Source organism: Amaranthus tricolor, chromosome 14, assembly GCF_026212465.1.
Source record: "Amaranthus tricolor cultivar Red isolate AtriRed21 chromosome 14, ASM2621246v1, whole genome shotgun sequence".
NCBI lineage: Eukaryota > Viridiplantae > Streptophyta > Magnoliopsida > Caryophyllales > Amaranthaceae > Amaranthus > Amaranthus tricolor.
The window spans coordinates 5,834,044-5,938,858 of NC_080060.1; the positions used below are offsets into that span (position 1 = coordinate 5,834,044).

At 33.8% G+C, this 104,815-nt stretch overlaps 7 protein-coding genes across 14 annotated transcripts; 2 read left to right on the plus strand and 5 right to left on the minus strand.

Annotated features, from left to right (window-relative positions):
• Positions 1 to 787: 787 nt before the first annotated feature.
• LOC130799989 (D-lactate dehydrogenase [cytochrome], mitochondrial) lies at positions 788 to 22,023 on the minus strand. Its single transcript, XM_057663305.1, has 18 exons — positions 21,682 to 22,023; positions 21,186 to 21,288; positions 18,534 to 18,634; positions 16,478 to 16,526; positions 16,201 to 16,293; positions 15,350 to 15,464; positions 11,581 to 11,641; positions 11,292 to 11,328; positions 11,149 to 11,210; positions 8,902 to 8,998; positions 7,957 to 8,031; positions 7,305 to 7,413; positions 2,618 to 2,727; positions 2,335 to 2,397; positions 2,115 to 2,194; positions 1,851 to 1,981; positions 1,426 to 1,469; positions 788 to 1,241 (listed from the first exon to the last, which is right to left on the minus strand). Exons 1-18 carry the CDS (start codon positions 21,915 to 21,917, stop codon positions 1,122 to 1,124), a joined length of 1,686 nt encoding a protein of 561 aa, XP_057519288.1. The 5' UTR covers positions 21,918 to 22,023; the 3' UTR covers positions 788 to 1,121.
• A 1,508-nt stretch (positions 22,024 to 23,531) lies between these two features.
• On the plus strand, positions 23,532 to 29,277 carry LOC130799990 (probable polygalacturonase At1g80170). 4 transcript variants are annotated; one of them, XM_057663306.1, is made up of 9 exons: positions 23,532 to 23,929; positions 25,423 to 25,551; positions 26,147 to 26,317; positions 26,402 to 26,422; positions 26,695 to 26,902; positions 27,143 to 27,224; positions 27,313 to 27,421; positions 27,758 to 27,874; positions 28,348 to 29,277. In XM_057663306.1, exons 1-9 carry the CDS (start codon positions 23,729 to 23,731, stop codon positions 28,675 to 28,677), a joined length of 1,368 nt encoding a protein of 455 aa, XP_057519289.1. In that variant the 5' UTR covers positions 23,532 to 23,728; the 3' UTR covers positions 28,678 to 29,277. The 4 variants fall into 4 exon arrangements, with proteins under 4 accessions (XP_057519289.1, XP_057519290.1, XP_057519292.1 ...); XM_057663307.1 differs by having other exon boundaries at positions 27,164 to 27,224; XM_057663309.1 differs by lacking the exon at positions 25,423 to 25,551 and having other exon boundaries at positions 26,143 to 26,317.
• Positions 29,278 to 31,652: 2,375 nt separating this feature from the next.
• On the minus strand, positions 31,653 to 40,745 carry LOC130799992 (NPL4-like protein 2). 2 transcript variants are annotated; one of them, XM_057663311.1, is made up of 4 exons: positions 40,520 to 40,745; positions 38,686 to 38,799; positions 35,549 to 36,574; positions 31,653 to 32,181 (listed from the first exon to the last, which is right to left on the minus strand). In XM_057663311.1, exons 3-4 carry the CDS (start codon positions 36,551 to 36,553, stop codon positions 31,924 to 31,926), a joined length of 1,263 nt encoding a protein of 420 aa, XP_057519294.1. In that variant the 5' UTR covers positions 36,554 to 36,574; positions 38,686 to 38,799; positions 40,520 to 40,745; the 3' UTR covers positions 31,653 to 31,923. The 2 variants fall into 2 exon arrangements, with proteins under 2 accessions (XP_057519294.1, XP_057519293.1); XM_057663310.1 differs by lacking the exons at positions 38,686 to 38,799; positions 40,520 to 40,745 and adding an exon at positions 37,186 to 37,366.
• Positions 40,746 to 42,201: 1,456 nt separating this feature from the next.
• LOC130799993 (importin beta-like SAD2) lies at positions 42,202 to 58,798 on the minus strand. Its single transcript, XM_057663312.1, has 22 exons — positions 58,454 to 58,798; positions 58,149 to 58,284; positions 57,977 to 58,064; positions 57,720 to 57,869; positions 55,489 to 55,651; positions 55,146 to 55,330; positions 54,849 to 55,022; positions 49,673 to 49,818; positions 49,457 to 49,580; positions 49,190 to 49,370; positions 48,421 to 48,580; positions 48,275 to 48,316; positions 48,077 to 48,195; positions 47,789 to 47,990; positions 45,673 to 45,804; positions 45,140 to 45,243; positions 44,793 to 44,972; positions 44,289 to 44,428; positions 44,057 to 44,196; positions 43,826 to 43,983; positions 43,036 to 43,168; positions 42,202 to 42,951 (listed from the first exon to the last, which is right to left on the minus strand). Exons 1-22 carry the CDS (start codon positions 58,541 to 58,543, stop codon positions 42,791 to 42,793), a joined length of 3,108 nt encoding a protein of 1,035 aa, XP_057519295.1. The 5' UTR covers positions 58,544 to 58,798; the 3' UTR covers positions 42,202 to 42,790.
• Positions 58,799 to 59,458: 660 nt separating this feature from the next.
• On the minus strand, positions 59,459 to 85,777 carry LOC130799994 (cleavage stimulation factor subunit 77). Of its 4 annotated transcripts, none has more exons than XM_057663315.1 (23): positions 85,618 to 85,766; positions 85,424 to 85,536; positions 85,239 to 85,301; positions 84,251 to 84,360; positions 83,176 to 83,276; positions 80,499 to 80,560; positions 80,290 to 80,433; positions 77,183 to 77,311; positions 76,381 to 76,427; positions 75,057 to 75,120; positions 74,223 to 74,343; positions 74,019 to 74,077; positions 73,836 to 73,904; positions 73,160 to 73,300; positions 72,196 to 72,260; positions 71,406 to 71,502; positions 69,164 to 69,223; positions 67,792 to 67,944; positions 66,354 to 66,420; positions 66,159 to 66,266; positions 63,325 to 63,459; positions 62,050 to 62,271; positions 59,459 to 60,452 (listed from the first exon to the last, which is right to left on the minus strand). In XM_057663315.1, the coding sequence occupies exons 2-23, from the start codon at positions 85,496 to 85,498 to the stop codon at positions 60,289 to 60,291; spliced, it is 2,256 nt and encodes a 751-aa protein (XP_057519298.1). In that variant the 5' UTR covers positions 85,499 to 85,536; positions 85,618 to 85,766; the 3' UTR covers positions 59,459 to 60,288. The 4 variants fall into 4 exon arrangements, with proteins under 4 accessions (XP_057519298.1, XP_057519296.1, XP_057519300.1 ...); XM_057663313.1 differs by having other exon boundaries at positions 59,460 to 60,452; positions 85,622 to 85,771; XM_057663317.1 differs by having other exon boundaries at positions 59,462 to 60,452; positions 80,290 to 80,430; positions 85,618 to 85,764.
• A 2,897-nt stretch (positions 85,778 to 88,674) lies between these two features.
• LOC130799995 (beta-ketoacyl-[acyl-carrier-protein] synthase III, chloroplastic-like) lies at positions 88,675 to 98,235 on the plus strand. The gene is made up of 8 exons (XM_057663318.1): positions 88,675 to 89,107; positions 91,464 to 91,612; positions 91,974 to 92,110; positions 92,887 to 92,992; positions 93,077 to 93,195; positions 94,476 to 94,540; positions 96,599 to 96,821; positions 97,626 to 98,235. The coding sequence occupies exons 1-8, from the start codon at positions 88,917 to 88,919 to the stop codon at positions 97,845 to 97,847; spliced, it is 1,212 nt and encodes a 403-aa protein (XP_057519301.1). The 5' UTR covers positions 88,675 to 88,916; the 3' UTR covers positions 97,848 to 98,235.
• A 1,710-nt stretch (positions 98,236 to 99,945) lies between these two features.
• On the minus strand, positions 99,946 to 103,320 carry LOC130799996 (chitinase-like protein 1). Its single transcript, XM_057663319.1, has 3 exons — positions 102,488 to 103,320; positions 101,240 to 101,399; positions 99,946 to 100,678 (listed from the first exon to the last, which is right to left on the minus strand). The coding sequence occupies exons 1-3, from the start codon at positions 102,873 to 102,875 to the stop codon at positions 100,264 to 100,266; spliced, it is 963 nt and encodes a 320-aa protein (XP_057519302.1). The 5' UTR covers positions 102,876 to 103,320; the 3' UTR covers positions 99,946 to 100,263.
• Positions 103,321 to 104,815: the final 1,495 nt, after the last annotated feature.

Below are 104,815 nucleotides of genomic sequence, written 5' to 3' on the forward strand. Positions count from 1 at the left end.
TTGAAAATAATACATATCTAATCTCGCATTGAAAAATTAAAAAGAGGAAGACTAATATATAAGCTTGACATGTTACTCCTCTTATAACCTGTTAGTTTAAACTTTGAGTTTATTGGTAGTCAACACTCTTCATGAGAATCAAATCTTATCTCAGTTAGAGCAAGTATTGCATTTCCTATGTAAGGTTCTAAGATTGAACCTCACCTAACCCTCCCTTCCCTCAGTCTACCCTGTAATTAAAAAAAACTTCACAGTAAATTCATGTACAATCAACTCTTCTCTTATGTGAGTCTTAATGCTTACAAAATTATATCCATGAAATAAAATGATTTTTTTATTATATCTTTTTTATCAATCATTTCTTATGTTTCTTAAGTTTTACATCAGAAATCATAGGATCTTTATGGAGCGTACCACAAGTCCACTTGCACATTAAAAAGCATGAGAGCAAAAATATATACTTCAATGGGATGTTTTTTTAAGACCTAACGACTCCTTAAAGTTGCTTCTTTAGGACTTTACAACACATACATCTATGTTTTTAATCTAAAAGGTACCATTTCCACTTTCTTCCTCTCCCAATTCTTAATACATATCAATTTTTTTTTATTATAAAATAGACTAAAAAAGGAGGGAATTACAATTACGTACGAATAAAACGTAATTTTTTTCTAGAAAGTGGTGTACTTATTCTCATTTCTCAATTAATAATCAAAATTACTTACTTTTGCTACAAGACCCAAGAGTCCATGAAAAACTAAAATATAAACATTGTAGTCAGGGTTGGAGGGGAATTCATTCTTTTTTAATTAATCTTACCCAAAAAAAAATACAAGTTAATTTCAATAAGTCGAATGCAAGTATTAAAGTTAAATTACACCCATAAAAAGCATAAAAAGGGCAATGATAAACATGGCAAAATAATTATTCCACAAATACAAAATTATTTTGTTTTCGAAAACTAAAATTTATTTTATTATCAGCAATTGTTTTGTGGTCGAATAAAGCTGAGTGATTAACAAAACTAAACGCAAAAAACTCGTGCGGCAAAATTAGGATGACAAGAGTCTAATAATCTTATAACGAACACCATAAAATGGAGATGCTTTGCGATCAACAATTTAGAAACAGACATGAGGAGGGATAAGCTTCCCAGGATTCATAATATTGTTAGGATCCAGAGCTGTTTTTATGCTTCTCATTGTCCTCAAATTCTCAATTCCCAGCTCTTGTTCCAGGTACTGAAAAACGTAAAAGGAATACACATCAAATACCATTACGTTCCAAGAAAAGCTAGATTTCGAGCAGTTTCGCTGGTATCGGCGAGAAATCATTGAATATAAAATTTAAGGGCAGTTGTGTGTATTAATAAAATTATAACGTGAAACAGACGTAGCATTGAATCGAAAGAATTTGGTACATCACCTTCATTTTCCCAGTACCAACTCCATGCTCTCCGGTACATGTTCCTGTCCAATAGGAAGAACTAGAATAAGAACATATCATACAAAAAAGCCAGTACGGTTTCTAAGATCATGCTCTACCCTTATTACTTTTTTAGTCTCAGAAATACGAAAAAGCAAGAAAAATGTAATCACATATCGCATTATGTTTCTCGTCATCATACCCGGTGTATTCCGCTCATATAAACTATGATCAGGGTTTGAAGACTGGAGAGGGATGGAAAACGGCAAACAATACCTAGTTTATATCATGTTATGTTTTCTGCCTTCTCCAATTTTTCTGTTTGTTGTCCAATACTTTTTTGGTTCTTCCCAAGGGGATGATGGTGTACGCAAAGGTAAAATCATCCATAAGAGGATTAATGGTGAAGGAATTCAGATATATACCTTCCATTGACAAAGCTGTCTGGACCATGAAATTGTTCAGCTTCTCGGCTTCTTGTCTGTCATCTTCTTTGTTAGGATCAAACAAGATCACTGTATGAAAGTTTCCATCACCAGCATGGGCAATAACAGTGCTGTTCGCAAAGCCAATTAGAGAAAATAAAAGACCATAATATATTTGTGTTCAACTTGAAGGTATAGCTTTCAAACCAGAAAAAGGGCTAGCAAGTTCATCAAACCAAGCACTAGGAAAAACAGATACAATACCATACTAATGGAGATGCATCCAGAACTTCTTTTGACTTTGATATTAACTCCGCAAGTCGCGACAAAGGAACACAAACATCCTGGGAGGAGTTCCAAGATCAAACAAAAGCTTTAACTAAATCATTGCACCAATGCAACTACTGAGACATGCTACTTCAAAATGAGGTTGGGACAAGACAAGGAAGATCTGAAACAGGAAGAAAAGAAATTATCAACTGACCGTAATCATTGCCTCAAATCCAGGTTCCATTGCAAAGCACGCCCAAAGTGCTTCTTTTCTCATCTGCAAACACAATAAAGTAAAAAAAAAAAAAGAAGAAAGTTGATGCATTTTTTTCCTCTCTGGTTTCTCCTGAGTGTGGTTGGGACTTGGGAGAGAGGGGGAGGGTGTCCACTCCAAACAAAAGCCAATTTTATAGCTTACTACATAACCACATATACAATAAGAATAGTATGCAATAGGCTCAAAAGATAAATATACAGAGATTACATAGCCAGATTACCTTCCAGAGCTCCTTTTTAGCTTCAGATTCTTCAGCAAAAATAAAATCAGAGCCGTTGTGCTCAGAAACAATCTTCTGAACCAGCAGAGTTTGTTCACGTGAATATGCTTCTACAAAAAGGAGTAAAAGAGATTACACATAAACTGGTGAAAAATAAACCAACCTTTGCTCGATCCGTGGAAGATAAACTCAACTATTGTTTATTTAAAAAAAAAACCAACTATTCAGTATAATTGCAGAAAATAAAGCCAATTGTTATTTATGCCTAATTGCTCGACTTACAAAGAAGCTTTGAAAATGGTTATAAATAAGGAAAAATTACCCAGAATAATCCAACCTTTGTCTAATTTCTCTACAATAATCCCAAGTATTGATTAACCATGAATAATCCCATGTATTGTTACTTGTTTCCAGTGGCATTGTCGCAAGTTAAACAACTGGTTACATCAAGTTACTTCTTGACCTTTAGTTTGCAATTCTTCTTCCTTTTTATATCTTCTTCCCATGATATTTCCTCCATTAAAATCAGTAAACATACAATTCTTTCTCTCATTTACCTTCTTCCCATGATATTTCCTCCATTAAAATCAATAAACAAACAGTTCTTACTCTAATTTACCTTCTTCTTCATTATAACATTAAAACACTATTAATTTTTAACGCAATTCAATTTGAAAAATCATAATACCTTAAAATGTTTTTCAACTGAGTATATACAAATATGGAGTCAAATATGCTACTGTATATATGGACAAATCAGCTATAAAAATTAGTGCACATAAATCTAAATGTTCATGAAATCAGAATGATGCTACTATATGCTATACAAATCAGTGTATGTTGTGCATAGAATGGCACTACTGATGTACACAAAATCAAAATGTTAATGAAATCAGAATGCTACTGTATGCTATACAAATTAGTACACCCAAATGGTCAAATCAGTGTATGTTGCGCACAGAATGCTACTAAAAACACAAAATCAGAATGCTACTCTTTGAAATCAGAATGTGTAAAAAATCAGAATTGGGCAAACAAAGAACTTCAATAAACTTGACTTGCTTCTTCAAATTTAAAGCTTTAATCTTCAATGGAATGGCATGAGGAAGAAACAAAATTGCTTCTGTTTCTGGGCATATAATACTCAGGTGTGAAGTTATGAAAGCAGGAGGGAGATGAAGAGTTAGGTGAGAGGAGTGTAAATGGTATTTAATAAAGTAAAAATATATATGTATATATATATAATTCTATAACCGGTAACAGGTAAACATAATATGCCACTGGATACGAGTACCAATACATGGGATTATTCATAATTAATCAATACTTGGGATTATTGTAAGAAAATCAAAGGTTGGATTATTCTGGTCAATTTTGTCTATAAATAATAGGTGAGTTTATTTTTAGCAAATATTTTATTTAAAAATAAAAAATAGGTGGGTTTATTTTCAGCGAATCAAACAAAGGTTGGTTTAATTTATATTGTAAGCTACTATTCTGTACAGAGGACACTAGAGGGTGCAAGAATGGAAATGACAATCAAATACAGGTAAATAAGAGAGAGGCACAAATAAACCTCATTCACAGAAAAGAAGAAAGAGAACCACAATGCTATAAGCCTACATGCATTCCTAGTTCTTTTTTTTATAACTAAATCTTACTCCATGTGCAGTAATTTTAAATAATTTTTTTGTTGTTATTTTGAGTCAATTATATATAGATGCAATAAAAATATATATAATAAAATTAATTTATAAGAATTTGAAAAGTGAAAAGTAACTGATAAAGGAAATGGATATTTAGATAGGAAATAGAAATTTCATTTACATTTCAAAATCATTAATATTTTAATTTTTCTTTTATATAATTTGAAAAACGGAAGGTAATTAAATAATAACCTAAGTACAAAGAACATGAAATAAAAAGAGTTTTGGGGGGGGGGGGGGATTCGGGGGTTTATTCAACCAGTAGAAAAGAAAGGGAGGAGAGAAAAAATGACTTCCTCCATTCACGATGTTCAAAAGAAAAAGAAAGGAAGAAAAGAAGAACGTTAACCACCATAAATTTAAGTTATGTTATCTTTCTTCTTTTTGACAGAGATTGAAACAGATTTAGGGTAAGGCTTCACTACCAAATGTTAAAGAGAAGAATGAATTGCAAGATTAGGGTTAAAGCTAGAGTTTAGGATGTTGATTTAAATTAGGATCTAAACCTTTGATTAGTACATTTCTGGACAGAATTTGGGGGAAGAAATTTCTAGACTTATGGGTAGAATTTAGGGAAATAATTGATCGGAATTCTTTTCAAAAAACTTTAGTAAAATATGGAGATGAATGAAGTTCATATTTCTTTCCACATACAAAATTCTATGTTTCACTATTCGTATGGGGTTACCGTTAAGGTACATTTGGTAGTAAGATTGTAATTAGTTATAAGTGGATATTAGTGATAGTCTTAGTAGTTAGTACTATAAAAGGGGATATAGGGATATAAGGGGATATAAGTGGCTCTGATACCAATGTTATGGTTGTTAAATCTCAAACAACCATGTGAATATGAAAGAGAGGGAGAAGAGAAGAAATTTAGAAGAGGAAAAGAAGATTGTTTATTTCATTATATTTCATAAAATCTAATACACCCTTATATCCCTTTTATAGTACTAACTACTAAGACTATCACTAATACCGACTTATAACTAATTACAATCTTACTACCAAATGTACCTATAACAGTTACATCAACATGAGGCAAAAACGATGGTTAAAGCTCTTAAAACAATGTCTCTGTAGAGACTGAATAATCAATGAAATTCAGAAAAACATTCTTAAAACATGTGGTTGATTAAGAAAAGAAAAATGAAAAGGGCGAGTCAAACACTAAAATTTAAAAGCAATGAAAAAAGGGTAGCAAAATACAAGAAACATTGGTGTATGCATCGCGATGAGAATCTGAAGAAAAAGATATTGAAGGAGGTCTACAACTCGAATTACTCAATACACCCTGGTGGAGATAAGTTCTACAAAGAAATCTCAAAGAACACTTTTGGTGACCTAGGATGATGCAAGATATAGTTAAAATTCATTGCAAAATATTTGACTTGTCAAAAGGCCAAGATATGGGAGTCCATCTCTATGGATTTCATCAAGGTTCGAGGACTAAAACCGAAAAGAATGCACATTGGGTCATAGTACACAGGTTGACAAAAACCGCAAGATTTGTGTTTTATGAAGGATACTTGGACAATATAACAATTGGCAAACACCAACCTCAACGAAATAATAAGATTGCAAGGAGTTACAAAGGATATTGTCTCAAATATGGATTCAAGATTTTTGAACTTTTGGAGTAAGCTTCAAGAAGTCATGGGGATTAGAGACTATACTGAAATTCTGCACAACCTTTCACCTCACAACAAAACAGAAAAAACCAAAGAAAACCTTAAAGATATGTTAAGAGCTCGTGCAATGGACTTTGTTGGAGCATACAATGATAGCTATCATGAGAGCATAGGAATGGCTCCATACGAGCAGGAAATGTAGAATCTCTATTGGTTGGAATAATGTCAACAAGTCACTAAATGTAGAGCTGGAAATGGTAAAGGAAACTATAAAGAAGGTGAAACTTATTCAAGAATAAATAAAGGCAGCTCAAGATCGGCAAATGGTAAAATATTCTATAATTATACTCATATATAAAGATATTTTATGTGATTGTATAGAAAATTTGATGTCACTATCATGATTATTGATTTTTACTATTGTATGAATATGATTGTAATAATAACTGATATTATTTTTGATGCTATTACTAATTCTAGTCCTTATTACAATTGTATCCTAATAATAACTGGTACTCCTTATTTTTTATTACTAGATTGTCAATAATGTTTACTGTAAGTTGCGATCTAAAAATAGAGTTTGAAGATTAACAAGTTATAAGATTGTGATAAATTTTAATGATCCCGTTAAACACATGATTGATAACATCTTATTTAATATTCGATAGTGTAAAATGCATGTATTATTTTACTTTCATAATTTATGAAATCTATCATTAAAATTAAAAGAAAAATTGAAGTGGAAGACGTAGCCCATATGGGTGAGCATAGGTTGAGCTGCCAATGGGCTATTCTTATCCTCTTATATTATGTTATACTCGGTAAATAATATAAACATATTACGTGATGGTTAATATGATTGATAAAAGGGAAACAATTTATTACTTGTTACATTTATGTACACTGTAAAACAAAAATGATTTTTATAAAGCTCTAAATTATTTTGCAACTATTATTTCTACGGGATGAAGTCAAATTATTCAGTTTTTCTGATTTGAGAGCTTTGTCTCTCTTTTCATTTTATAATACTGGTTATTTTGGGGATCTAGAGTAAGGAAGCATAGCAATAGATTCAGTGTATTTATATTGCTAGACTTTTATCAATTGTCATTGAGTTGTAACATTAAATCTTAAATTTCTTAAAATCTTAAGTTGGATAACTTAATTTGGTTAATCTATTTCGTTGTCATTAGTGGTAATTAATACTTTCCAAGTTAAATTACGTCTTTAAGAATAATGTTTTATTTGGAGGGTGTTACACAAACTACTACCTGCCATCCTACAACAATTATTAGAACACTAGAAATCAAATATCAGAACCCAAATCAAGAAAAAGAAACTGATATGAACCTGTCCCCACAAATTCAAATAATAACGTAGGTGTTTCTGGCAAATTTGATCCATTAGCAATATTTATTGCCTTTATTTGAACCTCATCAAGAAGCTCTACCCTGGACACCTGATTTATGAGAGTACTGTAAGTAGAATGAAAACAATATATCTATATATGCAAACGACCATGAATGACTAAATGAGATCATGTAAATTCAAGTCATTAGGTAGCACTGTAGCAGTGTACTACACAAAAATCCTTTGATGATTTCAAATAATTTTAGATTCAACAAATAAAACTATGAGAAATTTTTAAGATGGAGAACATAAAAGTAGAAGGTTGAGCTTCAAGCCATACCAGAGTGTGGTATTTTCTGATGAAAGATTTATTAAGACTCTAAAACACATGGACATGGTGGGACTGCTGACTTAGAAAACTACTTCTATAAAAGAAAAATACTCCCTTTGTCTCAAAGTAAATGAAACACATACCTATGGCACACATTAAAGAAAAGGAGATGAAAGAGAGAAGGGAGGTTTAAGATTTTTGGATAAGGAAAATACAGAAAGTCCATAACCCAAAAGAAGAGGCTATTCATTTATTTTAGGAAAATTGAAACAATGATAGGGGAAAGCATTGAATTAAGTTTGAAACAATCTCTTCATATACCTGTATGCCCAACAGCATTGTAGCAATGGCAACATCGGCAGCATCCTTAACTGTAGGAAAGTTGCACCTTGCCACCTATAGATATTTTTTCTCAATCAATCTACAATTCTTAAAAGCTCAACAGCAATTTATAACGGAAACAACTACAAATCAACCCAATTAAGTTGTAACATCACTGAAGATCTGTTCTTACTTTTTCCTCACTTAATTTTCAGTTCATTTCAGTTTTAGTCAGTTCATTTCAATATTCCCATCACTTTTACATTAACATTCACTACTCAATAATTTCAGTTCAATTCACTTCATTCAGTTCAGTTCCAATCAGTTGGGCGGAGCAAGCCCTAAGCATATTTCACAGTTGAAGTCCATGGGGGCAACCAGTTCATAATGTGTTGAAGTTGTGCCTTGAGTCAATGGTTGAATGGGCTTGGTTTGATGAAGATTGAATTGATGTGTAGAGCACAAGTTAGGACTTGGGAAACATGTACAAGAGAGAACTGGAAGGTTGTAATGGATTTGAGTCCACCACAAGTTTGGGACTCGTCCCACATCAGTTGTGTGGGCAACGGATGAGGGGTCTATAGATCAAATGGGCACTCTTACGGTCTCACCTATTACACTAGTCTGTTGGGATGAGTTCTCCCGTTTAATCTATAACAAAGACTGAAAGACATGTTTAAAGTACGCAAAACTTTTATTGTGTTCACCTGTCAACAAAGAATATGCATATTAACTCGTTCCTTCTTTACAAAAATATTTCACTTTTAAAATGTGATTTTTCCAAATTGGAAAGTGAGACTTTGTAAACTTCTTGGAAAGTAAACATCCATTTCGAGAAACCAGAGTAGAACAGTGAACAACCTTCTCTGGGTGGAAGGGCAAAGAGTATAGACCTGTATAACAATACGCAGAATAAAAGTTCATTAAAAGCCAACATGTACACACCACCGAGTATTGAGGGATTTTTTGAAGGCGTAGAGTAACTTCAGTTATGACACCCAAGGTTCCTTCACTTCCAATCACCAGCCGGGTTAAATCATACCTGACAAGTACACATTTGAAGATATTTGATGTCATTTGAAAATTTATGTAAACAGAAAAAAAGCATACAGGAGAATCTTAACTAGTCGTGAGCTTTAAGATGAATTTAGACATGTTTTAAGATAACCTGTAAATCATTATCCATTACAAATCTCCCAACTTCCTAAATAAAAGCATGCCCACCAACTGTTATATAGTAGCTAGTAGCTACAATAAGTAAATTCAGCAAAAGGTTGATCTGATGATCACTTAAATTGTGTTCTTTTCATTTCATTGCATCAATTCCTTCATAAATAATTACAAATACACAATCATAATACTAATGTTAAGGCTTAAATCAATCAAGCTACAATTGATTTAGCTAAGATTTTCTTATAAAAAATCGAACTCGGTTTGGAGTGGGAAATCTGCCTAGGTTTAACTTTTAGCTGGTATCTTAAGTTCAAGGTTCTCAGATGAGGAGGCTTATAATCAATCTCAATATTTCCTTTCTATCAAGTATCACCATGTAGGCATGTACACTAAGTCCTACAAATCCTGCTGCTGTCATGAGGAATATCGCTTTTTATTCACTAAATCCTGTATCAATTGTTTTGACCATAACGTAAAGAAGATGAGAACACAATTATCCACCTCCTGACCTTATGGCCAGTTTCATCAATGTCCCTTAGAAGAGTCCACAAAAGCAAATCAAATTTCGCGTTTAGCAACAACCTCAGTATCCTACCAGATTTTATACCTGAGCAACAATGCCAAAGACTTGGTCCAGAAATAAGGGTCAGCTACATGAACCAAAACAAATCATTATGAGAGATAATGGTGAAATAGTTTTACTTATTTTGGCCCAACCACACATACTTGAGCGATTATTCAAAATATTTTTCCATGTTACATGTCAAAATCCCATATCATTTATACACAATTCACTCACAGCACTCTAGCTGACAATCCTTTCTTCATGCAATCAAAACAAGTGTCATGACATAAGATGTGGCGATGTTGGTTATCAGCAACTTACCGCAACCCCAGACACTAGAAGATCAAACTTGGAAACTCAATGACAAGGAGAAAGAATACAAAACGATGAATTGCAATTGTCAATGATGTATGCATATGGTGATCTAATAGGCTAACAAGATTTTCCTCGATCAACCTGATCACTCGGATACCTTTTGATGACAAAAGAGGTCAAGACCGTAACTCGTGTTTCGCCCGAATACCTCATTGCTTGGCTTATGGATCTCAACAACATCATTAAGAACAACTTAATTCTAGCTTGGAATATGTCTTTGATCCCCAAGCTAACAATAAGTATCCCAGGTGGAAGTCAACAAATGCCAAATATATTCTTATTTTCTAAATAGACTCCTATTAATGTAGAAAACAAATCACAAAAACATATTTTTGAAGATATTATTCCAATATGATCTGAGCTTGCACGAAGTCATGCCTCCACTGTGTCCTTGTTGTTCTATGTGAGATCAACACTCACCAAACAGAAAAATACTTGACCTAACTTCTCAAATTCGTTAGCCATCTTCAAAACCAAACAGGGTTGAAATAATTCTCTAATCTGTGAACACCTTTTCCAAAATTGCCATCTTAATTGTCTCTTGCATATGAAAAACCTAGGGGTGCTCCCTAAAGTTTGGGAATTTTGTTTGATTAGATTACCCATTTGTGAGATTCATGAATTGAAAAGAAGCAAAATCATCGGAAAGCAAAGAAGCTAAGATGTAAATCTTTTTGGTGTTATGGCATTAGTTAGAGCATTATAGTTACAGCCATAAGAACTCTGATTATCTTAATAGTTGACACTGAATAAAGTATTCAAGATGCATTAACCATCCATTAGGGTACCAAACATTCGGTACAATCTAAAGACATCAAGACTTGAGCATTTATTCTTTTAATTGAATGTGAGGACAATGAAGCCTCATAAATTCTTAACCCTAATCCAAATCTTTTTATCCATAAAGTGTGTATTTCTTACAAGCAAATAAAAACTGATGCCAGAACGGCATAAAAAGTTGAGAAGACAGTTGGGCAGAAAACATTAATAACATTTCTATTTGTTTACAGCACAGCCCCCTTAGGAAAATGAACAAAGGAAATAAAATGTCACATATTGAGAGAAGCAGAAAAGCAAACCCAGCAGCGCTTTTTCGGGCACGACTCCCTGTCTTGACAATATCCCCATTAGGCAGGACAACCTACAGGACAAAATATTTCTTTATCACGAAAGGTGTCATTTTAAACAATACAAGATAAGCAAGTAAGCAAAAGGGAGGAACCTTCAGATTGATGACATTTTCACGCATTGTTCCATACCTACATGCTAAGAAAAAATCCATCAACATTCATGCTTTCACTTGATGGAAACCATCGTATAGTTAGTTTACTTTTCACAGGAAAAATGGAAACTTAAAAAATAAAAAAAAATAAAAAATAAAAAATAAAAAAGAAGAAAAAAGTACATAATGAAGATACCCATAACATGAGTAACAGTACCACCCAGATGAAATAACTAATCATCAACATTAAATTCACAGCTTGTTAATCATAAAGGAATGAGGTACCAACCTCACAGCTAATGAACCAGAGCATCGTGTTGCACACATGCCACCTACTGTAGCACCAGGACCTGCATTAAAAATAGAGCAAAAAATAAATAGAACTTAGTAGGCTAGTATCACATATATTATCAAAAAAGAATACAGTACGCCAATTGTATAGCTTTCTTCTCTTCAATCCTGCGCTTTAAGAGATTACAGCCTTGTCTACTATGCTATGATTGAAACAAAAAGACATACTTCTTTTGTCCCTAAGAGATAGCCCCACTTTCCTTTTTAGTCCATTCCTTTTACTTTGCTATAATTTCCTTTAATGAAATGTCCATACTACTTTCTTTTATTATCATCCACACGTTTCAACTCTCCTTTAATATCATTCACACAATTCAAATCGTCCTACCATTATGTCAATTTCTTAGGGACGAAGGAGTATACATATAAAACAATAATTATAAGTTTAAAGAAAAACTTTTTGCAACAGAATTAATCCATGATTAATGATTGATTCATGTGTTTTATGTCGTTATTTTCTCCCCATTTCTTTGGCAATTTGATTGGCGTTGTTAGATGTTTGATGTATGTGCCTTGATTTCGTGAGTTTTATGTTTTTGGGTAGTGTTTGTGTTAGCGTTAGTTTGCAGGACATCTTGACCTTTCTTTGAGCCACACAAGCACTAGAGTGTTGCGTCCCTAAACCCCCGGATGCATGAGAAGGTATGAGCAGAGGAAGAGCCAGAGCAAGAATAGAGGAAAACACGAGGGAGGACATTGGACCGACCAGGTTGGTCCATGGTGGACCGATCGCGGTCAATCCAACCAATTTGCAACACTAGTGATCATACAGAAAACTTCCCACTGAACCCCGTATTGGAACCTTAGTTTCTAAAACTCTTGATTAACGTTTTCAAAAATACATTCCCCAAATACTTTTTTTTTCAAGCCCAAAACCATATATAAAACGATAAGCCCTTCTTTTCTTTTTCTTATTTTTCTTTGTCTTTTATTTTTTAGTTATTTAGTTTCTTACCGTTTTTACTGATTTCATTTTTTGTTGTAAAATAAATTTGTAACTATGTTTCCGAAATTTCTAGAATCAAATCGAATTTCATTTCAAGTAACATTGGTGCAAACAGTTTAGGGTCCGAACACATCTATCCTCCATGGAGTATCGGTCAACTTCATCTTCCGATTTTAGGCCTAGCAATTTAATGGGTTTGGAGATCAACAATAATCTACTTCCTTACTTATGTTTGACAAAACATTGGGTGATAAAACCCTTTTTTTTGTTGTAATTAGGATATAACTTGTACACTACAAGCAATTTCGTTTATCTCTCTTAGTTTGGCTCTTATTTAGTTTTCTAAATCTAATTTGTCTCTAGTTATAAAAATTTGATGAATAATCTTAGTAATTTTTCTTGTAATCTCTTCTCATTTGTAATCTATATTCATCAAAATAATCTTTAGTTAAGGTTTTAGTTAGTTTGGTCATTGGTGTAATATTTTTAAACTTGATTTTTATAAGCATCAAGCAATTATTATGAGTTGAAGAAAGTTGTTTAAGTAAAATTAATACTATGTTCTTTATTTATTATATATATATATATATGTATATATATATATATATATATATATATATATATATATATATATATTTAGTTATTCTCCATTTTAGTCACGTTTAGGGTTAGATTTGTCTATTTCAATTTTCATTATGTGTGTAGGGTTTGGGGGGAATAATGGGTATTATCATGTTTTAGGGTTTATTTAGTTTCTTTTTGGGAATTTTTGCTCTCTTATGGTCCATTAGGTGAGATTTGAAACCCTAATTGTTGCAGCCTAGAAGCTCAATAATAAGGGTGAAGCAACCTGACCCTAGAAAGTGAACTTTACTTCACGCCAAGATCTAACTATGTCTAATTATGTTCATATGTATATAAAATACTTTATTGCAAGTTTCATACTCATGTTTGAGTGCCTAGGTCCTCTTCATTACAATACCTTGGTAAACCCAAAAAGCCCTTGATTGAGCTAGCATTTTGTGTGAAATTATGTGATGAGCATGATTAGGAGATTACAGTTTAGATCTTTTGTTGAGTTGATTATTTTGGTGGAGTTAGATGCTCAAATGTTTACCCTCCTAAAAACCAGGTCCTTAGTATAGAGTGCCTACGAGCGGGGTGCTAACTTGGACTATACCTCCTCAAGTTGATCTTTGATTCCCCCATGCTTTAACTTGATAGTAATCCCCTTAGCATGTTGATGATTCATCCTCTAACCCTGGTCTTATCTTCTTCAATTACATTAATTTAATCTGTGAAGTTTGACTTTACCCCAACCATTCCCAAAATCAATCAAAACTGACTCCTTTGCATTAGAACTAAGATAGGCATTTACTTAGGTTCCAGAGTTACCAGAATAGATTGGTAGCCTCACAACCCCCTAACTGGGTCGTGCAACCCCAATCACTGGTTCACCATCTACAATGATAAACTACTTGATCATAAAATGTATTCACAAAAATAGAAAAACAACAATGGAAAGGAAACCTACTGATTGTCAATGGTCTTGAAGATAAAGATGATGAGGAGAGGAGATGATAAGCACCATTGAAGGCGGAGATAAGGAGGGAAGAACATGACAGTATTGAAGCTCCACCGTTCTTGAAGATGAAGATGAGGGAAGGATAGACAAATGACCCAATTTGATAGAGTAGAGTAGTAATTATCAGTAGGTAATTTATTATTTGTACTACTTTATTTGACTAGAGTGAGTACTCTATGTAGAGTACTAATAATAAGCTTAATTGTCTCAATTGGTAAATGTAGTAACTACTTCACTCATCAGTCATTAAAATAGTAGTTTCAAATACAGGTCCCATTTGACAGAGTAGGGACTATCAATTTAGGATGAATTTGTTAAGTTGACTCCTCAACTTACATTGACGGTCACATTTATATGGAGGTAGAGTACTGGAGTATAGTTATATACTATATTTTTTTTATTTGTATGTTAAATTATATTGGAGCATATACTATTTTATTCTATTGATAACGCTGGAGTCGACCCTTTGATTGCCTCTATAATAGTCTATACTCGTTAAAGTAGTAAGTTTGGGAATCTATTGTCTCCCATGAGAAATAAACGATCTCAAGGGAGCGATCAATAATCCACACAATTTCCATCAATTGATCAGTGCTTAGACGTACCGAATCATATATGAAAAAAAACATTTACATTCAAAACTTCACCAATAAAGCAAATAATGTTGCAGTTTTCATGCACGAATTCGTTAAGATCATAGCCAAATTGCAAATTTGAAAGCTAAAGAGGGCTCCGAATTCATGTTAACTTTGTCAATTAGATTGATCTCCATCTTCCAATACACCTATTTGTAAATGAAAAATGTGAACTTGAACATATCATATATGACAAACACTTTAAAACCTTCCCAATTTCCCATTCCGATCCCTCCTTAATTATCCCTTGTAGAGATATCTTCGTTATATTCACAGCCATGATCTCTAAAACCATCTCATTTCAGTATAACATCTCTAAAAATAGAAAGACAAACAACTAAACAAGTTGATATTCTTTTTCCTCATTAATCTACTCGCTTATCCGATACCAAGCACGCAGTTTGAACATAGAGACAACACACAAGAAGGAAGCAGGAATTAGTATCAAAACATAGTTATTATAAGAACCTTATTAAAGAGAAATAAGACACAAGGTACGATGCTACAAAAAAATAACACATAAGAAATACTAGATACTTACCGGGATCAAGAGGAAAGAATAGGCCATAAGGTTCCAAGTATTCATTTAACTCCATCCACCCTATCCCAGGCTCAACAACCACATCCATGTCCCTGACATGTAATGCTTTTACACTCTGCCGTCAAATAAGATAACACTTTAATTTCTTATCATATAGAAGGAAAAATGAACTCTCGTAAATCTAATTGTACTGCACTAATGTAACTAACGGAAAGAGAAATGATTTTCTTTTCCAAGTTTCTTAGCTTTGTTTGCATGGCCAACTTCACTTGACCTCTTTCTCTAATATACATCTTTATTTACAAAGTCTTCAATTTCCAAGCCGATAAAACTTCTATATCACTTTAGGCAGTGAACAATTAAAAATTAAAAAACACAATCAAGCACCAAAGAAACACCTATGGAACCACAGTTGATTAAGAAACTTCAAAAGAAGTACGCAAAAGGCAGCTGACAGATGTCATCTAATCTTTCATTAGTAACATGTTTACGAATTTGGTTTTTGTCACTAGTGACATCTTATCTTACCTAGTAACATGTTATTTGCATCCAACAATACTCTAACTATATTTAGCTCACTCTAGTTTCATAAAAGCCCTTTTCTCACCACACTTACTCATCAATCAAGGTTCTTGCTAATTTTTACTAATTATCTAAACTGATTTTTCCAAAAGGCATTCAAGCAATAATTTTGCCTTTGTTTAAAAAAACCAGCACTTCTTTCTTTTCTCGCAAGTGCCTTTAGATTTTAGACAGTAGTGTAGGATTGTTTTCGAATATGACAGGACTATAATTTAATTTACACAACTTCTCATCAAATACCAGCAGTATCAAAAGTGGTAAACACGTACCTTCATTAGTGACATGTCAATACAAACCCCTCCATGAGGAGACAAAGTATGACCCTCAATAGATGTGGCTCCACCATATGGTACAATAGGAACCTGCTCATAAAATAAGAGGGAAATAAATACAAACTTGCAGGACACATAAGAAAGAAGGAATATAATTATTTTTATCATATCGCTCAATACAACAGGTCATGCTAAGCCTAAACATGAGGAATCCTCACAAGAATGGTTGCACCAATAGGTCAATTTGCACCCAAGTCAGTCATAGGTAATATACCTTATGTGCATTGCATGACTTAACAACCAATGACACTTCCTGTTCTGACCTGCAGGTAATAAGTTACATCAATATTAAATGACTAACTTGAAAAATACTGTAAAATAACAAAAAACAAAAACAGAAAGTGTTGATGACACAAGACTGCAAATGAGGACATTTTTCTTACAATACCCACACAAAAATTCTAGTGAAAGAATGACCAAACAATCCAAGCAGCAAGCACAACACCACCCTAAGGATCTTATTGCCCCCTTTTATAATAATCACACTTGAGAAGTGATAGATGCATCTTAATGAGTGGACTAAAGAGTGTATTATCTGGGTTCTTTTGTTGTTTTCCTTACCAAGAGGCAACTTTGGGCTTTCACTATGGAAAGAACATTTCGAGGATAGAAATCTTATGTGTAGAAGTTTAAGTCCGCTAATTGATATGGCTTTGGAGTTTGGAGTTCCTCACTCAAGTTTATTTACAACCATATATGTGGATGGAATAGATTGCAGCCTTGGTATAGAAAGAACATCAACTCCCCCCAAGTTCGTCAACAGCTTACCCCCAAGAAATTCAATGAATAACGATGGAGAAAGCAGCAAGTCCCTCAAGGAACAATGCATATAGAAATTGTCAAACCTTCTTAAGACATAAGAATCGAGGATGAAAAAGAAGAATAGCAAACTCAAAATAATTTCAAAGGACAAATGAACTAAACAGGACTTTCCTTAACTAATCATATCCTTTAGCTCACCCATGCTTAGCTTGTTCACTATTGACATCCTCACTTTAGTCAAGTGCTCATGGTCTTACCATTGTCCCTAGTCATAATGAAGCGTTGGTGTATGTTGTGCCCATTTTTTGCATTTATGCTTTCCTTGTGAGGATGACAATAGTGAACAAGCTAAGCTTAAAAGAGTTAAAATGATATGATTGGTCAGGTGTAGTTTCGTCTAGTAAACGTGTGCTTTTACTTTTTTAGGAACCTTAGCTTTCCAAATCCGACCAACAAATGGGAAGGAAATAGATCTTTCATGAGGAGGGACCAACATTGATTGGAGAGGCACAGAGAAAAGATTTAAATGACACGGAGATCCAAATTTTTGAATCAGAATCTGAAGGCCAAAAATTTGAAAAATATTCATAAGCTCAATATCAAAAGTTGATCCCTTTCTAATGGCTCATGCCTGAAGAATAGGTTCCATGCCAATTAGGTATTGTCCTCATTCCATGCACAAAATTCATTGATGGGGACTTATGTTATGAAAAGAGGTGATATAATCTAGGGAACAATTCCTTGAAAGGATGGACCCCAGCCATCGATCTTCCCAAATTACTCCTGCTTTCAAAGAAGTATAAGGAAAAAGGGAAGGAATTACCTAGGAGATTTCTTTCCAAGGACTGAAATAGGTAGATGATGGACTCATACTTCCCATATGGATGCATTTAAGCATAAGAACCAAACTTGCTCCAGACTCGTGGATATTTCCACAACCATTACCCTAGCAACACCGTCTTCTTTGCCCTCAAATCTCCGATTCCCAACCCTCCTTGTTTTAAGGGAAGTTAATCTTATCCCGATCCCTTCTCGAATTCCCTTTTCCTTCCAGAGAAAATCTCTCATCATTCTTTCCAGACTTATGAGTTATGATGACTGAACATGGGGCCTTATAAATGTCGAATGTATTATTTTATTATTTATTTAGGTACTGCCAAAAACAAACATTATATAATTTTAAAACCCTCAACAACATTGTATATCCCTATCACAACATTACGGGTCTATAGCTCCAGCGTTAAGCACTAATTGAAAACCTTGGCAGTGAAAAATGATACTACTTCTGGTTCTCTTCACACTACTTCTCAATAGAATTAGTGTACAAGATGCACAACTGCAGGCCTATCATTAATTTCAGAGCAATAAAGCTCAGGAATTCAAACTAAAAGCATCAAAACTAATGAACTTAACAACAACGACCAATAAGATCACCTCAGATGGAACAATAAGGGTCCCTCAAAATGATTTGTCAAAGCAATCTTTTATGTAGATGGAAACTTCCAAACCTTGGAAAGATGACAACATCAGGTATATTGACAGCTTTGTGAAAACTGTTTTGTGGTTTTCCATGCAAGAATCTCTCATCATAATCCATTGTCATGTTATCCTATCAAGATATGATAATTGGTATAAAACACTACCAACAATAGAATATATTTACAATAGTGAGGAAGCACATGTTATCCTATCAAGACATGATAATTGGTATAAAACACTATCAACAATAGAAGATATTTACAATAGTGAGGAAGCACTACACAAATAAAACAGTAGAAAGAAAATTTTAAGAAAAAGAAAATTGCATCTCATTTGTTGACAAAATACAGGGCTCAAACAAAATTCAACAATAATGCCAAAACATCAGCATAGGTACCTTTACATTTCAGGATGAACTGCTTAGGGTAAACCCATAACGGTTAGATTATCAAATCATTGAAACAAGGAATAGACGTTTACAGAGTGTTCCTTTGTATATTGAATTGCGGATGAATGCAAAATAGACCAATTGAGGATCTCATTTGGTTGGCTGCTTATTGTAAAGGATGTGACAAAACTCTTGCCTTCTAAATTAATATGCAGGATTCTAATGGAAGGAAGTTTGTTCAGCTTCATATATGTATGGAAGCCAACATATCAGGCTACATGTGATAAGGTGTCTCATGAAACATGACTGCTAAATTGGATTGTTTGCCATTGAACTCAACTCTCTAAACTCAGAATACACAGAAAAATAGGAAACACCGACATAATCAGACTACGACTGTTATTCAGAGATCATAAAAATGTTCGAAAATGGGCATCCGAAGTGCAGCTTGTTGCTAGTTCTGTAGGGCAACTTAGACTACACCTAAACATGCTCCTTCAATTGCAGTTGCAGAGTGGTAACAACTAGGAGCACGGACAGAGTAGAATAGTGAATTTCACTCCTACATGCAAATTAAATTCCAATAATTCAAAGCTGAATATGTTTCTAAGCAAGCTGCTGAGGAGAGAAATCCCACATCATGAAACAACCCTTCCAACTCAATCTCCAACATGATTGATGTTTGTCTATACTCTATATACTAACCTAACAAATATTAGAGAAAATAATCATTTTATTGATTTAAATGAAATTAGTTTAGTAAAACATTATCAAAACTAGAGTTCAACAATATGTTAAATTCAGCAGAATCGAGAATCATCAAAACTGGCAGGGTAGCTAACAATAATTACTATAAATGATTTTGGAACGCTAATAAGTATGAATTCAATTACGATTGGAGTATAAAACTATTCATAAACAGAAAAAATTGTGATATATAAAATCAGCGGAAACTTTTGGATTATCAATTGGGGCTTGGAGGATGGTTTATATGTCTTAAGGTGAGTTTTATAGTAATTATATTTTTCATCAAAGGGGTGAATTTGCACAGAAAAAACGGATTTAAAAAATAGTTCACGGTTTAATTATTCTACTACATTAACAAAGAATATATCAAGTATATCAGATCTTTCATTAGACTATTATTGTCTACTAAATCAAATACTCAATTAGATTTCGGGATGGCAATGCATGTGCTGGACGCTGGTACATCACTACATTCCTAATATTTTTATTTATTATTATTATTATTATTATTATTATTATTATTATTATTATTATTATTATTATTATTATTATTATTATTATTATTATTTTCAAAAATTGGGTCTCCTAGATCAACGGATTTGGATCTAGATATTTTTTGAGACCCAAACCCGAACTCGTCAATTTTTTAATGGATTCAGGTTTAACAAGTCCAAAAAAGAGGATCTAGACCCGCCAAAACAAATTTGGGCCTAAAGATTCGGGTCGAGTATAGGATCCATTGTCATCCTATCCTTATATAGGCTAAGTTAAAAAATAAATGATGAAGCCAGAAAATATCATGAATGTAAAGAATGATCAATGATGAAATATATTCCAATCACGATTGGAAGTCAATGCATATGTGCAACTTGGTTGAAGATTGAGTAGGGTTCTTCCAAGCCTAATCGCAAAGTCTCATTCCCATCCCCTACACCCTTGACCCTCTAAAAAACGATGCCCATACACCCGTATAGTGTATTGGTTACGTTTGAGGCTTGTGAATTTTGATCTCTCTTTTACCATTCACATTCCATTTAGTTGAAGACTAAGACGGGTTCACATGGACATTATGGCTATGACTATTATGAGAGGAGAATTGCTAATTTATGGGCTTGGTAGATAGATTATGCCCAAAATTACGCCCAAAAGAAGGCTAAATTGAATAGTTGGACATAAAATTGCAATGCAGAATTGTCCCTTGGAAATAGGGAGCGACCAGCAAAATATAGCGTAAGAGTCACCAACGAGTCAACAAGTGAGAATGCATAGGATTACAGTCTTTCTCATAAATAAAACAAGTCACATGATTACGTGGTAGGCAAGTGAGCACGCCTAGGATTACAGTCTTGTGTAAATTAGAGGAGTAGTTACGGTATAGATGTACATTTAATGCCAGTATAATAGTTAGCAAAGCCCACAAACAAAACATTGATCCAAATGAGCTAATTGCTCTTAACGACATACAACATACCAAATAAATTCATCCATCAATAATCACATTACGACATGCATTTATTCAAGTAAAAGGGATTCAAGCAAATAATACCCCACAAATAGCCTTCAAATCATTGATGAGCTCATGTGGCACAATTCTGTGAGAACCCTTCACCACATATTCGGTACTCCCTTTGCCGCCGATGGAAACACCTCTGATCACAATTCAAGAATATAAGGACAATAATATATTTGCATTCACACAACTCACAAATATCAACAGTCTAGAAGCTAGACATGAGCAAAATGCCCGGCCACATAGGACACTGTCAAATTTTAAAGACCACAAATAGTAATCTACATTAATTTTTTCAGCCTTAAAATTTCAATAACATAGCTTAAGACTACCCTAATTAATTAATTATCGAGCAACCAGCTCAAACATAGAAGTAATTCAATAATCAATAAAATCATTTTCTAACAATATAACTACTAATTACTCAATAGTCAATACATGATACTAATTACTATCTATAACAGTAAACACAAAACATAGAAATGGATTAAAAACAATGCAAAAATAATATAATGAAGGATGAGAATCTCACTGAGCGTTCGGATGAGAAGAATCAGAAAAAGAAGGATCGCGTTGATACTGAAGCATAAGAGAAGCAGCTGAAATGGGAAGCAAGTAAGAAGGCCACCATTGAAATGGATTTCTTCCTTTAGAGTTGGATGTTGAAGTGGTGGTGGTGGTGGTGGTGGTGGTGGTGAGCCGGAAAGTTGGACGATGCGTAAACAACGTTTTGGAAGTGGAGCGAATGCGACCGAACCACCAAGACATGGTCACTTTTTTTTTTGGATTTCCGTTTTGGAATCGGAGAATTATAAAAGGATGTTTTGTGGACTGTGGAGTATAATCTATGTGGCATCTTATCACCACCTACAATGAACGTGTTCAGCGTAATAGTTTGTTCCATTTAAGTTTTTTTTTTTTGTTAAAATGCTATTTAATATTAAAAAAATATTAAAATTCACTAAAGTAGTGTTTTTAAATTTGTTTAGTGGTTTAGTAGTTGTTTATAAAAAGTTGATAGTTGTAGTGTTTGAAATAATATTTGAAAATAAAGTAGTGTTTATAAAAATAATTATCTTTCTTTTAAAAAAAATTATGTTTTTTAGTTAAGAATCAAAGATTTTACGAGAGAAAAGAGTAATTTATTGTTGCGTGTATTTCTTAAAGGTTTGTGCTATGGGTACCTTTCAATTTGACTTGCAATTTATTTTTTGCTCTTTTATTAATTGCTCTTTTTTTTCGCATATGTCAAAAAAATTCTACGTGTTATTTTATTTGTTTGATCATTCAGTATTCTTCATTGGACTGGTGTTTTTATTTTGAATTTGTTTGCCAATGATGTTCAATTTATTTTGCCATTTTACTATTAAAATTTGATTAATAAATTAAATCAAATTATTATAAACTTAATAAATAGTTAAAATCATTTAAAATGACAAAACTACTTTTGTCGAACAATATTATTTTAGGTAGCAAGTTACACAACTAATGCTATAATGCTATTCAGCTAGGAATGACATGCGAATAGAATTTTATTAGTTTCGCACTTCATACACCCTAGTTGGGGAGGATATAAATATAAATTTGGTAGTTTGTGACTAGTGGGTAGGTATGGCATATGGATATAAAAAGTCTTCGACACGATAATGGGTAAGCGATAGATATGAGATATTACCCACCTCGCCTCATACCCACTTGACCCGCCCCGTTCTATACACGCACATCTTATCTCCACAATATGTTGCTTTACAATTGACATTCCATTACCCAATGCGTAACACCTCGATTCCATCAGATTGACGGTGACTATCCACAGAGGCTGTAGACTAGACCACAGACCAACATAAGTCTTTTTCAACGTACTTTGGCTTCACTCGTGTGCTCCCGAGAAAACTTCATGGGAAGTCACCTATCCCAAAATTGTTCCCAATCAAGCAGCTTAACTGCAGAATTTTTAGCAAATGAGCCCCCTTGAAAAAAAAAATTATTCATATAAATAGTCTATCGATCCTAGAACTAAATGAGAATTTATAATTTAGGCCCAAATATTTTATGGTTTTTACTAATTAAACCAACTTACTAAGTGTAACTGATTTTCACTCATTTTTATTAATTGTAACTGATTTTCACTAATACTAATTGCAACTAATTTTTAGTTATAAATAATTACTGAATTTAGAAAATAAAACTAATTTTCAATGATTTTTACCAATTATAACCAATTTATACTAGTTAAAATTAATTTTTACCGAATAAAATTAATTTTTATTGATTAAATTATACTCCTAAGATAATTAAAACGTGCTAAAGTCAATTCATGAAAATACTATATATAATTAGTGTGTCCAACCAAAAAAAAGTAGACAACTAATTGAATTGGGAAGTTTCCCCTTGTTTGTCGGCTTCCTGCTCGTCACTCCATCACTCTACTCCTTTCTTCGTTCTATAAAACCATCATAACAAACAATGAATTTTTCAAGCTATCTTCCAATCCGATTAAATCAATTGTTTGTAGTCTAGTAATTACTTCTACTAATTTATATTTTTCCCAGAATCAAAGTATTTTCCTGATTTGGTAAATGATTTTTCACAATCATTTTATTGGTTGTATAATTGTGCTTGTGCATTTTACAAGTGCGGTGGAATTTCAGTCATTTCTTGAGCTCCAGCAATCTGTAAATGGCTCATCAACACATAAAAGACTCGCAGGAGAAGGAGAGTATGTTCTTCATGTTACTGCATATGGTGCTGTTGGTGATGGCGTTCGCGATGACACCGAGGTAACATTATTCGTATATGTAAATTTTTATTATTTAACTTTTTATTATACACTTTTAAAGATATCTGATAAAAGTATGAAAGAATATATTGAATAGCTTGAAAATTAAGAGTGTAGGTATTTTTTATATTTTATTTGTGTGTTAATTTCTTTTAGTTAATTTGTCACATGATTTCACCTTGGCCCACTTGTGTGGACATGGAATACCCGTGGGCTCAGGTTCACAAATCCACGGGTCAAGAGCATTAACTTGCATATACATGAGATTTGCAGTAGAAAGAGTTATATTGTTAAAATTTACATTGAAATCAATTATAAATATCTATATTTGTTTTTGATTAAAAATTATAAAGAGTTATATTGTTAAAATTTACATTGAAATCAATCTAACAAAATCATAATTGTGCCTATGTTTTAATTTATAGATTTGATTGGTAAATAATGCAAAAAAATAAAAATAAAAAAATGGGATATTTGATCAGATCAGGGAATAAGTAATGAAACTATTTTTTGAAGGCTCAAGGTTATAAGATGAAATTGTATATTAACTTGTTTTGTAAGTAATGAATATGTGGAGAAGGGAGAGGAAAATAGAGAGATTAGGAAAATTACTTTATAAAATAATCGTATGTGGTTGTTGATATTATGTACTGATAATGAGAATGAGTTTTACTTTTAATTTTTATAAAATATGTTATATTTTTTCTATAGACGTGGAACTCCCACCCTCAAAAATGTGTTTTTGTTCATAATTTTTTATTTCTACTAATAACATCTCTTAATCAGTTAATGACGTGAATTAAATTTGCGGAAAAAAGAATGATTAAAGTAGAACAAGTATGATCATGAACCTTGTCAAGTAGTTTTTCTCGCTATTACATTAAAATTTTATTGAAATTTCCATCATTTAATACCAACAAACAAAAAGACTGCTAGAAAAATATAGTTTGTGTAAAGGGCGAAAATGATTAGCGAATAGTACAATATAGTGTACAAGAGATCTAATATGTTGATTTCTAGATATGTTATGCAATTAATAATTATGTTAATGAGCTTCTTTCACTTATACTTGGACAATTGTACTTTTATGTTTCACTCAATTTGCTGCAATTTTCATTTTAGTCTGTTCTAATGAATTTATCCCATTTTTGTTTTTGGATATGCTTTTACCACTTTTACCCTCTATATTCTCTCTTATTTCTAAATTCCCACCACTTTAACCCACTATAGTCAATTTCTTAGTCTCCGTACCAGAAGCCAACGGGGCTGAATGGCCGAGAACGCGGGACAAAGGAGTAGTTAGTATGTGTAATATACAATGTTGATTCCCTTTGGATTTGTGAACACATAAACTTTGGGCTACTTATTTTAGATGTATTTTGAATTTGTAGAGAAAGTAGCTAACTCTTGGATGAGTAATGTTTGTCTATTTTATGTATCATTCAGCCCTTGGCCAGTTAAATTATTTAGTCGGTTGGTTATATGAATTGCCAGGCGTTTAAAAATGCTTGGAAAATGGCATGTTCGATATCTTGGCGATCGACCATCATTATTCCGGAGGGATCTACTTACTTGGTTCATCCGATGGATTTTGCTGGGTGTCATGCTGCAGTAACGCTACGGGTATCGTATGCCATGAAGTTTTCTGTTTTGTTTTGTCTTTCAAGACATCTATTAGCTTTGTGCAGCTTTTCTTCAACTTGATGGTTACTACTTTTCACTCGTTTTGTTAGGATGATTTATCGCACATCGATGAATTAAAGCTGGTGTGTACACTCTATAAGTCATTGGAGCTTTTCCTCCCATTGCCATACCTTGGGTTATGGAGTGTGTAAACCTCGTATTTTTCCGTTAATATGCTGATATTCACAATAAGTCCAGCTAAATTTAACATGGTCTCAGAGTTGATGGTTCGATCAAAAATTAAAATGGTAGATCAAAGAATGGCGTTCCTACCCTAATTGTTTACTTTTACATGTGAACTTGACGGGGAATTACATGTAAGGGGGATGTTGGGATAATTTATCCATATTGATGAACTTAAGATGGTGTGCATACTTATAAGTCACTAGAACCCTTCCTCCCATTGGCATATGGTTTTGGGATGGTATCTTCTTGGCTTATGAAATGTGTGTACCTTGTGTTTTCCCGTTAATATGTTGGCATTCACAATAAGTCCAACCAAATTTAACACGTTTGAACCTGTGTCTTTAGGCAGATTCTCGGTGCAATTATTGCTCCTAAAGATCCTCAAGTATGGCGTGGTTTGAACCCCCGTAAATGGTTATACTTTCATGGTGTAAAGCACCTAACTCTGGAAGGTGAAGGCACAATCAATGGTATGGGCCAGGGATGGTGGTCTTTATCCTGCAAGACTAATTCAACAATTGTATGTTACTCTAATTCCTTTGGTTATCTAAAATCTTTTTGATTCATCGTTTTCTTATTCTCTTTTCTGTGTTGCTTTGTGCAGCCTTGCCATCATGCTCCTACGGTTAGTTCTACTACTTGCTCAGTCGCTCTAGCCATAAGTTTTCATAAAAGGTGTTCATTCGGGTCATCGGGTTGATTTCAGGTTAGGTGTTTCCAATTGGTTTAAAATCGGGTTTTGTGTGTCCATATTGTTTTTTCATAATTGTAAATCATTTTTGATGTTGGGTCGGGTAAATTTCAAATCATCGGGTCTGTTTTGAACACCTCTAAATTTTCATTACTTTTCGATCCAATAAATTGATAGCTTTGATTGCCTGGGCCATCATGCTGCAGGCGATCACATTTCACAGGTGCAAAAACTTGAATGTTAGAGACATCAGTATTGTGGACAGTCAACAGGCACACATGTCCTTTACCAATTGCCGCGACATTGTGGTTACTAATGTGACAGTAACTGCACCGGCTGAAAGCCCTAATACTGATGGAATCCACATAAGCGCCTCTACCGATGTTCGAATCATGGACAGTAGAATTAGAACTGGTTAGTAACTTTCCATCTTGTCTTTGTTATGTACCACTTAAATGCTAGTATGGCTAGAAGAATAACATATGGTTCTTAGCTGAAAAACAAGTATTTAAAGTCTGGTTTCTGTATATACCGACATACTCGAAAAACAAGTATTGACAGTTCCATTGCTATAGACATATTATATTTGTTCACCTGATTCATTGAGTATTTCTGGTTACATTATACCGAAAAGATTCAGAAAGTATGATGCAGGAGATGATTGTATTTCTATAGTGAGCAATTCCTCAAGAGTAGTAATCACAGAGATCGAATGTGGTCCAGGCCATGGCATAAGGTTTTAAACCTACCTGTTTGTTATACATTTTTCTGATATATATTTTATCTACCTTGTGAACTTGGCTGATTATCTGAATTTCCACCAGTATTGGAAGCTTGGGAAGATGGAATGAATGGTCTAAGGTGAAAGATATAACGGTAGATGGGGTGTACTTGTCGAACACACAAAATGGTGTAAGAATAAAAACCTGGCAGGTAACGATCTTTGACACATACTCTCTTTGTACCTATGAAATTGACACACTAGGAGAAGGGCATGTTTTAAATTTGTAGTTGGAGAATAAAACAAAAAGTGGCTAGAAAGATTATGTGGATGAGATGAAAAGACAGAACGAGTTTGTGGATAAGATAAAAGCGAAATGTAGAACCACTACTAAAAATAGAAATGGTTCAAAATCGAGGGACAAATCGAAATGGAATGCGTGTCAAACTCATGGGGACGGAGGGAGTAGTTTATAGCTTTTAGGCAACAAGGTGTCAAGGATAATGTGCGGATGGAAAATGTCTCTAATCCGGTAATATTTGTGACAGGGAGGCGCTGGGATGGTGTCGAGGGTAAAATTCAAGAATGTGTGGATGGAAAATGTCTCTAATCCGATCATAGTTGATCAGTATTATTGTGATTCTTCAAAGCCTTGTGAAAATCAGGTATGACATCTTTGTGTAATTCAAGTCGAGCAAATAACCATTGGTCTGCTCTTTGGCAATGTTGTGTTTGTACTAGTATGTTGTATTCGGAATGGACTAACAAAAGAGATGTGCACGGAGCCTATTTACTCTTATTTCTCCCGAAGTAACGAGATTTGGGGGGAAAAGAAGCTCACTTTTTTGCCTCCCCTTATCTTTCGTTTTTGCTCTTGAATTCCCTTCCACCATCACTACCTTTCAACCTATGTTACTTAGACTCGGATACTGATGTTGGATACTGGTACGTGTCCAAGTGTCAGATACGTCTAAATCTTTAATTTTACGCCTAAAAAGAAGTGTTTAAGTGTCATGTCAATGTCCGAGGATCAAGGATCGGACACGGGTACGTGAAACAAAATGAAGAGTCCGAGTAACATAGCTTTCACTGTACTCTCGAGTCTCGACCTTACATTTGGTTGTTCTCTTACACGCAGACATCAGCAGTACACATAGAGAAAATATCGTTCATGGGCATCAGGGGAACGTCAGCCTCAAAGGAAGCTATAAAATTTTCCTGCAGTGATACCAGTCCTTGCCAAGGGCTATATTTAGAGGACATCCAGCTGATATTTTACACAGGGACAGGAGTAACCACATCATTCTGTTGGAATGCGCTGGGTTCAAGCTCGGGCCTTGTATATCCCCCCTCTTGTTTTCCCGACAACCAAAGTGTGGTTCACCGAAAACCTTCATACACGTCTCATATTTTCAGTTTACTCTGGAAAAGGAAATTCATTGCTTACGTCAAGGACATACTCCTATAAATATAGCTTTGGAGTTGGGATGAGATAATTTGTTATCTTGATTTGAAAAGGACTCTGAGTTAACGTACATATCTTGTAAAAGTAGAATATTTATGTATAAGCACGACGTCAAGGACATACTCCTATACGTATGCTGATCGTTTTCGATCTCCAAAGGATAAGAGCTCCAAAGCGATTTTCACCTGCCGAATATGTTTAGTATTCCAAGGATATTGCTTTCACGAAACCTCGAGTAAAGTTCACCCTTGGCCAACAGTCTTCCAAGACGGAACTTAATGTGCCACAAGCTTTGTACATCGACTGCAAGGGGTGAATTGATGTTTTTGATAGTCCTGAACGTGATGACATTCTTGTTGACATAAGGGTGCCATCGAAATGGTCACACTCGTGTTACGGAATGCATACCACCTGATATCTTCAACTTGTAGCATGCATGTCTTATAGGCTTACCATTCCGATCCATTCAAGTGACTTCCATATCTGGCTATCGCTCCATAACTTGTTCCTTATTTTGATGGGACCGATGATTCATAGTGTTTTGGTTTCGAATTATAATGGACTATGTTAAGATGATTCATTGAATCATGTACACTTCGTAGAGTTACAATCTTGCTGATGTTTGATGTCAAAATCTTTCGAAAAAAACCTTTTTGTTATCACTAACAAAAGTAAGGATGCGTACATACAACCTCCAAATCCCACCTTAGGTGTGAGCCTCTTAATGACATTGAGGTTTGAAGATTTCACAATATAAGATAGACTTTAACCTTAAGATCGAGTCTAAGAGTTAAGTTTGTCGTAAGTCTAAATAGGTTCGAGACCCATTGGTGCATGACTTATGACCATACTTGAATAGAGATGGCCTCTTTGAGAGGAAAATTTGAAAACAATAAGACAAAAAATCAGAAAAAGAATAAAATCATACAACTTTCAACTTATTTCTAAAATTAAGCTTGAAAATCTCAAACCTGTGGTTTGGGTCTGTTTGCAGTTACTAACTGCGAACAGGTCAAAATAAGTCAAACAGTTGTTTGCAGTTAGTAAATGCGAACAGCCCTTTGACTTATTTTGACCTGTTCGCAGTTAACAGATAGCTCCACAAATACACAGTAGCTCCTTTCCTTCTCATTTTCTAATTTCTCAAAACCCTAGCTGTTCGTAATTAGTAACTAAGAACAGGTCAAAAAAAAAGTCAAAGCTGTTCCCAGTTACTAAGAGGGAACAACTAGTTTATTTGTTTTTTTTTTTTTGACCACTAACTGTGAACAGCCCCAAACCACAGGTTTGAGAATTGCACGCCTACTTTTGGATATAAATTGAAAGTTGAATTATTTTGTTCCTTTTTTTGATTTTTTGTCTTAATGTTTTCAAATTTTCCTTTGAGAGACTATCTCTAATTGGATCGACCCATTATATATTTTTTAAAATATTATAAGTAAGTATTAAGAATAGTGTAAGTAGACATTTAACATATTGAAAGTAGGCATTAAGAATACAGTAAATAAACATTAAAGATAATGTAAGTAGGTATTAAGAATGCAGTAAGTAGGTATTAGTCTTTAATAGGCTAGGCTTGAGATACGTCTCTCAAAGAGACGGTCTCTCAAGAGAGTAATTGTATTTGAATTTGAATATCATATGATTGATGGAAAATTTTTCTAAAACCGAAATTATAATAACACAAAATATGATTTCATCTTTTAGTTCCGATTTTGTAAAAATCGAACAAAAGTTTTTGAAAACTATCTTGCCTAATCAATTTTGATTTTTTCTTTTTCTTTAAATAAAAAAGAAAACCCAAACGATAACGACACTTTCATGAAATTGTCAAATTTTCTCGTATTTTAAAAACCTAATTCTGAAATAGTAATTTAACAAAAAGTTCATAATTCATATATAAATTTATCTTATTTGGTTAGTATAAATCAGTGTATGTTCAACATTGAACCAAATGTAAAATGCTTATGCAGTTATGATCTTTTGTTTTATTATTACTTTTATTTCATTGTGTGTATTAAAAATTGTTAAAGTAAAATCCATATATATAAGTTTGAATATTGATTTGTTGATTCTCATTTTTTATTCAATTGCATGTATTATAAATTGTTGATTAATTTGTTGATTATTATATCATTTTCTGTTGATTTTCAGTAATTCCAGCTTCCCTATTAACTTGGATGACATAATTCGTTTACACCTGAGTCCCATCTGCTAAGAAAAAGGACGAATAACAACAAATAAATTAGGTCCCATCATTGTGATTATTATTTTGTTGTAATAACAATTAGTCCACAAAACATCCAATATTCTTAAGTACCAATTAGTCCACAAAATATACATTAAAATCAAAAACTAAAAACTTTTCCCTTCTAAAGATTCATATTTCACTATTATTGTCCCATTTGATTTTTAAATACTATTCATCAATCACTTCCGATCTATAAATTAAATCATAATCAATGACATCTTATTTGATTTCTCTCAAAGTAAATTTTATGATGACAATAATAGTGAATTAAAAAGACTATAATTTCTTAGCCTTATAATAGCTAAAAGAGAGAAGATTGCTCAATGTAAAGAGACTTCACCTTGCTCCACATACTATCAAATTATATGTATGCAAAAAGGATTAGAATCAAGCCGATAGGAGAACACAAAGTCTAAAAAACAGTGATCAAGTCGACAATGACCCATGAATGCAGACACGTTGAATGCATCGGGAAGCACTGATCGTGACAATGGCGATCACGAAGAGGAGTGAGGATATCATGACCCAACACATAGTCTACCAACATAAATACATGAATGAACAAACTCTAAACTTGTTCACAATAGTTCTTCAAAATTTCATGGGCCATGGAAATATTTTTTCGGACAATTCCAATTTTGGTGCAGAAATCATAGTCAATGCAATCTTATAGTAGTTTATACAGAAATATAACACTGAATGGAAGATAAGACTTGCAGAAACATAGTTCTGTAATTTGAGTGAAATTCTACTCAATTTTAAAGAGTTATAAACATTGCACTATGCACTGAATGAGAGACATCAGCGCAGGAACATCGATCGGTTTCAGTACATCATTATCAATTTAGTAGTAGCAAAAACCGAAACTATTCTGTATCATGTAACTGCTTGACAGCTTAAATAAACTGCTCATGCAAGCAAAATCACATGAACCGTCATCAAAACAACACACTATTTGTGCCACGGAATCAAGCAACTTACTCAAGTTGGCAGAGTAATCACACACCCGAATTTGCTATGGACTCTATCAAAAGCTGGTATCCTTCTGGTACAGCTGTCTCAGAGCGTACACAAGCAGCTAATGCCGGGATATCAGCATTCACATCCAGAAACCTGGCTAGTGTGAGTAGCAGATGGAAATCAGAAATTCTCTTCACAAACGGTTGAGACTTTGTTCGCTCAAGATGGGTCTTCAATGCCTTTGTTGTAACCGGAAAATTCCTGTTCTCGATAGGGAATGTTGATGAAAGTGGGCCCTGTATAGCAGAGGAAAGAAACCCATGAGCAACATGAAGTGCCAAGAAAGAAAGAGCAAAGGTCTCACCATGTTTAATGAAACTCCAAAACAACATGCATAAAACATAAATTGTCAAAAGATTTCACTAGCATGTCTGGTAAGCAAAGGGTATCTATCATCAAGCTTCTTTATGTGATTTTCTCAGAGTAATGTCGAGCTATAAAATAGATTTGAGAATGTCATGATAAACATGTCTTGGAATTGAATAGCAATAAAATAGAACTTGTGTCTCGGCTCTCACACAGAGATAATTGAGTTTTTACTTTTGCAATGCTCATTGATTTTCATCTCTGACTAATTTTCATTCTATCTTCTGATTTTTATTGTAGGAATTATATTGATTTGTTAAAAATATATCTGGCTAATTTTTAAGTTTCCGGTTTGGAATTTGTTTGTAATTTTGGTTAGGCAATGTCATCCCTTTCTTTGCATGTCTAGTTTTAATCTATTTTCTCATGGAATTTTGATTTAAACTGATGTTCATCTGTCATTTGAGTTTGGCATTTCACCTATAATTACAATTATTATTCGGTTTCGATTAGAATTTGTCTTTTCCTTTGAGGATTCGATTAGATTTGGTAAGGTTTTTCACTAAATATGGTTTGAACTTAACTAACAATGAAAACCGAAAATAATAGGTTCCATCTGATTTTCGTCTAAACTTTCACCCTAAGTTGACAACAGTATGTCAGTATCTTTGTTCCCGAAATCTCAGCCAAATCCACATTTTGAACCATGGTTTCTTACTACCTAGACCACTAGGCACTTCATTATTATATTCAAATTTTGCAATGGTTGACATTAGGTTACAAGGAGACTTCCCTTCAAATAAACCTCACTTAATACCAATACTACAATGACTGGAGAAATATCCGCTATTGTGGTAATTGTTATGGATTGGAGCCTAAGCCACCTCCCACTCCCTCTAAAAAACAAACATGGTTGCCTTTTCCTTTTCTTCGAAGGGTCTACAGTTCGTACTTGGTAGCGTGCAAAGGTAGTATTTTGTGTGTGCGAAGTAGGTAAAACTCATTAACCCTAAGAACCTGCAAATTATGATTTAATGCTTTATTCTTGTGGTTATAGTCACTGAATATTAAGACTAAATGGAAGATTTAGGGCATACTCCCACCGTCCCATGAATTTTGCTCCCACATTTAACTTACCTTTTCATCTCATCCACAAATTTTTCCCACTTTTCCCATAAAGTACCACATTACTCACTTATCTTAATTTTTCCACCATTGCCAATGGGGCAATTTTCACACTACCTCTACTTTTTAGTTGCATTTTTTCTCCCAAAAAGTTCAGGTAAAAGGAGATATGATGCGTTTGAAAAGAACAAAGGAAGTATGTAATAAGATATTTTATTTGTAACCACTTCCAAAAGGTGCTACCCTAAGAAAACCCATTCCAGCAAAGGATAGCGGGACAAAAAATTTTGTGAGAATTGGGGGACAAAAAGCAACGCAATGGCAGAGATCACAACAATGACTTAAAAATGACTTAGGGGAATTGAGTAACATAATGGTATTACCCTTAAAATTCAATTTCTACCCCACATTCAACCCATAGCACAAAATCCTACTAGCACATCTGCCAGATCATAAGAATTGTTATGGACATCCAAACCCCATCTATCGAGCCTGAAAAAGGAGCAAAAGATTTTGTATTAATTTGTGTCATGTCCAAACATCCCAAGTAACATTGTTTTTCTACACTAAACACAATCCATAACTGAAGTTTCTTGCTTACTAGTATTTTAATCGCCAGTTTCAGCCTAACATCAAGAAGTTTGTACAAGCAATTAGGCTGGTCATCTAAGGACAGGCAGACAGCTTATAATCCTACGCCAGAAGAGGCCCTAAAAAGATTGTCCATCTTCTCATTGCACATGCAAGATGCTTTCTCTTAAGATGCCCATAAATTCTAAATATTGAGCTGCAAATCTTCACATCTACTGAAATTATGCGTAAACTACAAGTAATCACACTACAATCTTCATATGCTACCCTCAGAATTAGCTTAATAGCTCCTCAATACTTTTTTATTCTCGAACTCAAGTGATATCTTTTATCACATAGAACTCCAAACTTTCTCATGCAATCAAATCACTAACATTAATAAGATAAGAATATCTTCATGGAACTCATTATTTACTTGCACAATTACCTACAATATATCTTATTAAGCCCTGCAAAAAGTAGGAACCAATCTTGTAACTTAACTCATATCTCTACCTCTTCTGCATTTTTATACCAAAAACTATATCTGAGTTTTACTACTTTAAATGAGATTAATAGAAGGAATTCACCAAAACTATATCATGAGAAAACAATTTACAGTGTGGCACCATCTTTTTAATAGCTCATAATATTGAAAAGGAATTCATCACTCTCTAAGCAGCTCCCCAACCCTAATCATTTTCCTAATCACACATCCATAAATTTCAGTTGTTTGTGGCATTTAATACGCATTTAAAATCCATACGCAAAGTTATATACATATGTTAAGCTCAAAGGAAATGTTTCCGAAAACACTCTGAAATGGTTTTTTACTAGTGATGAATGTGACATCTCCCTTCACTGGGTTCCACACTTAAAAAATACATATCATAAACAAACTTATGAATGTCCAAGCGACTACAGCACGAGGTTATCACCAACTGGATGATGACACTAGTTCCCCACACAATCACATTGGAAAGGTTGCATATCACCTCAAAAAATATGCAATGATACATAATGATACTAAATTAGTAAAACCTCCACTCCAAGCAACAAGAGCATATCAGAAAACACATAAGACATATTTTTCCAAAGCGATAACTTCACTATAAACACAACATATAAAGGAAAAAGATCATAAAGAGTAAGCAAGCAACATCATCTTTCCTAGAATCTTAAGGACAAAAGTGATAGATAAAAAACATAGATAAAAACAAGTGATTATGGATTATTCAAATGTTAATTTTAGCTCACACTAGGATATTATTCATCTCTACAATTCTACCCAATCAGGAGGAAGAACATGGAAGTCAACTGATGATAAATTATAGTTTCTAATATAATATTTATAGGCACTCATACATAAATTTCCCTGTCCGCCAGTCTCTAGAACTTTATCTGTTATCTCACATTTTGGCATTGTTAATATTACAATAACAAGCAACACAAAAACATTGCACTAAGTTTTGAAAATAAAAAAAAAAAAATTAAAAAAAGAGCAAAAATTAGAGGAATATAAAACACACCAATATTAAACCAAAAAAACCCCAAGAATAATGAACAAATAAAAGCCACAACATAAAAGAATAGAAATGAGACCTGGTGATCGAAGATCTTAACCACAACCAAAAAGAAGTCATTGTCAACCTCTTTGACATCCTTTCCACCAACAACTACCTCCTTCTTCATCCGGGACACCTTAGGATCAACAATTTCCCCCTCCTTAATACTTTCCAAATCAAACCAGTTCTCTTTAAAAAGACGGATACACATATCACTCATCTGAAACGCCTCAAAATGCACATCAGCCCCACCATCATCATTGACCTTGAGCTTCACCAATGCAGTCACCCACTCCTTCAACCCACTTTCAGCATGCAACTCAGAAGCTTGGGCCACCTCCAAGTAGGACATTGTGTAACCCTTCTGGTCCTGTCCAACAGCCTGAGTAAAAATAAAACCAACTTTTCGCATACCCAACCCATTTGCAATGGCATCAACAAGTTTCTCCTCCTCGCTATCCCTCATAAGGACCAATCTCTCTTCTTGTCCCATTTGCGGTGGCTCATAGATGAAGTCGACCTCTACCTTCCCCTCCTCAGAAACAGTCCCATACATAAACCCTCCTCTTTTCACAGCAAATGCGAGTGAATCGTTCACATAATGCTGGAATGCATTAGCAGCATCTCTATCAAATGACACAAGCTCGCAATGCGGATTTTCTTGGCGAGTTACACGCATTTGCTTAGCAATCAGGTCGTCCATGGTCATCTTTTTTCCAAAAGATCCAGCAGGAGTAATACTAGGTCTACGGGCAGGTAAAACAATTTCACGTTCTCCATCATATGATAGGAAGATGAGGGAGCCATGGCCTATTTTCAGGGAAGAGATTGGAATTGAGGGATTAGCCATGTCCAAAAATTGAGATCGTTCAGCTGGGCTCTTAGCTAACAAGAGGTTTTGCTGAAGAGAGAGGGTTTGATTAGATATAGGGACCCGAAGTTGTGACTCAATTAGGGTCTTCAATTCACCAATTGTTATGTTAGGATTATCAATTGAAACTCTCTCAACACCATCACGACTACGAACTCTGATCACCACCATTTTGCTTGATTAATGAACAGCCTGAAAAAAGGGGGGGAAAGATGAGTAGGATGAAAGAAGGGGTTTGATTCTTCTTTAAATCACCTAAAATGAGCACAGTATTGATGATCAGAAGAATATAATGCAGAATGAAAATGCTTGAATTTCCATTCATAATAAGGCGACTTCTTAGTCAAATTCATCAGGCACATAACTTTCTATCAAATAATGCGAATCAATTGATAAAATCATCCAAATTTCACAGAAACAGCGATAAAAATTAACAGCATATACTAGTTAAACTTTACATAAACAAAGCCATCGATTCAACCAAATTCAAATCAAAAACTACAACAAACAGTAAGAGTACAATTCTAAACTAGAACCCCTTCAAAATTCTCAAACCACAAAATTTCCCAATTAAAAAAACTCAAAATCTATTTATTGAAATAAACACAGATCAATTATTACGTATCAATGATCGGATTCCGTTTTTCACTATTCCACCAGTGTACTATTTTCGTATTTGATCATCTACAGCATTTTTATGTAGTTTTTAACCTCATAAAACCAATATCACAAGCAAATTAACAAGAACCTTCAATGATGTAATTTGATTAAACCCTAACTACGCGAAGAATATAGGGAATTACCGCACACTGAATTTCAATCTGTAATAGTTCAATCTCAAAAAGTTTCCCTTCACAGGCCGGAATCGGGGAATCGGAAAGATGCTTATGAATTTTTCTCTCGTAAGTTTAGAATTGAGTTTGTTTAAGGAAACCAGTTTTTGAAGCAACCCACTGCTAATTTTTTTTCTTTTGTTTTTGAAAATGACCTACATTACAAGTAAATGAATTTTTTTTTCTTAGTTTTTTTTTTGGTTAATGTGTTAGAAAAAAAATATAGGAAAGTGAAATCTTATTTAAATTGTCTAATGTAATACTCGCATAATATTAAGTTTTTATAATTTGTAGATGTGCATAGTTCAATATATAAATAATCAAAATAACACATTAGATTGCGTAAAGAGTCAAATTTGCAAATATAATGGAACGGAGGAAGTAATATTTCGGTTATGTTCTTTTTTTTTTTCTAATAAATAGTTAACAATAAACAATTATTTTTTGGGAAAAATTACTCAGAATAATTTAACATTTTACATATTTTTCTATAATAATCTCATCTTTTAATTAAACATGAATAATTTCAACTATAAGGGGTACTTGTTAAGAATCCACCAAGAAAACCATTTACCTATACAATAAGTTATTTCGAATACAAAAAATAAAAAAGTAAATACAAAATTAAATTATAAAAAAAAATTTTAAAGAAAAATTTTATAAAAAAATGAAATACAAATAACTGTATGAGACGGTCTCACAAAAAGACGCGCTTAATCCGTAGGTTAAACAACTCATCTAATACATTATACTAGAATATGGACTAATTAATTGTCGTTTCACTGAGAGACAGTCTTTCATAAGAATAACTCAAAGAGAAATCAAGTAAATTTATTTTTTGATTTTATCCTTTAATTATAATACTTTTTATTTTTATTTTATTTTTTTTAGCAATTAACTTGCAATATCAGTTGTCATTTGGGCAACAATATTTTCGAATAAGTGACCCAAAGTAATACCCTAGAAATTCTGACTCTCTATATGGAACCAAAACTGCAAGGGAACGGAGGAAGTGCGGGTGTTACATTAAAAATAAAATATAGAATGAGTAAAGAAAAGAAAAGGAAAAGTGGAATGATTTAATTAAAGGAGTAGAAAAACTTCCAACAAGATCGTGCGTAAATTTCGGCAACATCCATCCTAACATTAGACGTACTAGAAGAAAATAAACGAGTAATAAAACATAATAAAGAAGAGGCATCATCGGCCTTGTAACAAATTTCACGACGGAATGATTAATCGTCGGCTTCTCCAAATCATCATGCAAACATGGATCGTGATTCCCGTGTAAACACTTCGATTTTCAAAAATAACCAACCATCAAAAGTCATTCAAACTAAAACTTTGCAACGAAACTGAATTACATAAAAGGACATATACCTCAAACTCAAAACATAAACAACTCGAATGAAGAGAAACTACATGTAGAATCAATCATAATAAGATTATTACACACTACAAGATTCTCACTCATTCCCCTCGTATGCAATGCAAAGAAGCTTCATCAACTGTAATCTATGATATCCCCACTGCTCAACATAAGATCATACACCAACATAAGCAGGGTCATCAAAGACGATCCATCTACAATGAAAACAAATATATGTCAGTAACTAACAACATGTTATCTATATAACTAACAATCAATATGAACATAACAATATCAAGATAAAGGAGACATTTCAATATGTAAGTATCAACTCTAACTACTCATTTCAATGTACTTCTTAATGCCTTCACTATCTTTCTTCTCTTCTTTGATTTTGTATATTCTCTTATGTGACAAGAGGTCACCATATTAGGGTTTGCAAGACCTACATGGCAACACCTCAGCCAAGGGTGGTGACGGCCATTTCGAAACCCAATGGCAATGCATGATCATACCCCCGTACAACGACTATATACAGATGGTCCATGCCTCCGGAGACTAAACCATCTGGGTACCAATCTAGTGGAATCACAATAAACAACCATCTTTATATCTCGTCAATAAGGGACTCATTTCCATTGCAGCTAACCAATTTCATTGCTCTATCAATAAGGGACTCATTCTCATTCATAAAACATAAATCACAACTTATCTATAAGGGAATCATTCCCAGTCCAACATTTCATACTTGCGACATTAAAACTCATTCTCTACCAATTCTACATACTAGCGCACATTTGAAATAACTTAATATGTTTCATAGCAAATCATAGTCAACATAACTCATATAATATTATTACTCAATGAAAATATATTCAAAATACATGCAAGGATTAGCTAGTGCATGTACGTACCTAAAACTGCTAGCACTCTACAAAAGTCAAAACAATCACCAATACAAGGCTTTATAACCTCTTATGAAGTGAGCACCTACCATATTTATATTAGATCTAATAAGTCTACCAATCTCATTAAGAGCTTTTTTAATACTATGAAAATTAACCTTTAAATCATTCACAACTCTTAACACATATTTAGCACATTCATGCACTCATCAAGCATACTAAAGCTCACTTCTAAATTAGTGTATAGTTCACATTACTTATTAATATTATATATATCTTAAGGATATAAATAGAATTAAGAATCATAACAATACTTAAAATTTCAATAACGACAACAAGCCAACCAAAGATTATCTACAACAACTCTAATCAACTTCAACATCATAATTTGCTACTAATAATGCTTCTAAAACATTATTTGCTCAAATGAAGCAACATCCAACATTAATTCAACAACTCATTCAACAAAATAAGACAACATTTTAACATAAGGAAAATAAAAAGAAGAAGAATGACTAACAAAGCTTTACTATCCATAAAATACCACCAACACATCAAAAGCATTACATACTATTATTATTTTCAATGAATAATATAATTTCAACTTCATCCTTGTTTAATTTACCGTTACTAAATTTACCCATAACAAATTTTAATTAATCCATATTCAATTTATCATTACTACTCTTATCCTTTAACAAATTTGATATCAATATTGCCCAACAACTACTAAAAATTCATCCAACAACACTTACAACAATAAAGACCAAATCTAAACTTCAATAACATCATCAACAAAGTTTTGTTGATTATGTACTTTAACACTATTGAAACAAATCTTGGATACAATCTTTAATTCTTATTTTCAATCCCAATCCAAACCCTAACTAATTCATGTTCTATTCACACTTCTAATACTTACCCATACTAATTTTTATCAAGATTCAATTATTATAACATAAATTAACATCATGATTCAAACATTTTATGAAATTAGAATACTAAATTTTAAAGAATAGGAGGAACTCACAAAAACAGGGGGAAAAGAAGGAGGCACGCGCCAGGGGCTGCTGTGGCCTGCTACTGGCGGCTGGTGGCGGCGAAGTTGTGGCGAAAGGTTGCTGTGGTGCCTGGTTGCGGTTTGGCGGCTATTAGCCGGTTGTGGTGGCTGAATTTGTTTTTGTGAGAGAGGGAGACGAAGAGAGCCAAGAAGAAGAGAAAAAATGAGAGGGAAATGTGGGTATGCACTTTTTTTTGTTAGTTCTAATTATATTTTAGTTGGGTATTTTATTTATTTATAAGATTCAATAAAAATTAACCCTAGTCTATACCAAAGTTTATTTTAAATAATAAGAAATGACCACTTAAAAAAAGTGTATATAATTGTTATTAAAAGTATATTTATAATAATTAATACAAACATTTGATAACCAATATTTTTTAAAAAATCGTTTTCAGATATAGTTTAATTTATTTTAGTGACGTCAAATAATTACGAGGTGTTACACCCTAAAATTGGGACTATTTATGATATAAAAAGTTGAGATTGTTGTAAGAAATCAATTAAATGTTGGATTATTCGAAGTAATCTTTTTTTAATTTTTAGCAAATATCTTTATAATAATTGCTTATCGACTAATATTTTTAGTTTATCAAACAAGCTAACAGCTTTAACCAACAATTATAGCTAACAATCATTTGAGAAACATATACCCTAAACTAAATGGTAGAATTTATTTCAACAATCATCAATTCATATTAAATAAGTATTCATTTATCTAGAAATGTTTATTATTATTATAATTTATGGAGTATCATTTTTTAAAACTGATCATATATTCATTAGTAAGGCGAGAACAAAATAATATTTTTCAATATTAAATCTAATAAATTATTATGTAATTAATAATGATATTGGGATAATGGAACAAAATGTTATTGCTTAATTAAATTATATAAACATAGTAAGTTTCATTTATTTATTATGAAGGCTAATATAACACATGTTTAGGTTACCTTTATATTTAACTATTTTAACCTATCTCAACCAAGCCGAAACTAAATAAGCAATCTTACAACTTGGGTTACATCCTTTTATGAAAACTACTAAAAGCATAGTTCTAAAATATCAAACGTTAATGACTTGAAATAAAAATGAAGACTTTTATAATATCAACATTGAAAGTTGAGGTGTTCATGGATGCGTATGGATGGTATGGATGGGTATAGACGGATAGCATACCAAACATTATTTAATTCGAATTTTTAAAAGTCTATCGGTTATTACATATCTTTTTTGTCATTACCCACCCTCTCTTACTTAGCAGGCGAGACCCACTATAAATAGACATGAGTCATGACTGATATAAAAAATTTAAAAATACAATCTTAATAATAATACAACGAATAATGTCTTTCCTCAAGCTCGAGTGATAGTAACAATGAACGATTGTTAAGGTGGCTTTGCTACCTCTTATTAATTACCTACTAATAGTAACTGCAAACTTTGCTACCTCTTATTAATTACCTACTAATAGTAACTGCAAACGCTTATTTTGAGAAATATTTTGTTTCAGGGCTTACTTTTATTTTTTTATAAAAAAAGCTTATTATGTGATTTTTTTTCACCTTTTATTAGATCAATAGTCCAGTTCAGACTGAACCCGTTATCATTCCTGATCATAACTAACTATACTTCAAACATTCCAGAGATAAAGCCGCAAATCTCAACTCAATGTATTATATATGACACAAAAATCAGCAAGTCTTACATGAGCAACAAGTCAGTTTAACTTGCTACATACTGCCAAAATTGAAAAAATCCCTCAAAATTAAGGGACCCAACCAATCACATGTGGTGTAGCCAGAATTCCCAGAATAATAAAACAAAAAGGCCATACTTAACACAAAATTGTGAATACAGCCACAATGGACTAGACTTAGTTGATGCCTAATACATACATAAAGAATGAGTAATTATACACCCAGCAAGCATAACCTCCATTTTTAGCCATAAAAAGAGACCAATCGTTCCCCAACTACAGGTCCGGGAAGGGATGATGTAAAACCAAGCCAATTGTAATTCCGGTAGTTGGCATTACGACAAGCAAGAAAATCCTGCCCAGTGATATTTGTGACTATATCGAAAGCAAAATTTTAGTAACTTGTAGCTGAATGACCGCCTCACAATCACCCGTCATTGCCACAATCTATGGCACCAAACGCAGCACACATGGAATAGACATGTAACTGAAACTGTCGACAAAAGCCAAAGTAACAACTTACTTCCCAGCATATGATGTTATGATGTAGCGGTGGCTGCTGCCTTTTCCATTTTTTCTTTCTCAATCTCCTGTCGTCTTTGATCAGCATGCTGGGCAACTCCATTGGCCAATGCTTGATATTGGAATTCAAGAGTTTGAGTCAAGTTTTGGAACCTCAACGGATCAGAAGCTTGCATTACTTCAATAAAAGAATGAGAGTCAGTCACAAATAAAGAGTATTAAAGAATTATAAGATGCTTACAAATGTGCCTTTTCTACTCACCTTTGACTGTATCAACAAAAAATATAAAAGGATCAACCTCATCAATTGGAGATTGCAACTCATCGTCACTAAAATCATCATCATCATCATCATCAGAGTCATAATCCTCATCCGTCGATCTGAATGCTTTAGCCTACAAGAGCGAAATTTATAACTATTTAAGTACAATTAAGGATAATGATGGTCAATTATTCCTTCACATTTATTTTTTATTGACCGTTAATATCAATGAAAATTTTTAGGTTTTATTATTATTATTTTTTATAAATTTGAAGGCAATTTTCAGTATTTTTTATTTGAGATTTTTTTTTATTATCCCATATCCCTGTATCTGTATCCAATATTAGGACGATGTCCCCGTATCCTAAAAATCTAAAAATGACATATTGGATACTAGGATCCGCACCCGTATCCGATACACGTACTCGAGTCCAGGTAACATAGCCCTAAACAAATTGAAGAATTCCCCATCTATTGGTATAGTGAGCAGCAACAGCAGAAAGACAAGAGTAGTAGCTCAAGCAAATGAGCCATAGAAGGCATAGATATTCAGAGCTAGTTAGTAAGCTTTCCCAATGGTTTTATTTAGCACAGCCCGAGACAACAACCAGATTCCACACTACTTTGCAGTTTTCAGCTCATTAAGTATTAATCAACTCTACAACTGAAAGCGTGAACATGACAAAAAGACAAGGGTCCTAACAGTTAAAAATCTCACAAATACTCGAGTAAAATAATAGAAAATTTCAAGTATTGGCTCAACACAGGTTCAAAACCCACAAATACTCACCCGTGCTGCTAGACGGCTCAAACGATTGCTGTCTGCCTCATCCCCTTCTTCGTCGTCAACTCCCATTTCTTTGTCAGTGCCATCGCCTTCATCTTCATCATCAGACTGGAAACCATCCATGTCATCATCATCTTCAGTCTCATCTACCTTTGCAGCTTCTGTTAGACAAGGAATGAATAAAAGTCAGCATTCAAAAATCAAATATATAGTTGAAACGCAATGGATACATACCTGCAACTTGCTCCTTATACGCAACAAGCAGCTCAAGTGTCACCCGAAAAATGCGTCCAAGGGCTTCCACAGGTAATTGGTTAGCAGGAAGTGATAACAATGAGGTCAATCCCAGACAGCAAACTTTCTTATGATGCTCCCTACATAATATCAAACTTGAGCAAATTATGAATAACAATAAAACCTAACCAAAGCAATAACATACAGGAAGAGGGAACTAAGAAGAGCACACCTTTTAAAGTTAGCACGCACACCACTCTTTTTCACTTGTTGTATCATTTGGAACCAAAGATTAAATATTTCTGTAGAAACACCAAGCTGATGGAGTATCCCTAGTGTTAAAGTTGGGTTGTAATATAGAGCATTAGCAATCTGCAAAAAAATACATAAAACACATATTCAACTCATATATAGCTTGACCAAAAAATGTGGACTAACTGACCACGAGAAATCGGAGCAACAGAGCTGGGACATAAACAACTTTTCCACATATCAAGTAAAATAAAGCACACATCCACAATATACTATTCAAAGTCTAGAAAACAGGATCTTCACATCTATCAATAAAAGAGGTGTCTAATGATTGAAGTTTCTTCGCGAGTGAATTCGAAAGTTCTACATATTCTATAAAAGAATGTTGTGTAAAAGACAGACTACCACAACAATGCCAAACCCTTAGTCCAAGAAGGAACAATGCAGACTCATACAAGTAAATGGCTTGTAACTAACAGCATACCACTTGAATCAGAAGGCATTTTAAAAAGGGCTTCTCCGTTCTACGCAGACGCTCAACAGTGATCCTTAAATATGGTTCAAGCCAGTGATCAACTTGACCCCTGCAGTTTTGGAAAACGACTTCTATAAGCTTTGGTGCAGGCTCAATATCACCATCCTCAAGATTGTTATCAGCCATTATCTGAAACATATCCAATCTGTTAACAGCTAGAAGCACGAGAAATTGTGAAAATACACCATACGAAAGATGCATTCATAACACACACACACACACAGAGAAAAGAGACATACATATGCACCTCTATAAGCTAAAACAAAACAATAAGTAGTTCAGAATTAGAAACTCACAGAAGATATCATTTTCCAAAGACTCTGTTGGTAATCTGGATCTTTGCAAGTAAGAAAATGAGCAGTGCTACGTGATATGTAATTGTCCAAAGGTACCAAGATGTCTGCATAGAATCATGCATTGCATAAGATATTACCAATGTCTACAATCAAAAGCCTAAAAATTCTACAGATTGCAGAACGATAAGTACAAGCGTTAGAGCAGTGAAAGGAAACTTATTATTCTAATGAATTTTACAGGTAGAGATCGCTAAACGATGAACACTTCTCGCATTATGTAGAGACCAGATTCCAGTTTGGAATTAACCCTTTAAAACATTATTGAAGACTTTTTTGGAGGGGAACAAATAGACATGTAAGTCTTGATCCTAACCTGGACTCAATACCTCTAGTTACACATACTTTTCTCAATTACTGGTCAGGTCAGAATCAGATTAAATGTACAGAAATGATAAGTTCCTCCTCGGCCCCATACAAAGAGGAGAAACACATAACTGGTTGCAAGGTTACAATAGAAGAACCACAAAACTTACTTGGAAAGAAGTCAATAGCCCAATCTGACAGTGTCTCCATCATCAATGGCCAAAGACTCCACATCTCCAGAGAAATTGTAGGAGAAAAGAACGTCATGTAAGACACAATCTCCAAAACTTCTTCAAAGACCTCTGCAAAGACCACCAAAATCAGAAACATGAAATGCTTAGCAATCCATAAAAAATGGCAGGAGTAAATGAGTGTCAAACTAATTTAATTATCAGTAACAAGGTTGACTAATATGTTCTAAACATTGAAACACCAATTAAGTGTCAAACTATAACCACAATCATAAAAAATATTTTAAAAAGTTTTTATTATTAACCGCTGATAAGCTATATATCACAGGTTATCCTTGAGATCACTCAACAGCCTGCAAGATCCAAAAGGACCTCGCAGAAATTACCAAGATTGACGGGCACATAACATAGCAGCAGATAATATAATCTACATTCTAGCAAACAAGAAACTTCCTGTTCATCAGTGATTGTTGAAGATATTTGATTTTTTCCTAATTCACAGTGTGCTTCAGTACGAAAAGTGGGTACCGGTTTGGAGTAAGCTAGTTGACTCATTAACATTTCATTGAGTAGATTTACTCGATTAGACAACACAATTCATAAAGAGATTCAAAACTCAAAAGACAACTGATAATAATTGAAAAAATATTTTACATTTTATCAAGAATTTAATACTCATAATTTATCGCCGAGCTGTTTTAAAAAATAAAACTATAACAAAGTGATCTAAAAGAACAAGTCCAAGTCAGGAGGGTAATGGGTTATTATAATTCCCAGCTCTACCAAACTCATTTTTCTGTGGCATCCTTTTCTCGATATCTTAAAAGAGAAAAATATTCAACTATCATTTAGTGGCTCCCACCTAAGCTACCACTTAAATGGGGTTTTGAGGTTAGATGTATGCAATCTTACTCATGTGATCACAAAGAGGTTGTTTTCAATTGACCCATGATAGCAAACATTAATTGCACCTTCACATAAATAAGATCATATGATTTAATGAGTCAATTTACTTAAGTCCATTAGAATCTGAAACGAAAGAACCATGAAATGAACAAAAGTAGCGGAAAATAACAAGGGCCGCCAAAAATAAGGCCGGTCAGATGGATTAAATGCGAACACCCTACCAAGTACTAAGCCTTTGCACCTAGCCTTGTGGAAAAAAAACACCCACAAAACCAGCTCCAATTTTACAATAATCCACATGTAATTAACGAATCTGAGGCTTGACCACTTAATTCATAGATATGTGAACTATCAGCGATCTTAAAGATTTTCTTTGCAATCAAAATAAGAGGTTCACGCAAACGTACAACTTGAGTCATCTAGACCCTGAACTGATAAGGACGATAGAAAGAGCTCAGGAGACTTAAAAATAGGGCAAAGAAAGACCGAAGATGACTTGAAGGACATGATTTAAAAAAGATATGAAGGATCTAGACTTACTAATTAAAATGGTAGAAAATCAAAATGAATGGAGAATAATTCATGTGACCATTGAAACTGATATATTGGTTCATGTAGCAACCCGAATCTTTTGGCATTAAGGCTCTGGTATTGTTGTTGTAGTTGAGTAAAAGAATCTATTGTCTCATCATTTGATTTCTGTAACTTTTATATATTTTAGACGAGCGGTAAAATTGAAATATTTATATGCATATATTAAGTACTAAGGTATGGAGAATGGAGATGAAAACTATACATACAATCTGCTTTACTTTAAAAGAAGAGCACATCCAAGCAACTGAGGTATTTTCACGTTATACAGATTATTAATTACATTAAAGGCTACAAATTTTCATTAAAAAATAAATTGGTTTTGCATACACCAGATCCCCAGACCAGAGTAAAGATTTTATCCACTGTATCCTCTATGAAAATATTTCCCCAAATATTTATACTCATCAAGCCATTAAGATGAGCTTCAAATTAAAAATAATTCGTGCTTCAGTGACACTTTCAGTGTCAACTAACAGACTGTCAGATTTTTAGTCCATTATTAACAATGAAGGTTATTTCATCCATCATCGTTAGTCCATTATTAACAAAAACAGCACTGGTGGCACAATCAAACATGTCAAACTAAAAACCATACCCTGGCCATCTGTAGTTAACATCCTCCGCATTATAGGCAGAAGAGTAGGCTCGACTTGGGCAAAGAGATGAGGGAGCCTGCTGACAGATTCAAGAATAGTGCTAATAGCTCGCAAACAGCCAACAGCAGCCAATGCACCTCCCGGATCATCACCCTCTTCATCAGCTTCAGCAGTACTCATACACTTCCAGAATGCAGCAGCCTGACAATACAAGATGGAGTTCATGGACACAGGACACCAACAAATAATACATCTTTCGTGGCAAATCACATAAAAAAGAGCATTACCAAATTCTGACATAATCCAAAAGCATATGGTGCCATCTCTTCCCCAAACTTGTCAACAATGGTCTCCAGAGTGAATACAAGGTCTTCATTTTCCACTTCATTCATAAGTTTAAAAAATTCTGCAAAGATGGAACCCTATAAGAATATCTTGCATAGAATACAGAACATATAATGATACATGTATATAAATTTATCTACCATCAAGTAGTTGTGGTAAAATGGGCCGCAACTCCCCCAAATCTGCATACAAGAGTAAATTTAGATAATCAATATTTTCTAGACCGACCATGAACAATGATTGAATGTGAACAAAAAGAATGAAAATAAGACAAGCAACAGAGGACCTTTGCAAGCTTCCACAAATGAGCGCAAAGCAAAAACTGAATCAACTCGAACAGGAAGCTCTGGGTCACGCAGCCCAGCCACCACACTGTGAAGTGCTTTACGGAAATTGTCCTGATTAGAGAAGCTAATGTGGGCATACTGGCCAGCAACCCAAGCCGCCTGGCATTAAAAAGGTAGAGTAAAAATGATCATAATTTGAAATTTTGGGTGACAATCAACAACCAACATATATTGATATTATCACAACTAAAGAAAAAGATTCAATGATCCCTCAAACACAAATAAAGGAAAACAGTGAGCTTTTGAGAGACATCCAAATATGTGAAAATATGTCTTTAATAAAAAATAAATGCTGCACAGCAACTCAATAGCTTGAGTTTAATTCTCATTTCTCAAATCAAACAAAGTTGGCATTTACACAATAGAGGCATACATTTACACAGTAGAAGCATACAAAGAATATCATTACAAATACAGCCTTGTCATTCTCTATACTCTACAAAGACCAGCTAGGGTAAAGAATTGCTTGTGCAATAGGCAGTGTTAGATAGCTAAAAAGCCAAATGAAAGAAAAACATGTAGATCTACTTAAAACTTTCAATGAAAAACTAAAATATACCCACGTGTGGAATGTCGAAACAAGCGACATTATTATCCCTTTTTAGCATCAAAACAGTTTTGCATTGTCAATTTGTAACACATAAGAGGCTGTGATAAAGTGTCAGTTATACAACCCAAAAGTACCAATAAAAAAACAAATTAACAAACCTTAGCTCTTAAGTGACCAGCAGGGCTGTTAAACTCGGAAAAAACATGCTGAACTAACATGTGCTCCAACTCAGATTTGTATGGCGCAGTCTGTTTCAACTTATCACAAAGCGCACCTATAGCCAGAAGGGCTCCGTCTTTCTGCCGATAAGGTTTGAGTTCCACTGGGGTCTCATCATACCTGGCAGTGGCAATATCATTACAGCAACTGTAAAAAGTATCACAACCGGGTAGCACAAACAATTTAAAAAAGAAAGGTTCTTATACCTCTTGAGAATATCAACAACATACTGAATAAACTTTTGCAAATTTTCCTTGCCACGTTTTCTGACCAACTCACTCACGAAGTCCATTGCAGCAGTCCTTGGACTGTATAGATCCTCAACAATATCTAATAAACAAAAATAAGTGCATAACCACCAAGTGTTAAATCAACTAAAATAAACAAACTCTGGAAGACAGTTAAGAGCCGACAAAACTCACCATAGCCTTTCCTTACATACTCATGAGGATCCTCTTCCCAAAGTCTTTGATCATTGTCATTGAAACACATCAGCGGGAAAATTACTTCAAAAAGAAGAACATCAAGTCGTGGTTGCAACAAGTGATACATACTGGACTTCGAAATACTACAATATTAAATAATAAAAGATTAACTTCTAAGATTAGTACCAAAACTATATATTATTGGATACGCTAGCCAACAAAGCAAAAATGTACAGTTCATATATTTACTATCATTGTACATATATTACACAAGTTCACCTTTCAAAGTCACCCATCACATCAACATATAAAAAGTTGAAAGGATAAGGCAAATCTAAAACATTCAGAAGAGACACCCGATGGTCAATCTCTCAACATTGTTGGCAATGGCATGTGCATAATAATGATTCCATTACAAACATTATATTTTAGTATGAAGAAAATAAATGGAACGGAATTGAGTGTGTCCTCCCTTCCATCCTTAAGTATATAAAGAATATACATGGAATGGCATTGAGTGCGTCCTCCCCTCAAATTTATTTTAAAAAAATTGAGTTAGGTTACATAAAAAAAGACTAGAAATATAGATTTTTTATGGAAGCTTTTGTTGTAGACCCAAATTTTAGTTAAATGAAGGAACCTTGAAATATAATGAAACTTTTGTCATGAATAAGTGAAAAGGGCCCATTAATAACAGCAAAAAGCACACAACTTAAAAAATATAGACAGCACCAAACAATCACGAAAGTACACTTTTCACCAAAAAGAAATCACGAAATAGAAAATTAGTTTTAAAACGCGCAAGGTACTCCAAGACACTAAGGGTGTGTTTGGTTGGTTATTGGAATGGGTATGGAATGGTATGAGAACCCATTCCAATGTTTGGTTGTCTAATTTTACATTGGGTTCTCATACCAAAAGGGTTCCCATACCCTTATTTTCCCTAATATCCCATACCCTCCTAACCCCTAAAGTTTCAATATCCATTCCTCCCATATACAAACCCTAATTCCTAATCTTTGCTGCTCTTCAATCTTCATCTCCACGAGTTCTTCTCTGATTCTCCTTCAATCTTTTGGATCTTCCTGCTCCTGCTCCTGCTCTTCAATCTTCCTCCGTACTCTCTTCTTCCTCCGTTCGCTGAAACTCAATCTTCCAAAGTATGTACCTTTTTTTTTTTCTTTCTGCTTTTGATTCCCTTTTTAATTGTTAAACAATCTTTGTTTAGTGAGACTCAAGTGTATTGGAGATTGCTTTTTTATTTCACTTCGTCTTCCTTCTGCAATTTTTTTCAGATCTGCAACTTTGAGAACTTCGATTTCATGGATTAATTCACTTCGTCTTTCTGTTTTGCTTTGTACTGGATTTCATGGATGTTTGATTGCTTGGTTTATTTGTGGTTTTTGGATTGATTTCATGGAAATTGGAAATTGGGTCTTTGGAAATTGATGTATTGTATTGGAGGTTTATTTGAGGTTTTTGGCTTTAGTATTGGAAATTGATGTACTGTATTGGAAATTTGGCTTTGGAAACTGGAAATTGGCTTTAGTTTGTATTGTTGATGATGCAAATGCTCAGTTTGTATTGTTCAGTTTGTATTGTTTACTTTATATTGGATATACTGGAAATTGTTCAGTTGGGTTTACACAGTTTGTATTGGATTAATGCTCAGTTTGTATTGGATTAATGCAAATGCTCATTTTATTAACAATGTGAATTAGCCATAGTAATGATTGCTAGATTAATTTGATGATGCATATATACATTCACAGAAATGATTCCATCTCAATTAGCCATAGTAAGAAGAAGGAAGAAGAGACAAATTGAATTACTTGTACTTCTCATGGTTGTTAACAATGTCGTCACACTCATGTACTTGGTGATGTATATGATGGGTGTAATTGTTTATTAAATTGAACGACCACGTTATAGCAAAAGTGAGATGAAACACCTTAGACAAAAGCACTTGGATGCACTAATCAAGGATAGTGATATAGTCTGCAAAAGTGAACTTCGTGTGAATAGAAAAACCTTTTATGTCCTTTGTGAGATGGTCCGAGATGTCGGTGGTTTAGATGGCACTCGAAATATGTCTTTGGAGGAAATTGTAGCTATGTTCTTGTACATGTTGGCACATCATTTGAAAAATAGGACAATTGGAAGTCATTTCTTTCGAAGTGGAGAAAGTGTTAGTAGAAACTTCCACCGATGTCTTCTTGCCGTGTTAAAACTACATACACACTTGCTAAAAGAGCCGACACCTATAACAGAAGATTGTGAAGTGGATAGATGGAAATATTTTAAGGTAATAACATAATTTCATCTATATTATTTAAAAATCTACCCACTTTGTGTATTGTAAAACTTATCCCTCTTAACTTTTTTTTGTAGAATTGTTTAGGAGCCTTAGATGGCACTCATATTAGTGTTCATGTGCCAAGTGAGGATAAAGCAAGATATCGAACAAGGAAAGGTTCTATTGCTATGAATGTGTTAGGTGTATGTAACCCTAATTTGGAGTTTATATATGTTCAACCTGGTTGGGAAGGATCCGCTCATGATGGTCGTGTCCTTCGAGATGCTATTACTAGGCCTAATGGTTTAAAAGTGCCGCAAGGTAATCATACTTTTTGGTAGATTTTATATTGCGGAGTCCAATAAGCAATGTCATGACCTATTTTTTTTTTCCATATGTCAAGGTTCCTACTATTTGGTAGATGCAGGATACACGAATTGTGAAGGATTTTTAGCACCATATAGAGGTCATCGATATCACCTTAAAGAGTGGGGGGACCGACAACTAATTAGTGCGGAAGAGTACTTCAACATGAAACATTCTAAGGCAAGGAATGTTATTGAGAGATGTTTTGGACTATTAAAAGGAAGGTGGGGTATTCTTAGGACCCCATCCTTCTTTCCAATACGTACTCATGGGCGTATAGTTCAAGCATGTGTACTATTACACAATCTTATTCGAAAACATATGCCAACAAATTACACAATGTATTGGGATTCCGATAATGAAGAAGGCGAAAGTGATGATGATGGCCTAGATGATGAAGTTGATTTGATTACTCAAATAGCTACTACGGATGCTTGGACTGCTTATCGGAATAACTTAGCACAAACTATGTTTAATAATTGGAGACTTAGGCATAGTAGCCAAACATAAATGTTTCTTTAGTTTATTTGGATTTATGTTTGAGTTTTCCTTTTTATGATGTAATCGAATTTTATGGTGTTGACATACTTTTTTATGGTGTAATCGGATTACTTAATTTATCTTGCAAATAAGAAAATAGCCTTATTTCGTAATCTTTTTTTTAATACATCATTGTTGTATAGGATGAATGTTGGTCAATCTGTTCAAAGTGGAAGAGGGAAAAACAAGCGATCATGGAATAAATCTGAGGAAGAGTGTTTGATTAATGGTTTGTTGGAGATGAGTGCCGATCCTTCATGGAAAGCTGATGGGAGTTTCAAAGGTGGTTTCAAGAATAAGTTAGAGGAGAAATTGAATGAGAAGTTTCCCGGGTGTGGGTTGAAAGCTATTCCCCATATTGAATCAAAAATCAAATGGTTTAAGGATAAATATAATGTGCTAACTGAAATGTTTCGCACTTCTGGTTTTTCTTGGGATAATGAAAAGAATATGATTGTTTGTGAAAGGCAATCTTATGAAGAATTTTGTAAGGTGACTTGTTTACTATTTGTTAGAAATTATAACATATTGTAAATGACGTATCTTTTTTTAATTTCAGCAACACAAAAATGCTCAAGGATTATGGAATGTTCCTTTTCCTTTTTATGATCAACTGTCAATTATCTTTGGTGCCGATCGAGCTACTGGAGTGCAATCTGAGACTTTTGTCGAAGCTGTTGAGAATCAAGAGAAAGAGACCATTGAACTAGATAAGGGTGGTAGTGATGAAGACGATGAATTTGATGATAATGAGTCCGTCAACCAGTCAAAACAATCAACTCCAAGTGAACCTTCTTCAAAGAAAGGCAAAAAGGAAAAGGCTCCAAATGAACTAGCAAGGAAAAGGAAGAAGCCAGAGGTTGTGGACTTAACTTCTTCTTTTAACAATATGTCTTCTAGCTTTTCAAATCATATGAATGAGATGAACAAGCACATCTCTACCATTGCAAGTGCCTTCTCTACTACACAACTACATGAGCAAGCTATCATGGCTCGTGAAGAAGTTGAGGAAAATAAAAAAAAAATTTGGTTAGTGAATTGCTTCGCATAGAAGGATTGACAAGATTTGAAATGATGGAAGCTTCCAAGAGGTTGGCCTCCAATCCAAGTGAACTCTCACTCTTTTACCAATGCTCGGATGATGAGTGGAAGAAAGAGTTTATAAACAACCTCATTCATCCTAACTTGGATAAGTGATGTAATGAAAATGCTTAACTTATAAAATTATGTAGACTTTGTGTTTGGTTGTCAAAAACATATATTGGAATCTTTTTGTGTGGAGATGTATTGACACCATTTTGAGTGAAAATGTATTGAACTAGTATTTTTTAATTAGTGGTAATTATCTATTTGCAACATAATATGTATGTATGTATCTATATACAAACTGGACAGAGAATCCATTCCATAATTGAACCAAACAGTGTCAATGGATTCAATATCTATTACAGGATTGAACCAAACAGTTTTAGTCTGGTATGGGGCTCTGAATCCATACCATCCTGGTATGGGGTTCCATACCATTCCATTCCTGCTCACTGAACCAAACGGACCCTAAGGGTCTTGAGCCGTTGATACCAGCTTTTGGGTGTGAAGCGCTCCAGAATCCAGAAACGAAACATATAACAAACTCCAAAAAAAGTCTTATGAAACAGAAGAGGAAGAATAAAGAAAAAGAGGAGAAATAAAGGAGATGATCAGAGAAAACACATTGATTGGTTCCCACATCAATTGAGCTCCACTTGAGACCAAAACCAAAAGGTTCTCTAAAACGCTATAAGATATTTGACTTAAGCGCTTTGAAGCACTCACTGAACGAATCACCTAGCCCAACTCTATTAAGGCGCCCAAATCATCACGCGTGCCTAGGCGAGCATTTCAAAACAAAGGATAGGAAAAAACTTTTACAAGAAATTACTACATATAGTTGTAAAGGGTAAAATTAAGAGATATCAATAGAACTAAACCCACCTATTGCTTAGATATTGCAGAATAAGGTTGATAACTCTGTCAGGTAAATAACCCCCAGAACGGACCGCATTTAACAAATTTAAATGACACTCCAATATCTTCCCTGCATAAGTCTTCTGAAACATCTTAGCAAAAGCTTTGTTTTCCGGGTTTAGGATCCTCATATCTCCAAATCTGCAGAAATTTTCAAAATGCAACAAATTACCAACAGGATTATTAGATTAGATCCTACAACTATAATGTCTTGTCATTTCTAGACAACATAGATGCCAAATCATTCCAAAACTAGCAAACTACCTTGTATACAACCGATTTAGGATGTGAACAGTCCACTTTTTTACCTTCCACCAACCCCAAGATTTCCTTTGCTCTGAATCCATAGGCTGCCCTTCTAGAGGAACAGGCCTCTCCAAAATGCTTAAAAAAAGGACCATCCAAGCATTGAAAAAATTTGGTTCAAATAGTTGTTTGGGTATCTCCAACTGAAAAGGAACGAGTGAACAATTGTGAGCTTTGATTTGATAGATGGTCCCATCAAAATGTCATCCAGCTCAATCAAAAAGAAAAAGCAAGAAAAACAAGGTAACAAGTACAACTATCTAAGAATAGCAATTTACTTTTCTCAGATCACAAAACATACATATATCGATGACCAAAATATTTTACATATTAGCTTGATTAGTTCTGCAACATCCAGTGAAGGATTTGGGATCTGGACAAGATTGCTGAATATATTGAGCAACGGAGGAAATGTCTCCTCAACAATTAGATACACAGGTGTCCTCTCATCATCTGATTTGAACCTGCCAAAAAAAACACATTACCAGAGTAGATGAAAAGAAAAGTGCATATTGGATACAATAATATAAGGCATGAAATCATCCAATCCGAAGTATAACTAATAACTAAAAACTATGTGACCACTAACTAAAGTAGAATAGTGTTTCATTATACTGAATATTCTTTGGTAAACAAGCCCTCCATATGCCAGATCAACCCACAATTACAATAATCAGATCTAAGAAAGACAACCCTTCCTCAAGGGAATAATACAAATTGAGAACAGCTTGGCATTTATGATGATATGTAAAATCATAAACTTCAAATTGACAAGTAATAATCATGCATTGACATCATACAGTGAAGATTGCTTCAAGGGATGTCTGTCACCATTCACACAAACTAAGCAACCTTATCAATACAAAGAATAGTATGTCCATTCTTAAAATAGCATGACAATCATAGATCGGGCGGACCATCTAAAATACTAGTATATTCACATGGCAAAAAGCCATAAACCATCAGTGAACTAATGTTTATTCAACCTCAAATACATATAAAAAAACATAAAACTGATTTTAACCCCATAAAAGTTACTTAAAAGTATGACACTGTCACACTGCTCTTGTAACTGTAGTCCACGACAATGACAAAGCCTTAATCACAATATTTTGTTGGGTATATGAATCCAAAAAAATGACCAAGAACCACTATCGCTAACAAAGATTATTCAACTCTATCTAATACCAATAATAATATCTAAATCTAACCTAAAGTTAGCAAAATCAATTTCAATAAGCACCTACATATAAACTCCTCTTCTATTCCTTCATATGATTTCACAATTTCAAATCTATATTGTCATTCTTCACTGATATTATCTTTGTCATCTTCGGAAAACTTCTTCCTCTTCTAAGCTCCACTTTTATAACTTATCCCTAGAATTTTGATTTCATATTAACATGTTTTTCATATTGTTATTTATAGCAATAAAATAATGATAAAATCTATATATTTATGTCATCAATGCATACAAAATTTTTTAGCTCTTTAGTTTTAAATCATAATAAAAGAGAATCATACCTAGCATTAATTCACTGTCGAGCTTCACGCTGAGATCATTGACAACACTTATGTAACCATCAACAAACATGAACGACCTTCACATTACTCAAAACAATAATTCTCCCAAATCAAATTAATATAATTCGATCATGCTAAGGGACCTTAGATTAAAAGGTGCAGGCACACAAAGGCACAAAAGGAACCTAAAGCCTAAGCACAAGGCGCAAAGGGCAAGGGACAAGAGACAAAGAGGAAGCACAAGGTCTTAGTAGGTGAGGTGCCCCTATTCCTCAAAAACTTAGGAACAATTCTAAAGAATATTTGATACTTCAAATATTATGGGATTCATATTATAATTTTATCTTAAAACAATTGTTATCATTATGGTACGCCACTAATATAGAGCCAAATGAAACAAGAGAAAAAATCAACATTTCAAAGCATTTTGTCAAATTGTTCTGTCTAACTGCTATCACATTGTTATCAAAGAAGGGAAGAGCGAACAAACACCTTTTTATTCTTATCAAAGAACAAGAGAATACCTAAATCCACTTTTTATAATTATCACAATAAGCAGCATCATCTGTATTAGGGGACATATAGCTTCTACATTAATTCTATAACTAGTGTTCTCATCAAAAAATACATTCGACCTTTTTTCATTTGTTATTCAAAGAATGAATTTTCTATGGTTTCTTACATCAATCAAAAGATATAGTATAACATAAAGAAATAAGAAATGAGAAAGGGATCTCATGTCTCAACTCTCAACGGCTAAGCTGTCCATATTTTAGAAGCAGCATGCTAAACCTAAAGGTGGCATAGTTTCTCCCAATTAAGTTGTCTTTGTTTTTGGAATAATTTAAAGCTTTACAGCCCTTCACATACACCCATGTCGCAAGCCTAGGTAGAATAAAAGAAGAGACCAAAACCAAAAAAAAAAAGAGAACAGACTAGTAAATAGACAGAAATCAATTTACAGGCCACTACTACATTTACATGAGTAGACAGAAATCAAATACTTACTCGTATTTTCTAGCGATAATCCGCAAAACAAATAGAGCACCATAAACCTGTTGATCTTGTAAATTATTCTTCACCCAGAGAAGAAGAGCAGGCCACTGCTCAGGGTAATCAGCATAGATAATTGTTTTTAGGCACTCACCCAGCTGCACCCTGAAAATTACACCATATAACATCATATACATCTACCTTAATCTATTACATACATAGAGATTGAGTGATGATGGTTGTATGAAATAACACTTTCCCAAGCACCATACCTCAAAAGTGGTGGAACTTGAGTCACATATGCTAGTATATTCTGTCTCACCATATCTTTGTCAGCAGGAGAGATCTTGGATTGCTCATCTAATAAGAACAACATCATCAAGAATGTGAGAAATTGCGGCCACAGCTAAGGACGTATAAAACAGCACGAGAAAGGAAACAAACCAGGTTCATGGGGCGACCAATTCTTGGCAATGAAATTTTTGAAATGAATACTAGCAACCTGGCGTACAGCCATATCACAATTTCCATCAACTATTATATGTAATAGCCTGACAGTATGTTGGGGCGTGTATTGAAACTGCCAATTTACCAACATCAATGAAAAGGAATGAAAATACATCAAAAAACTGAAATTCAAGCATCAGATCAATCAATAGCACAATTGCGCGATCAACGGATGCATAAAAACTTCAAATAATAATAATGATGATGATGATAATCAAGAATTACAAACAAAAAAGAGGAACCTGATTGAGACTATCTTCAGCAGCTTTACGTTCATTAGGATTGGGACTAAGCGCAGCATGGAGAATAACCGCCAAACTGGGAAGATCCATAATTCCTTTCCCTCCCCCAAAATTGAACCACCAAAATTGATCAAGTGAAAGCAATCGCACAGTAGTAAGTTAACAACAACACTAAAGAAGAAGAGAAAGTAAACCCTAGAGATTGAGCCAAAGAGGCAGAATCTCAAAGGTTTAAAGGAGAGAAAATTGGTGAATTTTAATGGCGGAAATATGGACTAAGCAAAAGCAAGGTTTAGGAATGCGGAGCATAAGAGAGAAAGATGGTTTGTTTATAGTGTTTGAATGATTAGGGTTTTTGGATTGTAAAATTGGGATTTTGGAACCAAGTGTAAATTGTTAAAGACAAAAGATTACGGAGTATTTGGCAAATAATTGATAATTAATAGCTCATAACTGATTAGAATAATTGATTTGACTAGTCGATCTTATGAATTGATTTAACTAGTTGATTTTATTAACTGATTACGTTAGAGTATTTAATTAATTTTAGCTTATAGTAGAAAACTAATTAATGTAAAAAGACATATAAGGATGTGATAATTTTTTTTGATAAGTTTAAATTTGTTTGTCATTTTAACAACTTAGTTATCATTTTCTTTGTCTGTTACATTGGCCCCGGACCTTGATATTGTGCGGGATGCTGGGTTGAAGACCATGACCATGACCATCTACTTTATTTCTGATAGAGTTATAATATATTATGGAGTCTCAATCATTAATTTAAATTTTTGATTGAATTGGTTTTTTTAACATGGTATCAGAAGCCATCTTGACATGAGATCACAGGTTCGAATCTCAATCACCCTTCAGTTAAAGTGAAATATTCAGCAACAAGTATAAACAAGATATATGCTACATCCACACTTTTAGTCCAAAAAACTCACGTGTGATTGGACATGTTAGATTATATAACATATTTTAGAATCTCAACCATCCTTAAGTTTTTAGTTGAGTTAGTTCTGTAACACCTTCCTTCTCCTAATCACCTCTATTACATAAACCCCATCCCACTAACACCATAACGTCGTAAATCTCGGTTACACCTCCCACCATTGCACACTAATACACCCTACTAACACCGTGGATAGTGTTTGTGGTTGTTGGCACAATTGTTGTATTGATGATTGTTGATGGGTTGAGTTATGGTGTCGTGATCGTGGTTGTGTTGTGGCTTGTAAAGTTGAGATGGTGAGGCAAGATGATGAAAATGAGCTTTGTTGTCGTATGATTGAGGAACCAACTAATACTTAACAAGCCGCTTTTTAGCAAGTTCAAATTGAGCTTTGTTGGCTCCAGTAAGTTTGAATAAGTTATTTTACCAAACACTATTTAACTTGTTTAAATCATCTAATTAACTAAGTCACCCAATCAGCTAAAAATATTCCAATAAGCTCTATCACTAAACGCTGCCTTCTCAACCTGTATCTCAATCACAACAAGCTCAAACCCCCTTGCAATGATACCGAGCTACCGGCTATATTTTACAATATGGGAAAAATCCCAAGTACAACTAAATCGAGCTGTAATCGATTTCTGTAGTATATCAATCACTCGTCCAGAAATATGCATTCACTTTTAAATCGAGCTGTAATCTTCGAAATTTCAACGATTACGGAGCAGCTAATGATTACTGTAACAGAAACTATTCTGGGAATTAAACAAACCATTAGCAGGTTAATTGGTAGCCTTAACAATGTACAATCAGATACAGGAAGGAAAATGACTAATGTTACAGCAAACAAAAACTAATTGTACAAAATTGTGGTATCAAGCTATTAGCTAGTGCTGCCAGATTGTTCTCCGGAGAAGACACTTCCATATGACGTTGATCCTGTTTGTGACGCCGTTCCTCCCCGAGCTTTCCGCATTTGGCGTAATTTGAAGGCATCTTTAGGAAGAGGTGCACTCTGCACTGATGCAATTTCATCATCATCTTGTCCTGCAACACAAGCCATCATCCTTAATGTTTGATATTTCATACAAAACAATGTCCGATTGATGGGTACAGGTTATTGAATTCATTTCAGAATAAAAATCTACATAAAACATTCGAGCAAACACAAGGTGACAAGTCACCAAAAAACGGAGTTACATATGAAGAAGGCATCCTTGGCATTTAGCATCAAGTAATTCTCGAACAACTTATTATTCCGTCAGGAGAACTTTTCACAGGAGAGGCTGTCTACATTAGGAAGTAGGGCTAAAATGTACAAGATGCATGGGAATAAATAGTTCCACAGTTTTTAGCAAAAACTATAAATAGTGGTTAAAAGTAATTTAGAGTAATGCCACGTTAGACTTTGCATCAATATGGAAATCATGATTCACATGGCAATATCAACCTATATTTAAGCATTTGAAGAAGATAAGAAATGGTAATGGTAGTTTTTGGCAAATCCTATCTTAGTAAAGGACATTTAGCACAAGCAAGTATTCAAAACCTAGGAGACTTGGTTGTACAGTGTAAAACTATATGAAATCATATATAGCAAAATAGATTTCTAAAGAAAGCTAGCAGATGGATTCCTTAGTCCAGATTCCAGAACTAATATATACTTTTTCCTAAAGGAGAAATCACCATTTTAAATTTCCAGAAGCAGGCATGCGATTGCTGTTATGGTTGCAGAAACCGCTTTTCACGGTGATGCTGATGGGTTGGGGGCTTCAACAACCTAATATCACTGTCATGATAGCTCAAAAACATTTACGATGTGGTGATTATGTAGTGATATAACCAAGAATTAACGTGTCAAACAGCTGAAGTCTCATTCCTAGGGCGCGTGTAAACTGAGAGAATAAGGTTACACTTACACACTTGATTGTGAGATAGATTAATACAATATAAATCCTATAACAATATAGCATTTCAAATTGATCATTGACGTCGAGTAAAATCTTCATCTTTGATTACCTATAAGACATCTATACTGTATTTCTGAAATAAAACGTCTTCTATGATTTTGTTATTAGGCGGCACAAACGCAAATTGACAGAGAAGATTAGACCTAATTCTCAAAAGCAAATGAATATACAGCATCAACAATATGCCAAAGACTTAATCCCAACATATTGGTTCACTTTTGATAGTGACAAGTAATATTACTTTAAACCTGAGGAAGAAGTTTGTTGAATATCACTCAAATGAGGCAATAATTTCTGGCTCTCAGATTCAATTTCAACTCCATAAAACCTTTTATTGTCAGGTATCGGCTTATCTCATAAAAAAAGTGAATTAAAGGCAATAATTTCTGGGTTCTCAGATATACCTCCTTAAATCCTTAATATGTAAGCTATAGGGTTATCTCAAAAACAGTCACTAAGATGAAATTCATTTTTTTGGGTCTAATGATTTCACTAGAAGGTCTTATGTTATAATAATCCACATGTCTAAATGAATAAGGGAGATGAGTCACAATACATGTTTATGACGTTTGCAAATACAAGTTATGGCATGTCCATCACATGCAACAAAGTTACACATAAATAAATAACTTAAAGCACGATAAAATTAAAGCAGTCATAGTGATTATACTTACTCTCTGAATCTTTCCTCTTTCCAGATTGTCTGTCTCTTGTCATCCTAGAAGACGAACCACTAGGAATAGGGCGCGATATGTATGAGCCAGAAGGCTCATTTTTCGAAGAAGCAGCTCCAGCAGGTAATTGCGTAACTGTAGTCAAATGCTTCGAAGCTTGTTCTGGTACAGGATTGCTTTGCAAACATATTGACAGCACAAAATCTACATCTGGTGCTGGACCTGAACAAGATAAAGCGCTCCTGTGAGAAGCAGAATACTTCTTAAAAACAGTAAATAAACAGCAGCTAGTATTTAAGAAAAGCAATCCATGTGATAAAATACCAAAACCTGATAAACCAAAATGCAATACATGCAGCAATGGAATACCAAAACTTGGCTTAAGAACTCTCATTACTCAAGTTATAGACCAAAATTTGGTAATGTACATCCGACCTCCCCCCCACCCCCACCTGTCCAGAGATGTGGCATTGGGGATGTTTTACAGTAGCAACTGTACAAGTACTATTCCAGACACAGATAAACTCATTAATTTATATATTGTCTATAATCACTAATTGAGATACATAGTTGACAAATACAAGGTAATACAAAGAGAAACTAGCATGAAGTTCACTTGGCTAGAAACTCTTATTTCACTCCACTACTTAAGCGAAGCAGAGAATTGTCTATCCTTATAATAACGAGGTTGTTTGCGCTGGACTCCTGATTGCGGAAAATGCATTAAATACTAAACCAATTCTCTATCCTTTAAACAATTTTTGAATCATTAGTAAACTTCTCAATCCTAAAGAAGATAAAAACTAAAACCATCAAAATTCTATTGCATTTCCAGGATGGTTTCTGTTAACGGATTAATGTCATGTGCTGCTATTTTTCTTTTTGTATATTTGGGTAAAAATAAATGAGGCCTAGCAGTTATCTTTCAAACGGATACAAGTTCATGGACGAAGGTTCCTCAGATAAACGTCTTCACCAATGAATGAATAAGGGGTAGAAGATTCTCTGCTACTGTATCAGGATCTAGAGGTAAGAATATAAGATATATACATGACGAGGCCATCATTTATTTTCCCATAGAGTTAAAATGCCAGCTGTAATAGTTAACAGGTGAGGCATACTATCAAAGCATCACTAAAGAATGATTAATGGGTTAATCTTGAAATAGGAAAAGAAAAAAGTCGAACTTAGGACAAATTAAAACTTATTCATGCATCTACCACAAATGAATCAATTTATCAAATAAACAGCACTCAGAATAAGTTTATTGTTCACCTTCTACAGCAGGAAGATTTGCTATGAATGCCAGAAGTGTAGGAGGAGCAGCTTTCATAATCCCATCATATGTTGGCACGGTAGCAGAAAGAGCAGGAAGTCCACCAACCGTTCCACTAGGTGGAACTGTAGATCCTACAGTTCATGTGTTCAAAAGTTTTAACAATCAGAAGCTTTCCAAGCTAAAAGCATCCACTATTATCTAGGATGGATTGCACGTTTGATTGAAGAAATGTCAGTATAAGTCATTTCTGAGATGTAACAGAAAGTATTTGATGCCAATTTTAAGATCTCATAGGTTGATTGTACTATGCAACATGTTAGTAACGTATTGTTTGATTCTCGATAAAACGCTTGCAAAATGCTGCGTAAAAAACTCCAAACAAATTCTAGCGAAGTACATTTTTAAAGAACTTCAACCTCCAACATCCCAGATTTTCAGAAGCATCTCATTCAATGAGTGGTTAAAAACTACCAGAAATAGAGCTTAAGTAGGGTTAGCAGGTTAGGTATTTCTTCTCTTTACAAAATGTAGAAATAGTTAAGAGCCACTGCTCAAGTAATTGATAGCACAGCAGGCTAGTTCAATGACGATAATGTGACAGATTAGATGCTGTCTTCTGTCTTTATATGCTTATTCAATGATTATCAAGAAAATACAGATTAGTGATTAAGAAAGAACAAGAAAGATTAACGCAAACACACGGGTAACACAGATTCTAGTATAGTTAAGCTCCTGCCCGATACTTCCTTTATTTCTTTCTAGACAAGAAACATAATATGTACAATAGTAGTCTTATATAGCACTCAAACATAAGACCCCCCCAAGACAACTCATCAATTAATATCTAAAGACTAATGTTTACATGACAGCTGTCCCTTTACTTCTATTTCTCCTGTGATATGTCTTAATAACCGGTTGGGCCGGATGATCATTTGTGACAAATAATTGCATCAATGATCTAAGATTTGACGACAACTAGCAACTCAAACCAATGTATAACCTGTTACCAAGGAGCCCTTCCTGAAAAAGCACTGACTTCACCAACCTATTATCTTTTTCTCATCACCAACCTTTTTTCTTTTTCTTAGATATCAAAAAAAAAAAAAAAAAGTTGTAACCATCTCCAACTTTTGCATGTTTTGCCTAATTTTTCTAGCTCTTAATCAATTTTACCCTTCACTCTTTCAAATTATTTTTTAACAGTTGGTCTTGGACGAGACCGCCTCAATATGAGACGAATAGCCCAATTAGCCCAATTATATTTTTTTCTCAATATGCACTCAGTACTTGATCTATTTAAAGTCATAATTGATACATTTAAGGTTAAAAATTGATTTTTTTTATAGCTTATAACTGATCATAATTAATCACTTTAAGATCTGAATTGATCATTCTTAGATCAAAATTGAAATTTATTATGACAAAGAAGCTTTGAACTCTTGGTTCTTAATTTCCAAGAGCATTCATTGAATCAATTGGCAAACATAATTCGAAATCGAAACTTCCTCCACCCTCACATCAAGGGTAAGCAAATATTACACCTCAACTTTATTGCCGAGTCCATTATAAATAAAAACTTTTGAGGAAAGGGCAATATCACCGATGATTAGAGAGTACAAGTACTTTTATGTTCCAATAAAATCATCATGTATGCATTGAATACAAGTACTTGTATTGTGCAATGTTTTAACACTATTATTGATAATATTATTGACCATTCATTTTTTGTTTGAAATTCATCCATATAATGATAGAATAATTCCATTTTATTAAACTTCGTTCTGAAATTGTGAAAACAGAACCATATTTAGGTAAAAATTAATCAGTTTAACATCAAAATTGATCACTTACAGGTCCAAATTGCAACTTTTTATTTTAATTGATCTTGTTTAAGTTTTACTTTACGTTGAAATTGAAACCTTTAAGGTCAAAATTAATACCTTTAAGGTCAAAATTAATACCTTTAAGGTTAAAATTGATAAATGCCCAAAAAATGGAAAAAAATAAGGGAAAGCTGTTACACGAGCGAATTGAGCCGGCCCAAATTGACGGTCTCATAATGAGACCGTCTTGTCCAAGTTTTTGTGATTTTTTAACACCCAAAATTTTCAAGCCTTATTTTGACCATATTTTTTCCCCTTACTCATTCAATTTCTTGTAGCCCAATTATTCTTTACGTCAATGTTTAAACAAAAAAACCATTTTGGTTACTGCCTGAGCCATTTTCTATTCACCTTGAGGGCAAGGTGGAACTTCAGGCGATCGGTAGTTTCACACATGATAAACCCTTAATGACTTACAAAAGACGCAAGTATGCAAGGACGGGACAGCTGGACAGAAAAAATCCTTAATTGGTTGTAACTAACTTTGTCATATGTTAGTTATTTCCTATATGTTTTACAGGTCTCCTATATTTTAGGCTTGGATGTTAGTATATAAAGGCTTGGATATGCTTGTAAATGTATGACAATATTGGAGTAAGAAATAAAGGAGAATTGCAGTGCTCGAAGTTTGCTCGTCATTTTCAGACAGAATACGTGTTCTTTTGATCTCACAACTGATTCCAGGTTCAATCTATTACATAATAGTCTAGACTCTAGAGCCAATAAAGCAGCAAGTCTGTGGACTTGCAAAGTTTAATTAGGTCTTTAATTGTTAAGCAATAACATTCAGGAATCTGGATAGAATTAGTAGCTTAAGAGAAGATTATTCTCTTCTAACTTATTAGTACTATAAATGGAGGTCATCTATGTATGCTGCATTCTGAGTTTAAATACTGGAACTATTGAAATGTACACCTTCCAAGTAACTGTGGGGAATCACTGCATACCTAGTTTCTGTCCTGGCTCATATACCATCATCTGGGTAACATCTGGATATACTATTTTTGAAGATTGATCCAACAGTGTACTGACACCTGAAGTACTCTTCTCGTCACCTTAGTAGCACAAGCAACCCGTTAGAATTTAATAGCATGATCAAAATTTACAGAAACCAATCAAGCCAATGTTCAGAATCACATTACCTGTAGTACCAGCTCCATTCAGTATGCTAGGCTTCTCCACTTTCTTATTCATGTTCTTAGCAAGCCACTAGACAGTCAAAAAAGTTCTGCTTTTAGAACTAATTTTTTTTTAAAAAAAAACGAAAAAGAAAGAACTAATTATCAAAACATACTTATGTCCAGGGGCGAAGCCAGTATTTTGAATTTTGGTTGGGGGGTGGGGGTGGGGTGGAATTGTTGATATACTAGTAAATTATTAACCCTTTGAAAAAAACTAAGTGTTTTTGACTACATATATTTCCAGAAAATAAGACTATCATAATAAACAGGAAAAATATAAACACGCAAACTAAAAATGATGAATGTGAAATTATGAAAGATAAAGAGTAACGACGACATTATAATAAAAATTTATTGGTCTACAAAAAAAATAATGGTTTAATTTAGGGTTTGATTCCTTAACCTTACATTACATGTGTTACTCCAACTTATGTTACTTGGACGCGGGTACTGATGTTGGATATTGGTACGTGTCCAAGTGTCGGATACGTCTAAATATTCATTTTTACGCCTAAAATGAAGCGTGTAAGTTCCCTACCAGTGTCCGAGGATCAAGAATCGAACACGAGTGCGTGAAGAAAAATAAAGAGTCTGAGTAACATAGACTCCAGCCATTGAGCTATAATAATTTTTGTTATATTTTTTACTCTTTAAACTATATATCATATTAGTGGGGGTGGGCAAAGCCAAAAATACAAAGGATCGCATTTTCGGCAAGAGGGGCCAAGCCTCCCCCGGCCCCCATGTAGCTTCGCCCATGCTGAAAACACAATTTAGCTGTGATCATGAATCTGTTACTCATGAGAATACGGGTCCATGTTCATCACTAGGAGTTATCTCTTGTGCCATACTAGATTACCCTTATCTAATATTGCAAGTAGAAAGCAATTAGACTGAATTAAAACTGAAAATTTTGAGAGGCACGGTCATGGATTAACCATTTGTTAGTTAAAGAGGTGGGTCCATGGATATGGACCTCAGTTGTACAACTACAAGTCCGCAAGTACAGGATAAATTCTTTTGCATTGATGTTTGATGGATGTCGCGTTGTTGACAATTACATTCTTTTCTGGTTTGGCTATTTGTGATTCTGTACATTGTTTATTCCATGGTGGAGCTGTGAGCTGTGACAAACCATAATGTGATTTGCCACTATGAGGAGCAGGAATGTGTGGTACAGGATTATTGTGACAGTTGAAGATTTGAGTTTAAAGAGTAGCATAATTTTGATTAGTTCCGTATTTATTTCAAGAAAATTGGGGGTATTAAAACTGTTATTATACAATTATCTTAATTGACAAACATATGATGTGAATTCCACCTTTCTAGCATCTCAGCTATTATTCCTTGTCTACCTGTATTTTGGAGGGGGAAGAATTACAATTAAAGTGAATCAAACCTCTTGACGTGCCAAATGATCCAGATCTTTCGATGAACATGGCCAAAGATCCATGAAACTGTATCGCGATACTACTTCCTGTAATGAACTCTCATGTGCTAAAGTTGCGTCGTCACTGGTCCTTGAGAGAGCCTCCTTTCTTCTTTGCTCAACCTGGAAATAAATATTAGGTACTCTATCACAATGCTAAAAGCATCTAAATCAGTACACCGTTTCAGCGTCCAGCAGCTTAAGACTCACGATTGAAAGAGGAGCGAAAATAAAGGCAATCCAACAATAATAAACCCGATACAGCAAATATACAAAAACATCACAGCTATCAACTTCTTTGACAGAGATACATCATATTAGTTATTGCCAAAATCACTAAATGGGAAAGATAAGTTAAATAAGTATATGAATGTATCAATTTGTATGGGACGGACTAAATTGGAAAATGCTGCCCCCACAGAGGGAGTATCTGATATCTATTATTTCTGGAAGTTCCACAAGCGGTCTCCATTATTGACTTTAAAGTTGAGTCTTATCCAAGATTGTACAGAAATTTAATTGTCAAAGCAACTGTGTCCTCACAATCCAGAATGCAGGGTTTAAAAGTTTGCAGTGTAGCACACAGATCGAGAAGCACTTAATGGAGAGAAAGACAAGTTCAATCAAACAAATCAAGGGTAAATTTTGAATTATTTATCATTAAAAAAAAATCTGCCTACTTGTCCAAGGACTTGTGGAAATAAAATTGTATAGGGATAAACACTGAAACAATGGGAGTGAAACATAATGCTAGACAGGGATTCTGAGCTTTATGACATATCCTTTCATTTCTTCCAAATTAGGAGTGCTCATTAGCTGATATAACACTCCAAATTTCTCTGTTGGTAAGATCTCTTCTGTTACAAGGGAACAAACCCAAGTAGGTTATAATTTTTGGATACTTCAATTATTAGTACTGAGTAGTACTACTGACTGACTCAGTTTCTAACAATATACTACTCTACCACATATTATTTATGTTACTAGTGCATTAAACTTTTTCTTGGTTCACACCAGCATGTGCCACTGTCATGAGTCCCTCTGTCTGATATTATTGCAACAGACAATCCCGTAGCAGTATATCCAGCTACAGTAAAAAAAGAAAAGGATGGGAAACCTATATACATCACATCTATGTTCCCTGAAGGCCAAAACTAACTTTATATTTGAAATAAAATAATTTTAAAAGGTTAGCTCAAAAGAAAATTTAAGCATATGGTCACAGAGTAATTTTTGATTAACTGAAATATAAGCAACAAGCACACAGACTGGCAATTGCAAATGAAAACCGATATCAACTTTAGATATAAAAAATAATGATATAATGACAAAACATTACTACCTTCAGCATACTGGAAAGATCACCATATGTTTGCTCAAAATGTGCAAACCGCTTCCAAACCTGTGGCATAATAATCACAACAATAAATCACTCGTTTGGAAACGTAGCCAAATACAATAGAACGGAAGATTATATCAGTAACAACTGACAACCCAAGAGAAGCAACAGAAAAACTGCAGTTTAGTTAAAACGTAACACACTCGCATTTCAAATAATACCACATATGAAAAAACAAGCTTAAACATTATAAGATGTGTCATAAGCTTCAAATTCTTTAAGAACTCCCACAGGATCCTTCAATAAATTTTATATTCTGAAATTTGAACCTCAATCTCAAGGCTAATATTAACAATAAGCGACAACCACAAAACCAAACTGGAAGAAATCAAAACATATTACTAAACACAACATTCCTCCTTTTCCCATTTATTCAGAAACACTATTGCCGTTGATCTCAAGTCTCAACATAATCCCAACAAAGAGTTGTTTCAAATTAATCTGAACTACAAACAAATCTTGCCAAAATGATCTCTGGAAAAACCATTTTAACAGTCATTTACTTTACATGGCACTTTGTGATTGCCTACCTTTGTGTTTTGCAGGACCACAAGACGTATGAAGATGTGAGCTTTCTATAACATTCTGAGCTTTCCAGAATGACCTCACTTTATGACAAGTCATTTTATCTCTAACACCAAAAAGGCTATTACACGGTCCTCGGAGTAAATTTGTGTCGGTGTCCTAACCCCAAAAGTTGACAGGAACAGAAACCAAACAAACACCGAGAAGTAAGTCTGAAACACCTAGTCACAGGTTTCCACACACACACTAATGAAACTACACAAAGACAAAGACAATAACAAAAGAAAGCACACACACAATTTCGAGCACTGTTGACTCCTGAATTTCTTTCGTTATTAATTTCTTAACAACCTTATTACAATGTACAAATTGTCTTTATATAGACATATAAGCAAGTACACCTCAGCCAACCAACTAAACAAACCCAAAAAACAAACCCAGCCAACCCATCTACCTACTGCCCTGCCTCTGTCCCCTCAACCGTCTTCCTCTCTTTCCCCCTCCTTCGTCTCTGATATGTCTTGAATATAGGTAACCCTTCTATCTCTGTATCTGGTATGACAGTGAGACAACAGCAGTCGAGCAAAGAAAAGGAACCAGAGAAGAAAGGTGCAAATTGATCCTGCTGAAGAAGACTGTTACAAAAAGCCTAATATTAACTAAGAAACTAGAAGAATAATCAACACATTAATAAACTCAATAAGATTATACTCCATTACCTCAATGCCTTTAAGTGGTTTCCACCTAGGCGGCTAGGCTAGGTTTGGGAGAATCAGATGTATGCAACCTTACCCTTGTAAAATCAAAGAGCTTTTGATGAATCCTTGATAAAAAAAACATAATGCAAAATATAGGGTTTCAGCGATACAGATTTTGCCATCAAGGCGAATGATTTCACGGTTGTCTCGGCCAATGTTTCAGTCGCATCAAGTTCAAAAACCTTTATAAATACAGTGATGCAGGAGACAGTTTGCACCATGCAACCAACCCTGGGAAAAGCTTTTTTCAGATCTAGTCAATGAAATAACAGCATTTTGAATTTAACCAACCAATATATTCCTTTAGCCGTCATCATCTTAAACGCAAAGTACATTCTAATTTAAGCAAGAGCCCAGAACGGTAAATAGCAACACACCCTACAGTGTAAAACAAGGCAGCATCGCATCGTATCGGCTGCTTAGTAATGGTTTTCAAAATAAACGAACCAATATTTCCCGTGTTGTAAGGTGTAAAAAAAGGTGTTTTGGGCCATTATCTTATGGTTTTGACCGATATTTTGGCGTTACGATAACCACATCACTCCCATTACCGCGAGCGCAACTGTTACCACATTATACTATGCCATAGCCACATTTAAAACCAATAAAGTCGGGGGATTCCTCGAAAAAGATTAGCACAATAAGAAGTACAAGACTCAACTCCCCTCATACTAATAGTAGTTCCCCATTCTACCCATTGCTTTTTACCCGAGAGGATGTCAATCAATATTTTCACTCACTCATCTAGGAGCCCAACGTCTCTCCTAATTTGCTAAAGGAGTCCTTGCACAGTTGAATTATACAAAAGCCATTCGTAGTATACATCATCAGTCAACTCATCGCTACAGTGTAACTAAGAAGCACAGATGCAAACGAAACCAACTGTTAGAAAAAGATTATACCTCAACAGATTCTTCAGGTGGAAGTGAATTAAGTGCGCGTTCAAATAAAGCTCTTATGTTTCTGTCATCATTCAAACGCGACAAAAAATCTGCATATCTGCAGCATATCATTGGAGCTAGAGTAAAAAATTGGTTCAGTCATGAGTCCACAGACCAAAAATAGAAAAGAAAAGGGATACAGTTTTTGAGAAGTTCAGCAATTGATTATTCAACATTATCACTTAGCATGCCAAATGTGCTACCTCTAATCCACACATATTCTTAGTGGCCAGAGTCTATTTATTTGACTGATGATTTATCAACAACATAACAATTGTAAGTAAAACCATGAATTTTCAAAAACTAACTTCCCATATTCCCCTTACATCAGTTGAACATATGTGTTTGTGCGCGTGTCTTCGTAAAAGTAGTGTTTTAAAACTTGTAACAATGATTCGAACAACCATATTTTAAGGCTAATTTAGCGATTCAAGTAATAGTTCCTTCAAACCCTTGTAAGACATGTAATGTCAAAAAACATAAAATGAAAAATGCAATACATGGTCTTTGTTTAAAGGGTAATGGAACGTTAACACTGTCCTTGTCAACAACAGACTTGCAGAAACGGAATGTTAACATGGTCATTGTCCATAACTTTAAAATTAGGCAGTTCACAAAATGCCAACTACATAGATTATTCCCACACATAAAAGAAATGGCCAAAGCATTGAATTCAACTGAGAAATTTGTATCGAACAGAAAGTATTCTAATAGTACATTTGTGAAGTTCTAAAACAAGGATTTGACTTACTCCAGGATGTATCCAGGCTCATGCATAAACCGTTTCAATCCTGCTTCAAAAATATTATGAGCAATCTGTATGAAGACACAACAGCGAATATCAGGCAGCAGGATATATTACCCCAGTATATGGACAAGCTAGAAAGCACAACACAAAAATGAAAAAGAAACAAATTTCAGTAAAGATCAATCCTTTAATGAAGTACAATTTATAACCGTTACAAGCATATCAACGTATCATACTTTCAAATTGTTATTAAAGTTCAAAACATTTCCTGCATGATGACAGCAGTGTCAACAGAATGACCCCCACATCCAATGATTTTGTTTTCTACCTTTGAACTATAAGTCACAATATTCTGTGCAAATCTAAAGGAGGTGAATGCAAAAAGATAAATTGACATGTAACTTCCCCTTGGTATATAGTTCACCTTAATAATAATACTATTATAGTTGATGAAACAGCACATTAAAATCCAATGAATATTAGATTTTAAATTGCGGCATAGCTTTTGTTTTCAGCATCTGCTAGGACATGTGAATGAAAGTACTCCTAGGTCCCTATAAATAGCACATATTTTCTAAGTTTGTCCCACCTTCCACCATTTCCTTAATTTGGCAATCTCATCCATAAACTCATTCTCTCTATTCACCTAATCCACTTATTTATTACATCTGCTAGTGTTTTCCTCATTCTCTAACTACAAATTTATAAGTCAACTTCAACTGAAAGGTGGAATTTCATAGGGACAGGAGTAGATGACAAATTTTCATTTCACTTTAACAAAAAAAAAAAGTAAAAGGAAGATTTATGAAAATATAGGCACTAACTAATGATTAAGAAAATTTGACCAAGATATAGTAGGACAATTTCTGTCAAACAGAAAGATCATGAAGCCATACACCTGTAGGACAGAAAGCTTACGAATGACTGTATGGCAGAGTGAAGACTTGTGGGAGAGAGCATGAACTACCTTAGGATCTTTGTCAAGACAAAAAGCCATCATAGCATATGCAACATAGACATGATAAGTGCAATGTGGTGACTTGCGAACATCCAAAAAGTATTTGCGAGCAGCTTCAACTCCTTCCGTTCTTCTAAGAAATCTGATAAACTGAAACATCGAACATCAAGAACTTAAGTTAAGAAACTGATAAGACAATTCTTTTCCGCCAAAGGAAAAGGACAGAAACAATCTATGTTGAAGAATGACATATATTACATCAACAATGCACAATTAAATACTGATCACCTTCTTTACAATTGTGAATGTCTTCAATTTCTTTCACAAATTCGTTGGAAACGTTTAACATTTTAAAATCAAAAATATGAAAAGCACACATTCAAAATTATTTCTTTACATAGTTTCTGAGGGACATATTTGCATCTTCCATTGTTTTGTTTGATGATTTGTAAACAATAATACTACTATAGTTTCCAGATACATATTATGTTGGATTTCCTAAGGAAGCAGAAGAGTGCAGACCAGTGCACTGATGCACTCCATAATTTACCTCAATGACCTGTGTCAACTTATTGACATTCTGACATGGATATGTAGTAGGACACTAAGACATTTCAGTTTTCACACAATAGGATATTGGATACTTGGACAAGCATCTGTGTCTCATAAATCTGCCAAACCTTACTTGTATATGTGAAAGAGCAGTTGCATTCACCCCATCACCTAAAAGGCTCTCATAAAGTTTTCTTGCAGGCTGCATTGAGTCAAAAAGAACACAATCATCAAAGAGCATATGCAGCCCTGAGACAGTTACTGCTTAGGAAGGAAAATAAGACATCCAAGTTGACATGACAATAGAAGTCCAAACCTGGACTGCTCCACGGGATTCTTCCAATTCAGCATAAGCATACTTCAGCATCTCAGAATCTGCTTCGAGAAAGGGGTTTAAGGAAAATAGAAATGCATAACTGCATAATAAATCAAAACAAGGAAAGAAAGCAAATACACTTTCCAGTCATGAAGAGAACAATGAGCCCAATCATTTAAAGCTATGAGAAAGCAAGAGATTCACCAGGAAGTGCCTTCAGAGCTCTCTGATAAACTTTGACAGAGGAATCTACAGAGCCACTTTTTGCATGCCAGGTAGCATAGTCATGCCAGATATCAGGATAATGATATAGATACATCAGACACTGAGATCACCTCAAAACAGGGGCAAGTTAAGAAGTGACACTGAGCCAATAAGTGCATTAAGACCAAAGAAACACCATGAAACACAACATTAGAAGCAGAAAAAGGGATATAATCCTTTCTTGACAGAAAAGTCAACATTTACATTCCACACAGTCGTAGAGAGTATACATATCACAGAAAGTTGTAAACTTAATTAGGATATTTCACTGATCTCCTCACTCGGAAACACATGCAAAGGTAGATGCATATTTAAGAAACAAACAATAGCTTCAAAATTCATTTAGGGCCATTCAAGTTTTTTTAAACTCTCTTAGGTAAATTCATAAGCCCTCAATACTAGAGAGTAAGGTTATCTAACTGCTTTTTTTCTTTTTCCAACAAGCTTTGTTTCCCTTTGTAAGTGAACAAAGTGCATATCTTTACAGAAAGAGACCATTGCCACTTAAGAGAATGGGCTTGCATCAGTAAGTAAGCTAAATCTGGTCATAACTCATAAAACTAAAAGGGTTAATGATATTAAAGAAACTTTCATCCTTATATCAGCCTAGCACTGCATGTTTGCACCTCCAATTGACCTTATATGTGGTGTGGAGTAGAAATTAGGTAGAAGAAAAACAAATAAAACAAGACAAAAAAGAAAATCTCAAGCAGAATGATAATTGAGAGGGATAAAATAAAATTATATTCTATGAAAAATAAATAATTATGTTACCTGCTCATAAGAAAAAACAATTCTCTTATTAGATAATGTGTTGTCGATCCTTTGTGGATTCCCTCTGAAACGCATACAATATTGCATTAAGCACAAAGCTAAAGCAAGATTTAAATGGTGAGAGCATTGGTAGAGTATCATATTGGATCAAAGTACAAACTTAATTTTAATCACTATCATATTTGTATAGGAGAAAATGGAGAAAAATAAGGGTAAGGGAAATGGAACAGTGGGGTTTCTTTACTTGACCTATCAAGGGTGTGGGTCATCGAGTCATCAAATTGGGTAAGTCGAGTTGGGTTTTTTTGAAACCCCTAGGGTCAACAAGAGCAAATACGCAAAGTCAAAACGGATCATTCCAATTTTTACTACAGTGACTCAGTTTTTCCCCAGCTAATTGATCAAGAGGGTCTCTAGTTTACTTTCTTCTCCCCTTTGGTAAGGTTCAAGATAGTAAATGGTCGACATCACCAATTCTAAAAGGATGTTTAGAGAGCTTCATTATAATTTTCTATTTTCCTAGCCCTTAGGTTATTCCAAGTATCTTCATTATAATCAAGTTTCTCATTTCTAATTAGCGCAATTTCATTACGAGTGTCTAATTTCCCTATTTCGAAAGCTATTTGTGATTCAAATTTGTTTTAGCCCCACAAGATTCCCCAAATTTATTTTTTACCCATCAACTTATATTTTCCTTGTGCAAAAGTAAGTGAGAAACTTACCCTGAAGCGGATTGAGTATTATCATTTACTTTATCAACAAAACAAGAAACTAGCTAGGATTCCATCTTGTACCACATCCATCTATCCCTTTTGCTTTTCTTATTTCCTCACATTAATATTGCGGACCAACCTATTCTACATTCGGAAACCTCCGTATCCTTATTTTCCTTATTGCTTTAGATTTTTTTAACATGTTTAATTGGACCTCTGTCACCTCTCAGCTCAAAACTTTTGCAAATGAAGACCAGGTGAACAAGGTCGGGTATTTTGGTAGCAAACTTGGGAAATCCAAACTTTCATCGTCCTTTTTTTCAAGATAATAAGAATGTCTATTGGGAATAAGGTAGCACAAAAATCATTTCAAACAAAAGCGAACAAATACACTATATAATAGCTTTGGAACTTCTATGATTTTACACTTGAATTAGTTAAAAATGTTTGAATTACTGATAAAATAAAGACATCAATGAGGATGAACACTAACTTTAGTCCTCCTTCCAACCCAATTAACATATCCTTAAAACTTGTGACTCACGGTAATAGGATTTAGAAACATCAAATATGTCAACAAAATGAGATAAACTAGTTGCAATGAAGCTTACTTTTCAAATGCTAAAAGTTTTTTCCAAGCCATCCATTGTTGTTCGTCCTGAGACCAATCAAGGATTAAATCAAACTCTGCATGCAAAAATATACAAACTACATTTCACTGACATCTTCCCATATGTTTTTTGGAACTACTCATCAACCAATCTTAAATTATATTTTATTCTTAATCTATAAGTTAAAACATAGCCAAATGTTATCTTGTTTGGATTTTCAGTTTTAAATTTTATTACTTTCAAATTTTTATAAATTTTTTTTATGAAAAATTGGAGATATTAACAATTGAGATAGTGTGTTGGCATGTGTGCAAAAACAAATGGGAAAATGATAGCGAAATGGAAGGAGTAATAAACTGGAAAGTATGGGAGGTCAACGTAATGATTTACAACTATAAGCATGTTATCCTTGCCCATTATATGCATATATTCAAACCAAAGACCCAAAGTATAAAAATCTCGTTAAAAATAGCCTTATGTTAATCGATTAGAGATGGATGTGCTATACCATTGACATGTTACCTTTTTTCTTTTAAGATGCGACATTTCTCCAAAGATTGAGAGGTTTTAAGGAGAAATTGTGTATATATAAATATACATAAACATTGTGTATATATTAATATACATATATTGATATACATAACACACACACACATATATATATACATAAAAAAATGTGTATAAAGAAAGAGAAATATATAAAAATATATATGTATGTACGTATAAATATACGTGCATGTGTGTGTATCTATATTTATTAATGCAAAATTGTAGACAAACGAGAATAAAATAAGATTGATGCCTTGCAAGAACCGGTTGGTGGGACGGCTAGCATGTTCCAATCAATTTCATCAATATATTTCTTCCTCTCTCGATAGACAGCTCTCGCACTATTAAATTTTGGTTGGTACTCCGAAACAAGTCCCTTAGCCTGCAAAAGAATCATCACGTTGTTTATTAGCCGATTAATGACATGTCATATTAAAATATATTATAAAAACCCAACCAACCCCAAACACCCGAGCAGCAATGGATATAGAAACCTTCGCATGTAGGGTTAAATAATTTTTGCATCCTTGATTTTCTACATTTTTATAAAATAACAAGATAATTTATATGTTAAAACTTACTTTTTGATCTTTAAAAAACTTTTTCCCATTAAATTTTTTCAAGTAAATAAACCATTTTAAAATATATTTTGTATTCAAATTTGACACTTAAATTACAAAAAATATTGACCTCTATGTAAAAGGAAAACATGACAAATAAAGAAAGAAAAAATATTAAAAATATAAAAAATATAAAAAAAGCAAAGATAAGTAGAGACATTGAGGTAAAAATGAAGCAAATAGATGGAAAATGAAAAGGAAAAAATTAAAGGTTAACTTGTGGTTTCTTTACTTGGTTGCCTCAAGTTGCTAATGTATGTAGTATTAAAAATTATGAGTCTAAATTTTACACATTAAAAGGGTGGAGAAACTATTGTGTAGACTTGGTCCACACTAAATTAGTGTGGACCAAGTTTTATCACTCCTATTCCTACTCTCTTCACTCATTATAGTATTCAATGTGACCCTATTGTGATTCAATGTTACCCTTGTTGTAAGACAAAGTTACCGTATATTATATAAGTGTTATCCTTCCCCTATAATGTAATTAACTTGTATTTGTTGTATTTTGGTTTAAAATTTTATCATATTAACAGCAATTTTTGAAATTGATTTGCAGTTCTACAAAAATTATTATTTATTTTAAAGTTTATAATGAACATGACCTCTATTTTGATTCAATGTTACTCCTCTAGTAACACAAAGTTACCCTTTATGATATACAAAAGGTTTCCTTCTTGTAGGGTGTAATTAACGTAAAACTTGTACTTTTATATTATTTCGTTTAGAATTCTACTCTACATGGACAATAAATTTGAAATTAATTAGTAGTGTTACAAAATAATTATTTATTTTTAAGTTTACAATCACGGTGACCCCTATTGTGATACAATGTTACTTCTTTTGTCTGAAAAAGTTACCCTTTATTACATGCTCCAAGGTAACTGGAAAAAAAAAACTTTTTGAAAAAAATAAATTGAAAAAATATGGTCACGTCACACGTGATTTTAATTTTTGAAATTTTTTAATATTTTTTTAGTTGTTTAAGGGTGGAGTGGAGTGGAGTGTAAGAGTATGAGTGAAGTGGAGTGGAGCGTAAGAGTATAAGAGTAGAGTGCAGCAAAGTGTAAGAGTATAAGAGTGGAGTGGAATGGAATGAAATGGAAGAGTGGAGTGGAATGTAAGAGTAGAGTGAAATGGAGTGGAAGAGTGGAATGAAGTGCATTGTAAGAGTTAGTCAACAATCATATTAGTGTGGACTAATATCAGTCACTAAATATATTTGTGATTGAATTTGAGTTGAGGGATCCATTTGAGAGTGCCACTAGTTTGAGAATTTGTTCTTTTTACTTAAACACTCGTTAACGCACTAAACCCATAGTAAATATGCCCTTACACCTAAGAAAAGGGGTACAAAGATCAAGAATAATAACAAACCTATAGGAAAGTGAGAGCATATGCTTAAAATTCCAAAGGCCTTGAAAAATCAAATACACAATAAACGCATCAAAGAAAAAATTTCCATGAGACATGACAATTTTACGCCGGACACATTATGGGCTCAAGACTAAAGGTATGGAGCTAGTTAACGCCTAAGCAGGACCACTCCAATCTAACCTAGGGACAACATTGCTAAACAAATAGGAGATGCACATCTATCCAGCAAAACATGTCAATATAGCAAAGCATCAATATGTAGTATGTCAACATAGGTGCCCATAGGCAAGATAAGCAGAGCCTAAAAATATATAGTATACATTAAATTCATCTTTAGAAATGCTTTCACAATTTTTTTTTTATGTTACATCATTACAAATACATAGGAATCAGCTTATTTAAGAAGATAAGAGGTCAATGCGTTAAGTGTTTTGCACTAGACTCGCGTAACAATTTGTGAGGCAGCCACCTGTACCACGCATTTTCTAACCAGGTGAACAACAGTCATAGTTTGGTATAAAAAATCGCAGCACCTAACACAAGTAACAATGCCAAAGCCTTAATCTATGGGGTCGGTTACATAAAAAAGACATCAACATGCGAATTCATTGCTACTAAAGATTATACATTATTCGATCCTATCTAATACTAATTTAGAACTAAGAAATATAATTCCAATGACACTTTACAGTTTACATATATTCTCCGCCTTCATAAATTTATATCTATAGTCGTATTCTCCTACAAATCCTAATTTTCATGTCATTCTTGACTCGTGTTATCCAAGTCATCTCTAACGTATCTATTCTTCTAAGCTCCTTAAAGCTCCAACCTTCTAATTTTCTAAATGGTGCATTTTTTGTTCTACTTTGTACGTAGTCAAACCCAACGCAAACAATTTTCGTTTACTTTGTTTCAATGCGAATCCAATGTCAAAATATACTTACATTGTTTTATTAGGAGTATATAGCACTCTAATAGATATCTAACATAGTGTAAAAACAAGGCTGCATTGTATCGTATCACCCGCATTGTAAAAGTTTTCAAATTTATCGAGTCGATACTACTCATGTTGTCAAGGTGTGAAAAACCCGCAATTTAGGCCATAAGCATCTCATGACTTTGGCCGATATTTGTCGATATGACAATTCCATCACTCCCATTTTCGCATCATTGCATCGTTACTGCAACCCTGACTGTTACCACATTTATAAATTGATCTCGAAGTTGAATGATCTAACAAATAGATACAGTAAATAAAATTGAACTGAACAAGAACACGTTTCGAATATTTCAGCAAATATACTAAAGAAATACTGACATGTTCTTAAATATCTACAAAGAAATTAGAGGTCAAAAGTACCAGCACTCGGCTAACAGAATTTTCAAAATTCTCATAGTCCTTCCATAGTTGTTCAACATGGTGATTTGGAGTGATAATAGCTTTTTGATACGCTTTGCGAACAGCAATAATTCGCTGAGTCTCGTCCTGTGTTGTGCGAGCCTGCTAAATCACTATTTTAGTGTGCAGAAATAATTCAAAAGAGACACATTATGAAAAGTATGACTTACCGGATTAGATTTTAAGAAGCTGATGTACTCCATCCACACTGGACCAGAGGAAATATCAGCTCCTGTTAGACATGCAATAAAAATAGATCAATAGATAGCTTCAAACAGTCCACACCCTAAAATTAGTTTGTTAACTTCAAAGTTGAGATCAAAGGAAAAAGCTCAAGACCATTGCACTTGTCCCACACAAACTGAATTGATCATGGAGCATTTTAACTTCTAAAGGAGGAACACAAAATTAGAGTAGTGACTCGTGAATAGTGATATTGAATATAAGCTACTCTTGTGAGAGACCGTCTCTCGGTGAGACAAGTTTGAAACAAGAAGCCCATACCTAATAATATGTATTAGTTGGACTATTCAACCCATGAATGGGATGCGTCTCACATGAGACCGTTTCATATAAGAATTTGTGATTGAATATTTCAGAAATTTTTAAGTGGCACATAAACAACTTAGAATCTACCAAGTGTGTGATCAATTAAAACCTTAGGTGCAAATTAGCAAACTAAAGACCCCTAGAAAGTATGCTACAACGGCTACACAAGTACTAGGTAGTCTAGGTTGTAAGAACCTAAGAAGAAACAACGATGGCTATTAACCCTCGTATGCATCTTAATCTTAAGGACCAGTAAATCTGAAAATGTTGGTTAATAAATTAGATCTAATCATGGATGTTTAGCACGATCATAGGAATAGGACTCTATGCATACCGCGCTCTGACATAACAGACTTAAGCAATTAATCCCAACGATGATTGAACATAATGAGGTTTAGTTAGAGCCCCATGATCAGGACTTCCATTGAGTGACAATATGTTAGTTGAGATAAATGTTAGTTTGAAACTTACTAAATTATCTTAAGTTGATCCGACTCCGCAACCATTTATACTTACTAATTTTGATGTCCAACAGTCCAAGACCTTACCGGATCGGTGCTAATACATAAGTCTGACATGTGTCACCTAATTAATTAATCAGTAATTAAGAATAAACAATGGATCAGTAATATTACATGTATTTTAGTGGTCAAGTCATTTGTCCAGATGAATTTTATTATTGTTATTCACCAACTCTAATAAACGTTCTCCCTGAAATCTTATTCACATAGTTTTCATAAATCTAGAGCAACTAATACTTAGTACTCTAACTCCTTGTGTTTGATCTGTTCAATTACACTTAAAACTACAAATTTAAAACACCCAATAGTCTCATTCTCAAATTTTCAAATAAACATTACATTCCATTACCCAATGATCCTCTTCGTGGCTCCCACCTACAAAAAAAAAAGGAAAAATTGTCTGGAACATGACCAATTTTGAATTGTCTTCTACTTGAACAATTACAATCATTAGGAGTTAGGACACACTTTGCCATGAGTTTTCTTTGAGTAGGATTTTTGACTCATTACTCGTCCAAATTAAAAAATATCTAGCTAAACTTAACACTCCATTTAAAAATATTTTTTTTATCAAAAATCAATTTCGAAAATAATTGAAAATTTTAAAAACCCAAAAAACCCTAAAATGGTCGAAAATCCACAATCTTCCCCCTCCTACTCCTTTTCTGAACTACCTTCTCCCACCCACTCTTTAACAGCCAACCATGTTTCTCCTTCCCTTCTGCTCCTAAAGCTTTCACTTCCCTTAATTCACAAATTTCAACCCAATTATTTTTTCAGTCACCCATTTCTTAAATTAGCTTTTTATTAATTTGGGATGACTAAGCTCTGAATATACTAAATTTTGTGTGGAAAATGAAATGAACAGTTTTCTGAGCAACGCTATTAATACATCAATGTCGGATAACGAACCTAACTCTATGCAAATCTATTCACACCAAAAATAAACTCATTAATGGTTAAAACATGGGAAAATGAAAATCGAGTTGAAAAGAGAATGATTTAGAAGTCTCACAGGCTTTAATAACGTCAATGTGACAACACATTAGGTTTATGGGAACAAGGGAAGGGAGAAGAAGGTTTTGCAGTTGTGGAAGGGGAAACATCTCATAACAGAAGTAGAAACGGTTGCAAAATGCAAGGAGGGGTCAAGAACAATGAGAGGGGCTATGAGAACCTCTGGAGGAGGTGTCAAGGGTGTGGGAATCTCGAGACGTGTCGGATGAGTTGGGTTGTATTTTTTATCTTTTTAATTTAAAAAAAAAACAATCAAAAGCTATGCCAATTGCCACATCAACAAGTTGTGTATTTTTCCACGTCAATTTTGTTCAAGTTAAGAATTGGTCAAGTCCCACTAGGAAAAACTCGTACTAGATTTCGCCCAACCATGTATAATTATTGAAGTTCGTCCGGTGCAAAACCAGAATTAGACTGGTTAGAAGCAATGTAACACCCGAATTTCCTCCCGTCCTTTACGGTTTTTTCCGACCCCTTAATGAAACCAAAACCGTAAAGGACGGGAGGAAATTCGGGTGTTATAAGCAATTTTACCTAAACAATGAATCCCACCTAGATTATACAACCCCACTAAAAGGCTAAATGTAAATCCAATAGCAAATGAATGAGCAAACACCATTAACCAGGGACATAAAGTTCAGAGCAATTATACTTTGAACACAAGCTTTGAATATTAGCAATCATGCATGTAATAGGACAAAATAAATATCCAACATAAGGGGACTTTCGAAGATATAATTGGCAAGCAGAGTGAACTTACCAACATAATTCAACATAAACTCAAAGGCTTTTCTGGTCTCTTCTTGACCTTCGAAACCCTTCTTCTCATTAGCCTTCTTTATGAAACGTATATAGCACCTCCTAAAAACATATTGTAAAGCATCCAATGAGAAGTAATGAAAATAAAAAGCAACATACAAGAAAAGTATGAAGGAAAACGTGTACGACATGTGGATGTGAAAAAAGTTGACCCAACACGATAACAAGACACAAAGTGGAAATCGAAATAGGAGGCTTAGCATTAAGCTATACTAACTTGGTTATTTAAGTGCAAGTATGGAACACTAGTTTAATCTAGTGAAACATAATTCGCTAATTAGTTATTCCTTTGGATTCGGGATTCGTTCGAAATGGTTCAAAAATAGCCTAAAACCGACCATGATTCGATTTTTTTGATTCGCGAGGTGATTAGCGAATCATGTGGCACTTGTTTAATCGCATAATAAATGGGACGAATTAGTGTTAACATAATATACGTTGACCTATACATTCTGCAACATGAAACATACACACTTATACCCACTTAACTTTAAAATATAGAAATTATTAACATTTAAGCACGAAAAAAAAGGTAAAAGTTAGTATCAATATGGAACAACAATGACAAAGTCTTAATCCCAACAGTTGCGTTTGCAGTAAAACTTGGGTGTAGTCTAAATTATTATTTTCAAATTGTAATGTATGCTATTAAGAAAAGTTCAACAATAGGTAAGCTTTAATTCATCAAATGCTACAATGAAATCAAACATGAGAAAGTGGTTTATTGTCATGAATTTTTTTAATAACTCGGTCCCCTAATTGTTTATTGTCAAGGGTTTTGAACTTTAAATACATTTAATTGGTAAATGAACCGCGTTGGTGTCAAGAACTTTTGACAAAATTCACGAGACAAACACAAATTCAACAACACTGCCTATTTAATAGCTCAAATTACATGCAATTACTGCACTTAAAAAACATTTATGGCACAAAGGACCAGAATCAGGGATTGTTACAAAGTAAGATCTTACACTGTAAGGTGAAAATGAAAGCGAATAACTCACTTTGTCACTTACCAAAGAGGAACTTGGAGACAATTCAACAGACAGCGGCTAAATATTTGTCTTGTAGCATCATCATTATAAACAGCCATTTGTGCCTCCACATACTGCTTCCAAAATTTTGCCTGTGCATCATTTTATTCATTTAGACTAATACATATATAAATGAATATAAAAGGTATTCCCTCCCACCTCAACATAGTTTCTATGAGCACGATATATAGGGTAAGATGATGATGATATTAATGCATGTATAAGGTTAGAAATTAAATACCGGAAACTTGCTGTCTGATATAATCGAAGACAAAAGAAAGCAGACAATTATTTTCACCTCCAAGAAATAAAATGTCTTAAAAGCACATAATATCAAACACTATTGATCAAGATAAAAGAGAGCACAAAATGGGAATTGGTTCCTCCAAAAAATATCGTGTTATGGTCCAAAAAGTGCAGCGCTATAGAGATTAAGGCATCTACTGGCTAATACAACCATAAACCAGAGATAAAAGGGAGCACAAAAGATAGAACAAAAAGACTTATGTAAATGAAGATGTTACACCTCTCTTCATCTATTCTAGTTTTCACTTTTGCTCTAGTGACTAAACACCCTCCCCATAAGACCAAATGAGTAAACTCCAAAAATAGAAGCACTCCATTTATTCAAAAACGTTGCAGATCATTACTAGCCACTAGCTTTTACTCAGGCAAGTAAAATGAAACACAACAGTGATAACTATGCAGCACAAGCTTGTCAGATTTATCAATAATTTTGGGCCATTATAACATAATTCGCTACCTAATTACCTTTTTGAATTAGCAATTCGCTCAAATTAATACTAAAACTCCTTTCTATTACCTCCATTTAAAGTCTATAACCGAACGGGAGCAAGAATCATAACAATGAGCATGGCAATAACAAACCCCATTTCTAATATAGAAAATACAAAAGAACAATGAACATTCAATGGATTATACTTGATTTGGAGGGTGAGAGAAAGCTTACAGCAGTAGGGTAAATGGCCAGAAGTTGTTCATATATAGGAACTGCTTCAGTAATGGGCATACGCTAATCAAAAAATTAGGGCAACCATTAAACAAAAATTAGTAAGTAGAGTAGAAAAAATTGAATGGCCAGAGTAAGAAAAAGGTAATCATATTGTTAAACCCATAAAAATTCTTTTGAATTACCGATGCCTCATTAGCTAAAATCTCAGCAGCTTCAACATTGTATTTGTTATTATTAGTATCATCAATATCCGCCATGGAAATTGAATTAGGACTACAAAGAACAGATCAAAATCCTGAAAAAAATAACAATTAGAATCTGCATGATCGATAGAAGATTAAGAATTAGAAAGAATAAAATTGGATTAATTACTGACTTACTGTTAAAGGTTCATAAGTTCTTGCAATTGCTATCAAATGGAGAATTGCACAGAGACAGAAACAAGAACCAAGAAATGAAATAGGAAAGAAAAATTTACTGATTATTATTTATTTGTTGAAGGAAAGTACATGAAGTATAAATTAACAATTTTAGGCCGAAAATCATGATTTTGAAGCAGGGGCCAAGTAGTAGATGTATATAAAAATTAATTAAATTATGAAAATTTTAAAATGACGTAGATTGAAATGAATTTAAGCGATAGTAAAAATTATATTTGCTTAGTAAGTCTCTAAAAAAACTCAACTAAAATTATGATAGCAAAAATAAAAATACATACACTAAAAATAATGAATGTAAACTCGTGAAAATTAAAGAGTAATAATATTTAATATAATTTTATTAGTTGTTTACAAGAATTATAGTTTAAGTTCGGATTTGATTCTCTGACTTGCAAATTATTTACTAGATAAAAATTAGTTATGGAGATTTTAAAATCATGTAGATTGAAATGAACTTTAATTATAGGAAAAATTATATTCAACAAATGAAGTTGCTTCCCTATAGTTATTCCATTGAAAAAAAACAAATATTTTTAACTTCATATATTCGTCTAGTATGTCTCTAAAAAACACTAATAAAATAAAGATAACAAAAATATAAACATACACAAAAAATAATTTAAAATTGTGAAAGATAAAAGTAATGACATTATAATATAAATTTATTAGTTTATTACAAAAATTATATTTTACGTTGGATTTAATCCTCAAATCTAAGTTACAAATGTATTTCTAGGTAGTAGGTTTATGGGTTTTTAGGTTCGTAGGATTTTAGGTTTATGAGTTTTTGGGTAGTAAGGGGTGGATTTTAGGACGATGTGTTCATGAATTTTGGGCGTTGTGGGCTGAGTAGGAGTAGGGGGTAAGGGAGGGTGTGGGGGTGTTTCACAGGAGAAACATTCTACGAAGAGGGTGAGGGAGGGATAGAGACTGGTAGTGGGAGAATAGGTAAGGATGTAATGGCGAAATTGATAGGGGATAACGAATGGACAGTGAAAAATTACGTAATATTTCTTTTTTTAACAATTAACCTATAGTTATTGGTCACAACTATAACTATATTATTTGGTGTGAGGATGTATTTCTTTTTTTAAAATATTATATTATTCAATATAATGTTTTGTTTTTAAATGGACACAACTAATAAAGTATTGTGAAATAAACTAAGAGCACCATTATAGAGGAATGTTAAGTATAAAATATAAAGAAGACACACATGAATGTGGTCATTCATATGTCATGTAACGAGTAAATCGAACACAATACATGCATTGTATTTCTTTATCTAAAATTCCGCAAATTTGCATTGTAATTCATTGCACAAATTGAATAATATTTTCCTCTCTTACTTATTCACTCTACTTTCTCTCTCAACATTCTCAAACACTTATAATTATTCTCATATTTTATTCTAATTAAATGTCTTATTTTAATTTTTCAAAATACTGTTCACAAATCACTCTTAATTTCTCAATTTATAGATTAAAATATAGTTAAGTTACTAATATCATTTATTTAAAATTTTTTAACAAAACACATTCAAAACTATTTAATACTAGTATACAAACTCGTGCAATGCACAAAGTTTGTAGATATAAATATACATATAAATAAAATTTAAAGTAAAAATATATATAAGTTTTTATAACAACATAATCATTGTTTGATTGAAAAAATAATTATTGATTATATATTTTGCCTAAAATTAACTATTTTTGTGAAAATGACAATTTTGTAAAAAGATTTGCATCAAAATTGCATGCTTGCAAATTTATTGTCCACATAACCCAATAATTCAGTCATTCTCAATAAAACTTAAAAGAAATGACAAAGTTCTTAGAACATTTTATTTGTCATTTTCCAACAAAATTAATAATATGTATAATGTTGAAATTATTTAAAAATAAATAAAATAGTTTATATTATAAAAGATATGCATTACTATATAAAATAGTTAATAGTTGTTACCAAAATATTACTTGTAAAGTAGTTTTCAGAAAGATTTTAATAAGTTATACATATTTGATCTTATAAAATATTTTTGAAAACTTACCTTTAATACTTAAATTATAATTAGTGTAATAAAACTTTTTTAAAAGTTACAAAATTACATCTTAACATCAAAGCTCTATAAAATCATCATTTGAAATTTTACAGTTCTTTTATAATATTATATGATATAATGCTTAAATCATAATTAATGAAATAAAACTTTTTTGAGAGTTACACAATCACATTTTCTTAACATCAAAGCTCTATTAAATCACCATTTGGAATGTTACAGTTCTTTTATAATATTTTATGATTCAATACAATAATATTTGAAGAATATATAAAAACTACTAAAATTGAAAATCATGCTTATTAAAATTTATAATCTCGTATTTTTCGTTCCAAAAATAAACGTAATATTGCTAATTTATGATTCAATCAAAGATTTCATGAAATATTACATTCTGTATTTATTAGCTGTTTTGTAATCATTTTTAAAATTGCAGCGTTGCCAAATTAAAAATATAATGTCATGTCAATTGAATTAGTCCGTTAAAAAATAACATTTGACAAAGCTTTTAAGAGCAATCATTTGTCATTTTACAGTTCTTTTAGTATATATTACGATTAAAATAATACATCAACAAGTATGTTAAGTCAAGTGAGACATTTAATTAAAACAGTAAGAAGTAATGTTTATTCTCGCTAAGGGGGTGTTTGGCATGTGGGATATGAAGAAAGTAATGGGACTCCATCTTAAAAATAAGTCAAAATTTTTATTTATTTAAAAGGAATGAGAATAGAAAATAATATTTAAAAGAAAAAATGCTCAAAAATAATATCTTACAAAAAAGTAAATATTTAAGTTGAGACTTTCATTTTATCTTTTACTTCAAAATCCCTACCATTACAAATAAAAAATAAAAAATTTTAATTTTCAAAGTTTCAACTTAAAAGTCTTGTCCCAAATTGTATTCCCTTGTACCAAACATCCCCGTTATTTTAGAACAGTAACCCTCTCAGTCATAGGTTCATATTGTTTGGGCAAATCTTGTCTTGTTAATTCCCACGTCGATAATGGCGATATTAACAATGAGACCAAACTCCACACACTCTTCTTTCTTTCACTGTTAATGGCTTCCATTTCTTCTTCAATTTCTATCTTTCACTTCCTTCCGAGATAGTTAATTTTCTCCTTTTTTCAATCTAATTTACTTTTCCTCATTTAATTTGTGTTCGATCAATGGCAAGCTCATATGGCTTCTTTTCACTTTCACTACCTAGTAATCGCAAGAACACAGTATTTCAATCTACAGGCTTAGTTGGATCTGGGTCTTATTCTTTTGTGAAATTTAGTAATAGGGTTTTCTGTTCCTCCACTGAACGTACTGATAAACATGCTGCTGTCTCCTTTGACGAATTGAGAGTTTCTAGGTATTGATTTTTCTCTATTAGTTCAAATTTCTGTTATATTTGAGTGCTGAATTCATGTAATGGTAGCATTCATTTTTCTATATGGTTTTGGTCATTTGGTTTGTAAAATTTGGGTTGTACATTGTTGCATGTTTGTCTTTTAATCTATGGTAGTTCTAATAATTGATGGGTGTTTCTTCAAAATGTTTAGTTGGGGGAATTTGAGACCTCTATGATATATGGTAGTGCAGTTGTTGAACTAAGAATGATTGGCATTTGACAACCCATTTAAGCTAAGCTTTCATGATTTGATAGATGGAATTTAGAAAGATAAATGATATTAATAGCATTAGTGGGAAGCAGCCCAGCAGGAGCTCATATGTGGAGAATTGGGGATTGTGGTTCATCGGACGAAACCAGAAAATAAAAGCTCAGAGGGCTGAAACCGAAAATGTATAAAGCAAAATCATCATTAGAAATGGTCCTTAAGAACTAAGAAGACTTCAACCTTCAACATAATATTAAAGCTTTCCCGAACTCCCAATTTTCACTATTCTAATAGTTGTACTACTAGTATATAATCAAAAAATTAGCAGGCACCCTGACTCATATACCCATGTTTGATTTGGATTCATGTCCAAATGTGTCACTTGGCTATTTTATGAACGAATCCCAGTATTATAAACCAAATTTAAATGTTCAAGTGCCATAGCCATAGCCATATCCGTGTGTCAAAGGTGCGTACCTGAGCTAAAGTGAAAAGTCGGTCCCCTTGTAAATGTCCACAACATAAATCACGGCAGTCCTCATTCAGATTGAATCTCAAATGGAGGTCCCTTTCCCAATTACATTTTGACAGGCCTACAAAGCGAAAGAGACTCAATCGAGGCTTTGATTTTGTGAAAGTGTATCAAAAGAGAATTCAGTTAGACTTCTTCATGTGGCTCATCACTACAAGTGCACACCATATTTCTATATATCCTAGCTAAAAATAACTCCCACTAAGGACCATAAATAGAGTTCTCTATTTGTTTCGTCATAATATGTCATAATACGCAGCATAGCTTAACTATTATGTTAGCCATCTTTGTTCAGAAACTTGAATGGGGTGTGTGTTTGACCAAAAAGTATTGACTACATTAAGCATGGATACTGCCATTCAGTTTTGGCTTCAAGGATAGAATCATTTAACCTTACTTGGCAATGGTGTCTATTGTGACAAGGCACTTTAGTTCAGTTAATTTGGTTCCAATGTTTAGTTTCTTGACTTTTATTTTCTTCTTTCTTATAACATTGTAACTTAACGCCTCGTTTGGTTAATTGTATATTTGTATCAAATGGTGGGCTAGTAATAGGAATAAGTTTTAGTGTTAATTTTGATGAGATGTGTTATGCCATTTCTATGTTAATGAAGGTCTCATTTCAAATATGTTTTTTCTTTGCATTTTTTAGGGAAATTTCACATGGTAACCTTTGAGATTTTGGGTTTTCCACGCGGTAATCAAAACTTTTAAAAAATCCACGAGGTAACCCTGAGGTTTGCCAAATTGTTCCACTGGGACCTTTTTACTCATAAAACGTTAGCAAACGTTAATTTTGAAGCTTTAAGGTTGTTGTGCGCCTATTTATGCGACTCACCATTTCAAATGCCATTAGTTTCAACCTTTTCCCCCTAAAAAAACCCTTACTCTACCATCTTTGGATTTGGGGGAAAAATATGGTTTGGATGAAAGATGGTAGAGTTAGGGTTTATGTTTTTGGGGAAAAGGTTGGAATTGATGGCATTTGAAATGGAAAGTCGCATAAATAGGCGTACAACAGTCTTAAAGCTTAGAAATTAATGTTTGCTAACGTTTTATGTGCAAAAAGGTCACGGTGGAACAATTTGGGAAACCTGAGGGTTACCACATGAATTTTTTAAAAGTTTTGGTTACCACGTGGAAAACCCAAAATCTCAGGATTACCACGTAGAATTTCCTTTTTTTTATTAACTCCTTAAATCAACTTTCTAAATGGTAATGGATGATAATGAGTTATGTGAAGAAAAAGTTATAGAACAAGCATGACCATAAACCTTGTCAAACAACTTTTCTAGCTGAATTTTATTATATTTTTATTAGTATTCCTACCATTTAATACCAACAACTAAACGGGTTGTTAAAGTTAGGACTCCCTAAATGTTTGATTTCTTTTGCGTTTGTTATGTAAATTGTGCTATCTAAGATGCCACAATGTCCTACACATCTTTCCTTCCATTATCTGGTGCTTCAACTTCTTTTCTCATCATTGTTGTTACACTTTCCCTTTGTTGTCCTGCTCTTTCTATCCTTATCGGTTCTTTTGATTGAATCTGGTGTTTTGGTGGTCATTTATGCAGGCTAGCAAGTAAGGGTTGTAAGCTAGTTGGCTGTGGTTCGAGTGTACCAAAGCTACAGATCTCAAATGATGACCTCTCTAAAATGGTTGAAACTTCGGATGAATGGATATCTGACCGCACAGGGATTCGCAAGAGGCGTATCCTTTCAGGTCAGTTTGTCAGCCTGTATATAAAACTTTTAGAAAGGCTTGCTGATTTATTATTTGTTTTTTTATCCATGATTTTTTGAAACATTATAAGAATCTTCTTAAGTGTGGTAAATTAAGTCTTCTGGACCACCTTCCTTGTCTTTTGATTTTTACTTTCTTGTATTAATGGTTGATCGATATGGCAATCAGACCCTACATGTGCTTCTAAAATCTAAACTGATTTTTAGTAGCTTTTACAGTTTTTCAAACCTGGATATGCTAACCTACATTTAAAGTCTTTCTGTCTACAACTTTGTTGAGTTTGCCTGCATTCCTTTGTCTTTTGTGAACATCACTTTTATTTTTAAGTTTTCTACCACAGGTGAAGATACTTTGGTTGGATTGGCCACCGAAGCAGCAAGGAACGCTCTGGAGATGGGCAATGTTGACCCTAATGATATTGACCTTATTTTGATGTGTACATCTACTCCAGAGGACCTCTTCGGAAGTGCTCCTCAGGTAGCTTTTTTCTGTTTTGTTGTTTTACTCATGAATGGGTTTTGTGGCTTCTTTTTAACCAACCCCAGCTTTTCTCTGAGGCTAGATTTTATGTGGGGTAGTTTTTACGGTGGAAGTCTGATAGTTTAATGTCTTTAACAGTTGAACTTTGTCAGCAGGAACAGAGTCAAGTTGTGTATTTCTATCGATACTTGTGTTAGTTTGTATGGAAACAGCCTCTGTATGGTTGTGCCTCTATTGGCAAGGGGTATGTCATATTGTTATTTGTGGATGCTGTATAGTATTGGATATGGACCTTGCTGAAATACCTTGAGTAAAATCAATATTGGTTATTGTGTTCGGAAGCAGTTTTTCATAGCATCATTATACTCAAATTTGTTTTTGACTAGAAGTTGGAAGGCATGAAAAATTGTGTTTCAATGAAGAATGATTATGATTGAAAGAAAGTATTGCTCATATTTCTTTTAGGTCTTAGATGAATAAATGAGAATCGTGTCTAATGCCAGTTGCTTGCATGAACTTATAAGAAAAACTGTTGATTTTCTTCGTAACCCAACAACGCACAATACCGATTCTTCATGTTTATAGATAGCTAAAACAGGAGATAGTTGAATTTTACAAAGAATTATTTTTTAGGTGGTGGAAAATAGTGAAAATGAATGCTAAAAATGGGGGTGGTGGTAGTTTAACTCATATAAGGGTGCATATTTACAGAGCTAATTAAGACCTCGTAAAATTTTATGTGTCCTTGATTCATCTCATGATTTTATAATCAGATACAAAAAGCACTAGGATGCAGTCGGAATCCCCTGGCTTATGATATTACTGCAGCTTGCAGTGGATTTATGCTGGGTTTGGTGTCTGCTGCTTGTCACGTAAGGGGTAGTGACTTCTAATTCATTTTCTCGAGTAAAATTTTCATATCCTTGAATGCTTCAAAAGGTAATCTTTATGTATCAATTGCAGGTGGTGGGTTTAAGAATGTACTTGTTATAGGTGCAGATGCTCTATCTCGTTTCGTAGACTGGACTGATAGGGGGACTTGTATTCTTTTTGGTGATGCTGCTGGGGCTGTAGTGGTGCAGGTAAGTTATCATTGTTTTTTGTTCATCTCCTTCCTCTTGTTTTTTGGTCTCTTCGCACCCTTTCCTTGAGTTCAATTGTACTTCCTCCATTCTGGTTTGATTTTCTGATATTGAATATTTAGAGAAATTAAGGAAAGTAGATAACTGAAAAAGTAGATTAGGACCCATGGATCACATGGTGACAATGATTTCTTTAAAAAATACTTCTGAAAATTTTAAAAATAATATATAACCCACTGTACTAATTGTCTTTAATTTTGATTAATCGACCAATATGGATAATAATGAAATCATTAAATTAGTAATTATATAATAATGATGATGGCATCATTATGACAATTTAGAGGGAAAAAATTCATGACAAAATGACACCTGCATTTTTGAAAGAATCGATATCAACATCTTTTGTTTTAGTTATATTTATAGATAGATTTGGTCTGTATGAGTGATAATGAAATGAATAGTGAGATAATATTTTATAGAATGATAAAGTTAGTGGGAAAAATTTTGAGACATAAACATTAAAAAAAAAATGGTGATATTAAGTTTCTGGCCTTGTGGGTAATATGTGGGGAGTAGGGACCGTAAATATGAAAAAAATGTGAACATAAAGTTGGTGGGGAATATGTGAGAACCATGAGCATTTAAAAAATGTTAAAATAAGAATCATCAAGGTTAATTTAATCTAATTAATGTGATAAAAATAGTAAAAATATCATATGAGAAGAACATTTGGAACCACTTGTTTAGTAATTGAAAGATCAAAGTGGAACATAGGGACTATCTTTTTTTTTTTTTTGAATTTTTGATGGGTGTTTGGAATATCTTATTCCTCGACACTCTTAATGATGTAAGAAAAAGGCTTTAATGTAATAATTGAGTCAAATCTAAGCATATTCAGAACGCAAAATGTTTGATCAGAGTCTCATCTAATGTTGTTCTGACTTATGATTTATTTATGTTATTCTTGAAACCACATAACATAATCATGAACTGTTTACACAACTGTACTTCGGAAGACTAAGCTGTACCTATTCACGTACAAACTATCTCATCCACTTCGCCTATCAGCTTTTTAGTAAATCCTGTATCCACTTTGAGCTACATCCTATTTGTATTCTCCTTTTGATCACATTTTGTTTCTCCAAGTTAAAAGAAAAGTAGAAAACAGGGATAAGTTCTACATATGCATTGACTCTTTGAGTTTATATACTAGTTATTCTCCAAACAAGAAGTTTTGTAAGTGCTCAAATTCTTTTTTGGTTTTTGAATGTAACTAGGCTTGTGACAGTGAAGATGACGGGCTGTTTGCGTTTGACATGCATAGCGATGGTGAGGGTGGAAGGTATGTATCTAATTTCTTTTGCACTTGATTGGTTTCTGACTCTTAGAAGAGGGCCTCTAATTATCTTGAGAAAAAATAGTCGTGTGTACTATTTTAAAACGGTAAAATATTGTCATATCTCCAGCAATGGAATCGGTTTGTGATTGGTTTTTATGTTAAGCTGAGCTAGAGTGTGATGGACAATGAGATGTTCCGATATTTATTTAGAATGCTAAACCAAAGAGAATTTAAAGGGTTTTCTTTATCAAATTTTGTCTTTTATTTGATAGATGGTTTACATAATTTGGGAATTGGGAGTGTGGTTTTATGGGGTCTTGCTTTCTATTTTTTGGGGAAAAGTTTTAAAACCTAAAATAGAGAGGTTAGCCGTCATAATTGATGGGATTCAACTCAAGTTGTCGAGTATTGAATGAGGGTGTTAGAGAGGAGAAAGAAAGGTGAAAGTTGGAGTTGTGAAATTAGTGTTGATGGGTGCTATGAGGTTGCTGTTGACGGTGTGTTCAATAGTTTTGCTGAAGGGCAAATAAGCTTTTGGGTTTGAATATAAAAAACGTTTTGTGGGCCCCACTACCTGAAATGTGACCAAATTAGTGATTATGGTAGTCGTACTGGACTCGAATCAACATTATAGTCTTGAATCATTTATAAATTATAGCTGCAAAATTTAGATCAATTATTAATTATAGCCGCAAATTTCAATATTATGAGTTATACCAATATAAATCAAAATGTACAACAAATGTAACCATGTTACCGGATTTCGGTTACCGATGTTTGAAATGACGAGCTAAACTGATTTTTTAATTGATTCCCCTTATTTACTTTTGAAACACAATTAACCCAACCCACTTATTCCATGTTAACCCATCTTCTTTCCATCACCTTCCCTTCTTTTTTCTTTCTCCAACGTTCAAGCTTCAAGAATTGCAATTTCACTCTCCTCATTATCTCTTCAATCTGACCGGTCTCCTTATTTTCTCCCTCTTAAATCAATACTCCAATATTTTTTCTCAATTAAAACCAACTTTTTTTTACATCTAAAACTGATTACCAAATCAGATCGATGCTAATTCTGATCATCTCTTCACCTCTTGAGTTTTAAGGCCCATTCATATAAAATGTATTATTTTCTTAACTTCAAGATTGTAATAATGAATAAACAAGTTCACTTGTACAACTTAAGTGGATTAGATCTAGGTTTAATCATAAAAAATTTTGAGTTTCCAGCAATAAGTTATTTTCAAACAGAGACATTCACATATTCAAATGTTCGAACAGGGTTAGCAAATTATTTCAACGATCAGGCACGAAAAATTAGTGTATCTACATTATCAATTATAAAGTCGAGTTAATTCATGTTCTTTCAAAATCAATTTTAGATATATACTTCGAAAAACCTGCAATTGGGATTCGAATTGAGAAAAAATATTGGGACTTTGATTTGGGAGGCAAAAAACAAGGATAGAGATAGATGAGATTGAAGAGAAAATGAGGAGAATGAAGCTGTCATTGTTGAAGTTTGAAGGTTGGAGAAAGAAGGAGAATGAAGCAGAATGTGAGTTAACCTTGGATTAAGCGGGTTGGGTTAATTGTCATTGTCAAAGGTAAATAAGGGAAGTCAAAGGTTAAAAAATCAGTTTAGCATGTCATTTCAAACACCGGTGATCAGAATCTGGTGATATGGAACAATTATTGCACTTTTCGATTTATAATGGCTATAACTCGTAATATCAAACTTTGCAACTGTAATTAATAAATGACCTAAACTTTACGGCAATAATTTGTAAATGAATCTTTTAGCCTTTTAGGTAGTTTAAAGAAAACTTAAAAGCCAGTTGTTCGCAAAGTGAAAAAATCCGAGGTAGTTAATATGAAGGTTAGGATGAGGTCGACTCTATCACTTGATGGAGAAAGCAGCTTAGATTTGTGGAGGTAATCCTATGTACAGTTCGGCATCACGGGGGTCTGCCAACAGTAGGAAAAATACCGAGTTCTACGATTGGATTGTATGTAATGGTTTTGCTAGTCTTGACCCTTGAGTACTTCTTGTTTGTGTAGGCACTTAAACGCATCCCTGAGGCATGATGAAACTGATGCAGCAGTGGGTAGCAACGGTGCTGTGAATGGTTTTCCTCCAAGGCCGACATCTTATTCACATATTAATATGAATGGACAAGAGGTATATAAATTCGCTGTTCGATGTGTACCCCAGTCAATTGATGCTGCGCTTCAAAAGGCTGGTCTAAGTGGTTCAGATATTGATTGGTTACTATTACATCAGGTATTTTCATAGTGAATATCAGCATATTTTTGTACTTCGTTCTAGAGCATTTCTGTGATTCTGAATGTATAAATTTAAACATCATCTTATTTTCTAAATTTCTAGCTGCCTCGTAAATGATTGTGATAAGTCCCATAGAAAAATTTTCAAATTTCGTTGTGATTGAGTAACGGTCGCGATGTCGTGGATGCGGAACCTTGCGGTGTTACACTCGGGTCGTTGACAACATAATTTTAACTGTTAACTTGAAAAAATATTCATTTTCTCATGATAATTCCATTTTTCTCTAACATATATTTCATTTGAAGCTTATTATAGACCATCTTCAACCAAATTGTAGCGATATACTAGAGCCATAGGGTAGTCCACCACATAGAGATCATCAAATTACTCGTGAGAAAAATGACCCCGTAAAGTTCAACCCGACGTTTGTGATTCGTAAAGTACATTCTATGAATGTTGGAAGGAGAAAAGTACAACCCAACTAAAACAATTTTTCCAAAAGATAATAATGGCTAATAATTTAAAATAACAACTTAAATGGTTGTTACTTGTGAGTTCAAATTACGTCATATCGGGAAGCTTAATCGTTATAAAGCGGTTGTTAGTTGCTACATAATGGAATGACCTCATTCTTATTCCATTGACAATCTTGTTTTGTTCATCTCCCTAACCATCCCCTCATTCCGACTTATTCAAGAAATCTTTCTTTTGACTACCTAGGATCCCTTTGGCACAAAAATAATTCTTGTTGATGGGTGCTTTATTTGGCCATATATTGATGCCTTAAAACTGTAAATGCAGGCAAACCAGAAGATTATCGATTCAGCCGCTTCACGTCTAAAGGTTCCTTCAGATCGCGTTCTTTCAAATTTAGCAAATTACGGCAACACTAGCGCTGCATCAATCCCCTTGGCGTTAGATGAAGCTGTTCGGAGTGGAAAAGTGAAACCCGGACATATCATTGCAGCTTCTGGATTTGGCGCTGGTCTTACTTGGGGATCGGCCATTTTGAGATGGGGTTAGAAAAAACGAGTTTGCAACATTTATCTTACTTCTTATTCAAGTCGATGGTGCAAAACGAGGCCTCCGAGAGTTGTTTTCTTGCAAGTCTATGCTCAAAGAGTCCCGACTCGCCTTTATACATCATGATTCATGATTTAAGAGCTACCATTTCTTCTGTTGCATTTTTATTATCCTTTTTTCACTTTTATAAGCTCTATTTTTTTTTTTTATATTAGGTGAATTTTTTCTCGTCCTGAAAAAAATTTAAAAAATTACTTCAACCCGTCATTTATAATCTTTTGTGAATTATTGTTTTCGGGCGATATTAAATTAGATCTTGTATTTTGAACCGATTTGTCTTGTATATTTATCTTGATTGAATTAGTGAACAATAAATTTTGTTGCAAAATGGTTCTCCTTTGTTTTTATTTTTTATTTCAGTTAGTTCTATTAGTTGTCTCCTTAAAAAAAACTTTCGATTTATTAGTGTATTACATTTGTTGGATATATTTTGTTTTGGTTATCTCAATTTAAACATTTTTTAGTGTTCATGATCTATGCATATTTTCTATTAAATTTATTTTTAATATTTTATAATGCATATGGTTAGTTTTTAACTAATTTATATATTTTCTGAAAACCCATTAATTATAAGTCTAATTTATAATTCTCAACTTATGATAATACCATATTATTTAATCTTTCTATTCACTTTGAATGTGATTTCTTTTCCACATTTATCAATATACTAATTTAAATTTTAAATCTTTAATTGTGCAAAATTAAAAATTATTAAAAAGTTAATTGAAAAAATTTACATTGATCTCATTTTACTATGTTTGAACTTAAAAGATAAAGATTTAAATGATAAATAAAGTGTTTGGTGAATAGCCTAAAGTATGAAACAGTTTTACTATGAAACGAGCCCATAAAATCAACACATTTCTTTAATTGGCTTAAGATTGTAAATGACCAATTTAAAGATTAAAAGTGTACATTGTGTCAACCCAATAAAATAATATCACCGTCTCACTGTCTTATATAAAAAATTGTGAAAATAAATTATATGTAAATATCACTTTTATCCTTTTGATTTTGCCTTATTTGCAGATGTGGTTATTTGATAGAAAATGAAAATTTAGTAAAAAAATAGATTGAAAATCAATTGTATTAGAAGAAAATTGAATTATGTAAATAGACAAGGGAGTAATATTTTAAAAATACGTCCATTCCACATTTAACTATTCACAAGGCTGGATGACTGCGATGCGATGTCAGTATGTCACATTCAATTATTGCCTAGAAGATTCTGATAGTTGGCAATTGCAGATTATTTTGTTAAATGACTGTTACTATAATTATTGATTAGAGCCGTCGATTAAAATTGTTGACTATTTTGACTAACTGAAACTATCATTTAATAAGCTAGTTATTTAAATTAACTATTAGAAAAATATTTAATAAAAATTATTTGATTGTTTATTGGATAAAAAAGTAGATCAAATGCCAAATGACAAAAGCTACTATGAATACTACTATGAATAGTATTTTTATTTTGGCTTATAAGTTAATTTTTCAGCCAACTTGAAAATCATTTACTAAATTTTTTTTTTTTTACTTTTTGACCAACTAAAGTCAAAAATCAATAAAAAAACAAATCATCAAATACCCTTAATATACCCCAAATGGTTGTTTTATAAACTCCTGATAGGTGATAATTGATAGATAGCTGATTGAAAGGTCTTATTTTAACAAATTCTTCCTTTTTTTTTCACTGGTTGCTTTGGAGGGGAGGGAGACGCTGCTGCTGCAGACGCCACTTGTCAGCGGTGGCAGTTGTCTTGCTCCGCCTTTTTGCTTCTTAATCTTTACTTCGAGATGAAGTCTCTCTGCCTCTTTGGAGACGAGTCGAATGCTCCTTTGACGACTTGTGGGAAAAGCAAAACAATAGAATGCAGAAAGCCAATGCAAAGAAGAGAAGGAAAGTACAGCAGGAGTCGAAAAGGCTAGACTGTGCTGTAACCGCAGCATTGATCCGAGAAAAATCGAAGGCAGATGTGCAAAACGACTAACGAAATTGCTCCCTTAATATAGTAATAAGCTCATAAACAAAGGTAGATTTGAGGAAGAGAAACTTTTAATATCAACAATTACTCTTCAAAATCGTTTTACATATCCATTTAACAATATGACAAAAATTACATCATAAACACATAAAATGCAATCACTCTTACAACTATAGTACTAACATAAGAAAACCAAAAGCTCATTTCAAACTTCAACAACGGCCTACGTTTACTTCACATATTTAACAGGGAAAGAGCAAGTATAACATTTTGCAAGTAACAATGACGATAATAATGATACCTTGGCTTATTGATAGCAGTGAACTGAGCAGCAAAGGATCGATCTTGCAAAGAATAAGTCTGACCGAGCCTTAAGAGGAGGAGCTGGCAACATAGGATGGGTTGAAAGCCTTTTGTTCAGCACATGTTAGAACTTCATGTTCTCCGCCCTTTTCTCGATTAACACCGAGCAAATCAAGGTAGTAAAGGTAGTGAGAGATGATGTTATTCATGCCATCAATCTCACCCTTTCCGCAAACAAGATCTCCATACAAGACATTCATGGTGGTTCCGAATCCAGGTACACGGTTTGACAAAGTATCATTCTTGGTGGGTTTCCAGTCTCCAACGAAAACTTGATGGGCTGAAGGTTGTCCCTTCTTCATCGGAGTCATCCACCTCCAAATTGCAGCTTGGAAGGCAAGAGTAGCATTCTGCTCAATGTACTCTGGATGATTCAGTAAATCCACCTTCAGTGCCTCACCAGTTGCTCCGTAGTTGAAATTCCTGGACGGAAATTATTAGTAATTACCAACAAATTCCATTTTATTTGATGTTAACTAGCTTCTAACATTAGATCATAATTAAAACTTGTTCATAACCATTACTAGAGTACATCCCATATGATGGAATGACAAAACGATGCGCAAAAGCCTTCTTGACCAAAGAACCAACTACTTTTCAGCTTCTACGGATTTACACGAGCTTATTCTAATTATGGTAATGTTCTTTTATGTTGAGTACATATGATGAGGCTGGTAAACATCTGTTGCACAACAATTGAATCATGGAGCATCCTTGTTCTTTTAAATAGAAATCTAACTTACTAGAATATTGAGATCACAATCATCCACTCAAACCTGAAGTATAATAAGCAGAAGAAACCTAACACCTACGACGGTTGCACAGTGGTAACAGCAGAGTTTACTAAATCTACATTACTTATGCCACAGTTGCATCAAACAGGAATGTACATGAACACAAACAATCCAACGCTCAACAAATCTATCAAAACTAAATGCCACCAGCATGATAAACAGATATGCAAAAAGCTCAAAGAAGGCATACCAGTAAATAGGAATAGCTCCTCGGCCATAGTAGTCAGCTCCAGGTGCGCAAGGGAAAGTGTACTTAAAACTCTCGTCACAATAAGATTGGCTTGGGCTCAGTTCTTTATTATAGCAAAGTCCCCAGGCATAAGGTCCGCCAGTGGCAACTCCGTAACCACCTGACACAGAAGGATAAAAATACAAAATCAGCACAACAGAATACACACACAGTTCTGTTGCAAGTGGATAAATATCAAATCAGAATTCGAGACAGCCACAATGCCCACACTTGAAATAACACACTAAAAAACAGGGATAAAATTGAGTTATTCAGGTCTCTAAAAGAACAATTCCATCCAGCATCGACATACAAACAGCGAAGATCAAAAGCTTAAATAGCAATGACACACCAACAATGTAATTATTTTTTTCCAATGTGGTGAAATAACATATCAAAGAACTATAATTAAGCTCACAACATATCCAGAATTCACACTAACCCAAAAACTCATTACTCCAATGCCACTAAGTGGCTTTCACCTACGCGGATTCAAAGGAATCAGATATTTACAGCCTTATCCTTACAACAAGAAAGTTGTATAGAATGCAAACATCATCTCCAACTTAATATAAATAGAAAATGCACATAATTAAATCAACAACACTGCCAAAGCCTTAATCTCAAAAGATTAAGGTCGACTACAAGATCCAATAGATTTCTAATGGTGGTCCGCATAAATTATACTACCTCACTAATTTCGATTTTCTACCATCTCATTGTGTAAGTTAAATCCTTCTTATCTTTTTCTACTCATTCCCTCCATGTCATCTTTAGTCTTCCTAAGTCAATTTTTATAGTCCATCGTAACCTCAAACCAAAAAAACTAAATCCTAGGCGATGGGAATCAACATTAGAATTCACATCACCTGAACCCCTCGCCCCCGAAACAAATGAAGATAATGCATCCGATTTCCAAAAAACGAAATCCAAACGTTAACAATGCCAAGCATATGCATTCCAAATTGAGAACAAGGGATCAGACAATTCTGTTTCTCCAGATTAGCATAAACCACATTCAAAAATTGAAAATCCACAACCAAATTCAGCTTTAAAAGAGATGATCAACAGCAGCCACAATTCTTCTAGATCAACTGATCAAGAAAACTCATACACTAATTCAAATTCAAAGAAAACAAAACACATCCAAAGCAGAATTCAATCAAAACGCATATTGAAAAAAAAAAAGAGAAAAAGAGAGAAAATTACAGGAAGTCTTGCTACCGACATGGCCAAGGAAAGCGGCAAGCTCTTTCATACCCATAAGTTTACCTCCAGTAGTACAAAACCCTAAAGGTTGGAAAAGAGCAGAAGCAGTAATAAATGCTTGATAATCCCAAAACCCTACTGCATGAGCTTCTGGTGCATTTCTCTTACCAAACAAATTCTCAAACTGATACGTTTGAAAGAAATCAGAAATCGTCTCATTACAACAAAACTTAGACCATTCACAACACTCCCATCCTCTAGTACACACCGTCTTCCCTTTCACTTTCTTCACCTTAGTTTCTTCCGACATATCCGCCATTGTTAAATCCAACATTAACATCACTGCTAACACAAAAACCACCATTGTTAAAACCTTTGAGCTCCCCATTTTTACTTACCTTCCCAACTCTCCTCACCACTCACCCAGCTGATTGCAAGGCTAGAGAGAGAAAATGAGGAATAAGATCTTTTCGTAAAGTGGAAGGGAAGGAATGAATGCGAGGAGAGAGTAGAGGTTGGGTACTTGGCTATGGCTGTCGAGGTAGGAGAGAGAAAAAAGGAAACGTGTGGGGTAATGAGATTCAAGATTCTTGAGAGATCAACGGTGGAGATTAGAGTTGGTGGGTCTATGATGACAATTTAAATTTAAATAAAAACGTAAAATACAGGCTGGCTGAGAAATTTGCATATGCATGTAATTCCGAAACGACCATCCAACTCCCTTCCACCGACAGCGCTTCCTTGCATAAGTTTTGGCGTGAGGCGATGTCAGTAAGGGTGAAACTTATTCGAATTAAAATCGCAAACCAAACCAAATCAAATTGAATAATAAATATGGCTTGGTGATTTTTTAAATTTGGTTTGAATTAGATTTGTAAATTTAAAAACCGAAATAATTAGGTTTGGAATTTTTAAAAACTGAAAACCGCATTACTAGACCGAACACCGAAATATTAAGGGTAAGACCGTAATTTTAAAACCTAAAACAAAAACCCTTACCAACACTCACCTTTTCTCCATTCTCTCCCAGAGTCCCAGTCTCCCTCCCGCCGTCCCCTTTTTTTCATTCTCTCTCTAAATTCTAAATTCCTGAAAACCCTAAGCCTAAGCCCGCCGGCAGTCGACGTCGACGCCTCACGCCAGTACGCCACTCCTCTCCAGCCGGTCCAACCGTCCAAGTAAGTCTTCTTCCATTTTTTTTTGTTCGATTTAATTTTGTGTTTAAATCTTTAAGTCTTCTATTGTTCTTTTTCAAGATGTCAAACCCAGAAATTGATACTGCTGGAACAGAGACCTCAACGGCCTCTAAAGCAACCATTGGCACTGTTCGAAAGCGGATGAAGGATCGTTTCGGCGTTTGGATTCGGCCTAATTCGGTCTGGCGGTTTGGATTTGGTCTAAACATATAAAATGCGGTTCGGTTCGGTCTAGAAACTAATTTGGTTTGGTGTTGGTCTGAAAATATGGAGACCGAATAAAATATGGTTCGATTTGGTTTTGATGAAAGTCCAAACCGTAGACCGAACTTTCACCCCTAGATGTCACGTGAGACGTTTTAATATTCCTCTATTTTTTTAGGTTTTTCCTAGAATAATTTATTTCGATGAGAGAAATTAAATTAAAATTTTTAAGATATATATAGATGATAAAATATATCTAAGTGAGATCTTGTTAGATTCGTTTTAATGTATAATTTTTTACCACATAATTTTTATAATTTTTTATGATGTGTATTTGCAGATATTAAGACTCAAAATTTATTTTGAAAACTGTGTAGAAAGTAAACGAGAAAAACAAAAAAAAAAACGAAGGGAGTACGAGTTAGTAGTCTAATTAATATGATTATTAGCATATGAACTTTTTATTTTGAGACCGTTATATTCAAAGACGGTCTCTCATAAGAGTAGCTCGGAGGGATGAGGTTAGTATTGGGATTCTACTCCCTCTATCCCTCTCGAATATCACCATTTGACTCAACAAGCTCTCACTGTCTTATATATTTGAGCCAAATGACGTTATTCTAAAAGAATAAAGGAAATATTATTTAATATTAGAAAAGGTTACTCTCAATAGGCGAAGAGGAAAGGAGGACTTAATACTTTGACTTTTTGTAGTTACAAATGGTGAAAATTGCACCCATATTATGTTGTTATGAGATTGAAAGAAAAAACTTTTAATTATATAAAGTTTTAGATAAGATAATTTTGTAGTGAGATAATTTCTATTAGGCTAGCTTGCACAATATACAATTACGACTTGACTTTTAGACCAACTTAAAGCGTATCGAGTGAGTTATGAAACTTAGGGAGATACTCTCAATGCCCCTTA

What these genes read in the sequence shown, in the direction of transcription:
- LOC130799989 (XM_057663305.1), bottom strand. Translation starts at nt 21,917, where the DNA reads ATGTCTTGGTGGTTCGGTCGCATTCGCTCCACTTCCAAAACGTTGTTT. An exon ending in TCTTCTCATCCGAACGCTCA is followed by an intron (nt 21,289 to 21,681) that starts GTGAGATTCTCA and finishes AATTGTGATCAG; the next exon opens with AGGTGTTTCCATCGGCGGCA. An exon ending in GCCCGAAAAAGCGCTGCTGG is followed by an intron (nt 8,999 to 11,148) that starts GTTTGCTTTTCT and finishes TGTACTTGTCAG; the next exon opens with GTATGATTTAACCCGGCTGG.
- LOC130799990 (XM_057663306.1), top strand. Translation starts at nt 23,729, where the DNA reads ATGATTTTTCACAATCATTTTATTGGTTGTATAATTGTGCTTGTGCAT. An exon ending in ATGCTGCAGTAACGCTACGG is followed by an intron (nt 25,552 to 26,146) that starts GTATCGTATGCC and finishes GTCTTTAGGCAG; the next exon opens with ATTCTCGGTGCAATTATTGC. An exon ending in GGTCCAGGCCATGGCATAAG is followed by an intron (nt 27,225 to 27,312) that starts GTTTTAAACCTA and finishes AATTTCCACCAG; the next exon opens with TATTGGAAGCTTGGGAAGAT.
- LOC130799992 (XM_057663311.1), bottom strand. Translation starts at nt 36,553, where the DNA reads ATGGTGGTGATCAGAGTTCGTAGTCGTGATGGTGTTGAGAGAGTTTCA. An exon ending in TTAAGATCTTCGATCACCAG is followed by an intron (nt 32,182 to 35,548) that starts GTCTCATTTCTA and finishes TCTGCTATACAG; the next exon opens with GGCCCACTTTCATCAACATT.
- LOC130799993 (XM_057663312.1), bottom strand. Translation starts at nt 58,543, where the DNA reads ATGGATCTTCCCAGTTTGGCGGTTATTCTCCATGCTGCGCTTAGTCCC. An exon ending in ATTATCGCTAGAAAATACGA is followed by an intron (nt 55,652 to 57,719) that starts GTAAGTATTTGA and finishes TTTTTTTGGCAG; the next exon opens with GTTCAAATCAGATGATGAGA. An exon ending in ATTTGTGGAAGCTTGCAAAG is followed by an intron (nt 48,317 to 48,420) that starts GTCCTCTGTTGC and finishes TCTTGTATGCAG; the next exon opens with ATTTGGGGGAGTTGCGGCCC.
- LOC130799994 (XM_057663315.1), bottom strand. Translation starts at nt 85,498, where the DNA reads ATGGCGGATATTGATGATACTAATAATAACAAATACAATGTTGAAGCT. An exon ending in CACCAACCGGTTCTTGCAAG is followed by an intron (nt 76,428 to 77,182) that starts GCATCAATCTTA and finishes GATTGGTCTCAG; the next exon opens with GACGAACAACAATGGATGGC. An exon ending in GTCTTGACAAAGATCCTAAG is followed by an intron (nt 72,261 to 73,159) that starts GTAGTTCATGCT and finishes GTCTTCATACAG; the next exon opens with ATTGCTCATAATATTTTTGA.
- LOC130799995 (XM_057663318.1), top strand. Translation starts at nt 88,917, where the DNA reads ATGGCAAGCTCATATGGCTTCTTTTCACTTTCACTACCTAGTAATCGC. An exon ending in TCTTCGGAAGTGCTCCTCAG is followed by an intron (nt 92,111 to 92,886) that starts GTAGCTTTTTTC and finishes TTTTATAATCAG; the next exon opens with ATACAAAAAGCACTAGGATG. An exon ending in TGCTGCTTGTCACGTAAGGG is followed by an intron (nt 92,993 to 93,076) that starts GTAGTGACTTCT and finishes TATCAATTGCAG; the next exon opens with GTGGTGGGTTTAAGAATGTA.
- LOC130799996 (XM_057663319.1), bottom strand. Translation starts at nt 102,875, where the DNA reads ATGGGGAGCTCAAAGGTTTTAACAATGGTGGTTTTTGTGTTAGCAGTG. An exon ending in TGTCGGTAGCAAGACTTCCT is followed by an intron (nt 101,400 to 102,487) that starts GTAATTTTCTCT and finishes CTTCTGTGTCAG; the next exon opens with GTGGTTACGGAGTTGCCACT. An exon ending in GGAGCTATTCCTATTTACTG is followed by an intron (nt 100,679 to 101,239) that starts GTATGCCTTCTT and finishes ATTTCCGTCCAG; the next exon opens with GAATTTCAACTACGGAGCAA.